The 130,825-nt window shown below is 46.8% G+C and overlaps 2 protein-coding genes, 2 long non-coding RNA genes and 2 other non-coding genes across 9 annotated transcripts; 4 read left to right on the top strand and 2 right to left on the bottom strand.

Annotated features, from left to right (window-relative positions):
• Positions 1 to 13,442: 13,442 nt before the first annotated feature.
• Positions 13,443 to 19,405, bottom strand: LOC134485603 (uncharacterized). Of its 2 annotated transcripts, none has more exons than XM_063282696.1 (2): positions 16,655 to 19,405; positions 13,443 to 15,783 (listed from the first exon to the last, which is right to left on the bottom strand). In XM_063282696.1, exons 1-2 carry the CDS (start codon positions 16,728 to 16,730, stop codon positions 15,137 to 15,139), a joined length of 723 nt encoding a protein of 240 aa, XP_063138766.1. In that variant the 5' UTR covers positions 16,731 to 19,405; the 3' UTR covers positions 13,443 to 15,136. The 2 variants fall into 2 exon arrangements, with proteins under 2 accessions (XP_063138766.1, XP_063138765.1); XM_063282695.1 differs by having other exon boundaries at positions 13,443 to 19,134; positions 19,202 to 19,405.
• Positions 19,406 to 24,493: 5,088 nt separating this feature from the next.
• On the bottom strand, positions 24,494 to 77,054 carry Dap (death-associated protein). The gene is made up of 4 exons (NM_022526.2): positions 76,808 to 77,054; positions 66,065 to 66,161; positions 26,902 to 26,944; positions 24,494 to 25,697 (listed from the first exon to the last, which is right to left on the bottom strand). The coding sequence occupies exons 1-4, from the start codon at positions 76,860 to 76,862 to the stop codon at positions 25,584 to 25,586; spliced, it is 309 nt and encodes a 102-aa protein (NP_071971.1). The 5' UTR covers positions 76,863 to 77,054; the 3' UTR covers positions 24,494 to 25,583.
• On the top strand, positions 25,697 to 62,724 carry LOC120100757 (uncharacterized). The gene is made up of 2 exons (XR_005500770.2): positions 25,697 to 42,731; positions 42,912 to 62,724. It is a non-coding gene; the product is annotated as an uncharacterized LOC120100757 (long non-coding RNA).
• A 19,727-nt stretch (positions 77,055 to 96,781) lies between the features above and the next one.
• LOC102553574 (uncharacterized) lies at positions 96,782 to 124,486 on the top strand. Of its 3 annotated transcripts, XR_005500768.2 has the most exons (4): positions 110,542 to 110,913; positions 112,440 to 112,530; positions 112,848 to 113,335; positions 123,936 to 124,486. It is a non-coding gene; the product is annotated as an uncharacterized LOC102553574 (long non-coding RNA). The 3 variants fall into 3 exon arrangements; XR_010063772.1 differs by lacking the exons at positions 110,542 to 110,913; positions 123,936 to 124,486 and adding an exon at positions 96,782 to 97,923 and having other exon boundaries at positions 112,848 to 113,834; XR_005500769.2 differs by lacking the exon at positions 123,936 to 124,486 and having other exon boundaries at positions 112,899 to 113,834.
• Positions 98,836 to 98,965, top strand: LOC120101300 (small nucleolar RNA SNORA17). The gene has a single exon (XR_005501675.1). It is a non-coding gene; the product is annotated as a small nucleolar RNA SNORA17 (small nucleolar RNA).
• Positions 124,487 to 127,738: 3,252 nt separating the features above from the next.
• Positions 127,739 to 127,898, top strand: Rnu1-80 (RNA, U1 small nuclear 80). Its single transcript, XR_005501729.1, has one exon. It is a non-coding gene; the product is annotated as a U1 spliceosomal RNA (small nuclear RNA).
• The last annotated feature ends 2,927 nt before the right edge of the window (positions 127,899 to 130,825 follow it).

Here is a 130,825-nt window from a genome sequence, read left to right as displayed (position 1 = left end):
AATTTCCTGAAGATTTACTTACTTTATGTGTATATTTGTGCATGGTGCCCTCCAAGGTCAGAATATGGCAGGGTATCCCTTGGAACTGGAATTACAGGTGGTTGTGAATGCTGGTCCTCTGTAAGAAGAGCCAGCGCTCTTAGCCACTGAGCAGCTCTCCTGCCCCTGAGCTGTGCCTTTAATGTGGTTTCCTTTGTTGTACAAACAAGCTCCTTCTCATTTTGTGAACAAACTGTTTACAGGGAACAATTCAGATCCCTCCATTTTCTTTACTGTGTAATATTCCCGAGTGTAGTGACCATGGATTGGTCAACCATCTCCCCATTGACGGGGCTGTCAAATGCTCTTGGATGTTACCATTTATAGATGATATATGAGTAATGAAATGGCATTTGGTGGAAGAAAATAAGCCATTTTACTTTGCCTTTCACTTTTTTCATTAAAATTTTTCATACAGTGTATTTTGATCATATTCCTCCCCTCCCCCAGCTCCTTCCACCTCCCTCCCTCCCTACTTCATGTTCTTACTCCCGCTCAAAAAACTAAAGAAAGCAACAAAACCCAAAACCTGAGAATCAGAGCAAGCTTACAAAATACAAATAAAAAAAGGAAGATAAACCCCAAGCCAAATGAATACAAAGTAAAAACACACTGCAGTGTGGTTGATCTACTCAATAACATTCCGCCATTAGAGGGAACTAATTTCAGTTTTCCCAGCAGGTATCAACTGCAAATAGCTTCCTGCCTAGGAGTGGGACTTTGTGTCCACTTTCCCTTCTTGGTGCTGGGATTTCATCTGGTTTGGACCTGTGCATTGCTCTGCGTGCTATCACAGTCTCTGTGGGTTCATACGTGTCATGTGTATCAGCCCCTGTTGTGTCTGCAAGGCGCTGTTTCCTTGAAGTCATCCATCACCTCTGACTTAAACTCCATCTGCTTCCTCTTGCATATAAATCCTTGCCAAGCCTTGAGGGGAGGAGTTTGGTGAAGACATCCCATTTGGGGCCAAATGCTCCAATGTTTCTCATTCTTTGCACATTGATCTTTTTGCTAACCCTCATCTACTTCTATAAGAAGCTTCTGTGATGAGGGTTGAGTGGTGCCCTGCTCTACAGGCATAGCAGTGAGTCACTGGGATTCTTCTTGTTGCTATGTTTCTTTAGCAGAGTAACAGTCAAAGATTTTCCTTTAGGGCCTATTCCCTATTGTCTTAGGGCTTTACTGCTGTGAGCGGACACCATGACCAATGCAAGTTTTATAAAGGACATCATTTAATTGGGGCTGGCTTACAGGTTCAGAGCTTCAGTCCATTATCATCAAGGTGGGAGCCTGGCAGCATCCAGGCAGGCATGGTGCAGGGGGAGCTGAGTTCTACATCTTCACTTGAAGGACCAGGAACAGACTGAGCATCCTCAGGCAGCTAGGAAGAGGGTCTCCAAGCCCACCCTCACAGTGACACACTTCCTCCAACAAGGCCACATCTTCTAATAATGTCACTCCCTGGGTCACACCTATGTAGTCTCAAGATTCTTGGCTTCTTTAGCAATGTCAGGTAAGGGTTCATCTCATGGAGTGGATGTTAATCCAGTTTTTAAAAAATGGTTGGTTGCTTCTATAACTCCTGTGCCACTGTTCCACCAGTGTATCTTGCAGGCTGGTCTCTGTCGTCAGGGTTTATAGCTGGATGATGTTGATGATTATTTTTCTCCTCTGGCCAGCACCACATTCCAGCACCACGAGTGCTAGTCAGTAGGGGGAAGCTTTCGTTGGATACCTGCTCGAGTTCTCTATAGTCAACGACAAAAGGAAGTTGTGTCTTCAGTAACAGGGCCCGACCTCCAGGTTATGGAGAGTAACCACTAGGCTTGGCAGTGCCTGTGATGTTTGGGAGAGTTTCCACGGGACCCTTTCGGCCAGCAATTCGACAACAAGCACCCTATTCCTGGCCCGGGGGTTTTGTTTGTTGCACGTGTCTCTAATCATGTGCTGAGGCCATTTAAATTCCTCTCATGGATGTGTGTATTCGAGGAGGCTTCTAGTAGTTGGAAACCCACTTTCTCTCTTTTTAAATTATGTAGCCGTAATGGTCTTCTCCATTCTTGAAAATTTCTTGACAGTTTCATACAAGTGTGTAATGAACTTCGGTCTTTTCTGTCCCCCGTTCTCCTCTCTCATTGCCCTCTTTGTCCCCTTTGCCTGCCCTGTGACCCTTTCCTCTGCCTCACTCTCAGCCACCAAGAGAGGGCGGGAGAGGCCTTGCTCTGCCATCAGACTTCCCAAGGCCTGCAGATCCCGTGACTAACACACTGGGTCTCATCGTCTGCACCTTTCTTGATGGTGTTGTAAGCCTTTGTGGTTTCCACCCATTTATGAAGCAGCAGTTTTAGTGTTCTTACTGATGTTTGATTTTAAATTGTTTTGGGTTTTACTGTTCATGGCATCTCGTGGTGTGGAGGCATTTGCTGTGTAGGCCACATGGTTTTTTTTACTTGTCTCTTCCAATTTATCACATTTGTTTTAGGTGAAAGCTTGGGGTTACTCGACCAAAACTTTCAAAACTAATTTTTATATGTGAATATTTAAGAAGGTCTTTTCTAGTCCTTTAGCTCAAAAAACTGTTGCTCAGTTCATCATTTAGGTTGCTTTAGGTGGAGCTGAGGACAATCATCCCCCAGGGGAAGTTTTACTCTGAAGAGAGGAAATCGGAAGTCTATTTAAAAGAAAAAAAAATCACGATTAGATGGTATTTTAAAGGAAGGGCGTAGGTAGGAAAGAAAGTGTAAATGATGCTTCGTTCTTAGAATGATTACTGGAAATTATTTGTGTTTTGTCGATGAGTGTTAGGGTTTAAATCTCTGCCCGTGACTGGACAGAACACACCCAGACAACATGGTTCCACGTGGAGAGGTTTAATGACAGAAGAGTAGAAGAAGAGAGGAAAGGCAGTCAGCCATAGGCACGTGGTGGGAGGGGAAGGGGGCAAGAACGTCGAAGAACAAAGAGCAAGAGAGGATAAGAGGGGAGTAAGAGAGAGAGGAAGGGGCAAGCAGCCCCTTTTATAGTCAGGCACAGCTGACTGTTGCTAGGCAACTGTGGGGCAGAGCATACCTGGCCGTTCCCAGATAGCTGTGGGGGTGGAGCTTAGACAGAATACCAACAATGAGGGCAAATGTGTTCATTGTGTTGAAATACTGCTTCAGAAGCTATTGATTAGACATGGTCTCCATAAACAGTCTGGGGGTTAGAAAGTGGGGTGGAGTGGCTGGGAAAAAAGTCCTTATCTACCGGAAGTGCAGGGGCTGAAGCACTAAGTTCCTTCCCGTGGGATACACGTGTTCTTCTGAAGTGCTTACTGTCAGTGGCCTTTCCACTGCGGGCAGCCACACCACAGGCTGGCATAAGCGCGGTTATGGGTGAGCAGTTCCCTTCCCGTGGCCACTGGCTTCTGCCAAGTCACACCTGTTCTCTCTCTTGATGGGGCTGGTTTCCAGCCAGGCGCATGAAAGACAGGGACACACATACAGGAAAGGTAGCCCACAAGCTTTCAGACTGTTGACAACTCTCATATACAAATCGTTCTTGTAGGTTAACAGTAGTTAGTCACCGAGTCAGCAGGGTGACGGTCCCGCAGCAGGAACAGGATCAGCCTGCCAAACCATTAGTCCCTGAGCACAGTGCGGAAGGTGAAGGGGGCCTGGGCAGGGCCAAGCAGCACTGCTGCCCACCCTCCAGCCCCCCTCCCCGGTGTCACTGCATTGCTGTGCTCTGTGCCCAAGCTTGCTCGAGCTCTTCTTTTAAAAAGAAAACCGATTAAAACACAAAGTGTAACAAAATTTAACACATTCTTCTGGCGACCAGTCAATCAAACTGACCTAATTTAAATCCACCTTGATGTCTCTTAAGTGTTATTTTAAAAATAAGGAACTTGAGACCCACCAGGGAAAGGATCTGTGAAGTCATCTCCTGTACTAGAGATGGACAGTGAAACCCTGGGCAAAGGTGCCCCTCAGGAGGGTTGCCCTGTCTGTAACTGGGTGTGATAGATGAGAGAACCTCCAGGACGTGGCACCAAGCAACTTTGAGCATGCCCTTGAGTATGTTCGTCCTTATTGGCTCCTCCTCTCCTGCCCCTCTGCCATCTCTCTCTCCTTACATGGGCCCTACCTCAATGTTCTTCCTCATCATGCTCCCCAAATCAATAGAGCTGTAACTCTCTCGCCCTCTAAGTTCATGTTCTCGGGTGTTTTGTCACAGCAACAGAAAACTAACAAGGACTAAAATCAAAGCCCAACATTAGGCGCAACTTCGACAGTTAGCTTAGCCAGGAGAGACTTTTGGCCCCAGCAGTTTTTTGTTTTTTCCTTTTTTTTTTTTTTCTTTTTTCTTTTTTTTCGGAGCTGGGGACTGAACCCAGGGCCTTGCGCTTCCTAGGCAAGCGCTCTACCACTGAGCTAAATCCCCAACCCCGGCCCCAGCAGTTTTATAGCTCACTGTATCCCTACCACCCACGATGAGCTGCCCGCTACATCTTTGTCCTTGGGTTTGCTTCGTAGCAGCTGTTCCACTGTAACCCCCCTGTCCACGGGCTAGTGGAGAAGTGAGCCCTGTGCTTGCTTCCTAACGAGGGACTGGGTCTTCCAGCTGCGGTGCAGCCATGAGCAGAGTCCAGTTTTTGACCTTTGAGAAGTTGAAAAGAATGAACTGGAGGCAGACCATGACGCTATCCTGAGCAATGGCCAGGCTCTTATGAGTCCTGGCAGAGCCGAAGCATCCTATCCTGACTCCTTATCTGCTCCCAAGCCCCCTTACATTATCCACAGGCCTCCTCCATGCCCAAACTGATAGACAGACGACTATGGTACGAAAATGCAGGCAAGGTGCCCAGCGCTCCTGCTGACAAGAGCTGTATACCCTGTGGAGCAGAAGCAAAGAGAGAGTCTCATGACTCTGTGCTCCAGCTCCAGGATCTCATTGGACACCTCCCACTCCCCACCCCCACCCCCCCAACCCCCGCATAGGCTTCCATGGCCTGCCCTGTCTTAGTCATTCTGCTTCCTTCTGTGCTACTCTCTTGCACTCACTCAGCATTGCCAGCAGAAAGCTCCCATCGTTCCCTGTGGTGAATTCTCATCATTCTGAGTCTCTCACAGGAAGTCAGAGAAGGGGCTTGCCCTCCATTAGCATGGATGTGGTGACTGTCCTTTGAAACGCCTGTCTGGACATTGCAGATTGGGCCATGTTGATAAGGGCACTGACATTTTGCTAGGAGAATGTTGAACAACAATGGAAACCACCTAAGTCAGCTCAGTTGAAGACACAGTGTGGAAAACACCCAGCTTTATTAGACCCAGTCTGGCTCCTCTCCCAGAAAGGCATACGGGGAAGAAGATGCTTGCCTTGCTTAATTAAACCAAATGACACCATGCATATTCTAAGCTGTGTGAGGAAAGTCTTTGGAGGCAGGCAGACTGGAGTCCAGTCCTGCTTACATTTATCCTCTGTGATCTGCGTTTTGTTAGTGAATCCATGAATGCCAAGCTGAAACTTGAGTCCTGGAAATTATCTTATGGGAGCTATGCTGAGCATAGACCCACTGTCCATTCTCTTCAGAGTCCCCAGAGCTTCCCCAACCCTCCTCTGATTTCAAGACCTTAAGACCACTAGGGATATCTCTCGAAAGGCCCAGTAATTCCTGATGGCCCAGAGGTAGCAAAAAATGGCCTTCAGGGAGATGAGAGATGTATGTTTTAGAGGCTTCCTGAATTTCATTCCTCTGGTGGTGGTGTGGGGGAGCTAAAGCTCATTGAGACCCACTCAGCCTCACACCTGCATGAACTCTGCAGACACTGAGTTGCGCTGGACTCAGTCTGCAGGAAGAGATACGGATTTGGCTTTCCCTCAGGACCGATTGCGGTCATGGTCCAGCAGACTGCACGATCCTTAATTTTAGCATCCTCGGAATTCTCAGGACCAGAGACAGAATCTCAACCCTCAGAGCTGACATCTTTCTAATTGTCTTGAAACTCAGGAATGGTGGCTGACAGCAGAGCCTCTCATGTTCCCCAAGCCTCTTGTGGAGCTTGCCTGAGGGCTGGCTTTGGTTCTTCTGGAAGGAGAGCCTCCCCCCCCATCCCCCCGCCCCCCCCACTCCCCCCAGTGGGAACATGTCTCTTGCCTGCCCTCTGCTGTCCAGCTACTTAGAACAGGAAGCAAAGTCTGGCAATGAGGAGACATAGCCTGCTGTGAACAGGAAAGCCTCTACTTTACTGTATGAATCCCAGCTAACCCCATCGGCCACTGGACCTGTGCACTATCCCTGCCAGATCCTGAAGTGGTTAGAGTCAGACACTGCTTCCAGAAAGCAACCAGCAGACCAAATAAATATTCAAATAGTTTGCACCTTTCCCCCCTCATCTATAGGCAGGAAATGCTCATATTACTTCCCTAAGGAAAATTCAGACATCTGGGATGCTGCAGGAAACCAAAAAGGAAAAACATGTGCTACATTGTATAGAGACAGCCCAGGTGGTTTCTTGTGCCCACCTCCAACTAAAGAGTGCATGAGAAAGTACAGTTCACGACCCCTAGAGGGTCGTGCATAGAGGAAGCACAGAGGGTCCTCCTGTCTTCTTCTTGTGCCCACCTCCAACTAAAGAGTGCATGAGAAAGTACAGTTCACGACCCCTAGAGCGTCTGTGCATAGAGGAAGCACAGAGGGTCCTCCTGTCCCTCAAGGACCTGAGTTGGCCTGTCTTTATTTTGTTTATGTTGCTTTAATAAAACACTATGACAAACATGACTCAGAGGAGAAAAGGTTCATTTTGGATCACAGTTCCCAGTTACAGTCCATCATGGTGGGAAGGTGAGGAAGCAGGAACTTAGAACGGTCACAACTACAGCCAAGAGCAGAGAGAGAACACAAGCACTCATGTTTCTCTGCTCTCTTTCTTCTCCCTTGTATAGTTCAGGATTCCCTGCCTAGGGAATGGTGCCACCCAAGGTGGTTTACCCTTCTACAGTTCAGGACTCCTTTCTAGGGAATGGTGCCACCCATGGTGACAGATCCTTTCACTCCAGTTAACATAATTAAGGCAACCACCCACAGCTATGGGCATAAAACAACGTGATCCAAACAATCCTTCATTGAGATTCTTTTCCCAGGTAGTTACAGATTATGTCAAGCTGACAAAACTATCTACCATATGGCCCATGTATCCAGCTGATGCCTAGGTCCTTATCACTGTTTTGAACAAGGATTAGAAGTACATTGATATCTAGGGTTAGTGAATCTTGAGGTCTGTGTCCTCATTCATTCTTAAAACGGGTCCCTCTTTTGGATAGCAGCTACACACAAGGTGATTGTGGGGATAAACTATCTTCCATTTCAACAATTTCCTAGAAGGACCCAGAAAAACCAGCGAAGGCAATATGCTCGTTGACCATGGGCAAACAAGACAGCTGAAGTCAGCTAAAGAAGGAGGTTCACAGGCAGTGTGGCTGAGTTTCAAATGTGCAGCTTTTATCGCCTAGAGGGTTCTGTATCCTTTCACCACCAGTGTGTGGCAGTAGACACAATGTGACCCAGAGCTTCAGCTACAGCACTGTGATGACAGTTTCATGGTCTCGGCATGGCAGGCCCACTGTATATGATGAAACCCGGCCTCTGGGTGAACTGAAATTCCATTATCCAAACATTGTGGTTGAACTTTCCTTCACTGCCACTCTAGCTCTGCAATATGTAATATGGGGGCGGGGGTCTGACCTAAGATTTGTGTGGCCAGCCCTTGCCATACACAAAGTCACTCTATCAGGCATGACATAGGTTGTCTAGTGCAAAGAGATACAGCTAGACCGTTCTTTAGCGGTGCTCAGTTTTTCCCTGTAGACCTGGCTTCGTGTTGAAGAAGGAAAAAATCCTAGGAGCTTTTCTGATTTCTTCAGAAGAGCCCTGGCACCAGGTCACACCCCAAGGTCAGGATGTGAGAAGAGGGCAGAGGAAACAGCCGAAGCAGGCAAACTGGGAGCTTCACTTAACATCCGGTGACTTGGGACTGATGCAAGCTTAGGAGGATGGAGATGTGTTGTGTACGGCAGGCATCACACAGAGACACGACACTAGACATCATTCCCACAGCCTCATTCCTGACTCCTAAACTTTCTACCTCCTTTTCTTCCTCCTCATGCTCTCCTCCTCTCTCTCACATACCCCTGAAGATCTTTTGTGTGAAACTGCATAACCTGTCTCTGAGCAGGTCACGCACTAGAGCATCCGCCTTGCAAGTAGCCTCTGACTGGTTTTCCTCATGGTTCCATAGAGAAGCCAAAAGGGAACAAAGAGGTAGCAATGTCTCCTCCTTCTTCCAGAGGAAACTCGGGCTTTGTGAGCCTCTGTACCAGGTAGGATTAGGCCCAATTCCATGTAACAGATACCACAATGCAGTTACAGAGTATCTTCTGCACTTACCATAAATAGGTCAGGCACTTTACACTATGCCAACACAGTGACTGTTGTTATTATTTGTGTCTTACAGCTAGGCAAACTTAGAGACCAAGAGGCCAAGTGCCTAGGAGGTCTTGGGACTTATTAAACAGGAGATGCTAAGATGCAGCACTGGGTGTTCGCTCTCAAAGCCTGTACTTTGTGCTGCACAGCTGGGTGTGGTGGGACATGTTTACAATGCCAGCACTGGGGAGGGTGCGGCAAGAAGGTGTGAGACAGAGATAAGCTGAGGCCATATAATGAATTTGTGTTTGAGGATAGCCCAGGCTAGCATGCTGCCCCGTCTTAAGAGACATGGAAAAATAACAGCATTCGAGAGTATAGAACTTGGTGTCAGATTAACCGAAGCTTTGTCACCTGGTAACTGTGAGAATTTTACTTTATCAAACTAATTTTGTTTTTGCCTGCAAAAGTAATAATATGTAGCAAGTAGGGTTGTTAGGAAGGCCTGGCACTTAGAAAGTTCAATAAATGTGGAAAGCTGAGGAAGATGGTGGAGCTGAAGATGGTGGAGCTGAAGATGGAGATGCCAGTGTTGGTGGTATGAGGCTTCTCATATGATGCAATAATAATAATGGCAGTCTTGTGGGTGATCATGGTGGTAGTAGTTTAGCCGCAGACTTTTCTCCAGGGCATATGTGTCTCGTTCCATCTCTCTGTGATTAATGCGATATGGTGTTACCATGGTTAAGTTTATGCGGTTTAAACAAAGCAAACAAGTGCCCACCATTTATCATTATCTCATTAAGCTCAGGTTATCTAAATGTCCTTGGAGAAAATCCTTGTTTGTCTAACTAATGCCAGCTCTCCTTCCTAGATATGCTAAGTCTTTTGTGCCTGCAACATGGTAATAGTCTTTTGGTTTTGTTGCCACGTCCTGGGCTAACTTTAAAAAAAAAATTTACTTTGTGTATATGTGGTTTTGTGTGTGTGTGTGTGTGTGTGTGTGTGTGTGTGTGTGTGTGATGTGTGTATGGTGTGTGTGTGTGTGTGATGTGTGTATGGTGTGTGTGTGTGTGATGTGTGTATGGTGTGTGTGTGTGTGTGTGTGTGTGATGTGTGTATGGTGTGTGTGATGTTTGTATGGTGTGTGTGTGTGTGTGATGTGTGTATGGTGTGTGTGATGTTTGTATGGTGTGTGTGTGTGTGTGTGATGTGTGTATGGTGTGTGTGATGTGTGTATGGTGTGTGTGTGTGTGATGTGTGTATGGTGTGTGTGTGTGATGTGTGTATGGTGTGTGTGTGTGTGATGTGTGTATGGTGTGTGTGTGTGATGTGTGTATGGTGTGTGTGTGATGTGTGTATGGTGTGTGTGTGATGTGTGTATGGTGTGTGTGTGTGTGTGTGATGTGTGTATGGTGTGTGTGTGTGTGTGATGTGTGTATGGTGTGTGTGATGTTTGTATGGTGTGTGTGTGTGATGTGTGTATGGTGTGTGTGTGTGATGTGTGTATGGTGTGTGTGTGATGTGTGTATGGTGTGTGTGTGTGATGTGTGTATGGTGTGTGTGTGTGATGTGTGTATGGTGTGTGTGTATGATGTGTGTATGGTGTGTATGGTGTGTGTATGTGTGTGTATGTGTGTGTGTGTGTGTATGTGTGTGTGGTGTGAGCATGCATGCCACAGGTCACATGTGGAGGTCAGAAGACAACTTTGTGGAGTCCGTTCTCTCCTTCCACTGTTGAGCGGGGTGTAGGAATCCCACTTGTGCAGGTAACCAGGCTTCCTCAGCAAGCATCTTCACTTCAGGAGCCATCTTGCTGGTCCTTCTTGGATAACTGGGAATTTTTTCCTCTGTGAAAAGAACAACTATAAGAACAGTTAAATTATTTAACTTACTACTTTGAAGACAATTAGCCTTAAAGAGGAGAAACTTCTGTCAGCTGTGACAGCAAAACAACCATTTTCTCAAGGACAGTCAGTTGTCGCCAGTTGCTTTAGCACACCCGTGGGGGTGTTAACTGAGTAGAGAAAGACACTGCAAGCCATTCAAAGTGGGTTCCTTATTACACACTATGGGCATGTGACTGTCTAGTTTTTCCTTGCTGTTGATGGTTGTTCCTGTTTTGCAATCCTCTTTCTGCTGAGGTTCTGAGAGGAAGCATGTCTCAGGATGAACTGGATACTGGTCTTGTCAGGTCAAGGTGGAGGCATCCTCATGCTGTGGAATAACACTGGGGAGAGGGAAGTAGACTTTGACATTTTGTGTTGGCCAGTGCTCTGAACTGCGTCTTTACAACCGTGTGGACTCACCCAACTGCAGCCGAAAGCTGGTCAACTGGGCAACAGCTCACGGAACCACAGTTCCATGTTTCTCATCAGGCTGTGTGGGGTTAAGTAAGTGCCTCCCACCAGATTCCTCCTCCCGGAGTGGGAAGAGGAGGCTTATCAAACACAGAAGAAAGTTAAGACCCAACCTCCCCAGGTTATGTCAGTGCGGGGAAAGAGGCTTAGAGCTGCCTGCAGGCTGTGCAGACTCTTGAGATGGAGCATTTAGGTGGTACCCATGCTGGGGTTGGCTTTCAGGGATGCAGCTACCAAGTCACCCAAGCACCTGGAAGGAAGCCCTCACCCATGCTCTTGTAAGGAAGCCCAGTAGAGCCATAGTTTACCAAGCCAAGCTTGGATGATGAAATCAGGTCCTTGGTCTGTCAACAGTGCCGTATCAGAGGAGGATAGGTAGCTGTCCATTCATATCTCTCCAGGAAGTCCAACCAGTTCATGAATAGTCTTTGCTCCTTAAGATAGAAATCAGGGTGTGTTGAGGGCTGTGATAGGTAGGAACTGTGCTAAGACACAGGCCAAGGCCGAGGTCCTTTCTACCCGAAGGCACTCTACCTACTCAAGTTTCTTTCCCAGAAGCCAGTTCTATAGAGAGACACCCATTTTCTTCTTTAGCTACTTATACTTCTGCAATGAGTCCTGAGAGCTCTGAGGTTAATCAGCTTGAGTACGCACTGTTCACTGTGGAAAACAGGCTGCAGCCATTAGGAAAGAGGTTTCTAGACCTTTCTTAGAGAAAATTTAAATAGCTGAGCCAAAAGCCTGTAAGCTTGTCCTGCCTGCCCTCTGTGAGTTGGTTGGGGAAGCCACCAGGGGACGTTTATCTCCGTTCTTCTTTGTATCAGCATCGGAGAAAACAACCGTTACACTGTAGCTCTGCCGCACGCTCTCCCTGAAGAAAGAGATTTGCTCTATCTAACGCATCCAGGAGCGAATCTGCATCATGGCAATTTGCTCTGCAGGGCTTCAGGGACCGAGAAGGCACACGAGTGCAGGCAATGGCAGCAGCTTCCACTAAACGTGCCTTCATCACAGAAACACGGATTATGTGTTTTCAAGATTCCAGGTTAATGGGAAATTGCCTTTGAGTGTTTAGTTACATTGTTATATGCCAGAAGCTTCTAGAACAGAGCAGGCTCATACGATTTTAATGGTCTTCACGCTGTTGACCTTTTGAGTGGGGCTGTTCTTTGTGTGAGGGAACGTCCAGCTATGTCCCTGGTCTTTACCCACCAGATGCTACCCCCCCCCCCCGGCCCCCAGCTTTCCAGTTTCAACAACAAAAAATTTTCTCCAGACTTTGCCAAATGTTTCCTGTAGGATATCACTCCCAGGTGATAACCACTACTCTTGGGATAATGAGGATCCTTATTGATTCTTTAAACACATTCCATAATTGCAAGAATGTCTCTGGAAGAGACCATGAAGGCTTCTTGTGACTTGCAAGAAAAACTGAGCCCTCTGCTTTAGAATGTTAGCCTGTCTCTTTCAAGTGACCTGCTACAGTCATAACGACAATGTTGAAATGTAATAAAAATTCTCATTTAGGGCTTCTGAGTAGAGTCCCAAATCCTCCTGATTATAGGAGTTCATTATATCAGATGGTGCTGGTTTTGTTCCAGTTGAGAAACTGGATTTTTTTTTTTAAAAGCATGGCAGTTGGATTTATCATAATATTTAGGATAAAGGGAGAGGAAGAGGGAAAAGTATTTTCTCTTGTCCTGAGTGTCCTTAATTGAATTTCAGATGGCCTCTTTGGAAGAGCACGTTCAACTCTAGACAGAGCGTTGCAAAGTCTTGCAAACATATCAGTGAGGTCAGAGGGAAACAGATCCAAAATCCCTTAGGACCCAGATGAATACAAGTGGTGAACTCATGTTGGTTTATTTTCTGTGGCTAGATATTTGGTTAAACATTATGCTAGATGGTGTGTGTGTGTGTGTGTGTGTGTGTGTGTGTGTGTGTGTGTGAGTGTGTGTGTATTTTTGAATATGCCTTACATTGGTAGAAGTTGACTACAGCAGATTGTCCTCCATCATGTGGCTGACCTTCAAGCTGTCCCTCCGAGGCTAAGGTCTCCAAGAGTCAGAGTCAGGGAGGTCTATTACAGACAAGCCCTAGGCTCTCACTGTTATCTCAGCTCTTCCCAGGTCTGCATCCTACCAGCCCACTCCACACAATGCATTTGCCAGTCTTCATAGCTTCATGAGCAAAGTTTTGTCTGCTGAGCAAGGTGGTTCATGATTGCATTTTTAGAATTTTTATTTTATTTTATCTTATTTTATTTTGAGAAAGGCTCTTTCTACATAGCCCTGGTCGTCTTGAAACTTACAATGTACTCTAACTAGGCTGGTCTCAAACTCACAGAGATCCGCCAGCCCCTGCCTCTAGAGTGCTGGGATTAAAGGTGTGTATCACAGCTAGTGACTTAGACTTGTGGTCTAGGCACTAAGAGAGACACACACAGGCAGGAAGATGGCCAACACGGTCTACCTAGCATGCTGCAGACTAGTCAGGTTTACACAGTGAGTCTGTTTCACCCACTGCCTCTGCCACTGCCTCTGCCACCTCCACTGCCACCACTGAAAAGCTCTCAGGGAGAACTTTCCCTCGGGATGGAGACCCTCTAACTCCAAAGACCAGACCGAGACACCACAGGATGCAATCAGCAAGAGGATTTGGTTTATTGTCGGGATACACAGGCACAGGCACCTGCGGGCGCTACAGTCACTCGGGGGACTGGCGCGCCCCACGGAACCAAGGATGGGCTTTTATAGGATTTTGGGGAGCAGAAGCAAGCATACAGAAGCAGATGCATGGTTACAGGGATATAATTGGTGGATTCTAATATGGCAAGGGTTTAGCCCGGGGGCAAGTTTCCTAGCTACCTTCCTGAAACATAACGGCTGACTCGGCCCCCCAAGGGTTCAGCCCGGGGGCAAGTTTCTTAGCTACCTTCTTGGAACATAACGACTGACTCGGCCCCCCACCAGGGTGTGGGACCTCTCCCGGGGCTTTTTTCATTGTCAGGTGCTCAACCGAAGTCGTCCTGTTGCCAGGCCTTCAACCAAACACATCTTGCTTGGCAGCCGCTGTGTACTCAGTGTTCTAACCTTTCCCTGAACCAGTTATCTTAAGTACAGCCTTGCAAAATGGCGTTACTGCTGCTAAGCTGGGGTCTTTCATTCCCCCATTTTTCTTGCTAACTTTGAGTGAAATCTTTCACTCGACTTGGTCAAGAAATTTCTGTCTGGTGGGGGCTTATTCCCCCACTGACTCTAGGCCACAAAAGGGCTAGGAGGAGCCACGTAGGTGTTTTAACTTTAAGGGGTTTGGAGTGTGCTGAACTCTCCATGTCTGGGGTGTAGTGTTGTGATTAGTCAATTCTTCAGACCGGACTGTCTTGACGTGTGGTGTGTGGATCTAAGCCGAGACTCCGTCTACCTTTAGGGCGGTCGGGGTAGTCAGGAGGACGGTGTAGGGTCCTTTCTACCGTGGCTCGAGATTCTTGGTCTGGTGTCTGTGCACCCACACGGTGTCTCTAATCTGGAACAGGTGTGGCACCACCGGATGCTCAAGCTTGTCCTGGTAAGCAGCGGCCAAAGGTCTCCAGACGTCTCTCTGTACAATCTGTAGGGCCTGTAAATGGGCCCTCAGAGAAGGGCTGTCAGCAAAATCAGCAATGTTTGAATCAAAGAAATGGACAAATGGGGGTGGTGCTCCATACATTATTTTAAAAGGAGTTAGACCATGGGGGCCCGGGGTATTCCGGGCCCGATATAGAACTAGGGGAAGGAGGGCCACCCAATCCTTTGAGCCAGTTGTAAGCGTAAGTTTGGATAAAGTCTCCTTAATTGTTCTATTCATGTGTTCTACCTGACCTGAACTCTGGGGTCTATAGGCACAATGTAATTTTTAATCAATCCCCAGCAATTTGGCCACCAACTGACTTACTTGGGAGACGAAAGCGGGCCCGTTGTCCGACCTCAACGCTTGAGACATGTCATACCTGGGAAAGATTTCCTCGAGGAGCTTCTTGGTGACCATTTTTGTAGTCTCGTGTTTTGTGGGGAAGGCTTTGACCCATCCTGAGAAGGTGTCTACAAACACTAGGAGATACTTGTATCCATATATACCTGGTTTAATTTCAGTAAAATCAATTTTTCAATGGATGTCGGGACGGTGTCCCCTAGGACGAACTCCTTGTCCAATCATGGTCCTTTCCGGGTTAACCTGAGCGCACGCTTTGTAACTCTCAGTGACCTTTTGTATCGCTTTGTCCCAATTCAAAAAAAACATAGATTTATCTCTTCTCGATCTAGTAAGGTTTTTATCTTCTTATGTAAAAAGGAGATCAATTCAAAAGTCCTTTGTAGACCCACTGTTTTAGTTGAGGGTGGTAGATGGCCCCCATTTTTTTTAGGAGCTCTATGTCCTCATGGGCGTAAACCCAACTGGTTTGTCCCACTGGTGGGGGCGTGGGTTGGTCTGGGCTATTTAAGGACAAGATTTGTTTGCTCATGGCCGCTTCTCGCGCCGTGGCATCGGCCAGCCGGTTTCTTCGTGCCTCTGGGTTGTGCCCTTTCTGGTGTCCTGGACAATACATAATACTCAGTCTTTTGGGCAAGAATAGGGCTTCTAAGAGGGCCAGAATTTTAGCCTTATTTTTAATATCTTTATCTTCAGATGTGAGCAGCCCCCGCCTCCGGTAGATCTCCCCGTGGGTGTGTGCCGTGGCAAAGGCATAACGGCTGTCTGTATATATATTTAGCCTCTTACCTTTTGCCATCTTGAGCGCCTGAGTCAAGGCGATGAGTTCAGCCCGTTGTGCGGAGGTACCAGCAGGCAGGGCTTTCGCCCAAATCACTTTGTCCTCCGTAGTGACCGCAGCTCCAGCCTTTCGCTCTCCCTCTGCCAAGAAGCTGTTGTCATCCGTGTACCATGTGTGGTCAGCATTCTGAAGAGGCTGGTCCGATAGGTCCGGCCTGGTTCTATGTACTTCTGTGAGGATTTGTAGGCAGTCATGCTGTTCTGCCTCCTCTGGTAGGGGAAGCAAGGTGGCAGGATTGAGGGCAACTACGGGCCCAAACTGAACCCGTTCTGCATCCAGTAACAAGGCTTGGTAGTGGGTCATGTGGGAATTAGAGAGCCAGCGGTCTGGGGGCTGTTTTACCAAGGCCTCCACTGCGTGGGGTGCTAGGATGGTGAGTGGCTGTCCCAAAGTCAATTTTCCAGCGTCCTTGATCAGGACAGCAATAGCAGCCACCATCTTTAGGCACGGTGGCCAGCCGGAGGCCACAGGGTCCAATTTCTTAGACAGGTAGGCCACAGGGCGTTTTCAGAGTCCCAACCTTTGTGTTAGGACCCCTTTAGCATACCCCTGTTTCTCATCGATGAACAGTTACTGAGCAAATTGTAAGGGTTTGGAACAGTCGGATGAATATCTTTTATCCTCTTGTTGACCTCTCTCAAGTCTTGTATTGGCCTATAATCTCCAGTGTCGGGTTTCTTAACAGGCAGAAGAGGCGTATTCTAAGGCGACCGGCAGGGGATGCCTTGATCCAGAAGCCTCGTAATGTGAGGCCTTATACCTTGATAAGCTTTATGTGACAGGGGGTATTGTTTTATGGAGACTGGAGTTGTAATTAAGGGGGGCTGTTGGAGCGCCAACCCCATCCCACCAGTCTCTGCCCAAGCCAGTGTCCTGTCCCGGTTCATAGGGTTAGAACTTGAAGGGGAGTTCCGTGGGGGCCAGTTATTTGGGCCCCTCTTTCTTCAAAATGAATTTGTGCTTTTAGTTTGGTGAGCAGGTCACGGCCCAGCAGAGGGTACGGGCAGTCCAGAACATGTAAGAAGGAATGGGTCACCTTACCGGTAGCCAGCTGAACCCGGCGGTCCGTAGTCCATCGGTATTGTTTCTCACCAGTAGCTCTTTGTACCCAGGCCATCTGGTCGCTGAGTTGTCCTGAAGCTTGGGTGAGGACTGAATGCTGGGCTCCTGTGTCTACCAGGAAAGTAACCGGCTGCCCCCCAACTTTAAGTGTTACCCTGGGCTCGGGGGGGGGGGCTCCTGGCCATGACCTCTCTAATCTTTATCTAGAGCCAAGAGGGAGGTTCGTGGTCGAGGCTTTCGGGGTCCGCCAGGCTTCTTGGGGCACTCTCTGGCCCAGTGCCCTTTCTCTTTGTAATAGGCACATTGATCTTTATCCAGCTTCAGCCCCTTTCGAGCTCCCCCCTATCTCCCTTCCTTTCTTGGCCCTGTACTACGGCGGCCAAGATTCGACTCAATTCTTTCTCTTATTAAAAATCTTTTTAGCTTCTTTAAGTAAATCCTGTAATGTATAGCCCTGTAAATTTTCTAACCTCTGTAACTTAGTCCTGATATCTGGAGCAGCCTGCCAGATGAAGGACATAGAGACACTCGTCATTTGTCCTGGGTCATCTGGGTCATAGGGAGTGTACATACGGTAGGCCTCCTTAAGTCTCTCTAGAAAGGCGGAGGGAGTTTCCCCTGCTTCCTGTAATACCTGTTTTACCTGAGCCAAATTAGTAGGGCGTCGTATAGCCCCTCGGAGACCCGCTAGAAGCAACTGGCGATAAAGGCGTAGGTGTCCCTTACCTTCAGCTGTATTAAAATCCCAGTTTGGTCTCTTAAGTGGGAATGCAGCATCAATTTTCTCAGGCAGCTGGGTGGGACGCCCATCATCTCCCAGAACATGCTTTCTGGCCTCTAGGAACACTCTTTGTTTTTTTTCTGAGGTTAAGAGGGCCTGTAAGAGCTGTTGGCAGTCATCCCAAGTAGGCTGGTGGGTAAGTAAAACAGATTCTATTAGGTCGGTGAGTGCCACCGGATCTTTGGAGAAAGAAGGGTTGTGTTGTTTCTAATTGTAAATGTCAGCTGCTGAAAACGGCCAGTATTGGGTCTGGCCACCGGTTCCCTGTCTAAGTGGGAAAGCCTGGGAGGTTGAATCTGGCATCACCTCGCGCTTATTGTGCAATCTCCCTGCGACAGGGGAGAAACCCTTATCAGACTGTGGCCCGGCAACTGATCTGGCCGGCGGCTCTGCCTCCTCCGTTTTAGCTGGGCCTGTCAGAGAGAAGATCTATGAGAGGGGAGTTTGGGTCTGCCGGGAGGACAGGTTTCTTAGACGTGGCCGGCAGACCGGGCGGGGCCGAGGGGACAGGCTGGGGGTTGAGGGGAGGCCAATTCGGGTCCACGAAGGGTTCCGCCCGGGGGGGGGGGTTTAAGGCGAGACTCTCTCAAGTGATAATATAAGAAACCTGGTCAGGATGTCCGTGGACGACCCGATCTTTAACCTGTAAAATAATGATCTTATTAAATGTGCCATTCACTGGCCATCCCGCTCCGAAAGTGGGCCACTCGGATGTGCAGAGAGTCTGTCATTTTTCTTTTTTTTTTAACCTCGACGGACTGGTTGTGTGTCCGGTCGTGGACGTCTTTCTAATGATCAAGAGTGAGACTTAGGGGCATTGTTAGGGACTGTCCCATGTTAGTTCTAAGGAAGATTAGAACACAGAGAAAACAAACAACACCAACAGTCAAACAAACAACAGACAGGCGTGCTGCACGGCTTTGGTACCAAACTGAAAGCAAAAAGTCAGATGGAGGTGGCAAAGGTCCGGGGCCCTCTGAAAGCCAAAAATACAGACAGAGGTGCCGTTAGTCCGGATCCTTCTCCTCTAACCAGAGTCCCAGATTGGGCCCCGAAAAGTCGGGCCCTAACACCCTTGGAACATCTTCCAGGGCTGTGGGGCGAGAAGTCCGAGCTCGTCAGCTCCTTCTTCGTCCCGCCCAAATTCCAAACAACCTGGCTGAGCGCTCACAGAACAGACCTGGCTGAGCGCTCACAGAACAGACCTGGCTGAGCGCTCACAGAACAGACCTGGCTGAGCGCTCACAGAACAGACAGAATAAGGCAGAACGAGACAAAATCAGACAGACAGACAGACGCCGGCCGGCTTACCTCCCAGTGGGTGGTCGGTGGTCCCTGGGTGGAGGATCTCCTTTCCCGGCCAATGCACCAAATGAAAAGCTCTCAGGGAGAACTTTCCCTCGGGATGGAGACCCTCTAACTCCAAAGACCAGACCGAGACACCACAGGATGCAATCAGCAAGAGGATTTGGTTTATTGTCGGGATACACAGGCACAGGCACCTGCGGGCGCTACAGTCACTCGGGGGACTGGCGCGCCCCACGGAACCAAGGATGGGCTTTTATAGGATTTTGGGGAGCAGAAGCAAGCATACAGAAGCAGATGCATGGTTACAGGGATATAATTGGTGGATTCTAATATGGCAAGGGTTTAGCCCGGGGGCAAGTTTCCTAGCTACCTTCCTGAAACATAACGGCTGACTCGGCCCCCCAAGGGTTCAGCCCGGGGGCAAGTTTCTTAGCTACCTTCTTGGAACATAACGACTGACTCGGCCCCCCACCAGGGTGTGGGACCTCTCCCGGGGCTTTTTTCATTGTCAGGTGCTCAACCGAAGTCGTCCTGTTGCCAGGCCTTCAACCAAACACATCTTGCTTGGCAGCCGCTGTGTACTCAGTGTTCTAACCTTTCCCTGAACCAGTTATCTTAAGTACAGCCTTGCAAAATGGCGTTACTGCTGCTAAGCTGGGGTCTTTCACCACCACAACAAAAGGATGTAAAGTAGGGGAGGGAGTAGTTGGGAAGGCGTGGTTTGGGTGAGAGTGACTGGAGAGGGAAAGGAAGGTAAATCTGGTCAAATCACATTGTGTTTAGGAAACTGTAAAGAAATTCCAGAAGCTACATTGCAGGGCTGGGAGCTGGTTTTAGCAGTCAAGAGGGCTTGCTTCATAAAACTGAGAACCCCAGCTCAAATTCCTATCACCCCACATGCGGGCTTGACGGTATGTAATTCCCTTGCTATTTAGAGTGAAAGAGGTGGTTCACTGTGGCTTGCTGGCTGCCAGCCTTGCTACAGGCTCAGTGAGAGACCTTGTCTCAAGCGAAAGGGCAGAGGACTGGAGAGATAACTCAGTGGTTAAGAGCACTGACTGCTCTTCCAGAGGTCCTGAGTTCAAATCCCAGCAAACACATGGTGGCTCAAAATCATCTGTAATGAGATCTGGTGCCCTCTTCTGGTGTGTCTGAAGACAGCTACAGTGTACTTACTTACATTATAATAAATAAATAAATAAATAAATAAATAAATAAATAAATAAAGAGAAAGGGCAGAATGAGAGAATAGGAGACCTGCTATCTTCCTTTGGCCTCTGCCTGTGCTCAGGGACGCAGCCCTCCACCAGGTATGGGTGTAGACTGCACATACATATACACACTGACACATACACATATACACACATACAAATAAAAGTAAAATAGGAAACACAATGTACACAGATATGAAACCGTAAAAAAAAAAATAAGGGCAAACAAGTTTCTATGAAAGTGCTTCTGCATGTATGTCTGCGTACAGTTAGATGCCGCTTAAGAGCAGGTGTTTGTTTTGAGAAATGAGCCGTGATACGATTTTGCCATTTTCAAACCTTGTGTGTGCTTACACGGCCCGTGACAGGCATAGTGTCCCTAGGGACACATATGTCATTTCAGGGAAATCCCAGGCCATAGAGTGAGATATATGAGGCCCATTATTGGCTACAATGTTATATGAGTTGTGACTGTCTGTAGTCAAGCCCTTTGGCTCTGGTTCTCTGGGGACTCCAGGCCCAGGCCACAGTTACAAAGTTATTTGAACACAGACATTTCAAGAGCTCAACATTCCCTACCGCTGCTTCCTGGCTCTTCCGGAGCATATGGCTGCGGATGCCCCTCTGGAGCCTTGGGAAAGGCATAGTTTTTTTGTTTGGTTTGTGTTTTGATCTGGCAGAGGCCAGCAGGATGCCTTGTCTTAGGGAAAAAAATTACTTTCGAGTAAGTAAAAAGTAACATTTAACCAGCACGGCAGCTGGGGAGCGAGGAGACCTGCAGAACAGAGGAACACCAGGGGCCGTGGAGGCAGATGTTTAGAAAATAATTACTTAATGACAAACTTGCTGGGTTGGCTAATATCTGCTCCCACCCCCAGCTCTAGGGTATCTGAGTTCCAGGCTGCACTAGGCCAAGCTGTGCCCTCTATTTGGCTGATGGCCATTCCACTGTCCACTGGCCAGGGCTACCAAAAGCCAAGTCTCTGCTCCTGGATGCACACTACAGCTCACCTGGCTTCCATGCTTGCTCATGTGGAGGAGCGAGGAGTAGGCATGCAGGGCAGTGCCGTGCACCTTCCAAGCAGCCGCTAAGCTTGTGATGGTGGCTGTACTCCTTAGTGCACTCCAGGGTTGTTTCCCCTTCTCTTCCCCCACTTCCTCTTGGAATTGGATAATTGGACAGAATTCACGACATCTCCGATCTGGTTTTATGAATAAGAAGGATGATAAATTGATATCATCAGAGAACCCACTGTCTTAGCATACAAGGGTTATCAGGGAACTTCTGGGAAGTTCTGCAGAGTTCCTAGTTCCTTGTGTTATGACGATAAAACCGAGGCTGAGAGAAGAGAAACAAGCTGCCCAAGGTCTTGTGGAAAAAAGCAGACAAGGAAGAGCTTAAATTGAGGCCTATCCTGAGCCCTGGGGTCTGCTGTCCCAGGCACCAGGAGCGTTGATTTACTGAGAACAAATCCAGGACTCACTTGTATTTGGCATTTGCTCTTCTTGGACAGGAGGAGGCAATGCCGGGCTTTCCTCTGTTCTAGGCTCCCAGGGTTATTTATGGGAGCCCACTTAACCCAAGGTCACCTGCTTAGCTTCCCGGTCCCCTTCAGTGTGCCTTATCTGGCATGTGTGTATTCTGGCATGCCTCTCCACCCTGCCTCACCAGCATCCCTGCAGTCACATCTGCACAGTTCCCACGGGGAGCGTCCCATACCCTCTCCTTCACCAATCCCTATCCTGAGATAGAGCTTCCATGCTGATGGACCCCAGGTTGCCCCTGGCCTTGGCATCTCTCCCAGCCTTCATTTCAACTTGTCAAATCTCTAATCAGAAGCTCTGCCTGAGGCCATGCAAGAGCCTGCCTCCGGTAGTCTCTTCTCCCAACCAAGTTCTCTCTCCATTCATGTCCGCATCACTATTCCTAACATCTTGGCCTACAAAGCCTGAAAGCACAGCAATGGCTTGGCCCTCTGCCTCTCCCAGTCTGACCAGACAGGCAGCAGCCTTTCCTTCCACATGGCCAGAGGCCCAAAGCTCTGAGGAGAAGATGGCTCTGGAGTCAAAACAATGTGGATGTGAGCCTCCGCTTTGCCATTAGCTGACTTTTAAAGAAACCATCTTTATTGAGATGTGATTCCCACTGTACGCATCCACCCACCTAAAGTACAAAACCTGAGCTTTTTATTCAATGTGTGGGGATTGTTTTAGACTATCTTCACACCCTCACAAGAAATCCATGCCCTCTGTTACTTTTCTTTCTTTTAAAAAGACATTTTATTTATGTGTGTTTCTCTGTGTGTGTGCAAGCACGTATGCAGGTGTTCGGGGAGGCAAGGAGGGGCATCAGCTGGCAGCTCGGCCTGATGTGTATGCTGGGGACTGAACTTGTGTCCTCTTCAAGATCAGCAAACGCTGTCCACTGAGCTGTCTCTATGGCTCCTAGCTGTGTGACGATCCTACTCCCTCCTGCGACAGCCTCACCTAACAGCCCCTCTTCTGGATTTCCTTTCTGGACATTGCACAGGAATGGCCTTAGGTGCCGTGTTTTGTGACTGGCTTCTTCAACTGGCAGTGTTTTCAGGCTTCACTGTGTTGCAATGCATCATACGCCATTCCTTTTTATCATTGTATTGTATTCTATTACGTGGATATACCACATACGGTCTATTCTTCAGTAGGCAAGGCATTTGGGCATTTCTACCTTTTGGATAATGCTGCTACAAACATCGCATGCAAGCTTTGTGGAGGCATGGCTTGATTCCTGTTGGGCTGGTAGCACCATGCTGAATTGCTCAGGGAACTGCTAGGTTCTTTCCCCAAAGTGGCTGCACCACCTTACACTCCCGACAGTACTGGATGAGAACAGTGCTTTCCACACATCCGTGTCTGCTTGTGTAACTATCTGACATGGACTTTAGCTGTCTTTCTACAGCAGTATTTCACTTGGGGTCTAAATTCCATTTCTTTGATGACTAAAGACATAGACATCATTTTACATTCCTTTCCTTTTTTAAGTTTTTTTTTTTTTTTTTTTTTTTTGACAAGGTCTCACTTCGAAGTGCAAGATGGCCTTCACCTCCTGATCCTTTCTCAGCCCCTCAGGTGCTGTGGTCACAGGCATGTGCTATCATGCCCAGCAAGGACATGTAGCCTTTTTTGTGCTCACTGGCCATTGGTGCATCTATCAGAGAACCATGTGCTAACGAGAGACTTGACTCTGACTATAGCGATTTGTCTTCCCTTGCACTAGAACACATCCACTGATAGTCACAGTGTAAAGCTGAGTGTGGACCCCTGGGACTGCAGGCATGTGACTGAACCATGAATAGCATAAGCCACTGCACCTAGGCCAGAGAGTCCAGTGTAGGGCCCCTGCATTCCTGTCCCCTTTGTCTTCTCTCTCTGCCTATCAGTTCTGGGGCTGGTTATGAAACTTACAGCAGGTCACAGACTTAGTAGTTTGGTATGAATGTGGATGGTGGCTTCTAGCTTTTAGCCTGAGGCTGATGTCCTGGGCTAAACACTGTCTCTCCTGACACCCTAAAAAGGGAAAAAAAATACTCAAGGCCCCGCTTCCATGATCTGTAGATGTGACCTCAACTGCAAACAGGGTCTTTGCAGATGTGACTGGGAAAGATGGTGCTGGACTTGAGGGGATGCTATTACCATTTGAATGGGAGATGTTTCCACCAGGCTCATGTCCCCCAACTTGCACTGTTTGAGGGGCGGTTACGGTGCCCACTTACCACATTTAGTGACTGAGAACAGCTCTCTGCCCCTGGATGCAAGGTAAGGATCCAGATTGCTGTCTTTATGAGTCAGGATGCATGAATAGCCACCATGGCCTCCATGGGTGACTAGAATAGATGGGGAAGGACTGGGCCAGCAGGAGCTGTAGAACAGGAGCATTTGTCATACGAGGTGACCATCAGCTTTTGACTGTTTTTTCTCAGCTTCTCAAGTCCTCCCCGACTTTTGTGCAGCTGTGGGAGGAAAAACTTCAACTGCCTTGACACTGGGGCTCTCCCCTTAGCAGTTGGGATGACTTTCTTGTCTAGGAAGATCTGAAACAGGTAAATGTCCTACATGTCAAAAGCTGTTCAGCATCACCCCTCTGCTTACCACTAATAATTCTCTTAAGTCTGCCCCTGAAGAACCTACCCAGCACTGGGCCAGCTGTGGGACCCAGGCGGGACACGTCAATCAGGATTTAAGCTTTTCCATCTCCTGACAGTTCCACAGGCAACTATGCTTGGGTTGCCAGGTGTCCAACAGCTCAACTCCGAGTCTGGGAAATCGGTGTTGAGAATGTCCATCTCATGTGTCTGTCCATACTCCCACAGAGAATGTCTATCACATGTGTCTGCCCATACTCCCACTGAGAATGTCTACCACGTGTGTCTGTCCATACTCCCACTGAGAATGTCTATCACGTGTGTGTCTATCACATGTGTCTGCCCATACTCCCACTGAGACTGTCCTGGGAAGCTGGGAAGCGGAATCTCTGAACCGTAAGAGAGACACTGAGGCAGAAATGCAGGAGCTTTATTAGAATCAACATCTTCTCAACGCCAAAGATTCAGAAATTCATTCGGGCAAACCTTTAGTGACCCAGAGTCCACAGACACACACCGGAGCTAGCTCAGAGTACACGGAACACGGGGTAGCCCCTCAGGTGGCTGAACTAAAAGGGATTGCGGATGCAGGCAACACGTGGGAAGGTCTGCACAGGGAACTGGCGTTGCTGTCTCTAAGGTCCCTTCCTAGATTTGGTTCCATATGACTGAGCAAGGCTGTAGGCTGCAGCCAAGTCTGGGTCTCCAAAGCGACCCTGGGTTCCCACCATTTTAGTAATTACAAAGAAGAGACTGACAACACAGTCTTGGGGGCTGTGTTCTGCTCCATGTGAAGGCCACTGTTGGGATACTGGATTGCTCATAAAATCCGAGGAGCCCATCCCTCCTTTAGCGACATGGTACAGGCCATGTAGTAGTCCTGGAAAGGCTGGTGGCGTACATGGTGCTCATAGAGCAACCGTGAACTGAGCTGGAGCCACTGTAGGCCACTGGGACAGCCAGGAGGACCCTCCAAGAGCAGCACTCCAGAAGGCTCTACATCTAGCTCTTTGACTTTTCTGAAAAACAGGGATTTGCAGCCATGGACTGGGGGCAGAAGGGAGCACAGCTGTTCGGACCATACCATAGTGTTTTGTTTTTTCTTCTCCTAACCTTATCAAACCTCTCCAAAGTGGCCTCTTCCTCTTAGGACCACGAGTAAGGACTTTAAACTACTGCTATAGTGCGAAGGACTTCCTTTTACTCAGGACTTGCCATGTTCTGCTAATGGCACTTCTAGGGGTTCAATGACCCTTTACTGACACTCGACTAGGACTCTTAGAAACAAAATTTGGTGTTTGAGCCTCTTCTAGTTTTAAACATGGGGATCTGACACAACCGAGGCCCACTTTGCTTTGTCTTAGATTTCTAAATTTAGTAAACTCTGTAGAAGGTGTTTGAGTTGATTTTGTCGGGGAAGCATCCTGGAGGGGGCACAGGTGCTGCTGCTGCTGCTGCTGCTGAGGTGGCAGGGGTCTGGGCGTTGGTCACTTGCGAGGCTGTTGGATATGCTGCGTTCTTGGAGAAACATGTTTGTCCATGGAGGCATGTGGCTTCTGGTGGGCCACTTGTGCAGCTGCTGGGGGGAAGTCTTTGTCACCCTGGGGGGGAGACAGCAATATACCAGCTGGTTAATAGTAAATGGATGGACTAGAGAGAAAGTCCTTCAAACCCAGGTCCACCCATTTCCTGCAGGAGTCAGGGACGAGTTGGCTTTGGAGCCGTGGACTACTCCTGTGGCTAGCAAGGCCCTGCAGGCCACCAGACCTGGGAGCAGACAGTAGCATGAACCTGTAAGACATGGACATTGATGGTCCTTGTAGGGTTTGCCTTAGAAGACACAGCTGTTACATGGCTTCTCCGCCCCGACCTGGAGTGGACAGGCTTTCCCTGCTAGATCTGTTTTTGCTCCGTCTGACTTGGGAGCCACCCAGAACAAATCTAGAGTCTCAAAGTTGGGTTTGTGAGCAGGCCTGGGTACTCTTGGGGAAGAAAAGCTCAGGGCAGGGTGGGACCAGGAGATTGAGTGAAATGCAACCTGTGGGGGCTTAGAGAAAGAGCTGGGCTATGTTCCAAGGAGGGGTCAGTTGGTTTCTTATGCCCAGCAATGGGTTTGGATCTGGCCAAGGGCAGACAGTACCATGTAACAAAGGAGTGAGAATATTAAATGAAGGTATTTAGTAAGCTTGCCTACAGCAAACCTGCCACGGTCTGGCCCTAGGTCTCAATGGCTGTGACAGTTCTGTTACCCATGCTGTCCCCAATAATGCTGGTTTCCTCAGGCAGTGGAACCTGGACCTTGATAGGAGAGGACTCCTCAAAGGTACATGGTGTGATAGAAAACATGAGCATAGGCCCAGGGCCAGCAAACAAAAGTAGCCAGACAGGACACCGATGCGTATGCCCGGCTGCGTAATACTAAATCTTCACTCACAAACAATCAACTTCTTTTTACTTAGGTCTCTGGTGTCACACCCTGTACTGATGTTGGGAAAACGTTCACAGGCCAGGCCACTTAAGGCCCAGAGCCATAGCCTTTGAGTGATTCTGCAGCATGGAGGCAGGTGCTCTGCTGTGGGGGTCACGAGTTCCTACCCACTGAAGCACACTCCTCGAAGGAATAGGTCACTGAGGGAGGCCACCCACCCCAGACCAGATGGGTGACATTTGTGCTTACCGAAGGCAAAGGCAAGAAGAGATTGCATGGTAGTTCACGTGTCCCCTCTTACGGGAACAAGTCAGGGGCAGGCGTCCCCAACCCCATCCCCTCTGCCCACTGCCCATGCGCAGAGGCCACATACTTACCCGGGCAATAACACCAGAGATGTACACTGTTGGTTTAGGAGGGCTGGAAAACAGGGAGGGGAAACGAGGATTTAATGAACGATTCACACAAGGGGAAAAGGAGCAAAGTGACCACAGAGGAGACCAGAATGAACAGTGGTGTCACAAGGAACTGACCTCATCCCCTCTGTTACTTTGTCAACAACCAGGCTTCGAGGGAAGTGCAGGGCTTGGGGACACTTCTGAGGTTAGTCCAGGAAGAATGAGGGTGGGAATAGACTGCAGCAAACAGCAGCTGGATTACCCAAAACGCTTTGCTGCTGAGAGTGAGATTGTGAGTTTCTGAGACTGGAAACAGGGGCTTCCCTGAAGCAGGGCAGAAGCAGGCTTCTGGAAATTTCTGACTGGAGAGACTCAGATGCAATGCAAACTCCTGGCCCTGCTGTCCCCTGTTCTCCAAGTATCATAAAGGCAAAGTCCTTAAGAAGCCACTGCTACTTAAAACTAAAAAAGAAAAATTATGTGTCTGGGCATGTTCCTATATGATCTGGGTACCCTCAGAGACCAGAACAGGGTGTCAGACCCTGAAACTGGAGGTGCGATGTGAGCCACAACATTGGTGCTGGGCATTGAACCTAAGTCCTCTGGAAAAGAAGCCAGTGTTCTTAACTATTGAGCCAACTCTTCTGCCTCACAACTTTAAAACTAAATGTGTGTGTGTGTGTGTGTGTGTGTGTGTGTGTGTGTGTGTGTGTGTTGTCTCTTTCTCTCTGTGCTTTTGTGTGTGTAGGTCAAAGTCAACCTCAGGAGCAGTGCACTCGTGTTTCTGAGACAGGGCTCTTCTCTGGCCTGGAACCTGGTGATGAGTCTGGTCAAGGTGGCCAGTGAGCCCCAGGGATCCACCTATCCGCAGCGCCCCAGCATTATGTGGTTTTTAAACTTTGTTGTTAGCACATATTAAGTATAGGCTTTCGTTGTGTAATCGTCAGTTCTTAGCATCTTATATATAGCTCCTTGTCAACAGTACCGAGGGAAGAATATAGCATCAAAGTAACACATGCTCACGGAGGGAAGAGACGAGCCCAGACCCGCTCAGCTGCTGTAATCCCATCTCACCACTGCAGTGGATCTCTCTCCCGTCTTCCTATGGGGCTGTTCACACTCTTTTCTTATTAGTTTTTTTCTTACAGAAGTAGTCATACTGTTTTTGAATTTGCTATCTGAGCTGGGAATTTGCTGGGCATATCCATATCTGAGGTCCTGTTATGTGCACGGATTTGTTTTGGAGAGATGCATGGTGTAGTTTAGAAACACCGGGGTGAGTTGGAGGTAGAATTTGAGGAACGGTGAACGAATGTTCCCTGAAAGAGCCACGCCTGTGTTGGAGATTCTGAGTCAAAATGATTTGGGGCTCTCCAGTCATTTTAAAAGCCATTCATTTATCCCCCTGCACCTGTTTTAACATCCTTTTGGCTACTAGATAGAACCTTTTGAACGGGTTAACTAAGCAAGACCATTAACCTCTACCAACTCTGAGGCCAAGAATGTAACAATGTCTGAAACCTACAGCACAGGTGTTTTGCTATGACCCCCTACCTTATATAACTGATAGATCCATTGTCTCAAGTGTGCGCATGGTGTGTGTAGAGGTCAGAGGATAGCCATGGGTGTCACCGCTAAAGCACTGACCACTCTTTGTCTGTCTGTCTGTCTGTCTGTGACAAGGCCTCTTGCTGGCTTAGAATTTGTCAAGCAGGCTCAGCTGGCTGGCCAGCGAGTCCATGGAACCTGCTTGTGTCCCCTCCCCAGCACTGGGATTACAAGCGTACTCTACCACATCTTGCTTCTGCACTGGGTTTTGGAACTCAAACCTTCATGCTTGTAAGGCAAGGGCTTTACAACTGGCCTCTTTCCCCACTGCAGTGCATTGACTTATGCTGCTTCTGTGGTAGAACAATTCACTGGAAGCGGTCTGAACTTGTGCTGCTGGATCTTATTCACTTCTGTTTGTCTGGGGACAAACTATTTCCTATTCCATTTGAAGCAGGAACTGTGATTTGTTCTGATAGCATTCGGGAGACACTCAGAGGCAGACTGGGGACGGGAGGTAAAGACAAGGCTGCAGCCCCAAAAGCCAGGGGCAGAACATGGGGCTGAAGAGGCTCTTAGGATGTGGTCATGCTTAAGGCCAGGTCTGGAGGGCAGAGGTTGAGGAAGTACCCCATGAGCACCCAGCCTGTCTCCTACAGCTCTGCTACTTGTCTGTGTTGAAGGAAGCCACGGTTAGGTTTTGTGTGGGTGCAGGTGAAGGACTCGGTATTTAGAAAGTGTACCGCTGCTACGTCCTGAAGACTTTAGTAAAAAGCACGTGAAATTCCTTAAGTGATTTCTGTCACTCCATGAGCTGAAGAAGCCTCATCTTACCAAGCAACTCAGAAACATCCTCGGATCACTTGGCTTGTGTTTGTGGTGGGGCCAACTGGGTTGGGGTTTCTCTAGTACACATTCATTTAACTACAGAGGAGTCAGTCTGCTGAGTCCAAACCCCCTCGTGTAGTGAAGGGGCTACTGATGTGCTGTCTCAGAACATGCTGGTTACTTCTGGCACGAGCTGCAGGAAGGCACTAAGCCCATCTCTCCTACATGCAGCCAGCACTGAGGAGTCCATAGGGGAGGAGCTGATGTCCTGAAACCAAGGTGTGAAAGAAGTCAGAGAGAGGAAATAGGACTGTCATGAGCCTAAGCCCTTTCTGCATCCCAAACTGTGCCTCTGCCTGTGTGAATCTGGCTCCTTTGTCCAGCCCAAGAGCACACAGGATAAGTGAGGGCAGACAGAGTGGACTGTACTCAGATGCTCTGGGGTTCTCAGGGTCCATCTGCTTCAACTGTTGACCCTGTCAATGGGGGCTGCTGGGTGTGTCTGGGTGATTTGAGGCTAAGAGGTCTGTGGACTATGGACCCAAGAGCCTGAGGGCCATAGACTGGACTCCAACATTTTTCAATCACTTGGAAAAGAATATAAAATGGTCACCATTCTGGATGCCCTTCTAAATCCCCAGGAGCAAGCTGCAGTAGGAGCGGTGTGGTAATTAATTCCACATCATTGTTCCCTAAGGCACGGCTGTGAACTCAAGGGTCCAACTGCGCAATCCTTCTTGCTTTTGATTTACTTTCTAATGTAAGTCAAGGCACCTGAAGGCCAGAGCAGAGCAAACTCCTCAGGAGAACTGCACAAAAAAGTCAGCCTGGTAGGGAGTCAGGAAAGAATTTGAATATGTGGCAGAGGTCATCTCTCCACACCCACTACCAGAGTGCTAGGAGCAGGAAGCCTGAAACTCCCAGCCCATCACACACAGACACACACAGACACACAGACACACAGACACACACAGACACACACACACACACACTACCCAAACACACAGACACACACTACACAAACACACACACAGATACACACAGACACACACAGACACACACAGACACACACACACACACAGACACACACACACACATACTACCCAAACACACAGACACACACTACACAAACACACACACACACAGATACACACAGACACACACAGACACACACATACACATACACACACTACCCAAACACACACAGACACACAAACACACACACTCACACAAACACACACTACACAAACACACACTCACATACATGCAAACATACACACAAACACACAGACACACAAACACTCAAACACACTATACAAACACACACAGACACACACTACACAAACACACACACAAACACTCACATAAACAAACACACACACACACACACAGTTAAAATGGCTTGGAATTCTGAAAGACTATGTGACAGCTACCGCCCAAGTCTCCTGGAGACCAGGTTACCTGGGGCCTCCCATCAGCACCTCTCCTGGGCATCAAGGACAGTTGGTCAAGCCGCAACGATGCCTTGGGTACCTTCATCTACCTGCCTCCACTATGTCCACTGTAGCCATGGCAGTGGGCACTTGCTGAGTCAAGCATGATGGGTAGGCAGGGCTTTGCACTGTGACTGACAGGAGCTGTGAGAATCAGGCTAGGAGGAAACGTGATCTCCCTGACCTTTTCATCACAGGGAGGCTGGGGGAGGGGCACAATGGTCACAGGTTCTGAGGACCCACCGGAGACCCAAGGACAGCATTGTCCTTGATGGCCGAATTCTATAAAAGCATCTGCTACTGGACAAGTCACTGCCTTATCTCAGGATACTCACAGGGACAGTGTCCTGTACAATGCAGCTCCTTAGGTTGGGGGGAGCGCGTTTCTGGAACACTGCATGTGAAACTGAGTAGAGGCGGGAAGAGGGAACGGAGGACAGCTTTCTCAACACTATTGGCCTCAGTGGGGTACAGATAGCCCGAGACCCCATGGGAAGGAGTTTGAGAGGGAGTAAACATTGCAAACTGGAGAGGGAAATATTAGATTTTTATATTGGACTAACATTAAATATTAAAAATTAGTAAACACTAGAAACATAAAGTAAAAAGTTCAAAGATTAGGTTTTCAGATACATTTTGACCATATGTCTTTTTTCTTTAAAGATGTATTTATTTTATATGTGAGTACACTGTCACTCTCCTCAGACACACCAGAAGAGGGCATTGGATCCCATTACAGATGGTTGCGAGCCGCCATGTGGTTGCTGGGAACTGAACTCAGGACCTCTGGAAGAGCAGTCAGTGCTCTTGACCACTGAGCCATCTCTCCGGCCTGACCGTGTGTCCTCAATTGTGCTCTGAGCAGAGACTGTGGCACTCTGCAGCCTTAGCACTGTGGAGGCTGAAGCAGAAGTGCTGGAAGCTGGAGTTGGGAGGCCGTCTGGGTCACACGGTACACCCCAGGCCGACCCGGTCCCAAAACCAAACACAACGCACTCTTGCACTGTACGTCCACGGCACAGGCCTCGAGATGAGCTCACATCAAGACACTTGTACGTCCCAGTGCCACCATGGTCTCTAGGGGCCACCGGGCTTTGCATGCACAGTAATCCTGCCACAATGATCGGGGAGACATCTGTGGCCACGCAGCCACAGCAGGACTCATCTGTTCTGGTGGGGATGGTATTTGTGACTCGGCCAAGAAGTTGGTGTGACCTAAGGTCTGTAGTCCCGGTCGAAGGAATTCAGAACGGGAAGTGTGGAACTTTCATTGTGAGCAAGAAGGTCAGCTGGTTCTGACCAGGCAGCAGGGACAGTACCCAGCTACAATCTAAAAAGCAAGCATCCTGATTACTCTGGGGACAACGGATGGCCACGCCTAAAACCTCAGACGCATCTGATGCTAATATAAAAGAAATTACCAAGCCGAGCGTTGCGACACACAACCTGAATCCCAGCATTTGGGAGGTGGAGGAAAGAGTTCAAGGCCAGTCTGGAAACAGGAAAGTGCCCTAAAAACAACAACAACAACAACAACAACAACAACAACAACAACAACAATAACACCCTAAACCTAAAACAAAACCAAACGAAAAATAAATAAGTAAATAAATAAATAATTTTTAAAAAAGGTACCAAAATAAGTAGGGGAATCCTCCACGCCCAGCGTGTTTGCAGTAGATTCCTGCTTTAAGATGCAGGAAGTGTTCAGAGTTCTGCTGTCTGTGCAGGTCTTCCGGGAGGGATGGGAGAGGCTTGCTCTTCAGCCAAGTCCTTCTAAAAGCAGAGCTCTAGACCTTCTAAGGTGGCTTTGAAACTCTAACTAGTTTGGCAGTTTTGTCCATTTTGAAGCACCCAGTTCAGTGAGGTACAGAGCGCGCACCATGTCCTGCTAGCGTGCTCATCTCCCCAGAGGCCCTGTCTCCTTCAGAGAGTCAGCTGCCCCCTCCACACTGCCTGGTGGTGCCACCTAAGGCATGGGGCTCTTGCTAGGCAGGGTCTGTTGCTGAGCGATTGTCTCTTACATTTGTAAAGTAATTCTGAACACTTGCAGGCAGGGTAGCTTAAAAGCTCATGACTGAGGGACCCTGCAGCACGGTACAGAGCTCGAGTTGAGAACTCCTTGGCTCCATGATTGATAACCATAGTCTTCTACATACATAGGTTCTACAGTCACAGAAACCACTTTGGGGCTTCCTTTCCTTTGACAGCAGTCCTTCTGACAGAAACTGTTTGGAAGGCTCGCCCTTATTTTCTGTCAGGAAACAACTGTCGCTCCTGCCCTTCCTTGGCCTCAAGCTCTCCAATCTTTAAAATCACTTATTGAAGATTTTTGAGGAACTGTGGGCCAGAAGGAAGTAGTTCCCATTAGAGCTGGGAGTGCTTCCTGGCCATTGCTGGCCGCTGCTTTGTCCTTCTGGGTCTGGAGCAGCTGCTCAGTGTCCTGCACTCAGATCACCGGTTTCCCAGTCTAGGACCACGTCGAACTCTCGACAGGGTCAACTGAGCCACACGTCCGTCCTCCGTCACTCACTACACTTTTCTGTTGAACACTTACACATTCTGCCATTTCTCCGTATCTGCAGAAGGCAGGATAAAACACCCACAACGCCCAGGGGCACAGTGACCTTATGGCATGCAGACATAAGGAAGGCTTACATCACATCCTCCTAATTGCCCTGAATCCTAGCATAGCAATTTGTGAAATCAGTTTCAATATTTTACTTAATTATATACAAAATGCTACCATCCCAACGTGTCATGAACATTAAAATTTACTGTTGACTTGATGTGATTTTTTCATGTTCATAAGCTCCCTTGTCAGTAATAATCTCTCTGAGAAGCTAAAGTGACAAGCTGTCTCCACAGAGAGGGCCAGACAGGATTCTGATGATGACTGTCCTAACTTCCTGCCCTATGGAGTAAGGTACACGGTGCCCAGTAGAGATTTCTCCCAGGTCCCACCGGTACAGGACATCGGTTTTAGGCTGCTCACCCATGGGCACTGTGGCCATTTTATCTTGCCTAACGAATTCTTTTATTTTATTATGCTCTCTCCCTCATCTGCATTTCACTGTGGTGTGAAGTTCCCCCCAGAGCCTCACCAGGTGCCTTTAATACCCACTGGGCGGAGCCAGGCACCTGTGTTTCCATACTCGGTTCCCCTAAGCTGTAGAGGGCAGGTAAGCCTGGGCAGCCAGCCATGGCAGTAGCAACAACTAAGCGCCTTCCTTCATACAGGCTCTGTTGAGAGCTTGTGCGCCTGGAGCTCTGTGTTCAATGCCCTGCCCAGCCTGGGTTTCTAGCTAATAATGTGAGGTCCTTTAACTCTGGGGGCACTTCTACTTTTAAAGCTGCCGAGTCCTTGTCATCCAAAATAGAATTCTGTGTGGTCCTGGACACTCAGGTTGTCCTTCCCAAGCATCCTTGGGTAGGAGAGTCACCATGTCAAAGCATCTGTACACATGTGTGTCTGCACACATACATACACACACGTCAGAGAGAGTGAGAAGCCAGGAAAGCTGACCTGCCAAAAGTCAAAAATGGTAACCCAGGCGTTCTGGACTTTCATTAATAGAACCATTCCCATGTTGGTGGTTTTCTGCAAAAGCTTTCTCTCCTCCATTCACCTAAGCCCAAGCAGCAGGATCCACACTGCCTGAAGGCTGCACAGCAGGTAAGTGCTGGGAGCCAGACTCAGACCCACCCTTGTGCAGGGCCCATGACCAACCTTATAAGCCCCGCATGCTGAGTTTGGCAAGCCTCACACTTTGGAGTATCATCTTCTGTATATGACATAAAGATGCAGCTGTTTTAGGTTAGTAATTTAAATGTAATCCATGAGTCCCCTATTTGACAGAATTTATTCAAATCTATTTAGACATTTGCTTTCTGACTTTGCAATTTTTTTTCTTTATGTCATAAGTGGCCATTTAACCAACATCCAAAGAACTCATGAATAGGTTACTAAGTCATCCGACCCTCCCCAGCAAGTGTTATTTCAGTCTGATGGAGGAAGTGCCAGGCCTGAGAGGCTGCAGGCTTATTCTGAATCCTGGTGCTGAGCTTTTAGGGGCTCTTGGGCCATGCTCTGGCCACACTAATCTTCCCCTGTGTCACAAGCAGCTCAATTCATGAGCTTCAGGGGAGTGAAAGCTCCAAACTATGCACCAAATCAAAGGACAGGAGAGTAAGGACAGGATGAAAGGTGGCTTCTGGTTACCAGAAGGTGGGGTTATGTTCTCAGATCGATCAATTGGTAGGGTGTGACTTAACCTTTCTGTGGCTTAGTTTCTCATTCTGTAACAAGGATGAGCAACACACCCTACCTCCTCAATTGCTTGTATGGAAGTGCAGCACACTCACAGCTTAGCATATAGGATGCATACCATAAGTCAGCTGCTACGATGACAAGATGGGGGTAAATGAAGAGAAGACAGCACAGTCAGTCCCACTAGTGAACACTGCTAGTGCATGTCTTATGGCTACTGGACGGGTGGGGATCATATGGACTGGGGAGGACATCATGGTCCTTCAGAGGGGCTGCAAAATCATGTCCATATCTCAGCTGAATGCACCTTCCCACATGTCAGGCAAAGCAGATGTGAAAGCTATTACCTGTGTGGGGCTCAAGTGCAGGGAGGGCTCAGGGGTCCCAGGCAGGGATTAGGGTGGTGCTAAGTGCCTGGGGTGGACACAGTTGTACTGCTCAGGTCTCTGGGGACTGTGTGCCCATGTGCGTGCGTGCGTGCGTGCGTGCCTGTGTGTTGGGGTGGGACAGCTCTGATTCAGGATGTCACAGTTGAGCTCTGTAAGTATGGACATCTGTGACTGATCTGAGGACTCCATACTGAGGTCAGGGCTCAGTGGTGGGAAGAAACAGCTTTTGTCAGGACAAACGGAAAGAGACCAGGCGGCTGCGGGGCTCACGGAATACGCTCTTCTTAGATACCTTCTGCATGGAAACAGTTAGGACGACTTGGAAGCAAATCCTGGAGCTTTATTTCAGCTTTGTTTAGAACCTGTGGCCTCGTGTGCTCCCAGAAGTCCCACCTGGGGTGTTTCCTGAAGCATCTCGCAGCAAACAGATGGAAGGCGAGTCCTTTCCTGCCTCTCCCCGTCCCTCTCATAGCTTCCTGGCCTGGTCGTCTATTATTGAGGTTATTAATTTCACAGACGCCTGAACAGTCATTAGCATGGCTGGGGAGCCGCGGCTACTGTCTCACTCCACTGCACCCAGACAGGGCTCTGTAAAGGCATTCTTCAAATCTGCCGGCTACGGCCGCTTCCCTGCCTCAGCCTGATGTCCCCACCAGATGGTGCTGCTGGTCCTTTCAGAACTGGTGAAGGCTGTGGTCAGACATAGCTTCTGGAAACCCAGTGTCCCCTGTGGCCAGCGGGTAGCTACTAAGGAGGCACTGCCTGTCTGGTGAGAACTCCACCCGGGTACTTCCAGTGTGACGAACCTGATAGAAGGACCCGCACCTGCCTTAGGTACATGGAATTGTTGTGTTTTTCAAGAGGACATGAGCAGGTGCTAGGCTAGCATATACATGTAACTCATGTTCAGTCTGGTTACAGTGAGGAGTTTTGTCACTGGAATTAGTCCTAAGTGTCCGTTCCTTCCTGTAGACATCCCAAATTCAGGGCCAGCCTGTTTTTCCAAGGGTTCAGAGGTGGCCAGGACAAGGGTTGCACATGATACAGCAGCTCCTGCTTGAGGCTATAACGTGCTCACTGGATCTTGAGGGTCCAGCCTAATCTACTTGTTCTACACAAGGGAAGCTAAACCTTCCAGGGCTGAATATGAGACTACCCTGGCTTCTAGTTAATGCCTCTCTACACTCAGGACAGTGTGAGAGCTACCAGCTGCTTCAGGAGGGGGTGTGGTCCTCACCTTACCTGTGGACAGTTCCAGAAAGTTGCTCTTGGGCTAGGCTCTTTACAGTCAGAAACTCACATCCCTACTGTTCCTCCTGTTTTTACATCCTTCCCTTCATTCCTTTCACAGAGGACAGACATCAGTGCTACTCCATGACTAATATTTCCTCTTTGTAGTGGTTTGTATATGCTCGGCCCAGGGAGTGGCAGTATTAGAAGATGTGGCCTTGCTGGGGTAGGTGTGGCCTTGCTGGGGTAAATGTGGCCTTGCTGGGGTAGGTGTGGCCTTGCTGGGGTAAGTGTGGCCTTGTTGGGGTAGGTGTGGCCTTGTTGGAGTAAGTGTGTCACTGTGGTATGGGCTTTAAGTCCTCTTCCTAGCTGCCTGGAAACCAGTATTCTGCTAGCAGCCTTCAGGCGAAGATGTAGAACTCAGCTCCCCCTGCACCCTGCCTGCCTGGAGGCTGCCATGTTCCCACCTTGATGATAATGGACTGAACCTCTGAACCTGTAAGCCAGCCCCAATTAAATGTTGTCTTTAGTTGCCTTAGCCATGGTGTCTGTTCACAGCAGTGAAACCCTAACAAGACACTCACAGACTCCATATGCAGGAATGATCTTGGTGGTCAAGAGTCACTACATTCATCCCACCACAGAGGAGAGACCCCTGGGCACGCAAGCCCAGCACTGCTTTCCCACAGTTTTTAACTACTCAGAAGCACAGAGCGCAGTGTGTGAATGGGCACTGGAGGGCACAGGTTATGGAGACAGAGGTTCTGGGTTCAGATGGGGAGCCTCTTGGCCTCATTATCTATCTGTAGAATAGGAATGAGATCCACCTCATGCAATAGCTAGAAGTTTAAATGAGTAGCCCACATCTGTCCACAAGCTCACGCTTTGTGGCAACAATGGAGTTAATTTTGTTTTCTGGACTGGGACATAAGAATTTCTCCTGGGGCCTGGAAGGATGGCTCAATGGCAAAGAGGACCCATGTTTGGTTCTCAGTACCCACCCTGGGCAGCTCACAACCACCTGTAATCCCAGTCAGAGGATTCAATGCCTCTGGTCTGAGGGGCAACTGCATTCATGTGCACACACATATAAGAAAAGTAAATCTTTAAACAGGAATTTTCCTTCATTCCTTCCTTTTCTGTCCTCCTCCCTCATTTTTTCTTGACTAGAGCATTTTAGGGCTTCCCAGCACTCATCTGAGGAGTGTCAGGATACCCACTGGGTCCTCCCTCTTCACCCTAAGCATCACTGGTACCCGAGGACTGGCAGGAATTAGGAGAAAGGCGCCTCCAGCTCTCTGAATGTGAAGCCCCGTCTGCCCTACTCCCAGCACATTCTGTACTCCCAATAGGACAAGCTGCCTTCCTTTGTCAGTGTTCCAGGGAAGACAGTTTTTAGGAAGAATGTGGACCATCACCAAAGGTAGAAATGCACTTAAAAACAAGCCAGGTTGGAATGTGCCCTATCACACGACAGCGTGGGAGCAAGAAGCTGAAGGGCAGAGTCCCTGCTAGTTAGCTCCAGGGCCCTGGGGTGAAGGCTTTTGGTTGGTGGAAGGCAGTCCCTGTACATGCTGAGTCAGGAGCTGGACCTGTCTGTAGTAGTGAAGTCTGGAGAGACTCCTAGAATTGGGTAGGAACTGCATACGTGATGTTACCCCGAGCAGCCTGAGAATAATCCATGTGATCATCAGCCTGTGTGTAAAACTGTACGTGCATTAAAAGCTTTACAAGCTACTTGTAAATTTCAGTAAGTAACACACTTGAAGCTATCCCGTCTTTGATTCTGAAAGCAGGGATGTTTTTAGGTGCATTCTTTTGAATTTCAATTACGAGGAAGGACCAGGGAACAGTCAATGCTGATTAGGCAGGTGCTGGGGACTCGAGTATTAATCATTCCATCTGGAAATAAAATTCAGGCTCAAGGGTCACGCTTTATGGTGGGTGATTCCTGGAGGTGGGGGTGTCCAGTTCAAAGGACAAAGTGTGTAGCTTTGGACTGAACTGAACGGTGGCTCTTAAAAGGAGAGGAAACTGACAGGTCCTGATAAGACTGCCCACCAGAAAGGATGAGATGGTCAAACCCAGACAACCTTCCACATCTGCACCCGCTCACATTTCTAGAGCAACAGTCTTCAGGAATCACAGCCCAGCAATGAGGGAAAAATGATGTTTTCTCCTCCTCGGGGCCCCTTCTGCCAAGCACTAGGCTAGGAAGCTATGCATCTAGCAAGAACCAAAGCATGGCCAAGAGGATATCACAGCTGGGTCAAAGTCTGGCACACAGAGTATACACCCAGTACGAGGGCTCTCTGACTTCTTTATTGCTGGTTCCTCAGAACCAGGTATCTGTAACCCTGTCCATCACATGTAGCGGAGAGGGATTTGGTGAGTGGAGAACATCAGTCACCTCCAGCTTCTAAGACGGCCGATCAGATGCTGTTCTGGTCCGGAGATATGCAAACTCGATGGCTGCCTGTGTGGAGATGCAACTTAGGAACCTCCTTAGATCACAGCACGCACTTGGGCCTTTCCCAGAATTAGCAGAAAAGAACAAAGTAGTTAAAAAAAAAAACCAAAAAAACAAAAACAAAAAACAAAACAAAACAAAAAAACAACGCATCACTAATTTTGCTCCCCCTTTTAAAAAGCTGCTAGTGAAGAGGACGACTTCCCTATCACAAGCTGCCCTGCTACTCTCACGTCTACAGCAGGCTGGGTGGTGGCCAGGAGTAAAGCACGCAAGGCTGGGCTGGTACAGACTGGAATCAAAGCCCCTCAGTCTGGCTCTGTGTACACTTGGAGCCTCAGGCGGAGCTGCCCCTCTCTACCCTGATATGGACCAGACTCGATGCTCCTTGATCTTTTTGCGCTAATCAATATTTAGGGCCCTAAGGCTGTCTTCCTGTGCTCATAATCCAGGAAGTGTTTGTGCTACCTCTGGAGTGCTTGCTCCCTGTCCAGTAGCTGGAGGGACAATGGATGTCATCTCCCCCCTTATCCTAGCAAGAAGACAGTCACCTCCACCAGGGACCCTGTTCACAGGTGGGGAAAAAAGACTGTTCCCGAAGGGCTCCTTTAAGATCAAGAGGCCACGGAAGCAAACTGTGAGGTCTGCCAGAAGCTGAGTCGGAAGGACATTCTAATTTCCCAGAAACAACATTGTTCAGTTTCAATGTGGCTGGTCTCTGTGGCAACCATGAAAAAGCTGAGTATGTCCTTGAGAATAGACAAAATGTCCATGAGGCAGAGCCTGATGTGAGATCACCTGTCCCATGAGAAGCACCGGGAAGGAGACACCCCAACTGTCCTATGGGTGAGGTGTCCATTCCCTTACTCCAACCCCAGCAAGCTATTTTTGGGCTACAGGAGAACCATAGTATCTCTGTGAGTTTGGCAAATATAGGTGTCTGGTGTTGAAAGAAGGAGGAAGGGCAGTACTCATACTCTGAGTCATCCAGAGCCCTCCTCGCCCTCCCTGTCAGTCGCTCTGCTCCTTGGGATGTCTCCTTCCCCGTGCTTTCCCTGGGACAGTTCACCTCACCAATTATGTAGTCCAGCTTTATTGTTGTAAAGTGAGAAGGCAGAAGATGGACCGAGAAGCACTCTCAAAGGCTGAAAGAGACCAAGGCCAGCAGGCAAGGCACAACGGCACTAGTATTTGGGCTCCAGTTTCCCTTATAAAAGAAGGAGCCAAGCATCCTCTCTGGAGCTCAGAGTGACCTGGGAAATATCAAGTCATCTCCACGTGTGAGGTGTGACTCAGGGAGACACCTACTAGTAAGGGATACGAAGGTGGCAGATTCCAGATGACAGGAGCGGTAGAGGAAGCAGAGAGCCTTGGCCCTTGGAGGCAACAGGGCTGCAGGAGCAGCGTGGCCCTTCTGGTGCTTTACAGAAAGGACTGAGCCCACAGCGGCCCGGCAGTTCCTCTGCAGAGCTGAGACATAATCAGGGAGATGGCCACAGCATAAACAGGACAGGGAGGAGAAGCCCTGGGCTGATCCCTCAGCTGGATAGAACACGCATACAGGAGACATTCAGGTTAAATAGAAACTTATTCTTAAAGCAGCTAGAGGAGAATTCATATTTATAATCCTTTTCTTGAGATGGTGTTTATGAATGGGTCACACTAGAATGTTCCCTCCTCCACTACGGCTGGGAAAATATCCATTCATATTCCCATTCATTCTCTCTCTCTCTCTCTCTCTCTCTCTCTCTCTCTCTCTCTCTCTCCTCCTTCCCCTCCCCCTTCGCCCTATCCATTCATCCATTCTGAGTGAAGAAAGTATAAGATGGGCCAGGCTGCATTACAGGAGTTTCTGAATTGTCACCGCTGTCACCAATGCGCTGATGACATTTGCCAACAAGCACAGCAAGACTGAATGATGAAGAACGCAAACTAGGTCGGGGCTAAATGTGAGCAAGGGGCAGGGAATTGCCAGGGATGGGGAGAAGGCAGGGTCAGTGATAGCAGCTCCTGGCTGGGAGCTGTACCTTGCCTGTGGAGCTCCAGAGTGGTCCTGGTGTATAGAGCACAGCAGTCAGTCTGCAGGGACTGTGCTCCCCTCAAGGCATCCATAGTCACTGAGCTAACTCTAGTATACACTACGGTCTTGGGTGCTGTGGACTCAGGGACAAAAATACAGTGTTGACCTAATGAAGTACAAATCAGGAAGGTGCTGGGATCTAAGGGAGAGGTAGACTCAGGGCAGACTCATCCACTTTATGAAAGCACTCCCAAACCCTGCTGTCTCTCTGCTGACCAGCAGAGGGAGAAGACACTATTCGAGGGGGCCTTGAGTCTTCTGCAGGGTGGCCATGCCTCCACACGACAGTCTGGGGTCCTGGGTCTGTCCATGTGTAAAGATCAAGTGTCCTCTGTCATCCTCAAAGGCACATCACACTGAACACACTTGTAGGCCATTCTAAGTTGAAACACAAGTCTAGAATGCTCCTCACCTTTACTCCGGCTGGTAAGACTTCCATTTTTCTGTGGAGCCAATGCTCACACTCCCTCTCCCTATTCTGACCTTGATATTAGAGCCAGCTGGAAAATACCAACGTCAAAGGCGACCACACATGCTACCCTTCTGGTACTTTCCCTGACTCTCCAAGGGCAGGACTGATGCACTTCCAGCTGTGTTTCCCTAAGAAGCTCCCACTTAACCACAACACGATGAAGGCCTCTAGACCCTGGCTCCTTCTGAAGGTCAAGGACTATGGGGAGTTTGTGAACCCAGTGCCCAGGACACTGCTCGGTGCACACATATGTTCCTCAGATGCTAGGACCATCCTCGGAGAGTGACATTAAACTTAAAAGGTTTTTCGTGGCACAGAGTTAGTTAAGGAACCAGAGGTGGCTGACCCCTGCTCACTTCTGAGAATGGTATGTAGATAGTTGTGTGCTGTTAGCCTCAAAGGCCTGCCCTGAGCAATGGGCTGCTACTCTAGAGCCCGAGAGAACGGGTTCTCACTTCTGCTCAGTCTGGTGACTTTCACAGTGAGCTTGGGCTAAGGAGAATCTCTTCCCAGAACTGGGGAAGACGGGCGGGGCCGGGAGTTGAATCCATGATAGATAGGGACATTAGGTGGGGGCAGAAAGGAAGAGAAGGACACATTGTGTATCTACTCAAGAGACTGAGTTAAATATACTAGGAAGTAACCTCCTCTCCCTGTCGTATGCTGACTCATGGCACTGGCCAGCAGTGGCTCGGTTTCTTCATAGGATTCTTGCTGTATGTTCCTAAAAGTCTGGATTAGTTCTGAAAGTCCAGATGACCAGCATCAGACTCTGGCAGAGACGTTTATCATGTAAAGAAATTGATGTCATTCATGACTAGGAACCCAACTTAAAGCGAAGAACAGTGCATCCAAGGCCTGCTCCCAAGACAGAGATGTACGGCTAGCCTTGTCTTCAACTGGAAATCTGGGGTACCCTGTCTCCACAGCCAGCGTCTCTAACAACAAAGACTCCTTTCTTACCTGGGACACCTTCCAACTACTGGGCCTAGTTAGCTGTGTAGAGACAGGAGACAGCTGCTTCCACAGGTCAGTTTTGTCATTGAGCAGTAAGGGCTGGAGGGAGGTCCAGGGTCTGTGAGGAACGGCTCACTAGCGGGTAATGGGCCACACTGAGAAGACAGCATGCTCCCCCTCCCCTGACGGGAAGCTTACTGGTTGAGGCATGGAAGGATCTTTTCTTCTTACATATGATGCATTTTTCTTTAGGTCTCTCATCTGTTTTGTCGTACACAAAATTGAAGGATAGGATACTGGATGTTTGTGTGCTGATCTCCAGGGCTCAGAGGAGAACCCGGCTCTTTCTCTACTTGTAGCAGCCCTGCCTGTGGGCAGGGAACACGCTCGGACTCCTGTGGAGCTGAACTTAGGGACGAGTGTGTGGGAGTCAACTTTAGAATTCTGGAAGTGTCACTTTGAGAGAGTAACCTGGTCGAGTTAGCTCCAAAAAGACTCCCCTAACAATTAAAAGCAATAGACTGAAGGAGCCATACGGGATGAATAAATTATTAAACTACGAGGAAGTTGCTATAAATATGCATGCAACTCAATAATTCATAATGGACGAGTACAACAAGGCTCAGCTGGCTTTAACAGCAGCTAGCATCTGGGGGCATGTGCCAACGGCCTCTTGACAGACAAGCCTGGGTGCAGGGGTGTGCGGAGCTTTCTGCCTTCTGGAGAGAAGCCCTCAGCACTCACGCCATGCCAGTGAGGAGCGCTGGAGACCTGAGAACCTTTTTTTTTTAAAAAAAAATATTTTCCATATTTTTTATTGGATAGTTTATGTATTTACATTTCAAATGTTATCCCCCTTTCTGGTTCTCCTTCTCCTCTCCCCCTCCCCCTGCTACTAGGAGGATGCTCCCTGTCCCACCCACCCACTCCCATCTTAACACCATGGCATTCCCCTACACTGGGGAAAAGAGTTTTCACAGGACCAAGGGCTCTCCTCCTATTGATGCCACACAAGGCCATCCTCTGCTACATATGTGGCTGGAGCCATGGGTCCTTCCATGTGTACTCTTTGGTTGGTGGTTTGGGGGGGGGCAGGGGTCTGGTTGGTTGATACTGCTGTTCTTCCTATGGGGTTGCAAACCCCTCAGCTCCTTCAGTCCCTTCTCTAACTCCTCCATTGGGATCCCTGTGCTCAGGCTGATGGTTAGCTGCAAGCCTTTTTGCTGAACTGAGGGCCAGAGCACATCCTTCACTCAGGCCAGGAAAAGTACAGTTAGCTCTCAGCTCCCTGCCTCAGTTTCCATTGCAGCTCCAATCTCTTGTACCAGGAACCACTAGGACTTCCAGAACTCTGTTTATCAATTAAAAAAAAAAAAAGGTTTCTTATTACCAGTATGTGGGAGGCGGGACATGTGTATGCTGCAGTGTGCATGTGGAGGTCAGAGGGCAACTTTTGGGAACTGGTTCTTTTTTCACATTCTTGAGACAAGCTATCTGTTGTTGGGGCTGCTCTGGGATACTCCTGGCTCGCTAGTTCATGAACTTCTGAGTCATTCTCCGGTGTCCACCTCCCATCTTGCTGTCACAGATGCTACTGCGCCAAGTTCTTTGGAGAGGCGAGTTCTGAGGACTGCGCTTCGTTTGTGAGGCTTGCAAGTGCTCTTACTAAGCCACCTCACTGGCCCTGAGTTTCTCAAATTTTACAAAGGGAACGTGTTCTGTAAGGGTGAAGGGTACCCTTAGGGGAAGGACCTTCACAGAACCCCACGTTTAAACTCATTGATTCATCTACAGGATAAATAAAGGCTCACCTCGGTGGCACCTTCGTGAGCACGTGCATTTGAGCATGGACATGTGGAGACAGACTTCCGAGCCATCTGCATGGCTCCTCTGCCTGCCCTGGTGATGCTGCCTTTCCGCTCTCTGGATCCTATGTGTTTCTCTGTCACTACCCCACCCGTTAAGTCAGAGGAATGGACCTGGCAGAGACACGATGGTAGAACTGTAGGGAGGCAAACAGAACCGCGGGCCTTTCCCTTGGATTGTGTGGGAACTTACGCAAGTCCCACACAATGATCTGCACAGAGCCAACACTGGCTTCTCAACTAAAGACACCTGCCATGCGGAGGGAGGGGGTGGTACGGCCGCCAGCCTCGGCTTGCTCCTTCCTGCACTGACATCACTGAGTACAAACACTGTGGCTGTGGCTTTTCGGTCTTTCACTGATGTCTGTGCGTGTCTGCTCACCGTCCCCTGGCCTTCAGGTGTATGCATGCCAGGAACACACAGCACCCATGCAGATGAGGCAGATCTAGCCTGTGGCCATAGGACTCTGGGTATCTGCTGCAGGTATGACCTCAGGATGGTGGCCCAAGACACCTAATTGTTGATCTCTTTGGTCTTATGGTGGGATCGCTGGGACCCATGGTCACCAAAGTTTTAGGAATTCTGCTTCCTTATGTGTCTCTTGCAGAGAGTGGACAGACAGACACACAGAAAGACAGACAGACAGATACACACCAAGTTAAAGAAAAAAAGCTGCCTATTGTTACATAAGCAGTGACGGAGGGTCAGGATCCAAACTCTCAGAGTCACCAGAGACTGGGCTTCTAGCCATCGATGATGCTCTTCAAAATCCAAGGCCTCAGATGCAGCACAGTGTCTGCTAAGCTACATGAAACACCCCCAGGCTCACTGCTGAAGGACTGGTCCCCAGTTAGCAGTGCTATTTTTGGAGGCTCTGGAAACTTGTGAGAGGCGGAGGCCGGCTGGAGGAAGGTCACTGGGGCATGCTCTAGGGCTGGCCCTTGTTCCCGCCCTCCCTCTCTGCCTCTTATCTACATGTTCCTCCTGCCGTGATGCTCTCTCTGCCTCACCTTGGATCTAGACCCAACGAGCCAAGGACTATGGATGGAAACTGTGAGACAAAGGAAATACCTCCTCCTTTTAGCTTGTTTCCTTTGGCATTTGTCATAGTAATGGAAAGAGTGACAATTGCACTGTAGGTCTGTCAGGAAGGTGGATCGTGACAACAGAATGGCTGTGACCACCATAACATAACAGGTCCCCAGAACCTGGAACTAAACACACCATAGCACAGAAGGGTGGTGTGCTCCTAACAGGACTGTGAGCTTTCTAACAGACTACAGCTTAGCTCTTTCACTAATTTGAAATTTGCGTTTGCTAGGGGAAGGGCTACAGGAGGAACAGGCAACAGGAGGAAGATGGCAGGAGAATATTAAAAACTCTTAAGAAAACTAGACTTTGGAAGGGAATTAGAAACATCCTATAATAATCTGCGGAGTAACAATTGATATGTTTATTATAAACACTTCTGCTGGTGCATCAATCACGTTTCCCTGAGACAGACTTGAGGTGCAGTGTGATATCAAAGGGAGTGCCGGGCCGCTTTCTCTGGTCTGCAGAAACAGACCACACGGCCTCTGGTTCGGTAGCAGCAGGGGCTGCTGAGGTCTTGCACCGTGAGGGCATATCTTGACAATGGTTATTTGCAGTTGAAACACAACACACATGGTCTACGAAGACAGAGATGAGCTGCTTGCCATGGAAGACAGAGGCCCAGGTCCAGCGATGCATAGCTAGCTGTCCTCTTTTTACCACGTCACTCTTGCCCAGATGTAGTGGACTCCCAGACAGGGGTTTGGCAATCAGATAAGACAGTACACAGTCGCCACATTTGGAGAAGGTTTTCACACGCTCTGTCACCTCCCAGGTATGATCAGAAGTGTTCCGGGATACTGCTGGAAGGTGTTGAGCGGTAGATAGAGCAGCACTGTTGGGTGCAAAGAACTGTGTGGCTTTCTCTAAGGCAAGGGCCTCCCTTTAACTAGGCCCCATGCTATGGCACACTGTGTGTGAACAGGAGGGAGTCTGTCTGGTGCCCACGACTCCCTGACTATGACACACATTTTAGAAATGCTTGTTAGGGCCAGTGTACCAAGATGCTGGCTTCAGACAATGCAGTACAAAGCTCGTTCTTGGCCCTGTGCCTGGCTCAGTTGGAGTCTGGGGCAGATGGTGCCTCACTGGAACCTGTGGCCTGGCCAGGGAAAAATGCCCAGGCTGTGGTAAAAGTGAGTCAGGCTGGAAACCTAGGCTGCTTGCCAGCTGCTGTACCTTTATGTTTTCAACTCAGGTAGTCCCAGCCCCAGCCCCTCTCAGGGGAACAACCTGATAGCTGTGGGTAGATGAGTTGGTCACAGCTGATAAGACATCAATGCACACCCACTGCTGAGAATGACCAGTGACCACCACCCATAAAATGCCGCATCTTTCCATGTGAGAGATTTCTATTTTATTTCATTTCTGACCCAGAAATTCAGGCTCTAGGGGACAGGATGTCTTTCCACCGTCACAGACCTGAGGCTAACAACACCTAAAGCTTCCTTCCCTAGCCGTGCACCCACCATGCTGCACCCTGCCCCCGGGGTTGGCGGGGATGCTGGACATCAAGAATAGTCCTTCCAGCCAGCCAGCTGCTCAGTGTACTCAGAGCAGTCCCAGAGCCAATGAGGCAGCACTGGCTCCTCACTCAGGACTGACTAGGGCAGGGAGAGATGGCGAGTGGAAAAAGCAGACAGGGGCTGACTGACGGCTGGAAGGCTGGGGACACTCACTGCACAGGGAGCTCCCTGGTCTGCTCAGTGTTTTCTGATTGAAAATGGAGAGGCGAATTGAGCCTGGCAGTGGCCCTACATCCCTCGGGCTCTGCTCTACCCTGAGGTGTACAAACCAGCCAGTGACGAGTTCCCAGGTGACATCCGTTGACCTTGCTACCCACTAGTGATAATGTCCCGAGGACCTGGCAAATGACTTCCTTTTATTTTGGTGGAGCTGAGGTTTTCCCAGCTTGGTGCATGCCGGGAAAACATCCCGACCACTGAGATACATCCCTAGCCACCCAAAAATATTCTTTGAAAATAATCTTATTTTATCATTTGTTTGATTTTATGTGTATGGGACTTCTGACTGCATGTATGTCTGTGCACCACATACATGCCTGGTGACCTTGGAGACTAGATGGTGTTAGGTCCTCTGGTACTGGAGTTAAGAATGGTTATGAACTGGCTTGTGGGTGCTGGGAATTGAATCTGGTTTATCTGGAAAAGCAGCAAGTGCCTGTAACTGCTAAGCCATCTCTCTATCCCTGCCCCCAAATACTTGTTGAAATAGCTTTTAGGTCAAAACCAGGTAGACAGCACCCCCCCCAGCCCCCAGAAATATGGTAATGCTTAGGTACAAGCATCACGGAGCAAGTGGGTTAGATCAGGTTTGGAGGGCCGGCTCTCTGAGGCCATGGGAAGAAGATAGCAGGCTGCGGCAGGCAGGGAGGATGTCAGCCTAGCCCATCACCTGTGCCCCAACCACGAGACCCACCATGGGATTTCAACATGAGCTATTTATCACTTTCTGCACATGTCAACTCGTCACATGGAATAGTTAATCTGATGAGACTAAATTAGGCCTGACAGCATGTCTCTTGATACATCCTACCCAGACTTAGCAGCGATAAACAACGTTGTTAATTTCTCCAACAGGGAAAGCTCACATTGGCCCCGGTTTGCTTGGTGTCCACCTTACAGCAACACTGCCCTGGCTAAGTGAGCAGTGTGGCCAGCTTTTGCAAGCACGACAGCCAATGGCTGTGTAATTATTGCATACCATTTTTAGGGACAGAAAGAATATAACAGGGGAATACAGAAATTGCAAGCCATCCATGAAGAATCAGTAAGAAATGAGGCCAAATGGGCCCCAAAATGTAAAACAAAACAAACAACCTCAGAAACACAGCCAGCATGCAAGGCAAATCCTTTGAAGTCTAAAAAATGTCCATGGGTACAAAGAAAGAAATCTTTTGAATATAATTCTTCTCCTTCAATCATTCACGTCTGTAGGAGGGGGGCTGTTAGCTGCCATCCTCCACCCAGGCTGATACCACAGTAATGTCACCTTTGAAGATGCGTTAGCCACTAACAGTAATGGCCTTCTCATTCTAATATCCACTGACTGACACTTGTGCCAGCTCTTTTCAGAGGTTAAGCTTCCCCGTCGTCCTCTAAGGTCATGGGCGGGGAAGGAGACCGAGACTGCAGAGTCAGTACCAGTCACCAGAGTCACAATGCTAGACGGCCAGTGTCCCACATATCGAGAAATCCTCTGTATACGTTATGCTTCCAGCCATTTAGTCACAAAGTCCCAACATTGTAAGGGACAGTCACTCCTCAGAGCTCTATTCTTTAATGGCATGTCAGTGGTACAGGAACACAGACATGTCCTGCACAGGGTGCCATTTCCTCCAGCTACCATGGCCACCTCTGAGCAAGGATTGATAGCAGCTGAGAGTGAGAAGACTCTTGCCTGACAGAGAGAGAAAACACTGTCTTGATAGCTTCTCAGATACAAAATTAAAGAATGTCAACACACATGGGAACTTAAAACACACACACACACACACACACACACACACACACACACACACACACACACACTGGATTTGATATTCACAGTTTGCTGGCAACTCAGGTCTTCTAATGGGTTTCGAATTTCTCCATGATGCCTTATGTAAGAGTCACTCAACCTGTCAAAGAGCAGTCCTTTACTCTGTCCTTGCTATTGTTAACCATGTGTCTTATATGTCCTTGGGGACATTGGGAAGAGGCAGAGCCTACGAGGGGAGTAGGCGCTGGCAGGTTTGACCTTCAGAACACACAGGTTGTTAAGACCATGTGCTGCTCTCCCCAAGGGTACCAGTTTGGCTCCCAGCACCCACATTGGGAGGTTCATAACTCGTAACTCCAGCTCCAGAGGATCTGGTGCCTCTGGCTTCTAGTTACCTGAATGCTTACATACATATTGACACACATATACACACAAGTACTGACACACATGTACACAGCTCTACAAATGAGAAAGGAACAATAATTAAAAAAAAAAACAAAAGCAAAAACAAAACACCCCCAAGAAGCCCTGAGCAATTTCAGTAAAGGGAGATTGCCAAATCGTAGTGATCTACCTGGGGACCACCCAACAACCATGGGCCAAGACCTCAGGGACAACTGGGGGCCATGGGCCAGAATCCCAGGCAGGTCAGGGCTGTTTTTCTTTGTGTAGGTTGAAAAGAGCCCATGTATAACTCTGGCTTTTCGAGATGATGTGCCCGAGTTGTTTAATTTAATTAGCATCACACATGTAGTTGTCGACAATTTCGAAAGAAATCCTACAGCAGGAGTCAAGCTCAAGCCCTAAGGTGAAACTTCTCCCTGACATAGAGCCTCTGATGTGCAAGAGGAGAAGGCTCTTCCCTTCCCTGGCTTTCGTTGTCCAGGCCTCTCAATAGGGAGGAAGGGTCTGCATCCATAGGTAAGGTCTGAACTACCGCAAAGACACCTGGGAATTCCAGAGCTGCTGGCTGCTCTGCCCGGCCCTGCCCACTTCCTGCATCCCTCCCTCCCTCCCTCCCTCCCTCCCCCCTCCCTCCCCCCCTCCGTCCCTCCCCCCCTCCGTCCCTCTTTCTCTCTCTTACATTTCCATTCTGAGGGCTCAAACTTGCCAGGGTTGGACAGTCTGCTTTTCTTTTCATCTACAGTCCCATATGGAACAGATTGTGGCTCAAGGAAAACAACTCCTTCATTCTCCAGCTGTCTGCCTGTGGGCCCCACTGGCACCGCATTCTCATTTAAGAGGAGCTTTTCCCACTTAGGGTCATAGGCTTTGGCGCGATGAGTCAGCAGTTTTTACCCTGACTCAAACGTCCCCCCATTTATTTGTGTTTTTCCTTCTTGATCTCTCTCTCTCTCTCTCTCTCTCTCTCTCTCTCTCTCTCTCTCTCTCTCTCTCTCTCTCTCTCTCTGCAGCAGCCTCCTATATCTCTCCGCTCTGAAATCAGGGTGACCACCTATGTACCAGTTTGGAAGTCCAGGGTCTCAGATCCTGGATTGGTGGTTCCTGTGTGGACTGTCACTCCGCACTAGCAGCTGCGAGAACTCAATCCTTCCACAGAAGTCTGTGCCCCTTGTACTGACACTTACACACCGACCATCCCAGTGCCCTGTGAGCCTCGATGCTGACACTTGGGGTAGGTGGGAAGCTCCTGAGGTGTCTTCTTCTGAGATGATCTTAGCTGGAGGCCAGTACCCAATAATGCGATCCTATTCTGCAAACATGCCTTACCCCCGACACCCTTTCCTCAATAACCTGCCCCAGGTCTTTGGGGAAACACCGCTGGTCACCAGAACAGAGGCAGTGTGGGCAGTGTGCCCGGAGTGGCAATCACCTCTGCGACCAGACTGTCAGTCTGTCAGTCTGACCAAGAGCACAGGCTTAAGCCTTTCTGGGCTGAACTCCTCAACCATAAAACGGTGCCACATCAGCTTTCCTGCAGATGTGAAGATGGATAAAACCTACCTAGATGAGTCTGAACGTAGCTCACATTTGCCATTATTTGGTCTCGAGACTTTCTGAACAAGGCTGGATTGCTTGTTTAACATCCAGGACAATCTTCTAAACCTCTTATCCTCCAGGGCCCAGGAGGATGACATGTAATTACAAATTCAAAAGGTTGAATGACACACTTTGCAAAGCAGATTACAGTCCTATGAAAAACATTTTCAACGCTACTCTGTCAGCAGTTCTGTATCTGCCTCCTTCTCTCCTCAGGAGAACCTGCGAATCCAGAAGTCCATTAGGGAGTTGTAACAACTTCCTCCTGAAGCAGGTTCCACCTACTAGGGAGGGCGCTGCTCAGGCTGGGGTATGTGTATGCCTTGGAGGCTACACCACTAAATGTCTTGGGAGTGAAGGGGAAAGGCGTCTCAGGTCCGGCAGATCCATGAATACTGGTCAGCCTGTGATCTGCAATGACATAGTCTGAGGCTCTGCCCACTCCTATCTCCCAGACGGTCACTGCTGGTGAGCAAACTGGCTCAGAACTCAGGAGTCCAGGATTCATAGCCAACTCTCTCTCTCTCTCTCTCTCTCTCTCTCTCTCTGTGTGTGTGTGTGTGTGTGTGTGTGCACGTGTGTGTGTATATGTGTCCCATACATACCATGCATGCACACCTAAGAGATTTAAGAGAGAACAGAGATCTAAGGTCTCTCTTTTCTCTCCAGTGCATGAGAAACAACCACCATTTCCAGACAAACAGGGATAAAAGCCAGGCCAGGGATCTGTAGCAGCAGCCCCTCAAGCATCAACTCCTACAGTAAGCATCCCAGGGACCAGATGTCACCTGTGCTTGTTAGTGGGATCCTCCCAGGAGCAAACTCCTGACATGAGGTTGGCTGATGTTACACAAGGCTCTGGTCCATCCCTCTCTCCTCTCCTCTCTGGAGACCGGCAGACAGCTCTCTTTGGCAGCAGACACCAGCATCCGTCTCCCAGGTGAGGGATGAAGTCTTTCTCCTCTGTCCTGGATGTGTAGGATGATGTCATATCTGGGAAGGGGCAGTGCTTAAGCCTCTGGGACCTGGAATGCCTCCGTGCATAGTAATGCCATCTTGGTGGTGTGTCTTGGCTCTAAGGGTCCAGACTGCAGAACTGTGAGGTATCCATGGAGAACTGACTCTCAGCATGCCGGGACAGCAGGTGGCTGACACAGCAGGATAGGAGAGACGTAGCTCCAGGAGCTTGCGAGTAAAGAACTAGAGAGTAGTGGCCATGACCAAGTCAGTCCTGACAGAGGACAGCCCAGGTACTTATGTAAACACCAACCCCATCACGCTCATCCAAGAAGAGAGGAGGAGAAGCCATCTGGGAAGTGTTTCCCAGTCTGGTGGGCTGGTGTTCAGAGCTAAGACAGAGCCACAACAAGGAGTTGTGAGGTATACACAGGATGGGGCAGGCTGTGGCCTTGTTTTCAGTGAGGAGGGGACTTTCTTCTGGCATTCGGGATGTGAGGGACAGAGAAGAAAGCTCAACAGGAACCTGGGGGGCAAGGAGAGGCAAGCTCAAGGTGAGGATGGCACACTCAGCTTGCAAGGTCTGACAGGTTTCTGCATCCGGATGGAGACAGCCAAGTAATATGCAATTCATATTAGGAACAGTATCAGGGAAACGTCCTCCCCCGCTCTGGGAGTACACAAGCATGTGGAAGCCAGAGGCTTACACTGGGTATCTTCCTCGGTGGCTTACTAGCCTACTCTGTTGAGACAGGCGTCTCAGCAAGCCTAGATCACTACAGCTCAGCTATGCTAGCTGACTGGCAAGCCCCAGGGATCTTCTGGCCTGTGTCCCACAGAGCCAGGATTACAGGCAAACACTGCCACGTCCAGCTTTTATGAGGGTGCTGGGGACTGAAAACAGTTTCCATGCTTCTGTGGCCAGTACTTTGCTGACTGAGTCATCTCCCTAGCCTGGCTTATCTTTTCATTTTTTTTTTCTTTTAATGCGAGAGAACTGTGGCCTTATTTTGCCACTGACATTTATTTACAAACATTTGGTCTTTTATTAATTAATTAATTGGTCTTCTGACCTACAGGCATCTGGTTCTCTGATTCATTTGTTGTGAGTTTCCACTTCTCTTGGCCATCTCTCCTGGGCAACAGTTCAGATCCTTAAGGTGCTAGGAAGATTTAGATTCCACCAGGGAAGGACGACAATGTCTGCCGGGGCATCACAACCTTGTCCTCCGTTTTTTCAGAGCTTCAGGGAAATGAGATCCAAAAGCCAGTGTACAGAGCCCAGGATGCAGAGGGAGTGAAGTAAAACAGGCCGTGTGACAGCCTCACGGACACACACTCTTTAGGAATCTGACCCACCAGTCTGGGTAACACACCTCCATTGCTTCACTCCACATGCACCCGCCGCCCCCCAGGGCCTGGCTATCACTGTGGTCAGTTAGGAACATTCCGCTCAGCTGGCCCTGTGTTTCTGTTTTCTCCTCTGTATGAATATGTCTATCCAGCAAAGCTTAAACTCATCAGCCTTTAAGGTTCATGTTAATGGCAGACTAGAGGTAGATCTTGTCTGAAAAGTGGATGACTGACCATGACCCACAGCACCAGCCTGGGTGCCTTGGGGAGCCACGTCCCCAGAGGATGGTGTTATGTGAAGGGACAGGGGTGATCCCAGCCTCACTCCAGTGTCTGCTCTTCAGAAGTGCCATCGACACTGATCCCCATATGTTCCCATCAAGATTCTGTGTGCAAGGGCCAGCGAGATGGCTCAGCAGGCAGAGGTGCTTGCTGTCAAGCCTCACAACCTAAGTTTGAAGCAGGGGACTGACCTAAGTCATCCTCTGTCCTCCACACATGTGCCATGACATGAAACGTGAGCGTGTGAGCGCGCGCGCGCGCGCACACACACACACACACACAGTGCACGCACTCCTGTTATTGCTGTGTGATGCACAGTGACAGCTTGTGATTCAGCAAAGGCCAGCGTCAGATGCAGCCCACCCAGCTCCAAGTCTCCAGAGTCATTCACCAAAATAAGCCTTTGCTTTGTAATCCATCAATTACAGGAGTCTGGTTATAGAAATGCAAGACCTCGAGACACCAGCAACCTTTCCCTGTGGAGAGCACAAATCACAGTGGTGAACTGGATCCTGAGACACAGGCCACTCAACGACCTCGTGACTCACACAAATCCAATATCTCTCTCTAGTGTGATTGTCCCACATGGGGTTCTGCTTTGTGGAATCTCAGCGAGGGCTGAGCCAATGGCACCTGGGCCACACACCACGCAGTTCTGACGACTGGGTGTCATTACCAATCCTCAGGCTTGGGTTTGCCATAGCTTTTGAGGTCCTGTCTGCAAAGGTCCCATATTACAGTAATAAAAAAATGGCGGACCCAGCTCAGATCCGCGGGAGCTGTGCGCTCCAGCTGTTTCTCTGCCAGCTGCTTTCACACACTGTCCTCTTGGTGGTTTGTTACCATGCCTGACACACACATTGCGTTCTGAGGGCCGTTCTAGCATGGCACCATGCCACGCTATGTCAGGCATTCTATAGCCTAGCACGGCTTCCAGAACTGAAACAGGTTGTCTCTCTGCCCACCGGGAACTTTGTTCACACCCCGGGTAGCCCGGTAAATCAAAACTCTAAAAACCTGTAGTTTAACAATTAGATTTACATGTTAAATTCCCAATCTCCAATACATCCACACAATAAACTTATAAGCAACTGATAAGGATATAAACCTAGATTAAGATAATTTGCCTACAGAAATCCATCCCAGCTACCTTGACAATTCATGACCACCCGGATCTGGGTCATTCTTAGTCTCCATCTTGATTCTTCCTCCCTACAAAAACTTTATCCCCACCTTATTCTTTTACTGTCCAATCACGGCCTTGATCTAACTTGTGCCAGCCCTCACCAGCATAATGACATCAACCTACAGTCCCATTCCGGCATTAGTAGAAAAACTCCTCTTCCCAGTGACACAGCAACAGCAGAGCAGAAGTGTTCAGTTGTTTGAGGACCCACAGGAACCTGGCCTGGTGAGTGTCCCACACCAGTGGGGTCATAAGACAGCCTCCGCAGCCATGGCCTGGGACAGCCGTCCAGCATCCTTCATCCTTGCTTGTCTGTCCATGCCTATCCCCAACAAGGCCCTGGCTATCATCATGGAGTCAGGATGTCTTCTACATGCAGCTTTTTTAGGAGCAGGAGAACCCTAGACGCCCTCTGCTGTGAGATTTCATTCTGGTGATAAACATAACTTTAATCTTCTAAGCTTACAGTCTCCAGAGGAATGCAAGCTCACTAGCAGGCCCCACACAGGGAAGTGCCTGGCACCCAGCAAAGCTATGTGCACCCTGGGGACAGCTGAGAGGTGCTGTGGAAAGCCAGTGGGATGCCAGATCTCTGCCCCATGCATATCTGCAGACGACTTGGGCAGCAGCATTCTAACCACTTAACCAGTGGTGTCTGATTAGTGCCAAGGGTGCTTATAATGACTACTCTTTAAGATGGGGCCCTGTGTCAAATGTTCATTCTGCTGAGGGCGATAGGTCTAAAAGAATCTCAAGTAAGCTAGAGTTAGGCACAGTCACGTGACTAAGTTCTGCCAAGTGGTGTTGCTAGGGGATTTCTGGCATAGCATCCTCTTGCTCTTAAAAGCAGACATGAGATGCTGGCTTCCTCTTTGTATCATTCCTGTGGATGTGGCCCATCAATCTGATGGCCCGAGGGCCAGCCTTCTGGGAGGCCAAGGAAGCAACTGCATGAGTTCAGGGCTTCTGTGGCCCCTTCAGCTGCCTGGCCGCCCTCCCTCAATGAGACCATCATGGCCACGCATCTGTCTTTCCCCTTCTCTCAGAACAGTCCTGGTCCCCCTGGGATTGTAGCCAGAGTCCTGCAGAAAGTCCTTTCAACACGTGAATGTACACATTCGCAGCTAAGACACAGAGGCTGGTCTACAGCCAGGGCTCCCCATACCCCTTCCTGAGGTAACAGGCATAGGGCACGGCGATCATCCTTTCAGCTGAATTCATTTTCTTTGGGGCCATTGCCACTACCTAATTCTAGAACACTTCACCACCATCTCCAAGAGAACCTGCACCCACTAAGCCACAATTCTGTATGGGTTCTCTTCTCCTAGCCATCAGTGGCCAGTGAGCTGCTTTCTGTGTACAGATTTTCCTACTTCAGACACTTCCCAAAGATGAGACCAGAACCATGGCCGCTGGTGTCTGCTTTCTTTACTTGGCTAGATGGTTTTCAAGTTCACCTACTGTTAGCATTCTGTTTAAGCTCCACCCCCACAGTGACCTGGCAACAGCTAGGTACGCCTGACACTATAAAGGTCCCCTCCTGTCCCCTTCTGTCTCTCTTGCTCTTGCTCCCTTTTGCTCCTCTCTTGCTCTTCCCCCTTGTCTCCTCTCTCCCCATCCCCTTCTCTCCATGTGCTCATGGCTGGACTCTATTTGCGTATTTCTCTACCCACCCCCCTCTCTCTGCCCCAACTACCCTCTTAACTCCCCTCCCCATGAATAAACTCTATTCTATACTATACTGTCATGTGGCTGCTCCCTCAGGGGGAAAGGGATGTCTCAGCATGGGCCCGCTGTGGCACCCCCTTTCCTCAGACTTCCATATAACATAACCCCCCTTACTTTATCTTTTTATAAACACAACGCCTACTGTAACAGAACTCAGCCCTCTTTTCTCGGCTAGGTGATACTCTGCCACATGGATGGAGTGCATTCTTCCCGTTCATCACGTGTTAGCCATTTGGCACAATATCACCTTTTAGCTCTTATCAACGATGGTGTTTTAATCGTCCACAGATGGGCTTTTGTTTGTTCCTTTGCTTTGAATCCTCTTCAGTGAACACCTAGGGGTGAATCTGCTGAGTCACAGGGTAGTTTAGCTCCTGAGCCACCAAACCACTGCTGTGTTGTGCTGATGCGTTCACAGTGGTAAGAAATGTGGCTAAAACTGACCACCTTTGCCGTTTTCAAGTGTACAGTTCTGCAGTGCTCAGTGTTCACAGTGAGAAAACAAAGCTCTGGGTTCTCTTCATTTTTAAGCTGCGAACTATATGCTGAACACTCCCTCCTAATTCTCCCCACACCCTTGCTGACTTCCATTCCACTTCCTAATCGACAACTGGGCCTGCCCTAGACCTGACAGTGGAATTCTGCAGGCTGAGACCTTGTACCTCCGGCTTTTTTCACTTGGCACAGTATATAAAGGTCCACTTGTGCTGTGGCAGGAGACACAATTTCTTCCTTTTAAAAGTCCAAATAATATTTGAGTGTTTTTTTTTTTTTTTTTGGTTCTTTTTTTCGGAGCTGAGGACCGAACCTAGGGCCTTGCGCTTCCTAGGCAAGCGCTCTACCACTGAGCTAAATCCCCAACCCCTTGAGTGTATATTTTAATAGAACTATTATTGTTTTGGGTACAAACAGCCTTTATAGGTTGCAACAATGAATGAAGAGAGGGGGCGTGTCAACTATACATACTCCCGGGGCAGGGGCCACAGATGCAGTCACTGTCCTGTGAAAGGTAAGGGACTTTTTTGAGTGTGACATTTCTTTCCATCTTCCAGTCTACAATAATTTACCTTTAATGACTAACCCTTGCCCCGAGGCATGAACATAAGCAAAAATCAATGACCTCTTTGCCCTGAGAGAGTTCAGCAACAACAGAACATGGATCTTCCGTCAGCAAGGTAGTAGGTTGCTTGGAAATTCATCTTTAAAGACTCAGCCAGGCATTTTCTCAGTGCCGTACAACTGGACAGTTGAAGCCAAGAGGCTGATTTAAGAGTTAAAAGGTCCAGGTAACCCTAAGGCCGTGGACTCGACCAAGGCTCTTGTCTCCATGTAGTTACTGTTACATATTTTATTTTATAAAGCCAAGTTGGAGCGTTGATTGAAGCTCGGCCCACGTGTTTATGGTAAGCAAACGCTCCTGATAGACTGGGTAACTCTGTAGTCTCCACAAACATGAGCAGACGGAGAGGTCAACCTCCTGTGGACATACAGAGGAGAAGCCTCATTTCCTCCTTCCCCTCCACATCCTGAGAGGACCTCCTGTAGTGGAGTTGCAGCTGGCTCCTAAGGACCACTGAGAAGCTGACAAACCACTTCTGGTTTCCATACTTGCTATGGAGCCAGATGTTATATAACGCTGCCTCAAAGTCCTTCCCAGCAGTGTGGTCCCAAGAAAGCTGAGACTTCATATCTCCTCTCTCATCCCAGACCCAAGGAATCCAGTCAGAATCCTGTGATTTTATGAGAACCCTCATGCTCAGTCACTATGTGGAGACACTTCAATTCACTGTGCCCCCAGGGCAACTCTCCTGTGCCGCCTCTCTGGTGAGGGAGATCAGCCTGGATGAGGGGAACTGGCCAACTCCTGCCGGGGCTCCTTGCCACACATACCATGCTCTCTGCTCACAGAGGGATTCTGACTAGAATGTCAATGTTCTTGTCTCTCGGGCTAAAACTCATGCTCCATGTGTTTTGAAGAAAAGTTTAACTTTTGCTGTGCACAACGACAAGATGATGAATTAATCAGTGAAGAAGGTGTGGCCTTGAGCTTTAGACAGTTATGGTCAGTCTGGAGAGGGAGATGAGCGTGGGAACCCAATCCATTTACACTTTGTCGGCCTCTAAGAAACAAACCGTACTAGGCTAAATTGCTACCACCTAACACGTGGACTGATACACTTGTCTGCAGGTGGACTGTCTATCTCTAGGTCTCATGGGCAGACAGGGTGACCCCTCACAGAGCCATACCCTTTCATTTGTCCTCAGCACCTTGCAATCTATGTATAGCTGTGTGTGGCCGGTGGTTTCCTGAGGCCAACAGACACCCAATGTGCCCAGAACTATGTTTAGATGCTGACATAGGAACGACTCTAACTAAACTAGCTTTCACAGAACAGACAAGCGGCTTCCAAGGAAGCTAACCTAAATGAGAACTTGTGAGCAGAAAGGAAAGAAAATACTCACATTACAGTTCATCACCAACTACTGTGTGGTAAATGCCAACGGCCTAATTGGGTCTGACAAGAAGCAGTCCACCTCTACCAAAGCTGAAATTACCCAGAAGGTCATTAGAAATTTAAAATCACATCCTCACTAATGGAAAACTTCACCACAAGGGTGGTAGGACCTTGAGATATAAGCTGATGGTAGTATCAAGTTTTAGTGCTGATTTCACTTTCATCAATTAGGTTGCCATCTGTTTTGTTAGATGTTACATAACTTAGAGAGTGGAGGTATAGCACTTAATAGTGTGTGTGTGTGTGTGTGTGTGTGTGTGTGCTATAAAAATGACCCAGGCACTGGGAGACTCCGGGAAAAGGATCTCATGTTTGAAGCCAGCATAGACTGCACAGAGAGGCCTTCCAAGACATTCAAACAGAATGAATATAGAAAGCATTCTTTAACACTGATGGGGCATAAGATTAGTGTGGGGGTCACACCTCCAGCACAGAACATCCAGGAGGCCTGGAAGACAGGTTGCTATGGGGCTCCACCTGGACAGCAGTGAAGGCTGGGGGAGGAGCTCCTTTGCCATGGGAACTCCATAGTTTTACCACCACTGCCTTTGGAATGTTGGTAGGGTGTGGTGGAGTTTTCCAAAGGACTTATGTCAGAGAGCTGTCCGGCACTGTCTCAGAATGTGGCTTGGTCTGTAAGTACCATCACCGCAGTTGTGATTTGTTAAGTGAAGTCATATAACCTTAGGTGAGTCCTACTCCACCGTGACTTTTGAAAATGGAATTGGACAGACTTGCGACAAGTACACTGTGCACAGGTAGGGCCAGAGTTCTGTCAGCCTGCTGATGAACCTCTAGAAGCTGAGCGTACTGGGGCAAAACCCTCCCTTGGCACATCAGAAGCAGTGTGGCTCCCGGTACCTGACCTCACGTTCTCAGAGCACAAGAGATCACAGTTCTGCCGTTTAACACACCCAGCCTACTGCTCATGGCCACTACAGCCCAGGAAACTTGTGAAGAGGTAGTCGGCTCCTCGCCGTGACAGTGGACCTGTCTGTGACCTGAAGCCTGAGCCTGTAGAGGCCCTGAGGCAGACAAACACCACTCTGCCCCTCTCTTCTGGATGCCAGTGGATGGAGCATGACAGAGTGTGGCTGATGCTCGGAGCCCACCCTGCTGCCTAACGAAGGTATGGAGCCAGTGCTGGCTCGGCCAACCTTCTGAGTAGTCACAGGTAAAATGATGACACTTTCCTGTCCCTTGCTGTCATGCAAAGGAGACACATTGCTCCTGCTCTATCTACAGACTTAGAGTGAAGGTCTATCAGTCTTCATCATCCTGATGAAGAGCTAACTGACGGGGCTACCGACCTCCCGCTTTCCTTACCCGTGCAGAGCTGATAGCTCTCTTCTACTTTAGGAACATCTTAACCACCCAATGGTCTTGTTGACAGCTTCTCTCTGCTGCATTACCTTAGTCCATAAACAGGGGCCTCAAGTCATTCCTTCATAAAGACCTTTCATATCACACAAGGTCCTCTGGTGCAGCACAAGGTTAGGATGCCCACACCATACCAACACCTGGGGCAACAGCTATGTCACTGGGACCCCAAGACAACACTGGGCTTGATCTGCTGGCACCAAGCAACGGTGGCCTGCCGGTATCAGCATACATGTCAGGGGGAAAGGACATACTTTCAGGACACAGCTTATGACTAGCTGGACACAAAAGACAACACTGAACTTACAGATGATTTTCACATTAGTCCACCACAAAGAGCCATTAGGGTTTAAATTGTCAGGCAGGGGCCTTGTGACCTGAGCAGCACCCAGCTGTGCCATCCTCTGACTCAGAAGTTTTGAGTTCCCAATTTCTTATCCCCAAGGACAACCATGGAGAGAACCATTAGGACTGCAAAGGGTCACAATCTGGCATCTGTTATGGGGTCATTCTAAAGGGGGCACAGTGAAATCTTAAACCTTCAAGTTCTCAAAATAGGGTATGTACTGGCTGGTTTTGTGTGTCAACTTGACACAAGCTGGAGTTATCACAGAGAAAGGAGCCTCCTTTGAGGAAATGGCTCCATGAGACCCAGCTGGAAGGCATTTTCTGAACTAGTTATCAATGGGAGAGGACCCAGCCCATTGTGGGTGGTGCCATCCTTGGGCTGGTGGTCTTGGGTTCTATAAGAAAGCAAGCTGAGCAAGCCAGGGGAAGCAAGTCAGTCAGTAACATCCCTCCATGACCTCAGCATCAGCTCCTGCCTCCTGACCTGCTTGAGTTTCAGTCCTGACTTCCTTTGGTGATGAACAGCAATGTGGAAGTGTAAGCTGAATAAACCCTTTCCTCCCCAACTCTCTTCTTGGTCATGATGTTTGTGCAGGAATAGAAACCCTGACCAAGACAGGACATTACTTGGATATAGGGTCTTCGCAGAGACAGTTAAAGGGAGGTCCCAGGGTAAGCCCCTAATGCAATAAAAAGGGGAAATGTGTGCATGGAGACAGGAGATGGGAAGAGGCAGAGTGTGGCGGGGGGTGGGGTGGGGGGTGGGCAAAGGCAGAGCAGAGCATTCGTGGCACATATCTATTAGCCACCAAACACCAGACACTGCTGGTTTGGGGGAACTGTGTCTTCTAGGCTAACATGGCCAGTGTCACCTGGAGGCAGGGCAGCTGTGATCCTTTCCTGAAGACCTCAGGAGAAGTCTTCCCTTGTCAGGGAGAAGGGACCTCTGGAGACCTGTTGTTCCTATGCAAAGCCACAGGGCCTCGTGTCTTCCACTGTTATGTCTCTGCCCTGACCTCCACGCTCTTGTTGGGTCACAGGGCCAGGCTGTCACAGCGATGGCCCCATTGCTAGTTCCAGTTCTCTGCCTCCGTTTAACCACTGCTGTGACCAAATACTTTCCAGAAACAAAACAAAACAAAACAAAACAAAACTGAATGAAAGATGGACTCTGGCCCAGTTTTCAAAGCTCAGTTCATCATCGAGGGGAGGGCATGGCAGAACAGAGGGATCTGTACAGGGACGATAGCATGGCCATGGCCCACAGCTCCCTCCACTTCCTGCCCATCCAGAGAAGCCCCTCCATCAGCACGGACACCTCCAGCGCAATGTGCTGCCCAAGGGCTGAGCTTCGAGAGCACAGACCCTGGAAGCACAGCACAAATCTCTCCTTTATATTGTGCATGCTATGTGCTCTGTCACAGTGACAGGGAGGCTAACAAATACACCATCTTTTCAAAGTTAAAGCACAGAAAATACATTTTCAGGTGGATGAGAGATGAAAGAATTCATCCCCAAGGGACCTTCTATTGTTGTCCATTTTCTGTCACTACAGTGCAGTGATCTAATTTTAAAGAAAAGAGCCTTTACCTCCCTCCACTCATGGTCTCATCCAAGGTCAGGGGCTGCATCTGCTGGGAGTTCCTAGGACATGCGGGGCAGATCTGGGGCATCGGACATGTATTACCTCCTCCCACCCACCCCTGTCTGTCTCTGTCTCTCTGTTTCTCTCTGTCTCTGTCTCTGTCTCTCTCTCTCTCCCTCTGTGTGTGTGTGTGTGTGTGTGTGTGTGTGTGTGTGTGTGTGTGTGTGTCCCTCCCCTGTGTCCTGTCTTGTCTTGTAAAGCCACTGGAATTCATCATAGGGATCCAGGCTACAACATACCAAAACATATTTACCTCTTAAGGTCTGCTAGTCTGACCACCTTTTGACTTTCTCATTGCCTCACAATGAAGCTGAATTTCAGCACTCAAGTGTCTAAGGGGCACACAACACTGTCACTATAGAGAACACCAGACAGAATATATAAGTGGACATCTACAGTGGATCAAAAAGTAGTCCATACTTTAAACCTCTCCAAAACTATGGACTGTAAACAACAAACATAACTGTGCACAAGGGGGCTGTAGCCCCTGGAGTGCTAGAGCCGACTCTGGCGTGAGTGATGGCTAGAGGTCCCTCTTCACATGTCTGTGCTCAGTGATATCATGTTTCTACTTCAAACAGGCCGTGTGGGAGTATTTACCTCACACAAACAGCAAGTGCTACAAACCGAGGCTGGGTCCTCTGGAGAGGTGTGATTAGGCAGTTCCCAGCATGCTATACTGAGAGTCCAGATAACACAGGAGCTCAGAGAGAGAGAGAGAGAGAGAGAGAGAGAGAGAGAGAGAGAGAGAGAGAATAGCAGGAACACACACACACACACACACACACACACACACACACACACACACCACACCCACACCAGGTTATGTGCTGAGAGAGGTCTTGGAACAGTTACGGGGTTCTCCCTTTTACACTTTACTATTTTATATGTATGAGCATTTTGTCTTCATGTATGTACATGCAACACATGTGCTTGGTGCCTCCAGACATCAGAAGAGTCATCAGAACCCATGCTGGAGTCACAGATGCTTGTGATCCTCCATGCGGGGGCTGGGACTCGAACTGGGTCCCTCTGTAACCACTGAGACCTCTCTCCAGCCCTGATTTTCAGGGTTGAGATGTATTCTTTCTTTTCCCTTAAATGTGGTAACTCAATACAGTCTGGTGACATAAGGCATTATTTTTAATTTTCTGGAAAATCAAAGACGCAGCGAGTAAGGGATGCACAGGCTTACTACGGGAAACAATTACCAGGGAAGGTTGGGGGTTCTCTGGGTTACAGAACGAGCCCTTGGGGCTCAGAACATTCACATTCTCTGTAATCCCTGCTGTGCCTTCAAGAGGAAGACGGAAGCCACAAGAAATGAGTCAGCTAACAGTCTTAGGCATCCAGGAAGTGTTTAAAAGGGAGTTTGCAGACCTAGACAAGCGGGCTTATTTTCATATTTGGAGAACATTTCGATTGAAACATTCAAGGGTGTAAAGGCTTGGAGATGTGAGAATCTGTACAGCCATACTGCATGTCCAATGCCTCACCCAGGAGGATGACTATGTATTATAAACATTCTGAAAATAAGCAGGCTTTTCCATATACAAAGTGAAGCCAGCCAGGTCTCCCGGAGCCTTGCAGAAAAGTGGTATTTCACTCTCTTTATGGCAAAGGTCAGAAGGGAGAAGAACAGACTTTCAGAACTAATTCGTCTTAGACAGAGAAGGATCCACGCTGACCTCCGTGTAGACGAGGGGCTCCTGGGCTTCTCAGGCTGAATTCTGGCTATGACTGGATAAGCACCTACCTAAGAACTTCTGTATCCACACAGAGGCCACGGTGATACTGAGTTTTACGTGGTGTCTAACCTGATGTGCATTAGTCAGCAAGTGTCCAGCCCAAAGCGGGAGCTGAATGGGGCAGCCCAGCCTGGAGGCTGACCCTGAGGAGCAAGGAGCCAGCTGCCTGCACTCTGCCGCTGATTTGTAAGTGCCCATGGAAGCTAAGTCTACTCTCGGGAGAGTTAAGGAGTGGGTATTCTGGAATGGGGAGACAGTCAACTCTCAAGCAGGGAAAATAACAGAGTTATGAGAATCCTGTGTATCAAGGTGCATGGAATGTTCAGGAACAAGTAGGCTCCTTACAAACCACAAATTAGCAATTATGAGCTGGTGTGGTGGCACACACCTGTAAATCCAACCTCGTGTGGTAGCAGAATTGTGAGTCTGGGGCCAGCCTGGGCTGTAGCAACTCACACCCTTGTGACACAGGACACGAGGCCTGATGCCTGTATTGGCAATACGGGTCAGCAGCCTAGTGTCCACAGATGTAACCCCCTCCGGATAGGCTCCCATTAGGTCACATGGTTCAACCCACACTGGTGAAGAGCCAAGCCAAAGCTAGTGTACCAACAAGGAACACAGCAGTCTGACTTCAGGGAGGCACGACAGAGATTCTTCGTTCTTGTATCTATGTAAATCTGCAATCTGCTTGCTTCAAAGTCCTGAACGCTACAGAGGTGGAGGAGATCAGCCTTTGGGGTGAGGAAGATGCTGTACTTTAAGGCAGGTGCATCCAATCTTTCTCTCAGTGACACGCACTCTCTGTTATTCAGGCTTCTCATCTCCACCAGCTGTTGCACTTCACCTCATAGGAAAGTCAGGAAGAAAATGTAAGGGATTGTCTTGTCTTTGCTCCTACACACAGAGATAACTTTCCATCCCTCAGAGCTTAGAGGGCAGACCACAGAAATAAGGGTTCAGCTATTCCACACCTCCTTTCATTTCTACTCCCCCTTTCCTCCCTGTTATAGTAGAGACACTGCAGTCAAGTTCTGAGCAGAGGACTGTATTTCTGATGTTCTTCCCCATGGACATATTTCGTTTTGTCTGTGGTGACCATGCTATGACAGGGTTATTCATAATGACCCAAAGGTGAGAAGCTTCAAGGAAAATGGGTGGCAAACAGAGAGGGGTAAGGACCCAGGAAGACTGTGGCATGGATGTCACTGAATGACACATCTGGTCACTTAATGCCCAGCTTTGCTAATTATAGACCTGCCTGCAAAGCATTTCTGAACTCAGAAGTTCTTGCTGTACACAGCTAAAATTCCACCAGTGTGAGTGATCACAGGGGCGTCCGGGGATTTCAGTCTGCAGCCCTGGTGAGAGCTCTTGACCACAGATGTGCACTACACCTGTCTTTAGACTGGGCGAAGAGGCCTGAGCATAAAGATCCATCAAGCACAAGAATCAATTTCCTCTATTCCGGCATCGTGACTGCCAGAAGTGGAAGCTGTGTGTCCCACCAGAGTCCCAGAGTAAAGTGAGGGTCACAGGGTAAGGCCATGTTCCTGCTCAGCTCCTGGGCTCAGCAGCCCTGACTAAACAAGAAGACAGGGTGCATAGGGAGCTGGGCCAGAGGGATGACGTCAGACACACTGGCTCTCTCCTGATAGCACAGAACCCTGCCTCATGATGGGAAAGGAAAACACACAGCACGGGGGCTGGAAGTCCAGGAGTTCCCAGAAGCACAGAACAGACATTAATATTTAGCCGAGTGGTCATTGCACAGTGTGCTTGAGTCACCGGCCTTTCCTCACCTGGTGCTTTCCCATTCTTGGTCATCCTTGTCTTTCTTTTCCTTCCCATCTCCAGTGTGTGGGTGTTTCTGCACAATCCGAATCCCAGCGACTTTCACTGAAACACAAATAGAGGTAGGGGTGACCATGGTGGAAATGCATCTGCCTGCGGATCAGGTGGAGTGCTGCTGTTATTGACTGGACTCCAAGAACAGGGACAATCATCACGGTGGGAGGGTAGTGTGATGGAGAGGAGACTGGACACATGGAACCCTCAGCGCCCTCTTATATCTTAGGAGCTCCCCAAGGCTCCAGTGTTCCTTCTGATCACCTCTCAAGTGCTTTCTGAAATGGGCAGTGTAAGCAGAACACAGGCCACGTGACGGAGTGGCTACTGGGTCAGACACTGCATGTTATATGGACAGGACACAGGCCACGTCAACCCTGTCTGGTCTGGATGCAGTGATGTCCCGCAGCTGCCCAGGAAGTCCTAAGAGTCTGCCTGCCTCCCTAGCACCAATGACAACATCAGCTTCGCCAGCTTTTTAAATGTGTGCCAGCAATCTGAACTCACGTCCTCAGGCTTTCAAAGCAAGTCCTGGATTGAAATGTCGGTTTTCCCAGCCCCGGATGGGTTCTTTAAGAGTCTGCTACTGGGCCTGTCTAAGAGCCTAGCCAGGGCCTGCAAAGCCATTTAGAGCAATCCCTCCCAAACTGGGCTATGGATGCTGCTGTTGGTGGGTTATATACCCGTTTAGACTGTCTAATACAACCTGACTTATGTGTGGCCATTGCTGTGACTGCCTTCATCACCCCATGCAGAAGATCTGTACCCATGAACAGTCTTCCTGTCCATCGCTCCTTGGCTCCTAGTAAATGTCAGTTAGACTTTCCTATTCTGGACATCTAGGGTGTAGAAGAAATCACAAAACATACAAAATTTGGTCACTGGCTCTTTTCCATATTTTCAAGGTTCACCTGTGTTACCCCATGTACTAGGGCTTTATTCCTTCTTAATGCCAAATATGCTCTTCTGTAGGGACATACCATGTTTTGATTTAGCCAGTCATCAGGTAGTGGGCATTTAGGCTGTTAGCAGATTGGGCTGTTATGAGTACTGGAGCTCTGGGTACCATTTATATCCTTGTCGGTGTCTGTGTGTTCATTTCCTCGGGTCTGTATATAGGAATGGGATAGCTGGGCCCCACAGGAACTCTGTATACCCCACTGAGTAATCAGCAGGTGTGCACCACACGAGGCCTCCAATGTCTACACATGCGCCCACACTTGTTACTTCTAACTGTGGCCATGCCAGTCGGGTGTGAAGTGGGATCTCTTTGTGATCTGATTGTTACTGACTCAGTGGCTGACGTGATTATTTTATAAGGAGGGGGGGTTAGATGTGGAGATTCTAGAATGGAAGGCATGAGAGTGTGGGAAACACCAGGTAGGCAGAACCAAGTGTGTGAGTGTGGCAGCCAGAGGTGAACCCTGGGTCTTTTCATTTCTCCACCTGCTTTTCTGAGGCAGGTGAGTTCTGAGAATCAGCCTATCTTCCCCTCCTAGAAGTGGGATTACAGATACGAACTAGTTCTGATGTGGAGCCAGGAATCTGAACTCAGATCCCTGGGCTTTCAGAGCAAGCACAGTACCAACTTGGCCAACTCCCCAGCCCAAAATGGGTCCAAGAAAGAGCATCCGCCATGCCAGCGTGCATCAAGAAGCTTTTTGGTGGGATGGAGCTTGAAGTCGTCCAAATGTATCTGACGGCAAATCCCCCCAATAATCCTGGGGTTCATCGTTTAGTAGCAGTGTTCCACAACATGGCTTACAAGTGCTGGCTCTACACTCGTACAGCCTTACACATTGGTATGAAGCTGAATTTCTTTGATAAGCTGATCTGTCTAAAGACCCTATAGAAGGCCTGGCCTCACCTGAGTTGAGTGAGTACTGTGGTAGTGAACCGAGGAGTCTTGTGGGCTTAGAGTTTAAATTATCTTGGCTGCAATCAGTCATTAACAGCCATTGACTTTCAACCTCTGTATATAACCTAATGTTCTCAAGACCTGGATAACTCTCTAAGAATGTATCCCTAAGCAAACCGAGAGCCTCTACCAGACCTAAAGCTAAGACTGCAGTAACGTCCAAAGCCTACAGGAAAGATTTCCCACCTGTACAGCCACCTACCTGATGTTCCCTACAAGGCATCCGTCCACTGTACTGACTTATGGCTTTCTTCTGTGGCTACAAAAGCTTGTCACCTCTTTCACAGGGGTTAAAGCAGTCACCTACTTCTATGTTCCTGAGACAGTTTGCCAACCTGGCCAGGGATAAACTGTTTTCTTGTTTCTTTTAAACTAGATTTTCCATCACCAGTAGTTGACACACACAGCTTCACAGTGAACTTCCTAAATAAGGACAGTGGTGTGGTATTCTGTTGCACCCACGGAGCCCTTCCCTTCCTCTCGAGGTTAGCTATCTACACTTCTATCACAACACAGCCTGTATTCCAAGGAGCGGCGTAGTCAACTTGTTTCTGGTGTTCCTCGTTCGGATGGATCCTGCTGGGTCACAAGGATAGGCAAGTTTAGAGTGGACAGGGAGGAGCAGGTGAAGGTCTTCTCGGGCTCACATCTGATTTCCCTGGGAAACATGGAAAGACAAGGACACTGGCTTCTCCTGATCAGCAGGCAAAAGAGCGGTCCCCGGAAGGCAGAAGAATGGACCAGTAGATCAAAGGTCTGTGCTTGAACAGTATACCTGCCAGTCTACGGTGGAAACTAAAACCTCAGTGTCTCACCCTTTAATATGGGAACATCAAGCCACTTTGAAAAACAACAACAACAACAACAACAACAACAACAACAACAACAAAACAACAAAAGATCCTCCTTAACAATGCTCTCAGAAATCTGCCTTTTATTTCAACGGTTGATTTTTAATAACTTTACTTCTCTTTAAAGAGCTTAGCTTTGTCTCCACATTCTTGAACCTTATTTGCTGGGGACTCACTCTTGCCTTGTTTCTAACTGAGACTTTGTTTCAGGCACACCTGTCCAGCTATTCAGTCACCTGAGGTCCTGTGCGTCTATTCTTGTTGTCTGCCTCTGTCTGCTGATCCTGCTCCTGGACTGGATGGCTGTGGGTCATGTGCTGTCTTCCCTGAACTTATTAGGATCCTATGGGGCCCTGGTGCAGACGACAGCTCTGTGAAGAGGAAGGAACTCTTTTCGTTCAGGTTCTGTCATCCTGCAGACAGATTTCGTAGCCTGGAAGGCCCACAGATGTGATGGTTTGAATGTGACATGTCCCACAGGGCTGTGTTTGGAGCCCTCCAGTTGGTGGCTCTGCTTAACAAGGCAGTAGACCTTTGAGATGTGGCACTGAGGACTTTAGGCTTGAATATAAGCAGTTCAGGGGGCAGGGGTGGCGTTGAAGGTTATCACTCAGTCCTGTTATGCTCCAGTCCTGGGCACTGACTGCTGAGAATGAGAAGCCTTCACTACACCCCCCAGTCACCATGTGTAACACTTCTTTGGCTTCAAGAGACTGAGACTGTGAGCCAAAGTTAATCTTTCCTTCTTTGTGTTGCTTCTGGCAGACATTTTATCATAGACTAGAAAGGCAATGGACATACCATATAATGCATACTTCAACTTAACCTCCACTAAGATCATCCTGTATTTACAAAGTCTCCGACTTTTACTCCCATTTGGAGCCTGGCCTAATGGAGTTCAGCTTTTTGCTGTCTCACTGTGAGGCTGGACGAGCCTCTTCCCCACAGGGTTTGACCTCTAAGCATCCAGCTTTATGCTGGGGGCTGGTGTCCTACACCTATGCTCGGGTCTGGTCTCTTCTGCCCGACCCACTAAGGCCCAAGTCTCATGTCTCATTTCAGATGCCTCTTCGTTGTGGATTCCTTAGGAATTCCTCTCATTTTGAGTTCAGATAGAAAAAAAACAAAAGAAAACAAAAGCAAAAACAAAAAACTAAAGAGCACCAAAGAACCATCATTTGTAGGCAAAGTTTTAATCTAAGGCTTCCAGCCCCACTTGAAATACTTAGATTAAAACTCTATGGTATGTTAAGATGCTTTTCTATCTGAGAATAATGGATTGTTTTCACAAAACGAAGAGTCTAGACCTGCCCCCTAAGCAGGTTTTAGAATATAGTATATTCTATAAACCTCCTCCTTCCTGCCCATGCCCACCAGAGAATGATGAAAGTTGCTGTTGTATCACGACATACATACAGTGAGGTATTAATCGGCACAGCCTGAACACTGTAACGGAATTTGGAATAAATGCATACGGTGAAGTATCACTAAGCCACGGACTGAAGAGTGTGATGGAATTTTGGCATCAAAGCCTCTGAAGAGATAAATTAGAATTGAAGATGATCCCGACACAATGGAAATTTGTGTACCGGGATGCACATTCATGGAGAAAAGGTCTCGGGAGGCCATTTGCCAGATCTGAGGTGTGAGCAGGAAGGGAGGGAGAGAGAAAGCAGGCTCAGGAGTAACCAGGGCTGTCAACACCTTGATCGTGGACTTCTAGCCCCCAGGACCATGAGAAAGAAATGAGTATTGTGGGAGCCGCCCAACTGTGGCTTTCTGTTACAGGAGTGCTGGCAAAAAGAAGGTCTTTGGAACGTTTCAAACATGACTGTTCACAGATACAATATACTCCACAAACCGCCTGCAAGTGAAATGGACTAGTCCAGGAAGACAAAGAGAGCTGGTAGTGATGTCAAGGTGACACCCGAAACAACCTCGTCTCTGGAGGCGCCCCTGGAATAGCCTGTCCACTCCCTACAGAAGCACTTGGTGCCAGAGCCCAGTCACCTAGTGCCAGCACTTACATTCGATTCAGTTTCTAGAAACAATGAACTTCATTAAAGCATCTCAGTATGCTTGTGATTAATGCAGCGATAAAAGTGGCAATGCTGACAATAACTCAAGGCAGGGGCAGATCCGGTTTAGCTGGCAGGAATGTGAAAAACGTATGACAGCATGTTACAGTGGTTCTATCAGCTGATCTAGAATTCTGTTTGAAAAACTAGAAATTTGTAGAGTCGTTTTCAAATCTAGTTTTGTTTTATTTTTTTTTTTGTTGTTTTTTTTTTTAAGACCCTAGAAAAGGAAAATTCAAGTTTTGGGGGGGTGGTTATTACTGAGACAAAAGATTCACATTTGGAGAGTGGCAGATTCCTTCTAGCCTGAGTGTATTGCTGAGGTTAAGTCCTGGATTCTGGGCCTTGGGGTTCAAACCTCAGCTCTGCACACATTTGTGTGTATGAATGTATAGGCACTCCTGACATTCTCTGTGCCTCAGGGCCCTCTATCTGTGAAGAAAGAATGTCAAGTTCCTCCCTCTCAGAGACACCGAGGAGAACTGAATGAGGCCCCGAGAGAGTCTAGCACACAAGATGTGCTCCACTCTACCAAGCAGGTACTGAAGATGAGAATTCAGGGCTCAGAAAGATCTCGTGTGCTCAAATCCTTTGTGCTCAAACATCTCACTGTGGAGGTAACAGTATTCATGGGAAGGAGACCACTATGGTACTGACATGATTGCCAGTCAGTCATTGAACCTTTATCAGGACACCAGCACTAGGGAAGGACTTCTCCAGGGACTCCTAGATCCTGGGCAGTTTGGCCACCTCTGCTCTTCTTTGAACTGCCATGATGATCTAGGCACCAACCTCACCTCACCATCACCACACGACAGAGTCTGAGACACATAGTCCCTGGGGGACACCGCCTGCAAGAGGCACAGCTGGACCAGACAGATCTAGATGCTCTACATCATTAGTCACTGGGAATCCTTCCAAGTACAGCATAGACAGGCTATGGACAGGTCCTGATCATTACATCACCTATAGGAGGGGAGAAAGTTAGAAATAAAAAGTGAGCTGTAGAATGCCTTCCTACCCCAGGGGAGAGGGGGTATACAAAGCTTTTTTTTTTTTGTCAGACTGGCCCTGGAAGCAAATGAAGGGGGGCAGTGTCTACCTGCTATCCATGGATCAAGCTCCTCTCAGCTGTTACAGTGTGGAGCAGAGGGGAGGGAGTTACTGGTGGCTATTGCTAAGGCTCAGCAAATGGCTGGAAAAACCTGGAGCTGGATGGTGGAGTGGGGAAAGTTCTTCCAGGATCCTGCCAGCCCTGGGCATAGCACCTGATGGGGACTGGGGGATGCTGTTAATGATGCACACTGATGTCTCTCAAGCCTGACTGCAGATCCTAAAGCATGCCATGCAAGGGCAGCTGCCTTTGTTCTTACTAGAGAAGAGCTGTTGACATAGTATGGAATAGTAGGCTAATCCATCCTTAAGAGATGAATGGTTCTGACGGTTGTTTTGGTGGAGAGAACACAAGAAAACAACCTGTATGTTGCGGATTAGATTAAACACAGGCAGCGTACTGCAGAGGCACATATGCCGGGGGAGGTGTTATTAGAACTCCCCTGGGATATGTGAGACAGGAGCATGAAACAGGAGGAAACAGGAAATGCTGTCTACCTTAGTTAGGAAGGGTGACTCTACTAGGGAGAGACAGACATCACCAGGCAAGGGGTACGAAGTGTCTGGGACTCCATGCTGCTCCTTGTTGGGGGTTCAACAGGAGAAAAGGAAACTTTGGATCCTCTAGCTCATATGCTGTACCTCACAGGGTTGTTTTTACAAAATAGAATAATCCCTGTGTAAATGAAAAGATATCTGATGTATGGATGGGAGACAGCCACCAACCCACATCAGGACACAGAGGACATCTGCTGAAAAGGACACGCACAGGTTCCAGGAAGGGGAAGCAGCCAGAGACGTCTAAGGAGCAGAAGCAGAGCCTATTACCAGAAACTAGTCACCAGAGCACCTTCTGCCCCTTGGCATGCTGGGAGTGAAAGCAGAGGGCTCTTGCTCCCTTCAACCTGTGATCAATGGCTGGCTCACTGGTTGAGCATGGGAGCTAGCTTACCATGTACATGACTGGAAGTTTGCTACCATGAAAGGCAGATTCACTTTCCATTCCTACCAATAGAACACTCTGGATAATAAAAAAAAAAAAAAAAAAAAAAAACTTCCGCTAGAAAGTACCTCAGGGTCAATTACCACCCACGGGCTTTAATGCATCCTGAAGCTATGTCTGAATGATTAATGAATGATTAATGTAATGGAGTTGAATTATCTGTGTTGCTGAAAATAGCAAGTGGTCTATTTCCCACTGTACTCGACATACGCAGTCATACGTTTATGTTTTCATTTGTCTTGGTTCTGTGGGGGAGCCACAACTTTTGGGGGAAACACAGGAAACCAGCAACACTCGATGGGATCCTATTATGAGATTTATGAGACTTGACTTACAGTTTTGGCTCCCCTGGGAAATGGGTGTATGTGGTCAGAGCTATACGCTTGAAGCATGTATTTAACAAGCTCTTCTGTATCCAGGTCACATGGGGACTGGCGGGGATGAGTGACCATGTGTAGTGTGTGCTGCTGCACTGACCTGAAAGCTGCTTCTTAATATGTGGCTACCTCAGTCAGAGCCCTGAAAGCAATGCTCTCTCCCCATCTCTCTACACCCACTTTCCAGTGAAGAGCAGTTGGAGGGTACAGTCAAGCTTGCTGTTAGGGAGATGTGTGCAGAATACGAGGAAGTGCCACCTATCACAGAAAGGTCTCTGCAACACTGTCCTTCCTCTGCCACACCATCCTTCGGTCCTTCCCTCCACTTTCCTTTGGCAGATCCTCCAGTAAATTCCACAGCTTGAGAGCGGCTTCGTGGAATGACGACACAGTCAGTGTGTGGAGGTCCTGGGTGCCAATCTCCAACAACTAGCTGAGGATAGCCAGTCACCTCAAACAACTCTGCCAGGGATTTAAAGAGCACCGCCCCCAGTTATCTTGACAGAGAGCCATGGTAGTGAAAGTGTTGAGCACCTTTTTACAACCCACGTACCAGGTTCTAGTTACTGTTTCCTCCCTTCTGACTCTTCACCATCCAGCCGCCTGTGCAATGGGGAAGACAGGGAGGCTGCGGGAAAGCCATTAGAGCGAGGTGGGGACAGGCCCTGAGGAAATGTTCCTAGACCTATTTACTGGGTATCTGTTCCAAGCACTGTGCCAGCTCCCCCTCCCCCAAGGAAAAGATGTTAGTAAGCCTGGAAGCCAGAGGACAGTAGGAGGTGGAGGTGTAACAAGGGAAATGAGGGAAATGGGGGCCGTGTAGGGATAGGGGAGTCGTTAAAGAGAAAACACAAGAGAGGACAGCAGAAGAGTGGCAAGAGAATTTTATTATTTCCAATTAAAGATTTAAGCACAAGTCTGGCACACAATTTAAGCACTTAATGAAAGCATTCCCAAAGTTTTTAAGGCAGTCATTTTGACTTATGAACTGTGTTCTTGGCAAACCTTTATTCTTCTTTACTAGTGGGTGGCCCTTTCTTCTTTTAAAAAGTAAGTTTATTCTGCAGCACTGCTGCTCTCTGGTACTGCCCAACAAAAAAAGCACCTAGTGGCCTTCTGCCATAAACAGGCAGTATCCTCAATCTTCTGTGGAGGGAGAAATAGGCATACTACGGGCACTGCAGAGAATCCCGCTACTGACTGCACCTTCCCACCCACCCCTCTGGGCTCTCCGTCTAGCTGGCCTTGGGATATGCAGCATGTGACTCTGACAGCTACTTTCCGGCCAGACTTTTGGGTCAGGTAAACGATAAGGTCACCCACTGGAATTTATCTGTTTGATTAACTGGAAGAACAAACAGGCAAAGAGCCAAAGATTCAGCTCCGAGGCTGGGCCCCGTGGGTGGCTAGCCCAGGGAACAACCATCTGCTACAGCCTCTAATTTCAGGTTAGAAACCCAGAGTCCCAGAGGAGCTTCGGAGATGTTCCTCAGGACTCTAACAACGTGGCTCTCTGCAGGCACAAACGACGTATTTCATTCCTGATCCAAAAGCCTGTTTACAAACTAAAGAAAAATCAGAACTCTCAAGTCAAATTACCCCCCACCCCCGTATGTTTTTCTTCCTCTGATCCTAGGCTGTTCATACGAATAGTCTCTACATGAAACTTCATAAATGCTATTTTGACTCAATGTCTTTCCAACAGCACACACTAATGAGCTCCTTATCTTGGGAGAATCAGGCATGTGATGATCCTACTGTGTGAGCCACACCAGGCAGTTCAGAGCCACAAGCAGGTGGACACAAACTACTCCTCTAGGAATTAAAGGTCAAGGTTTTCCTTAAAGGAAACGTTTGCTGCTGTTGTTGTTTTGTTTGTGGTTCTTTTAGTAGATATTTTTTCACACAATATAGTCTGATGATGCCTTTCCTCTCCCCTAACTCTTCCCTAAATTCCCTACCTACTCTGCTTCATGCTCTTTCTTAAAAAACAAAAAACAAAACAGAATAACATTCTCTCTCTCTCTCTCTCTCTCTCTCACACACACACACACACACACAGAGTCCACAAAACCACAAACCAAAATATATAAGCAATAGACTAGTAAGATTTTAAAAAATGCCCAAAGAAAGCCACATGAGACAGGAAGTCTACAAAAATACCACTGAGTTAGTTTTGCACTGTCTCTCTATTTACTGGGACATAGGGCCTACTGTGAAGTGTGGTTTAATATACTTTGTGAGACTCCACTAGAGAAACAAGCCAGTACCAACTACCGACAGTGTTGATTCGGGATAGGACCAGTGTCTTAAAGGTAATCTTTCCAAGAGTTGTTTTGTATGTAAGAAGTGAGGACTGAGCCTGGAGCCTGACACACTCTATCGTGGTATCTTACACTGAATGCAAAGGCTGTAACTCCTAAACCCAGGGAGGTTAGCTAAAGAAACACGGTCACAGTGAATCGGTTTTGGAATGCAGTGTGCTTCAAAAGACCTTTCCTCTCTCCTGGAACTCCTGTCCTCCAGTGGGGCCAGCAGCTGGAGAGTATGAGTTTTTATGACAGAGAGACTGCAGAGATGTGTCTCTACCCCGCACAGACCTCTAAGGTTTGCTGGGAGAAGCCCTGGTTTTGTGCCACCCGCATGTGCAGTCAAGACATGGAGGAGCTTTAAGTAGGCTTGGCTTCTGGGACCCACAGCCTTCAGGCTGGCTCTCTGTGGTGCTTCCACAGGTATCCCTGCCATGAGAAAGCAGTAGAAATGCCAATTCCTCCAGCCAGGGAGGAACAAACAGGAACTGAGTGGGGGTAGCTGCCCAAGGCACACAAAGGTTACTTGCCATTTCCTAAGAAAGGTGGCTCTTTACTGGACTGAACTGCCTCGGCTTTTAAGTTTCAGGTTTGCTTTAAAATTACCATTTTAACCACCTTCAAGAGAAAGTTGGATGCGAAAAGAAAATGAGTCAAGGAAGTCATGCCGGGTGATTAATGATCATAATTATTTCCGCTTCTTTGGTCTGTCAGTGTGAAATGCTGTCAGCCCACGATTAATCATCACGATACAACACTACCTTTTAATTGTTGGGGGGTCTCCCCCCCAAACATCTGTGCAATCTCATAGAAATTGCCTACGTTTGAGTTTTGACTTGTACAACTTGGCTTAGTGCGGGGAGTCGGGGTGACTCCCGAGGTGGCTAGGTGTCCCTGCCTGGGAGTGCTGGATCCTGCGCCCCACTTACCTGCACCCCAGGCCCGCTCACCTGCGCGCCTGAGCATCGCACTGGTATGGGGCACCGGGACCCCGATCCTGTCCCGCCCCCGCCCGGCGCCCGGAGACAAAGTGCAAACCAGTCAGTACCGGCGGGCGGATGTCCAGCTTTGGTCTCTAGCTTTCCTTCTGGAGGCGAAGACATGGCGCCGCTGGTTTTCTGAGGGGCGATGGCAGCCGCGGGTGGGCAGCAGTGCGCGCGCAAGGCCTCGGGAGGAAAGACGGGAGGCGCGCGCCGCTCGGGAACGCGCACTGCCGCCCAGGGACGGGGGCGTGGCTCCGGAGCGCTGCGTGGCACGGCCCCGCCCACCTGAGCTTTGCCGGCCGCCTCGCCTTGGCCGGTCAGTTCGTGTGGAGCATGCGTGGTGGCTAGCGCCACGTACAACTCCTAAAGCGCTAGAGGGGAAGGGCGGGTGTACATGAAGGGCGGGGCAGCCCTGGGGCTGGCGTTGGGGGTGCGGGGCCGAGCTGTCACTGAGGGAAGCGACTTCTGCTGGTGGTTCGAGACCCCAACGCGGGGTTTCGTTCAGCGATGATAGCTCCTGGCTCTTTGCACAACTCATCCCGTACCTCTCTAGAACTCGCAGCTCTGCAATCACAGATGCAACCTAAATGTTGAGTACTACTCTGGGAGCGTTCTATGCATTTGTGTATACTGAATGGATTTTAGAATTGTTGACTGAGTGGTGTTATTTGAATCTCATAATGGTTCTAGGAATGAGGCAGGATAATTCATTTTGCCAAGAAAGCAAACACACACAGAAAGAAAGAAAAAAGGAAAGGAAAGGAAAGGAAAGGAAAGAAAAGGAAAGGAAAGGAAAGGAAAGGAAAGGAAAGGAAAGGAAAGGAAAGGAAAGGAAAGGAAAGGAAAGGAAAGGAAAGAAGGCAGGCAGGCAGGCAGGCAGGCAGGCAGGCAGGCAGGCAGGCAGGCAGGCAGGCAGGTATTTCAGTCTGGTGAATGTGAGCTGGACCCTGGATATCCTGTTTCTCAGCCCAGCATTTCCTAGTGTTGACTGACGTCTGAGTAAGGTTTTGGGGGATATTTACCCCCTTTCTCTAAGTAGGCTGTTTTCTAAACAGGATCTGGAAAGAGGGTTTGAAGAAGTAACAGGAAGTGCAAATTCTCCCTTCCATGGTCCTCTGTTCTGCAACCTTGACAACATCACTGAGTCTTTCAGAGTCTTGGTTTCCCTGTCTGCGAGAAAAGCATAGGAGGGCTGTGCCCCTACTGTATGTTAGCTTCCCAGCACTACCACAAACACCTGCAGCGACTCACCTGAAAAACAAGAAGGGTGGGACCCAGCAGACTTCAGTTTTACACTGCTTACCTTGCAGGAATCACACCCTGGTACTATCCCCACCTCAGAATTAAGTAAAAAATAACTATAAACTCTCGTGGCCACAGTTTTGGAGTTTCTAGCACCTCACTTACTAGCCCCATTGCTTTTGGGCCCAGGGCAGCATCACAGTGGATCAAATCTGTTCACTTTGTGACTAATAAATGAAAGAGGAGCAGCCCAGAGCTCCACATGCCCTTCAAACACATCCCTTCAATAACCCAAAAGTTTCCTGTTACACCCTCCATGTTCCCCTGCACTGGGGGTCCAACCTTGGCAGGACCCAGGGCTTCCCTTCCACTGGTGCCCCAACAAGGCTATTCTCTGCTCTCTATGCAGTTGGAGCCCTGTAGACCCAACCTTTTAAAGATTCTCCCACCGACAAACATTGCCAGACAGTGTCAAACCTTTACCATATGCACCTATGAGGAACATTCCAGATCAGAACCATGATGGCTGTTGGAGCTGTGATGTTTCAGGATTCAGTGGTGATGCAGGTCTGTATCTATCATCCCAGTTACTCCTACAGCATTACCAGATGTGGCTTCTCTGATGCAGAAGTTAGGGCTACGAAGGACTGTAGGAGTTGGGCCTGAATGGGGCGACCTGGGAGATCCTGTTCCTCCCGTTGTTCAGATTGCATATTTGAAAGTGTTTGTAAGCCATTGTATGCTAGAGAATATATTTTTATTTCTGCGGTGGATTTTTTTTTTTTTATCATTGTGCATTGCCCCACAGTATCAGTCAGTTCAATGGACACTGCTTCCTTTTTTCAGGCTAGCCTCACTTTCTGTCTTTCTGGGCTGCTGCCTTATGATGAACAAGAATTGTTATATTCTTACTCACCATACCAAATTATTTCACATTGTTGACTTGGCTCATAAAGGGAAGGTAGCTGTCACTCCTGACTTAGCTTCATAGCATCAAAGGTATTTCTTTATTTTGCTATAGAAGTTATAAATAAGTGTAATTGATTTGACATCTACACAGGTTCCAAAAGCCAAAGAAGGAGAGAAATTGTGCCATATATTACAGTATTACACACACACACACACACACACACACACACACACACACACACACACACCACATGTGTGGACACAGAGGCAAGCAATCTTTGGGGGTTTCAGTTGGGTTTCAACTTGGTCTTCAGTCACAGGGCGAGAAGCAATCTGAGGGATTTTCCAGAAGTTATTTGATAGCTAATAAAGAACATGGAGTCGATCTCAGTCTCATACAAACTTATAGTTTAGTAAAAGACATTTGAAGAAAGAAATGCCCAACCCGAACCTTGGCAAACATTCCTCTTATCTGGAGGTTAGAAAATAGAAAAGCTGTAAAGGAGATGAGCGTCCTGGCACTATGAGCACTTATTCCCTGCCGAACTTCCGAGCCTGTTGGGGATTATTTATGAAAGGACGCGTTTTGTGGAGAAATGAGGAGAAGGGTGTGGACGAATGGCATTTCCAGTTTGCCCTCTGAGCCACCATTTGACCTTGTGGAAGCTCCTTCTGCAGCCTGTGATTATGATTCTGCATTGGAGGCAATAATACTTCTCTTAGGGTTTCAAATAGTTATTCAATATTACAGCTTAGCATTTATCTCGCCATATAAAATTTCTTACAAGGGTGTATGAATTGCTATACGTATAAAAATAAACATGACAAAGACGCTGAGGATAAAGAGGCTCTCAGCAAGACAAAATAATCTCAGGAGAGCCCAGAATCTAAAATTGAATAATAAAATTTTTTTGTTACTTTGTTTTTAAAGAATCTATCCAAGTGACAGTGCTACTGGGACATGACTTTGCCCTTAAAAATACATAAAAGCCTTTCAGGAAGTTCTGTGGCTGTGAGCCCATCGTTCTCAGAAACCATACATATGAGATGAGCAGCAGGAGGCTGTTGAGGTCATTGTGACCTCTTTTATCCCACAGGGCTCTGCTTGGACTTTTCCAATGGAGGCAGAGTAGAGAGAAGTCAGCGAAGGAGATCTGTAGACACATCAGGACCCATCCCAACCATATGCCAATTTATGAGCCCCAGAGAAATGCATCCTTCGTCAGGCTCACGTAGAGAGTCACATGCCGTCTAGAATGTCTCTGTCAATTGATGATCTGACATACTGGGGACTCTGTGTAAACCATGAGGATTGAACACAAGTCTTCCCAAAGCATATTGCTTGTTTAGAGATTTTAAAGAAGAGGATGGAGTAAGATGTATTTACAACACAGGGCAGAGTGTGCTGGACATTCCAGAACAGTAACAGGTTCCCTTGGGTTTGTGGTGGTTCCAGGGAAGGTGAGGAGAAAGATGTTCAGAGCCAAGGGCAAGGACTTGAACCTTTCCACTTGACTGGAAGTGGGAGGGTGCTCATATCCAGAAAGCACAGGGGAGAGGCACAGAAGGTAGAAGACAGAGGACCGTGTCCTTACCACACTTGGTGTGAGGGCAGAGTGAGCATGCACAGGCAGAGTAGAAAGTCCTGCCTTAAGTTTGTCTATATTCAGTCCCTTGTCTTATCCTATCACCGAGCCTCAGAAAGCTACACGGTACCCTGGAGACAGAATGGGAAACAGTAAGGTTTTAGTACATCAGAAACATGGTCACTTCCTAGTTCTGCATATGTCTACCTTCCTCCACCGCCACCAGATTTCCCCAAGATGTTTGAGAGCTGTTTCTGTAGATCGGTCCTTTGACACTGACTGAAGATGCAGGATGAAGATGAATCTATGGACTGAGGAGGTGATGGAGCTGTGAAAGCGCTTGCTGGCCGGGTGTGAGGACTGGAGTTTGGATGGCTACATCTGCCTGCTGTGATTCCAGTCTCAAAAGGCAGAGACAGGATTCCTAGAGCAAGCTAGCTAGCAGGACTAGCTACTTGGGTGCACTGTGGATTTTTGATCAAGAGACCCTGCCTCAATGGATAAGGTAGAAAGCAATGAAGGAGGGTGTCAACCCTTGGACAACCACATGCATGCACACACACATGAGCATGCTCACCTACACACATACATGCAAAAAACATGCCTTCACATACATGTATACCACAGGCACACATAAAAATAGAAAAAGGGAAAAAAAACTTAAAAACAAGACAAACAAAATTCCTAATCTCGATCCTCAGAGCAGCACCAGAGAGGAGGCTATGGGGATATCAGCCCCACACTAGCCTGTGAACAAGAGTGGCAGTCAACAGGTGAGCCCTAGGACCTTCCCTTCCTCTTCAGCCTCACAGATGCTAGACAGCCCCTTCAACAGAAGGCTGCGTGGGCCCTAGATGCTTGACCATGTCCTGCAGCTTTTTTTAGGCTCTGCTCTGCACCTGTGTGTGGTGGTTGTCAGTTCCAGAGCTCTGAGTGTGTTGGTGCACCCCCTTTCCTATCTTATGGCTTCCCCGAGGAGAAAGGCTAAAGGACTCCGCCATGAGGCTGCTGCCATTTTGTTCCCTTCAAACAGAGAGAGTTCCAGGATAGCCAAGGCTACACAAAGAAATCACATGTGTTGTGCCCTCTGTCAACTGGCCACATGGATGTCTGGACTGCATTTAGGAAAGTCAGACATGTTGTAAGAGCATTTTGGGTGAAAATCACCCAACAATGCCCTTTGCAAACCCAAACAGCAGAGTAATACCTGAAGAGAAAAGCAAGGCAGCACTCATCAGCCAACCACTCTATGAAGACAACCGCTCTCTGTGTCCCTTTGTGTGCCCATCCCGACCACCAGACAAGAGTGATGTTTTTCTTGATATCTCATTTTGTAGAGTGTCCCTCAATTGATGTTTGATACTTTCCTCATTAACAGTAGCCTCAGGTTTGGGGAGGAGGCCCCTGGGACATCATTCTTACACTAGGAAAGGAAATGCATGTTGTCATTGTGTCTGTCTTGTTACAAGAGATGCTGTCCTTTATCACCCCTCTGGTGGGCAGGGTTTTAAAATATGGCAATTTTATAAGGTGAAAGCTAATGTATTGGTGCGGTCAGCTCTTTATTAGCAATCACTGTGAACTGGCTGACATTTTGTGTTTGGATATGGGGTCAATGTCCTTAAGACTTTATATGTGGAAATTTTATCTGCATAGATTTAAGGTTGCTCTTTAGAGGTGGAACATTCAGGAACAGATTGAATTCATTAGGGTGGAGGTTACACACACACACACACACACACACACACACACACACACACACGCTCATTTCTTACCTATGATGCATGTACTGGTCAGAGATTTTGTCAACAAAGAAAATCATCATTAGGTGAGGCAGCTGATTTTATACTGTTACTTAAAATATTCCTCCTCCTCCTTCTCTTCTTCTTCCTCCTCCTTTTACTCCTCCTCTTTCTCCTTTTCCTCCTCCATGTTCTTTTTCTTCGACATATGATTTCTTAGTGTAGCCTTGGCTATCCTGGAACTCTCTCTGTAGATTAGGCTAGCCTCAACTCACAGAGATTCTCTTGACTCTGCCTCCTGAGTGCTGGGATTAAATACCTGCGCCCCCACCACCTGGTACCTTTTCTTCTTCTCCAAAGAGGTCTACTTCAGGTATTTCATGATAGTAATGAAACAGCAGACTAATGCAATCTTAGTTTAAGTCCCAGAATAGTTACACAGAGCTCATCTCTGGATGAGCTTATCTCTGGACGGAGTTCTGGAAGATACTTTGGGGGCTTTCTCCAACCTCTTTCTTATTGTTTCTGTCCTGAGCTTGTTAATCTTAACAAATTTAAAGCCTATTTTTCTTGCTGAAATTACTCAATTTCTTTCAAAACCATTTTTCTTTGTTGGTGATTTCCCATCATTGATTAGTTATTCTGCTCCCGCCAGTGTGTCTGTGTGACTTTGCAGGCGGCAGAAGGCTGTAAATAATGACTTCTGTCGCATCCTCAGCATCTACAGCAGAGCCCATTTTGTGCTTGTTCAATACTAGAGAAAGTTCAAGCTTGAGAAATAAGATTGCTGTAAATCCAGATAAGGACAAATCTCCATCTATCCTTTTGGGGTGGAAAGACCCTCTGGGTGCCATTCTAGAGCCTTTCCCTGGCACAAATTAATAGACTACCTTTGGCCATGGAAAAGAGAAGATACAATTTCAGCAGCTCGTTGGGGGACCTTCCCATCTTCTTCATCTTAATGAAGAGCCTTGGGACATTTGGGGAAGAGGTCCTACGCTTGAGCATTCCAGGCGAGGCTGTGGAAGAGATATGGCTTAACAAGACAGCACTCCACTAAAGTACTACAGAATGGTGATCAGGGCCGGTCTCATCTGCCTCTGCTATTCTTCTGTTGCTCAGAGGAGCTGTTATATCCTCATTTTCTCTCCAGTACCCACCCTGAAAGAGAACATTCTGAATCCTTATGGGAATTTTTTTGCAGAACACGGGGTGGGAGGGCAGTCCTTGGGTTAAGGAAAGATACTGTAGCCTCAGCAATGACCAGGGAAGCTCTGGACATGCACACAAGAGCGTTGCCTCTCTGGTCATTGCCAGTGAACAACACAACACAACCTGCCATCTTAAGTGTTGGCCACAGTATGAGACATTTGGTCAAACATGATTCTAAAGGTTTTATAGAGGAGTTTAAAGGTATTTCAATTGGTGAATCTGGAGTAAAGGTAATGGCCCTCCATGACCATTGGGTGTGCCCAATGGTGGAAAGTCTTCATGGAGGAAAGACCAACTACATTCCCACAGTCTGACCTGTTACAACTCTATTGGTGTCTGCAGAGGTTTGAGTGTGAAGTGTCCCCCATAGGCTCCTGTGTTTGAACACTTGGTTCATAGCTGCTGGGGCTCTTTTGGGAAGTTATGGAATCTTAGGAAGCAGAGACTTGCTATGATAGCAAGGCTCTCAGCTCCAGCCTGGAGCCTATAGCCTAACCCAATGTGGTGAGATACTTACAATATAGAATATCCCAGAGAGAGGATATGCTTGTTCGAATGCTCAGAGAGTCCTGGTCTTCCCTTGGGCTGAGGGCTGCAGGGATTTTTTTCAGTTCAGGAGACTGCTGTATCTATAGATACCCTCACAATTCTGCTTCTGTGGCCTGTAGCCTCACACTATAGGCCAAAATAAACACTTCTTTCTTAAGTTGCATCCTCTTGGGTATTTTGTCATAGCAGTGAGAAAAATGTCTAATGCAATGTCTCTAGGACTTGTCTTTGTCACTACCTCTCTTTATCCATACATTTGGTGTGTGTGTGTGTGTGTGTGTGTGTGTGTGTGTGTGTGTGTGTAGGAAGTGTGCATAGTATGCATCCTCACACTCTTCCTAGTCCTGCTTCTCTGGAGAGCCTTTACTCACGCATCTCATCCCTCTCTTACATGGCCATTCTAATTCAGAAAGCACTAAAGTGTCCTGGGGCCTTAGCTCACTGGGGATCAGGTATTCTGCTATGTGGCCTTTCTGGGTGTCAATCAGTAAGTGAAAACAGAACACTTACAACCTAGTGTCAAAAGCAAGGGGTTGTTTTTAAGACCCAAATCCCATCGTTTGATTTACTGAATGAAGATTCAGGAGCCAGATGCTGGGGTGCAATCCTGCCTCCTTAGAGAGGCAGAGAAAGCACCCAGCTGAACTTCCTCTTTAACCCATGTCTCAGAAAGAAAAATCCAGTTCTCCTTCTTCGTACTGTCTTAAAGTCATTTTCAAATCGAATGTCCCTCCTTTCCACTTCCTGTGCATCTCTCTGTCTGTTCTCCTGACTTCTTCCCACTCTCTATGGTTTTTCCCTATATTCACTCCCATCCAACTGGTTGCTCATTCCTCCCCTTGACCTATGGTTGACTTTCTTTAATCTTATTTACTATAAACAAAAAACTCTTGGATTAAAGGTGAGTTTTAGAGCTGAGCCACACCACAACTAGAGACAGGTTTTTCCTGTATACAATCTTGGGGTTCACAGTGGGATCAAATATCCTACAACAACAAGGGGCAGGAGCCTTGTTAGCTGCACACTGCATTTGCTTATGCTCTGGGGATCTACTCAAAGTTTCTGATGTACCCTATCCAATTGTTCTGTAATTTGATGTCAGGGGATCAAGACAACTCTGTCTTCTGGTGCTATCTTTAACCCCCAGGAATACAGCCCCGAACCTCATACCTTGTGTAGGTCTGAGTTGGAAAACTGCATCAGTTCCTAAGTCTGCCCCTGGTGGGGAACTGTTTTAGTTCACCGCAGTGCCTACTGTTAATGAGCTAGCTCCCATGCCTTAGTTACTTAGTTAATCACTAGGTTGTATCTCTGTGTAAATTCTCTTGACTGATTAGAAGATTCTCAGACCTTGGAGTGTATTTTTTTTCTCTTTCCAAACTTGTGAAGATCACAGAATTAAAACAAAGTTCTGGTGGCTTGTTCAAATATGATAGGAACATGGAACATCGTAGTGACCCTCTTAACAAAGCAAGGACATAGGACAGGATTGTCCCAACAATCCCAGTGTTTATAGCATGCCTTTTGAATGTACCGATCTCAGACGGATGAAGCACCATACCATCCAAGTAGACTGGCATCCCCACGTCTCCCTCCTTCAGTTCATCAACTTACTTTACATTTCTCCCTCAAGTGGGATCGTACAATATGTGTCCTTCTGCGAGTGTACTCTTTAACTTGAGACATTCCCCCAAGGTCCATCCAAGTGCTTGTATGAGTAACAGTACTCTTAGCTGGTTCGAACGTGCTCAATCCAGTTGCTTTCAGAGAAAACAAACAAAAGTCATGGTGAAAATCAAAGAAAGGGTGTCAGTAAAACTGTGCATTTTGGGGAAGGTAGAAAGCATGCATTTTGGCCATCTTTAGGATATTGTTTTAGGATCATATAGAGGGAGAAGAACAGTAGGAAGTGAGTGGTGTGCATGGTTTCATAGTCATGGTCAAAGTGAGGCCTGGATAGTCTTTATCTCAGTTCTGGTCATGCAAGATGGTCTAAATAAAGTCTTTATCATTCAAGATGATGAATTGTTTTCCAAGAGATAACTGCTGCGTCCCTGGGTGATCTTGTCTGTGAGTCTCTGCTGTCCCTAGACTACCAGGGGGACCCATGCCCACGAGGATGACTGTAGACTTTCAGGATGGAACAGGACACTGTAAAAGCTGGTGGTGAGACCTCTCAGCTACTCTTCTCTTTGTGAGTTCAGCCTCGAAGGTGATGGAATAGGTCAATCGCTAGGTCAAACGAGTCTCGTGCTTCCCTGACCGAGCTACCCAGGCAACCCATTATCCAGCAAAGACACTCCTTGAGTGGTTAAGATGCCAACAAGCAGGCTTAAACAGAAGTCTGACTCTGGGTTTTAAGACAAAGGAGACAGGTAAACCAAAGGCAGAATTCCAGGCCTTTGTCCCTTATAAGCAATTTCTAGGTACCTGTTAGACAAAGGGCATGCTTTTGTGTTTGGTTTTGTTTGGTTTTGTTTTGTTTCCAAAGGCATCTATATAACTACCATTTCTTGCTTCTGGGCAACTGACTCTTAACTAAATAGGAATCCTTACTTTTTTCTTACTTCTGCTGGCCAGTACTAACTACCAGGCTGATCTTTTTTGTTCCGAGTGGGACCTGTCCCACCAGATACAACGCCTTTTATAGGCCCTGTCCACTAATAGTTCTAAGGTCCCAGCCTTTGTCCCAGAGGCCCCTCTCAGAGCAGTTGCTAGCAGCAACTTGACTTTGTCAAGCCTGTCTGTTATTGTGAGCTACTCAGAAACGCCCCCCTCTCCATTCAAATACTTGCCAGAGCCTGGATGCTCTGTCCTACTCTTTCTTGCCATGTGGTTACTTGCCTGACACATAGCTGGCCGCCATCCTTGACTCAGGTAGCACACGGTTCATCTCTTCTCAATCTCCCTTGTCCTGAAAGCTGCTGAGAATTTCAGCTTCCCTGTCATGTTGTTTGTCTTTTAATCAATAAGAGAACTTCCCCTTATAAGATTCCTTTTGAGTTTTTCTTCAATTCTTTCATTAGTAAGACCAAGAACCCAAAGAGGGAACCCCAAATCTCATGGTAACAGCTAATGTGGGGCTCCTAGAACTTTCCAGGACAAAAGGAATTCTGTTCTTGTCACCTCTCCAAGTGTGGTAGCCTTGGTTACATGAGCACATCCTCCCTCTTAGGACCTCTTCTTGCTCCTAGAAACCTAGGACTGCCATGGTGAGGAGGAGGGAAACTTGGTCGGCTACCAGGCTCCAAGGCCTGATTCAGATATCATGGATATCATAAGGCAAGAAGGAATCTTGATCTTGTAGACACTCTTTCATTCAACAAATATTTCCACTGTATACCGAATGCCAAGAGCCTTTTTTGAAAGTAGAGGTAAGGTTTCCACTTTGGTGGCATTTATAGTCTTGTTCACTGGAGGTTGTCAACAGCGCGTTGCATGCTGACAAGTGACAGAAATAGGCTATGATATTCTGCAAAGCTGAAGAACACCTCACATTCTAAAGCTCCGTGACAGTCATATGCTGAGTTGTTTCTGATCAAATGCTATCTATGGATCCTCGGGACAGAGTTTCGGAGGTAGAAGGCAGGTGCCGCCGCTCTTGTGGTTCTGATTGTATGTGTTCAGGAAGAGTTCAGGACAGGGAGGGGCTGCCATCCCTTTCGTTGCTCCTCCGCATGAGTCATTTGAAGAGTCCTTCATTCTCCACCCACGGAGGGATCAGTACACTTTAGCATGAGGCTGGATTCAGCCTGTGGCCGGTGTTTGTACTGTAACTTCCTGGAGCACAGCCCTACCATACACACGTGTGCTGCCAATGGTGGTTTTTACCTTGTAGCATCACATGGAGGAGTTACAATGGAGGTGGTCTGCACTGCAACACCAGACATATTTATCTGGGTTTTCAGACCTTTTGTGGCCCTCTTCTTGTAGTTCTGAGAGCGTGGTCCCCAGGCCAATGGCATTTGTGTCACTGAAAGAATGGGATGCTCTCCAAGTTCTCATCCAGCTTCAGGCTTAGTGAATAAGACACTCTGACCGTGAGACCTTTCTGGTGAATTTACATCATGCAATCCATAGTTTTAAGGAAGCTCGAACCTTCCAGGGAGTCAGAAACCTACAGTCACTTTTGGATTCCTCGTGTCCCCTTACTTTTTCGAAAGTGTGGTGGTAAGACTTAACATGGACTGACCCTGGGCTCCAACCTCATAAATAGCAATGAATAGCCTAGTAAGAGCACCAGTGGAAGGGGAAGCCCTTGGTCCTGCCAAGACTGAACCCTCAGTGAACGTGATTGTTGAGGGGAGGGCGGTAATGGGGGGAGGATGGGGAGGGGAACACCCATAGAGAGGAGGGGCTAGGGGGATGTTGGCCCGGAAACCAGGAAAGGGAATAACAATCGAAATGTAAATAAGAGACACCCAAGTTAATAAAAATGGAAAAAAAAGTTTAAAAAAAAAAGAAAGTGTGGTGGTGTAAGTGATTAAGAATGGTGTTTACCCCGCGATGATCATAACATATGGGATGACATCTAGTTCATTGGTATATGAGCAGCATACACATTTTGCTTCTTATGCTAAATGCTGTTGGCTTAATTAGAGTTCAGAGAATGGTGTCAGGCTGTGTGTTAGTGCACTGTGAGTGTAACAGCTCCCCACACTGACTGTCTTGGGCTGTGACTGCATTTAGCTCACAGACTCCCACAAAGGCTCTGGAAAGGCACAGGCATCACTGTGTCCATCTTCACTGGGGTGGGGACCATATCTGAGGAGGTTCCTCAAGTGTGTTCTGTCTTAGCTCACCTTTTCCTATGTAACAGAGTACCACGGCCTGGATATGTCACAGAGGAAGGGATTTATTTCTTACAGTTATGGAGGCGACTCTCAATACTGTTGCATTGGGAATTATTATCTAATGTGTAGACTTTGAGGGTCATGTTCCAACCGCAGTATATTCTTCTAAAGAAGAACGCTTACACCATGGGTACATAGGCATGTATCAAACTGAGCTTAGAAATCTGAGATACTTCTGAAGGCACAGTGAAAATAGGGAATGGGAGATGGGTGGGCCCTGGGAGCTATTGGACCATTATTTGAAATAACAATTTCTCTGGTTGTACATTATGAGTGAGAAGATTCCAGACTTCATTAAATGTTTGACTTGACTGACTTTTTTCAAAGGACACCAAAATTTGAAAAAGAAATTGACCAAAACTGGCTCTTCTTTTGTCGTTATTCAGGCTTAGTAAACACATGACAAGACTTTCACTCACACTGACTGTGTTCCCCAAACAGATGAGATTTCCTAATGAATCATTGTCATGTGACCTACTGAAGCATGCAGAAGTGCTAGCTGTGTTAGTTTTTGTTATCATGACATCATGTTGAGAAAATAACAAGAGAGAAAGCATTTGATTTTGGCTTGTGATTGTGGCTAGAGATTTCAGTCTTGATAGACTCTTGCTTTCTGGGCTTTTGCGTAGTGAGGCAAAATGTTATGGCAGGACATAGACAGGAGAGGCTGCTCATCTCCTGGTGTGCAGGAGGCAGAAGGAGCAGAGATGGGGTCTGCACTGATGGGCTTCCTTCTGCTCTTTTTCCATCTGCGTCCCTAGACTGTGTGATGATGTCACCCACATTCAGGACGTGCTCCCCTTCCATTACTACCACATATGTTAGATCGTCTCCGGAAACACCCTCCAGCTACACCTGGGGTTGGGCTTTACTGACCTCATACACTTCTCTGCATGCAATCAAATCGCAATTAATCATCACGGCATTGGTTTAGTTGATTAGGAAGAAATTCATCACTAGACTGAATTCCAGATCTTTCCACCTTCACTTCATGGGTTCAACAGTTTCACACCAGTTTTTAAATGATTATAGATGGTGGAGCTCGCAGGTCACAGCAGCAGCATCTGGACAGTGATTACTAATACAGGCCATTAATGTGAAATCTGTAGATGCTATGGGAACCCTTTTTCCTTCTTCTTTATGGTAAATCAACTTTTGAAAGGCATGTTCGCTTAATGCTTTGTCAGAGATAGTAGCACATTAATTATGTTGTGCATTTAGCTTTAATAGCTGCCTTATTTTCATATAGAATATATGCTATTCTCTGTGCAGAGCTGCTAAGGCATGACCCACGATGTGAGTCTGACTCAGAACCTGCATGTTTGAGTTTCATACAAAGGGACTACTTCACACCCCAGAGTCCTGCTCTCTCTTAACTTCTTCCTCTGGAGTGAGGCAGAGGGAAGGCTCATGCTAGGTCCTGGCTTCTCGGTTCTGTTCTTTCTGGCCTCTAGAACTGTGAACCAATACACTCTATTTTAGTTACTTTTCTATTGCTGTGATAAAACACTGTGATCAAGTGTTGATGACTTATAGAAGAGAGCTTTGAATTGGGCTTACACTTTCAGAGGTTTAGAGTCCACAATGGCAGAACAAAGTCATGGAGGCAGGAACAGTTGAGAGCTCACATTTTGATGTGTAATCATCAGGAAACAGAGAAAGCACTGATCCAGTTTTTTGAAGCCTCAAAGCCTACCCTGAAAACGACACATCTCCTCCAAGAGGCGAACAGGTATTCACACATATGGACCTACCCTTTGTGGGGCCATTCTCATTGTCCAGGCTTTGGTGGTCTTTGCATCTGCATGGCTCGCCATAGGACACCTCAAGGCCCAAGTCATCTTGAACGGACTCAGAAGCTGATATATACAAACAACCCAGGGTGAGCCTTTAGATAAAACCTTGGTCCTGTTGACAGTTCCACTTAAACTAGTGAAGGACTGAGCAGGACACCTGGCATCCTCCCCTGGCCCCCGCATGTGCATGCACAGGTGTGTACCTGCAGACGCTTGCACAGGTGTGTACCTGCACACGCTTGCACATATACCTCGCACACACACAACACACAAATGGAAAAATATCATATAGGGAACATAATGGCTTTTTTAGTAAGTAAAATATCTGTAGGTGCAGACAAAGCATTCTGAGACAAAAGCAAAATAAAAAACAATAACAACAAAAGAACACACACACACACACAAACAAACAAACAAACAAACAAGAACTCCTAAAATACTATGGAGTTCATTTTATGTTGGCCATCTACTCCTGGGATTGGGGTCTCTTGTTTAGGGTGGTTTGTGTATGCAGGGAGGATCCATAGACGAGAACTGATTTTTTTTCTTTGCATGTCGTTATCAGTTGGAGATAGCTTCTGGATTTGGATGGAAACTTGTGTCCAGTTCTCCTCTCAGCACTGGGACCCTCTCTGGTTTACGGCTGTGCATGGTGTCCTGACACAGCCTCTGTGAGTTCATAAGAGGGTTGGTCTTGCTGTGTTCAGAAGGCCTTATTTCCCTTGTGACTTCCATTCCAATTGGCTCTTGCCATCTTTTCTCTTCCTCTTCTGCAGAGTTCCCCAAGCCCTGAGCAGAGGGGCCTAGTGGACTGAGTGTTCCAAAGTCTTTTACTCTCTGCAAATGGTCCAGTTGTGGGTCTCTGTATTGGGAACACCACCCTTCAGAAGTATGGCCATCCCTGTTGTGCAGAGACAATCAGTTCTAAAATCCCCGAGAGATATGAATGTCCTCCCTGCAAATCCCTGACACGAAGCAGCATGCCTTTGGCATATAAGCTGTGCATATCATCTGTTATGCTTTTACCATTTGCCAATTATTTGCATTACCTAATACAGCATCAGTGTTATGTAGGCAGTTGCTATGTTTAAATTTAGATCAGTTTTCACTTTTAAAATGGTTTGAATATGTTCAGGCTATTGTTGCTTAAATCCGTGGATGTGGTCTCATGTATACTGCCCTAACATGAGTTCACATGTCTACCTGTTGTCAAACATAACAAGGGCCCAGTTCTCTATTCCTGGATTTCATGCTGTTCTGAAAATAGACAAATGTCTCAGGCAGGTTTCCATGTCTTTAAGTGCAGATGTAATTTAATAACATGAGTAGGATTGTAGCCTCATGCACAAAAATGGGATAATAAAATATCAGGAAATGCCCGTTTTGGACTGAAACGTTGTATCTATGTTTTTATAATGAAGCTATACGCACCACAGATTCCAGTGTCTGGACTTCAGCCTGTATGCAGTCTGGTGGCCAGCTCTCACACTCCATTAGCTCCTAGAATCTGTGGTGGCCTGGCAGAGGAACCGATGGCAACCAGGCCTTTGCAGCTGTCACTGCCCAGTGTCCTTGCCAGCCCTACACGCTGCTGGTCCCTGCTGATTCTTAGCCCTGACATCTGTCCAGTGGCCAGCAAAGCCAAAGGGATCTTTGTGGCCATCAACTAGAGCCGGGAGGGTGGATGAGCAGGACTTGAGGGCTGTGGCCTGGGGTCTAGATGGAGACCAGGATGGTAAAGAGAAATCAACCCAACCTGTGCTCTTTGTTTTTCCCTATGGGTCCACATGCGTGGACCCTTGAAATGAAGACACTTTCTCTACATGGGCATGAATTTGGAACAATCTACACACGGAGTCACACACAGTCACACCTTCCTTCCTAGGTTCCATGTCCATGGACAGCAAAGACAGCAAAAGACTCTTTAAACAAAGAGCCTTAAAAACTTTTTAAAATGAAGAGTCTAAAAAATGGAGAGTCTGGGCCCAGACTGGATGGCTGGGTGAGAGCCTTGAGCAGGAGCACACAGGTAGCACATCTGCTCCTCACAGCTGTTTCTCATGGCTTCTACATTGGCATAGCTGAGTCTTGGAACCATCTCCTGGGGGATTCACTCTTAACACTGCATTGTGAAATGGTAATCTAGGAGAGTATTGGGCCACAGTCATTCAGCTATGCTAGGATGCATGCTTCTGTGGGCTGCAAGTTAGACATATCTGGTCTGTATATCTGTAGCTCCCCATTGGTGGCTGAAACAGCAGAAACGGATTGTTTTCCAGACCTGGAGAGCTGGAAGTCTGACAGCAAGGTGTTTGCTGATGTGTTAGCTTTGCACACTGTGACAACATACTCAAGACAATGGACCTACCCCATAAAGAAGGTTTCAGTCCATGGAGCTTGGTCCTGTTGATTTGGGCCTTTGGCAGCAAACTAAACCATGACTGAAGCATTGCTGGAAGAGATTGCTTACCTCAGTGAAGCATGTGGTAGAGATTGCTTACCTCAGAGTGGCTGAAAGCCAAGGTGATCAACATGGAAGGGAACGTTTAAATTTCCCTTTCAAGAGCACACCCCTGGGAGGGAGAGGAGACTCTCTGCAGGGTCCTTGTTTATCTGAGATCCGGAGACAAAGCTAGCATCAAACAGAACCATCTAGATTATTATTAAACATTGTTGAAAGCTAAGTTTTGTGTCAACCTGACACAAGCTGAAGCTTTTTAGAAAGAAGAAACCCCAACTGAGAAGATGATTGTGATGCATTTTTTAAAAATTCATAATTAATGTGGTAGGGCTGAGCTCACTGTGGATTGTGCCACCCTGAGTGTTGGTCCTGGGTGATGTTAGAAAAAGAACTGAGTAAGCCATGAGAAGCAAGCCAGTCATCTGTGTTCCTTTATAACTGGGTTTTCAGTGTGTGTCTCCAGGCTCCTGCCTTGAGTTACTGCCTGTTGGCATTTCGTCTAGGCTCCGCCCCACAGTTACCTGGCAACAGCCAGGTATGCTTGACTCACTATAAAAGGGGCTGCTTGCCCCCTCCTCTCTCTTGCTCTCTTGCCCTTGCTCCTGCTCCTTACCCTTCCCCATTCCCCTCTCCCCTCTCTCTCCATGTGCTGCTCATGGCTAGCCTCTACTCCTCTCTCCTCTCTCTCTTTCTCTCTCTGCCTTTCTCTCAATTCCCCTCCCCTTGCCCTAAATAAACTCTATTCTATACTATACCTCCCGATGATGTGTATCTGATCCCTCACGGCAACAGGATGCCTCAGCATGGGCCCAAAGAGGCACCCCCTTCCCCTACACTGACCGCACATCCACCAAACATATTCCCCTCTCTGCTTATCTTCTAAAAAACCACAACTCTGTCCTGATGTTCCTAAGTGACAGATAAAATAAACCTTTATCTCTCAAAAAGTTTCTTTTGTTATGGTGTTTATCACAGCGATAGAAAAGTAACCAAGATACCAATTTATCTAACAGCCCCTTTGCATGATCTTATATTGTATTTCTTGCAAGTATTCCCCCTTGAGCCACAGATGATCCTAAACACATCTATGAAATGACCCCCTTAGCATGTCCACTTTAGCTCCTTTAGTTTTTAAACAGGTATTAATTGTACAAATGAATGGAATTCAGTGTGATGTTTCTGCTTGTGCACATAGTCTGCATCGATTAAACTTAATCTCGGTTTTATCTGCCCTTCCTCCTCCTGCCTTTTCTTCACAGCCCCCGCCATGGTAACATTTTGAGTTAATGAGTTTTGGAGAAAGATGGAGCTTGAATTGAAGCCAAGGGAAGGCCTATGAGGTTACCTCCTTGGGAAAGAGAGCCCTCTCAAGGTCCTAGGATGGCCCTGGGGGTGAGGGGTGAGGGGGCTAAGGGGAGGGGGAAGGAGGAGGGAGGAAGTGGGAGGGGGAAGGAGGAGGGAGGAAGTGGGAGGAGCAAGGAGGAGGGACAGAGGGGAGGGGGAGGGGAGAAATGGGGAGAGAAAGAATCAGAAAAATAGTAGGGTTATAAGGGTTGGGAAGAAAGCCATGAGCTGGAGGGAATTTAGTGTAGGGGAGGTGGTGAGAAGGACTAGGATGCTATAGGGTACTAGCATGGACTCTGGAGCATGTAACAGGTACTTGTGATACTGAGGGAGACTGGAGCCCTGCGTGTGCATTGGTGTGCTAATAGGTACCACAGGTAGCTATTTGTTTCTTCTGCCAGTGGTAAGGAAAATGACTTCTTTTGGTAAAGGGAAACAGGCTTGACAAGTTCCCAGGACACGCAGGCTTTTGTCTAACCACCAGAAATCCTCCTTTAGTCCAAGTTGAGCCCATTTCTGGATATTTGGAGTGTCTTTTGGACTTTAGGAAAAATGGAATCTCCTTTGGACCTAAGAGCTTGTATCTTTGAGCATCAAAGAAAGGGGACATTATTCTTAAAGAAACAGTTAGAGAAAGAATATTTTAATAACATGGCATGAGCAGATGCAAAGACAGTTAGTTCATCTGTAGCCATGCCAACCCAGCTCTGGGAGTGTGAGTGGAATCTACTGTCCTAAGACTTGGCTTCTTCCTCATCATGGAACCTCCTGGGGTGGTACGTGAAGTCTGGCCTGTCCAAGGCCAAAGGGACTGGCTCCTTGTTCTCCTTTTCCTGTTCATTTGTGGATTATCTGAGTGACGCTTGGGTATCACTTGAAGTGGTCATGCTCAGAGTCCTTGGATAAAGTAGAGTTTAAATATTTATCCGAGGGTAGAAAGAAGCAGAGACCTCCTAAATACAGGCCCAGGAGCTCACAGATCCAATAGCCAAAGGCTGGGGTCAAGTAGACTATATCCACGCACGTCAAGAGCCCCTGAGAGGAAGCTGTGTCTACAAGGTCAGTTAAAGCTTCAGTGACTGTGGAGCATTTGTAAGTCTGGAGCCTAGATACAATTTCTCCTGGGCTCTCTTACCTCCTCACCTGCCACCCTAACAGCCACATCTTGCTCACCCCTATGTCAGGCCTAGCATCCTAATGAACATATAAATACTTTGGACTGTATTAACAAATGATGGAAGGACTAATAATGCTAGCTGAGATTCCCCCACCTTATGGAACCCTCCTCTGATGTTGCCATCTGTTGGCATTTCGTCTAGGCTCTGCCCCACTGTTACCTCCAGGTATGCCTGGCTCACTGTAAAAGGGGCTGCTTACCCCCTCCTCTTTCTCTTGCTCCTCTTCTTTTGCTGCCTTACCCTCTATCTGTTCTGTCCCCCTTTTCCTCATCCCTCTGCCCACCTCTCTCCACATGCTCATGGCCAGCCTCTATTCTATTCCTCTACTTCCTGTCTCTCTCTCTCTCTCTCTCTCTCTCTCTCTCTCTTTCTCTCTCTCTCTCTCTGTCTTTCCTACCCCCTCAATTCCCCTCTCCATGCCCTAAATAAACTCTTCTGTAGTTGGTACCTCAAGAGGAATGGATCCTCAGCATGGGCCCTCAGAGTCACCCCCTTTCCCCACACCTTACCATGTTTCCATCAAACATATCCCTGGCGTCTTTTTCATTTTTTAATCAAACACAACACCATCCATTTAAACAAATGCCTTGACTTACAACTTTCTTTGTTTTGTTACTATGAAAACATCATGGAGCCCCTTCCATGGGAAAGCATTGTATTTGGGATTACCTAATTGATGTTCCTGGGGCACAGTTAGTCCCATTTCAGCTCTAGAATAGAGTGTCTCTTCTTTCTGCCAAGAGCTTTGTTTTGTCTCAACACACTCTCATCTGGGCCCTTGCTTGGAGGTCAGAGCAGGGTGAGCGGCGGTGTTTTTAATCTTTCCTTTGTCTGTGACCTGACTGATTTTCTGTAAAGGACCTCCTCTCTCCATTCGGCTGGGGAACTTTGTTGCTGATATAGAGAGGTAACGAGTTGTGTGGTCTATATTAGAATTGAAGCTTTTGTCTCCCTCAAGAATACAATCTTAATTTATTGTTTGAGGCTCCATTACTTTTAGATAAATACAATGTGTTTTCTACCCCTCTATTCCAGTGTGCAGCTTTTCAAATGGACTGTAACGGAGCTTTCCTCCCTCCCTCCCTCCCTCCCTCTCTCCCTCTCCCTCTCCCTCTCTCTCTCTCTCTCTCTCTCTCTCTCTCTCTCTCTCTCTCTGTTTATGTTGTGAGCCATCTCAGGTTTGCATCCAGAAAACCTAACAGCCCGAGCTTCTAACAATCCAGTGGAAGCAGAGGCATGAAGAGAAGTTGTTCCGTGAGCATTTTGCAAAATAACAGTGCAAGGCTGCTACTTGCAGGCCTTAGTCAATTTCTTAGGCAGGGGGTATTGCTTTTGTCCACATAGTTGCCCATTCCGGGGGCTCAGGTGACCATCAATCTGCAGAGCTGCCTCACTCACGCCGCACAGAGACTTTCCACACTGGTGTCTCCTAGAACAAGCTGCATTTCTAATATGATTCCCCTCCCCCCTTAAACTTGGTATGATTTTAAACTGTTCAAAGTCACAATAAACAAAAACTGAAACAAGGCAAACAAACCTCCTGAGAGTGGCTGTCTCCCAGACTGGTGTTCAATACTATTTGTCATTTTGCCAATTTCTGCAAGGAAAATCTGCTATATTTGTTAGCTGTATACTGTGCCAGGAGTCAGAGGGAAGCTTCCCTCCTAAAGATTCCCCTAGTGTTTTGGTTTACTGGATAAGCAGGGTAGACAGAATAAGGAAGCAGCAGCTGGCAAACGAGGTGGTGTAGCATCTCTGTTTCCTGTTGGTTTTGGACGTCCACCTTTTAGCGCATGCCAGGCTGCTCCTGGGTATCTGTTTGTGCTGGTGGTAGCTGCTTGGCAGAGTCTTTTCTTACTGTTGTTACAGTGTGTTGTCAGTGACAGTACACTGGTATCTTGAACCTGTCCACGAGGGAGTATTTACACTATGGAAGTAAGCAAAATCTACAAGTACCCTGAAGTCAAGACTGCTTCTTCACGTCTAGCTGGTAACCCCCTTCCAGTGCCTGTGGCTGTTAGTGCTCCACGTCTCAAGCCCTGGATGATGAACATTGGACAAAAGTTGGCTTCTATATCTTCACACAATACTCCCTTTAAACCTTACAGGGACCCAGTGAGGAAGGCTACTTAAATTCCCACTGATTCTTGAGAAGAAGCCTCAAAGAGGGGGAAGTAGCTGGTCCTATAACCAGGGAGCGGCCATAACTCAACTGGAAACCAAACCTCTAAGTTCTTCATTAAATTTATGATGCTTCTCAGGCATCAGAAGAAAGTTTTCTATTTGTGCTACGTTTTATCACCTCTAACGTGAGTATCTCTTTCACCAGTATTATAACTCAAATGTATTCAGAAAGTCCTGTCTTCCCAGGCAAGGAGGAGGATGCTGGTGTAGACTCCGTCATTGTGGAGCTTTCTGTGTTTACCGGACACTAGCACTGTTCAATATCTGATTTCTCAGAGAAAAGGAGATAATCCTCTTATGTTTCTTCAACAGATAAATACCCAAGGAGGTATCCATCTGCTAAATCAACCTCTTGCTCTATCTTAGGGCAAATTAAGTCTGGGAAGGATGGGGGTGGGAGGAAAGGATGGAGGAATGCAGAGAGAGAGAGAGAGAGAGAGAGAGAGAGAGAGAGAGAGAGAGAGAGAGATCGCTCTCCTCCCATGTGGGAACAGTGTATTTGGGATTGCCTGAATTGATGTTGATGTTCCTGGGACATGGCCACTCACATTTGAGCTCCAGAAATAATGAGTCTCTTATTTTCTTTCGGTTGCGAGCTTTGTTGCGTCTCGACATTGACAGGCTTGAGAGAGATTTTCCCAAGGGCCTCAGACTCAGCCAGGGCAGCTCAAGTTTATTCCAGATCCTCTTACTTGGGATACAGATGATTCTTCTGTGGATACTGTGCGTGGATTCTCCTCATCAGGGAACAAAATGTGACGGTTGGCCACTGAAGTGAGCTGCAGGAAGGGGCATGGAACATGTCTGAATAGAGGCAAAAAATGTCCCAAATGCATACTGGGACCATAGACACTGCGGTATCAGTGAGGGTACAGCTAAAGTGAGGCGAATGTTGTTGACTGCTGAGGTCAAGTTCTGTGCTCCACACAGCTTGAGCCCATAGAATGTTCAGACATGGGACAGAGGGTATTTTGAATTTCTGAGGAGATGCCTTGTACAAATCAGGTGCTCAAATAGCATGCTAAAGAACAAATAGCTCTGTCCCTAGAGGCTTTGCAGGTATGGCTGGTGTGTCATGTGCACATCAATAGGTGGCAGAGAGGAGAGAGGCTATGTCTACACTCTGTTCTGACATTTGGGCAATGGAATGATTAGTGCCCTAACATTCCCTGAAAGAATTGAGCCTGATTCTACCAGTCTGGTGCCAGGCAGGCCCAGGTAGGTGCTCAGGGTGGGGAGCAAGCTGGAGACTCAAAAAACCCTGCCTGGGGCAGGTGTGTGTGTGTGTGTGTGTGTGTGTGTGTGTGTGTGTGTGTGTGTGTATGGAGGGGTGGCCCCAGGAGAGGAATCCCAGTGAGGTTCCAGTATTAATAGAGTAAGTAGCAGAAGTCAAAGGTCTCGTAACCAGACCAACAATTCATTGTAAGAACATTCACAAGCACAGGAATGTGACAAAAAGGTCACAGTGTGGGACACACCACAGCTTCCACAATGAGATTTCTTTTTTTTTCGCTGTGGGGGGCATTGCAGGGGTGGAGGGTGAGTACAAGGGAAGGAGGAGTTGAGTGGGATTGAGGCACATAATGTGAAATTCACAAAGGACCAATAAAAAGAAAACAAACAAACAAAAAATCCAAACAACAAACAGAACCCAAACAAATAACTAAAGAAAACTAAAGACACACGAATAGCGCTGAGTGTCATCTGTCTGCCTCCATAAAGCAAGAAGCATTTTTTCCCAAGCAGGATCTTCTTAGAGGTCAGACCAGGCCATGGTTCCATTGCTTCTCTTAGCTGCAATCCCTTGTTTGTCTGGGTATGAAATGCCATTTTATTATTGACTACTAAAAGCAAATATGCTTGAATGCTACATGTTTGTGGATTTTGTAATTAAAAAGCATTCCCCTAGGGTTTCCTGCTAAGTCTATACCTTCCATCTATTGACAGTTGGTATAACCATATTTCTTATTAGTCAATCAGGAAACTATTACAGGAAAGAAAGACACAGATGGGGTTGGCTTCACAGGGAGATGACCAGTTTTCTACCTACTCCTGTTCCTGGGTTGTCCGATATATAGCCCTCCATAAAAATCACTGACTGGTTGTAATTATATACTAAAGAATATGTACATTATGAGCAACCTGTTTCAGACACTCTATTTTTTTCTGATCATATATTTTGCTCTTGTATTTCTGACTTCTCTGTGCTTTGACTACAAACACAGCAATGTGTTTTAGGTCCTTTTCACACAGTACCATGCACACCATGCACACCACGGACACCATGCACCATGATGCATCATCATCATCGTGCACACTATGCACACCATGTGCCACCATGCACACCATGCACCACCATGTGCCACCATGCACCATGATGCATCATCATCATCGTGCACACCATGTACCACCATGCAGCACCATGCAGCACCATATACCACCAATTCTGTAGTTCATATGCACCACCTCTGGATATGGGCAGCTGGCTGAAGTTGCCTAGTGTCAATGTACCAGGAACTGCTGATAGCCATGACCTTGACTTATATAATAGCTTCCTTAGTCTGTTCCTATATTTTCAGGTATTTTCTTACACAAAATTGATTAAGTTTTAATTTTTAAAAATGTGTATTAGTGTTTTTACCTGTGTGCATGCATGGGTACTCAGAGTATGTCTGGTGCCCATGGAGACCACTGATCCCCTGAAATTAGAGTTACAGGCAATTGTGAGCCATCTAAAGTGCTGTGAACAGAACTGGGTCCTCTGCAAGGCAGAGAGTCTTCTTATATACTGAGCATGTCTCCAGCTGCCTCCTATCCGTGGCCTCCTAATTATCAAGAACATGTTCACTTATCTTTCTAGGTGGGCCTGAATAGGTCACAAAAGTATTCACGCACAAGTTATTGTGATTATTTTTGTATAGAGTAGGAAAGACCATGCCAATCTTACACGGTGCCCCACTGGCCCTCAAATTCAGCATATGCCATCAATACCCCACTTCTACTTCCCCTCCATCCCCTCACTATGGGAGTTTCGAAGCTCTTCCTATCAGGAGGTGGCTTCCATTTCTTGACTCCTGGGTATATATATCCCAGTTTATGACTTGCATGGGGTCTAGCAAGGCAGTAAATACGACTGTGTAGTAGACCTAAGTCTGGGCCTACAGAATTCTGACAAATAACCCACATACACTCATTCTCCTTGGATTTGCCATGACAACAAGACCAAGCAAGCTCGTTAGATGATGGAAGACCATGTGCAGAAGAGCCAACTTTCCCTAGCGGAAGTCAGGCACAGAATTTGGAGGTGTCTGGTTAATTATGAATAGCTAACTGATACTCCCAAAGAACAGTGAGCACTGTGTAAATATAGTTAACATTTTTCTGTTGTTTAGTCAGTGCACTAAATCTTAGTTCCACCATGGTGTGATCCTCCCTTCTTTCTAATAAATCTTAGATTCACCCCTCACTGTGCCCCACACCCCATGACTCTCTCCTTGAGTTCCTTCAGAGCCTGCTGTCTGCTGAGCACAGGCATTTGTCAGTTTCACAAATACCACCAAGACTTGTTTTCTGCATCCCATTGCCATATAGAGCTAGAGAAGAAACAAGCCCAAAGGAAGACTTAATAGAACATACCAGATTCTTAGAACTGTATTAAATCCGCAGGCCAGATCAAGCTGCGAGGCTGAAACTGTTTGGTCCCAACCTTTCTCTCTAATTAAGCAGGCTCAAGCATCAATTTCTCCCCCACAGACATCCCAGCAAATCTTCAAAGTGCTGAGTAGGAAAGAAAGTATGGTATGGAGTAGAACTGAATTAGATAGACAGAGAGTGGGTAATTCTGGATTTGCTCTTTACTTGTTCCAGATCTTTGCCCTTTGACCTTTGTCCAACCAGCAATCCTCAAAAAAAATGTACTTTTTTTCTGTAAAGTAAGAACAGTGTATGCTGCACATACTCATCACTTTGAGGATGAAGTTCAATAGTGTGTGTGAAGATGCTTTATGATGGGACGGCGTGATCCAATGTCTAGGATGGCTCCTGCTTCTCCAAGAAAATAAGTTCTGTCTTGAGTCACAAAACCGGGGCAGCAGACATAGAGAACTGGAGGAAGCCGATAAGCTGACACTCTGTCTCAGGTCTAAACACAGGCTCCTGGGTAATGCAGATGTAAGGCTCAAAGTGAGTCTTAACTACCGGGAGACCTCCCAAGTGAGACACAGGAAAAGGTGCAAACACAAGAGATTTATTTTTACTGTGTGTTGGGGTCAACCCTCAATCAGCCCCTTGTGGCAAGTGACTAGAAGGCAACCCTGCATTGCTATAACAAGCAGTTTTTTTATACTTTTTAAGAGAACAGGTTACACCAGTAAAGTTACAGTTTAAACTTATTGGCTAAGCATATTGACTTTGAATCTATTGGCTAGCAAGCATATGACATGCATTCGAACTCTATTTGGGAACAGAGGGTCAGGTGACTATCAGTCAGTATATTCTGTGTTTTTTTCAAGAATGTTCCTGCTCCTCCTGAGAACTGTGGGTGGAGAATAGAGTTTAGCCTAGTTTTGACCTGAGGCAGTGGGTGTAAGGCTGGCCCCTAGGGTCCTTCACAGACCTGGGGAGGAGGCCTGGTGTCAGTTATAGCAGTGAGGTGTAGCTTAGCACTGCTGTCAGCATCCCAACGAGTTCTTCCCTGCATCCCTTAGGACCTCTGCTTAGGCAAAGCGAGATGTTGCTGTGTTGAAAACCTCAGGAAATATCAGAGCAGCACCAAGTTATCGAGTTTACTAAAGTAGACATAAGGGATAGGACACATTTTGGATTTAAGCAATGCCATTTAGGATGTGCGCCCGCACGCACCCTGCATACACACACAGACACACAGACACACAGACACACAGACACACAGACACACAGACACACAGACACACACACACACACACACACACACACACACACACACACACAGACACACGGACAGTGCACACAAACCCATGGATGTGGAGAGCAAGAGTGAGATGGAGAGAACATGAAACTCTCATAGTCCACTGTCTTTATGATGTGTGTGTATGTTTTAAATTACATTTTCCCCAAGGACATAATTTACAACAACAAGGTTAAAGGCAAGTTTTGAAATGAACGAAAAGAAAAACATGAGCTGTTTGCCTATTTATCTTCTCTCTATTTTTGGTGTGCATATACCCATGTATATGCATGTGCATGTGCAGCTCTATGCATGTGGAGGCCAGGGGTCAGTGTTGTACATTTTTCCTCAGATGCCTTTACCTTGTTTTGTAAGGTAAGATCTCTCATTGACCAAGAGCTCAACAGGTTGGCTAGGCTGATGGGTTTGAGGCCGCAGCAATCACTTATCTCTGCCCCACCCAGTGCTGGGATTACAAGCAAGCACAACCACACCCACTGTCTTCAGGGGCTCTGCTGATCAAAGTTAAGTCAAACATTCTACTGACTGGGCTGTCTCCCCAAACCCCAGCCTTATTTCTCTCCTCTTAAAGAATTTCCCTTTGAAAATGAAATTAGAGGATGTATTATTAACTCAAGGCAGGCAGCAAACATTCTGGCCATTAGTAGACACGGTTGGTTTATTGTTTTCTTTTGAATGAAGTAAGGAGAGATTTATTTTGGCTCATCTTTTTAGAGCCTAAAACCAAGGTCCAAGGTCCAGTGGGCTTAAGGAGAATGGTGAATGTGGAGCATCGTAGCAGGAATGTGTATCAGACAGTCATATGTCAGGACATCAAGGAAAGAGAGAAGGAATGTATGTGAGAGATCTTATCACCTGTGTTGAGCATGCATGTGCCTGTAACGAGCCAAGTACCTTTTACTAGGTTCAACTCTTAAAGCTCCATTAGTAGAGCCATTCTGAGGACTCGGGCATTAAAATAAGGACCTTTTGGGAGCATCCAACAACCAAACAAGTTTGCTGATTTAACACATGCTTGTTTGAGATGTCTTTAGGAAGACAAGCATCGTCTGTGCAGACAGTTTGGATTCTGTCAGTTGTGTGGAGTTTCTTGACTCAGCAGCCAGCAAGACACTCAAAATAGATCCCAGGACAAGGGGGTTTTTGCCCTTTCTGTGTCCTTCAGTTTTTCCTTTTTATCCTGCCTTGCTGGAAGAATCGACACAGCCATGTGGAGTGGATGCAAGTTTTGCTACCAGGAAAGTGTATTGGCTTGTTCAAGTTCTTCTGTATCCAAGGGCACAGCCAACAGCACAGCCACAGAAGTGGGTGTGGGCCAGGGTTTATAACTTGCAGGAAGAATGACTATTCTCAATGCAGTGCCCCTTGAACTATTACTGAGGGGAAACCACACATATTCTCATAGGGAAGGGTGATTCACATACGAAAAAGCAGGCAAGCAAGCCAGCATGCACAGGTAAAGGTTATGCATGAGTGCTCAGATGGCGATAGATTCTGGGAGGCCTCTGGGTAAAAGATTCAATTTTAGCAACAGCAAAGTTGACTCTAGGTCATGTAGAGTGAGTCAGAGTGACTCAGGGATTTGGGCTTGTTTCTTGTTTCTCTGGAGGGCAATAACTGAAGCCAAAACAAACCCAAAGGAGATTTGTAAGAAAGTCAACAGTCTTCAGTCAACGGATCCTCCCTTCCTGCCCTGTCGCTGCAAATATAGGTCATTGTGTGCAACGACTAACGCTTCTAAGAGGATGCTTCTTGAGTACAGAGCCGTGTTCTTCTGAGAAGAGTACCAAATCTCAGGGTTCTGCACAGGAATCCTCTAGAATCTACCCCCAATCTGGGCAAAGAAAACAGGGAGAAATGAACCAAGGAGGACCATTGGTTATCCCTTACAGAGATGTCCTGAGTCTGGTTAAGGCCAGAATTGGTTAAACAGTTTAGTAAAAATCATCACAGGATGGGAGAAGCCTTGAAGTTCTAATCCAGAACCTCAAAGCATGACTCTAAATGAAGATGGGGTGAAGGCTGTTGAGGTGTGAGGTATTCTTGAGTCCAGTTCAGTCAGGAGATTTTATCTATCTATCTATCTATCTATCTATCTATCTATCTATCTATCTATCTATCTATCTATCTATCTATCTATATCTTAGAGCTGACCAAATGTACACACATGGGAAAGATGCTCACCCAGACAACAAGGCTAGAGGCCTCAGAAGCAACCAGATGTACCGACACCTTGACATTCAAGTTTCCTCGCATCTAGGGTGGTAAAAAGCAAGTATCTGTGGAGCAAGCCTCCTAGACAGTGCCATTTTGTTAGGGCAGCTGAACAGGCTCACACTTTATTCCTCTGTCCAAGGGATTGTAACAGCTTCCAAGGTCTTAACAGTGAGGCTGAATGATCCCCGAGCTCTCAGAGCCTGCTGCTCATGCACTAACCTGTCCTTTCTGTCCTCTCTGTATCCTGCTTATGATCTTACTGTCTGGTTTCTAATCAGTGTAATCTGTACGTTTTGGTAATGTATTTTCTTCACAGGAAACAATTTTTTTCATTTCCTGTTGCAGTATAATTAAAAAAGTGACAGAAATGGTTCCTGTGAGTTCCCACTCCTCGCGGATTCGCGGGAGCCGCACGATTTAGCTGTTTCTCTGCCAGCTGCTTTCACACACTGTCCTCTTGGCGGGTTGTTACCATGCCTGACATACACATTGCATTCCGAGGGACATGCTAGTCACACTAGCCCCATTCTATAGTCTAGCACAGCTTCCTGTCACAGGCTCTGCTCACATTCCCAACAACTCCCAGTGAAATCATGACTCAACAGCAAACTGTAACCCAACAACCGGAATTATATGTTAAATTCTCAATCCACAATACATCCACAATAAACTTATAACCAATTGATAAGGATATAAACTGCCCACCTAGATAAGATAAATTTGCCTATAGAAATCCATCCCAGCTACTTCGACAATTCAGAACCACCCAGATTTAGGTCATCCTTCTCAATCTCCATTTTGATTCTCCTTCCTTCTCCTTCTCTCCCTCCTTGCAAAAAACTTTGTCCCCACCTTATTCTTTTACTCCAATCATGTTCTTTATCTAACTTGTGCCAGCCCTCACCTGTATAATGATATCAACCTACAATTTCCCAGCTCTCCCTTCTGTATCTGTTGAAACACATCAATCCTTCATACTCACCCTGGTGCCATTTAGAGCCACAGCGAGTGAGATCACCCTTCTCCCTTCCCTGCATCCCTCAGTAAAATTCCACGATGGCTTCCAATCTGATGACCGAGATTCCAACCATCTTTTGACTATACCCGATTGCCTTCCTCTGTTGAGAACCGCTGTTCTCAAGGTCAATCTTCCTTCCATCCATTTTCTGGCCTGCGTAAAATGGCGGGACACGTAGTATATTTTCACAAATGCAGGAGGAAGTAGTGGCAGGAGTGACTGGAACACAGGTTCAAAAGTCAGGCCAGAAATGAAGACAGAAGTAGCAAGCATTAACTGAAGTGATACCGAGCTTAGGACGGCCCAGGGAAGAGTGAGAGAGTGGGAGGAAGCCACTCTGGATAGAAGGGAATCCCATCCTCTCTGAATGCAGCACATCTAACTGTATCTACAGCAGCTTAACATGGAATTTTGGGTGATAGTTCTGGAAGGAAAACACTTGATGTCCAGAGACAACTTAACAGAATCCTTGCTTGGAAAACTGGCTGGCTGGAGTAGTTCTGCAGTGGTTTTCCTCTGAGACTTGCTTCTGAGATGTCCTAGTGGAAGTTGAGCACCAGGAATGGACGAGGAGCTTACTCTGAGGCTAACACAAGCCTGGAAAGCAACAGCTAACTGGTCCGGTTTACACACTGCTCAGACCTGCCGTACCCGATCAAAGGCAGAGCGGTTTCAGAATGGCCTTTCTGTCTGTTTGCTGTACTTACAGCAAAACAGAAAAACCAGTACAAAATGCTCACTCTCTCTCAAACTCCTTCAAAATCAGGACTTCAGACTCTTTCTCACTTCTTCATGAGGAAATGCTGTGTGAGTTCAGGGAATCTGGTAGGGAGACGATGGATTTTCTGCCTTAGGAAGCCTTTTATTTTATAGACATCTCTGTGTGTACATATGTGTGCTCATGGGTGTGGAAGCCAAAGGAGAATCTTTGTAGTCATTCCTCAAGTAACATCCACCTCTATTTTTTGTTTTTTTTTTGCTTCTTTTTTTTTTTTTCGGAGCCGGGGACCGAACCCAGGGCCTTGCGCTTCCTAGGTAAGCGCTCTACCACTGAGCTAAATCCCCAGCCCCTATTTTTTGTTTTTTGTACCTGGGCAGGAGGTGTTTCGTTGGCCCAGAGTTTGCCTTGTAGACCAGCTGAACAGCAAGCCCTAGAGATCCACTAAAGAAAGCTTCCAGAGCACTGCTCTCCCTAGTACGTACCGCCACATCCAGCTTTTATGTGTGATCCAGGATTGAACTGCGCGTCTTTGAACTTGAAAAACAAGAACTTTATCATTGGAACCATCTCCACAGCTCCCTTCACTGGTTAATGTTAAACCCAGACTCCCCCTGTCTGTAAGAACTGCCGAGGGAAGGGCAGTTGCCATCAGGGATGTCAAACTGCAGTCTTGTCTAACATCAGGACTAGACAGACTCTTCCCAGCTGGAAAGGGGCTGTGGGTACCAAAAGGCCTGACTTAGCAGGCCAGCTGCTTTGAACTCGGTTTCCACGAATATAACCAACTGAGGAACCTGTGTAAGGGATCTTTAAAGGAAGAACCCTCAGGAGAAGGGAACTTGGATCAGGCATGGAATAGTACACAAAGTTGTCCAACCAGCTACTGCCAGGGCCCAGAGCAATTCTGCAGCATGAATCAGACCACACAGCCTATCTGTGCAGGTTGTTTGTCACTGACAGTGATGCTAGGGGTGGGGTAACTTCCCCCAGGACATGAGTCAGAAAGGGAACAGCAGGGCGTTCTTGTTGTGTTTTTCTGCCGTGACTGTCAGCACAAAGTATATCCAAAGTGCTTGGGACCAAGATGTTGGATATTATTAGCATATATATGCATGCATACACAGACAAATACACACACACACACACACACACACACACACACATCTTAGAGATGTGACCCCAGTTCAAACAAAAAACCCACTTATGTTCATACCTACCTTTTAAACAAAGCTTTAATATAAATTTCTACAGTGTCTTTAAATAAACAAATCAATCAATCAATCCTGGGCTTTGGGATTCCAACACACTAAGACTTGTTGGCGTAGGGGGAGAATGACTATTTGCCCCTGACTACAGCAAACACATTTCAACATTGTGTGTGTGGGTTGCACGATGTGGAAGTAGGCTGTCCTGGATGGATGTGGCCTCACGTCATGGACAGTCCAGCTAGAGATCAATGGGAAAGGATAAGTGTGTGGCATTGAGTGTGCATGTGTGCACACAGTCTTCAGAACAGCAACTCTTGAGGAGCAATTAGTAGCTGAAAACAGCTTAAGGTCTGTTCGTATTTTCACGCTGTGAATTTGTTGCTAGAAAGGTGCAGATGGGAATTCTAGCAGCCTCAGAGAGTCCTCCTGTGTTCAATTTTGTTGCCTATTCTACTCTGTTATTTTTGTCTGTAGGTGACTCTTTACAAATATTTATATTTTTGTGTTTAAAAGAATTTAAGTGAATTGTCCATAGATTCATCGTCATGTCCTCCCTCTTCCTTAGCCCACCCTACTCACTGATCTCTCCACCCTTCCTCTTCATATTTAGTCATAGAAATCATCTCATAATGCAAATATACTCATCCTTCTGCATAGCTGCACAGTACCATAGAACCATGTGGTACTATGATTCCTGAATGATTTACTGAGAATCTGGTTGATGTGCAGTTGGGTTGTTCTAAGTGTCCTGCATCACACCAAAGAGACGGCAATGAATAAATAGCCCTTGGAATTCTTTTTTTCAAATTCTCATCAGTAGCCCATTGGGTTAGACCCTGAAAGTGGGCTTGCACCCACGAGAGACATTTAATAATAAAGTCAGGGTGCTGGTTGAGTTTTTCTCTCTGCTTGCTGATGTTTACTATAATGAACCGGCTCTCAAACATCCAGCACAGGTGACTGAGGAAGTTTTTCTTTTCTCATCTTTCTGTGTTGTTATAAGCATATGCATTTAATATCTGATGCATTTCCATCTAATGGAATCTCGGGGCAATTTTAATTGGCATTTGTCTTATTACAAGCAAAGCAGAGCGTCTTGTTGTCTGTCAATGCGTCAGCCGTATTCATTTCTCCACAAGTGTCCTGCTGATATTTCTATCATTGACTACTAGGATTGGTCTTTTCTTTTTTATTAGAACCTCCTTACAAATTAAGTTCATTGACCTTTGTATTTTTCTTAGTGTATTAAGTGTCATTTTTACTTTATTTACATGTTTTCTATTTAACCATAAAGGAAGAGCAATGTTGGGGAAATATGATCATAATATAACTGTCAAATGTGTGGGAAGTAAAAAGGTTTTTTAAAAGATAATTAAATACATCAATTTCCCATTGTTTTTAATTAGGTTTTCTGAGATTTTGTACAATGTGCTTTGATCATATACACTCTCCCCTATATCCTCCCAGTTCTTACCCACCCGACTGTGTAGCTTTGTCTTTTCACCTAGAAAGTCCAATTTGTGCTGCGCGTGTACTCTTGGGGGTGTGGCCTTCACTGGAGCGAGCCGGGCATATCAATCAATACTCCGATTCTCAAGAGAAAGCGGGGTCTTCCTCCCCCTGCAGACATGTCCTGTATCTCGTCTAGATCTCAGATCCTAATCAAGGAAATAGACTTTATCCCCAAGTTAAAGAGAAATCTATCCACATTTTCTTTTACGATATATTCTTGCTTACATTTAAATATCTACGGTTGGACATTTGTCCTGATGCACAACGTGAGTAAAGATTCAGCCTTCCGCCCCAGTGTGGTCTGTGAGAAAGATAGTGTCTGCTGGCTCAGTGAGGTGTCATCGTTTTTATTGTGCGCTCAGTTTTCAGTCATGTGAGTCTGTCTCCGGATTGTCTCTTCTATGCTGAGTCAGTCAGTCAGTCAGTCTGTCTGTGTGCCCTCAGCTCTTCCCACTGCTACTCTTCCTCGATGCTAGGCTTGCTTGTTATTTAGATGAACTGTATAATCAGACTCTCTGGCCAGTGGCAGCACATTTTTTCAAAAACAACATCTACATTCTGAGACTGGAACTTTTGCTGGACCTCACAGCCAGAGTTAACAACTCACTCTGAGGTCACTAAAGACTTAAGACTGCTATCCTACTGTGCGCGCAGCCTGTTTGTTTAACCCGCCTTTAAGGGAGCAGTGATACAATCAGCCTTACTTGCCTTGGATTTCACATATAACCAACTTTCACAACTTAAGCCACCGCACAGTTGTAATCTTAAGTTATGTGCTTTTCCATGCCCTGAATCCAAGAGCATGTGTGCATGTATGTGTATATGTATATGTATGTATGTGTGTGTACGTATATGTATGTATGTATGTGTATGTATGTGTGTGTGTATGTATGTATGTATGTATGCGTGTATGTGTGTATGTATGTATGTAATGATAATCATTTGGTGGCCTTATAAAATGAATATCCATCATAAGTACTGAAAGCAGCACTCATATTGCTTGATAGAAAAGAATGTGCACACATGCGTTTGTGTGTGTGTGTGTGTGTGTGTGTGTGTGTTTGTGCACGCGCGCGCATGTGAGAGAGGGGGGAGGGGTAGGGTGGGATGGAGGTAGGTATCTGGGTCATCATGGGGTCAGAGACTTCATTTCTTGTAAAACTCTGTTAAGATTTTTCTAAAATATCCACCCTCCCTTCCCCATGTGATGCTTTCCATGCTGCTCAACAAATGAGAGAGGAAAACCCCTTTGTAACGGACACCCAGAGACAGATATAGACACAGAGACAAGGACGGACAGACTCGCAGGACAATATTCAAGCAGGCAGAGATTGAGATTCGTGCAGCGGACAGGCAGGGTGATGGAGACATGGAAGAGGGAAGTAGAAGACTCGAAGCTGGGGCTCTTCTTCCACACGTTACTGGGACTCGAGTTTATTGTCGATGAGCACAAACCGACTGCACCGGTGGACATAAGATCCCTACTAACTTAAGGTGCGACTCACATCAGACTTGCGCATTGACTGAGAATGATTTTGTTATTTATGCAGTGTTCCTACAGAAGATTCCTGGGCATCGTTGCATTTGCTCGAGTGTACGTTTGTGCTCTTTAGGATGTTACTGGTTGCCTCACACAGGCTCCTCCTCCTTCGTGCAAGTCAGACACGTATTTGCTTTTTTCTTGACCTTAAGTGTGGTCTTCAAAGCCAGCAGTGTGGGCACGTATCTGCAGTTCCAGCACAAGGGAGACTGAGGCAGGAGGATCAAGAAGTTGAGGGCCTGGGTTATACAGTAAGATTTTGTTTAAAGAACAAAAAACAAAAAAATATAAACAAAAATTAACAAAAAAAACCACAGATATGGTCTTCTGTTACATATTTTCATTATTTCTCAGTTTTAGTATACAATGACTATTTTTTTTTGTTAATTTTAAGTATTTCAGTCTCACTAAATTCTTTTGGTGAATCTTTTCTCTGATGTATTTGAATTTTCTTCATATGTAACCATAAAGGAAAACCTTATTTCTATTAAGAACTTTTTATTAGCAAATAATAAATAAATTAATGAATATATTATATGTTATCATTGTTTACTTGTTATATATTTTGAACTTATTTATAGCACTAACTCAGTGTTTGGAATCTGAGTCTCTGAGAAAGTGTGCCTCTTAGAGGAGCCAGTTCAATTACCGAATTCTTCAGGAAATGTATGGGGAAAAAATAACTCTTAAGAAGAAAAGCAAAGTGAATTTCAAGAGCATAAATCATAATATTAAGTTTGTGGAGTTGAAATAGCATTGTCTAAATCTCTCTGTCTCTCTCCCACCCTCCTATCTCTATTTTTGTGTCTGTCTGTCTGTCTGTCTGTCTGTCTGTCTGTCTCTCATTTCCTTCCTTCTCTCTTTCCTTATGTAGATTGTCATGCAGTTCTTTTTTCTCATGGATCCTACCAACTCTACCCCATACAGCTTCCTGAAGTTCATCTCTATTCCTTGGTTTTGTCTTCTATTCTCTTTTCTCTCCACAGTGCCTCTCTGTGTCACCAGGGATTTCATATTCTCCATCTGTCCTGCTGTCTCTAAGCTTCCTAAGTGCTGGGACTGTAGGATCATGGCTGGTCTACACTCCTGTTTTTGATCATGTTTGTATTTTACATGGGTAAGAATGCTGGGGATAATATGCAATTAAGAATAGGGCAAAATGATTTGATTGAAGGGATATCTTAAATGTACATAAACATATTTCTTAATATACATTATTTTACTCCTAGAGAAGATATTCGTGTGTGTGTGTGTGTGTGTGTGTGTGTGTGTGTGTGTGTGTGTGTAGGATGTAAAACATGCTACAGCTTACCCTGAGTCTCACAGAAATTGGAGAAATGTTAACAGTCTTGGTTTGGGGAACAGATCTTTAGTGTAACATACAACGCCAGGAACTCATCCGTTCATGGGACAAGTACTGAATACCCAGGGCTATTTGACCTGCTGTGGGAAAGGATGCTTCTGTCCTTTTGTCTTCTAGAAGGAAGAGAGAGGACAACAGCAGATCAGCAGAATATAGAGCATCAAATAGACACTGAAGATGGCTGCAGTAAGACTTACGTAGGCACAAGGTCAGAGCTGGGAGAACATGGAAGGAGAGGGAGTGGGAGAGGGTAGGGATAGGGAGAAGGGAAGGGGGAGGGAGAGGGAGAAGAGGAAGGGTAGGGAGAGGGAGAGGGAGAAGAGGAAGGGGAGGGAGAGGGGAGATGAGTTGGAGGGGGAGGGGAGAGAGGGATCGTGCTCCAGGATCACAAGTCGCCAGTAGTGTAGCAGATTGCTTTCTCACTGTTATGTCAGGGCCCTACGGACTTGCTCAGGAGAGCAGTGTCTTGGTGTGTTCATGGAAGAGCAGAATCTATCAGCTTGGCTTCTCTTTCTATTAATCAAGGTCACCTCATGGGATGTTTACTCCCTTTCACATCTGCATTACGCTTCCCAGCTTCTCAGTCTGCTGAAAGGTGATGAGGCAAGTGGAGAGTGGAGACTAAGAAACAGAAAACAGGCAATCAGTGACTGTCCCGCGCTATCGTCTTGCCAGCAAGAACGCATGCGGACACCAGGATCCTTCTGCAGCAAAGCGTTTATTGCATCTTGAAGAGGAGAGACGCCTCGGCCCCAGAGAGTATTAGCTTTATATCACCTAAAGCAACGTGTTCCTTCCTGATTGGCCACATAGCCGTGATCTCATTGGCACGCCCCGGGGGGGGGGGCAAAGACTTGGCGCGAACACAAACTTGCGCATGCGCACTGCGTCCTTCGGGGGTGGACAACAGCTGTGCCCTGTACTAACAGACAACAGCTGGTACGGGTGGCTACCAACAAGTGACCCAAAGAGATGTGACAGGCATGGGGACGAGACACATCAGACTCTGGGAGGTAAGCAGTGCATCATGGGAAAAATTTTAAGTTCTTGTTTCATTCTGTTGGCGAAGAGCTTGCTCATTTTGTAATCCAGGCAGGCCTTGAACTCACATGCTCAGTTTCCCAAGTTCTGAGATTACAGACCTGAGCCACTGTGGGCGACTTTTGAGTTCCTGATATAGCATTGGCTTTTACTTGCCATGAGATATGAAGCCACCGGAGGAGGTCTTAGCGCAGGGGCATGAGAGTTCCCAGAGTCATTAGCCTGAGTTCATAGAAATGGAGTAACTTTCTGAAGGTGATTGAGCCGGGACTCAAACCAGTCCTTATCTGATGTCTGTGTCCTGTTTGCTGCAAGCATTTCTTTCCTAATGTATTAGGTACAAACTCTTACTTCTGTATACTACTTAAGTCTCTGTTTTAGGTCCGCCCTCCTTTTTATGGAGAGAGAGGTTGTGTCAGATCTGTGTTGTTTTTTTCCCCCACTCATTCCAAAAATAAATACTCATCCCTGCTGGGTGTGTGTGTGTGTGTGTGTGTGTGTGTGTGTGCGCGCGCGCCCATATATTGTACCATGGACAATAAAGGAAGCGGACAAACATCCCCCCAGTCTCAGGAAATTTATAGTCTGCCTGTAGAGAGAAGACAGGAGTTGTATTGAAATTATTTATATTCAACGATTTTCACTTTGGGGGGATTCTTACTTGTCTCATTTAATTACCTCAAACAAAATTGCCACTTCTCTTTTTCAAGAATCTTCCCAACCGAGAAGTGGAAGCAGGTACAAACAAAAAACGAAAAACATGGGATTTCCTTTTTGATTTTATGGATTTTGACTCCCAGCCTGACTGTTCAGTTAGCACAGCAAAAGACAACTCCCGCACGCCCCTAAGCCTTGCAAACCCCACCTGTGATCAGAAAATCCAGCTGTGCCCTTTCTATTTCTCGCCTCATTGACAGGAATAAGGATTCGGCAATCCCGGGTTTAGGGACAGAGCTGCCTGCAACACCTGCAGCAACTCACGGACCAGCTCAGCAGGTCTGGCAAGCGAGGTGTTAGGAAAAGGAGATACCATGCGCTGGGCACCTTCCCCCCCTCACTTGGAGCTTCAGGTGCCCCAGCTCCCCTCCTTAAGGTCATAATCTACATCCCACATCTTGATGTGGAGATGTGGTGTGATCAATGGTGAACACAGAGTCTAAAGGCTCGGCTGTTTCCCCACGGCCACTGCTTGAGTTATTCTCAGGACTCAGACGTGACAGTGAGGCCCCTGGCCTTTCTGCAGGTGTCCTGGAAAGTACCTCAAACAGGAGAACAGATTCTGGGCACTGATTCGGGACTCATGGGCTTGACGTTGACCTTGGCCATCATCTTCCCACTGGCTGTGTACTCTCCAAGATTGAATGGTGAAACGACTTGGCTTTGTAAGGCACTGCGGGCTTCTTTTGGATCTTGCCAATCTGTAACAGAAGACCATATATAGATTTAACTTCTGTAATTTCTAAAATCCTTGTTGGGAAGTTCATTCCAATTCTGCTTGGTTTGCCTCCGTGGTCTATGTGAACACTCAGGGTTTCTCAAGCCACAGTTCACAGTATCCCACCTGTGACCCTCCCAGAAATAGATGAGTTTTGTTTTAGCCAGTTTGTTCCCAAGTTCAGTCTTCCCCCTACACCCTTTCATCTTTCTTTCTTTCCTCCTACTCCTCCTTTTCTGATAGTTTCTTTCTATGTAGACCAGACTGGCTTTGAACTCATGATCCTCCTGCCTCTCTCTGCCTCTGTGTGCTGGGGTTAAAGGTGTTTGCTACTATTCTGGCTCACATAAACATTTTCAAACAGCCGCCATTAATACTCTATGGTTTAGGAATGTTATCCCTTGCTTAACAAAGTAGGTTAGATTCTCACTCTATGGTATGAGTAAATGTTCCAGTCCTTCACTGATTCATTCATTCATTCATTCATTCATTCATTCATTCATCATTCATCTGTCCAGCCACCAACCCCTTTCATTCATTACATAGATATTAAGAGCTTATACAGGGCACCCTGAGACCCAGCATGCTTACTGCTATTGTAGGAGGCTGGTGGTTCAGGGAGTGCTATCTTTTTGCCTATTGCTTCCCTGTCCCAGCATCTCTGCTGTGATACTCCTACAAGAGCCTTTCAAGAACTATGGCTTACTTTTCTGATCAAGTTTTTAATACATTAAGAATCAATACGATTCAGCATTAGCTGCTGTGGTAATTAGGAAATCTTTGGCATCTGTATGCAAAATCCTTTCTAAGAGAGGTCAACTTCCTGTCTAAGGTTCAAAGAAGATAGAAATGAAATTATTTTAAATTTCCTCCTTCCTTTTTCCTTCTCTTCTTTTCTTTCTTCATTTCCCCTTTATTCTAGATTTTTTTCACTTATCTTGATAATTTCTAGTTCTGCTGATGTTTCTTTTTTTTAATGTTTTAAATTTGTCTTTAATATTTTGTTTGTAAGCTTCACATAATAAGGAAAATATTTGTAATAAATATTAAAAGTTAGATTCTCAGTGTGCACAACAGCCTTAGTAAAAGCATAAAGGCATTGGCTTAATATAAGATCACTTTAGAGATTACTTCCATTAAGCTACTTCAAATGAATTAAACATATAGTAACAGTTCTTAGTTTTGATATAGATACATAATAATTTAAATATACTCTTTTCAAGTAGTTCATACATTTGTAGAATTCAACAAGTTCTTTTAAAATAAGTCAATAGTATATTTAATTGATGCTCTCTATGCAAACATATAATGAATACAATTACTACTAATAATTACTACTTATAAACTAAAAATATTTTAATAAATATACTAGAAAGAGATTTGTACTCATACAAATTTATTACCTTAATATTATAAAGTTGTCATTTTGTAAACATCCAGATTTTTTTTATATTTCTCAATTCTATAAAACTTTTATCTCTGGAATAATTTGGGTTTGTCTAAATTTATTACTATTATTATTATTGTTATTATTATTATATCTTTTTTTACAGTCCAGTCATTATCCACCTCCTGCTCTGCCCTTCATCCCAGACATTATACCCCTCCTTGTCCGCCTTTCATCCTCTGACTATTCCTCATTCCATTCATTGTCCTACCCTTTTTCCGAGAGGATATCCCCACCTGGCCCCCACCTCATCGCACCTCCCCACTCCCTAGGATCTCAAGTCTCTGGAGGCTTAGGTGCATCTTCTCTCCCAGAGGCAGACTAGGCAGTCCCCTGCTGTATATGTTTCAGGGTCCTCCTATCAGCTGGTGTATGCTGCCTGGTTGGTTGCTCAGAGTCAGAGAAAACTCAGGGTTGCAGGTTAGTTGAGACCGCTGGTCTTCCTATGGAGTTGCCATCCTCTTCTGCTTCTTCCAGCATTTCCCTAATTCAATCACAGGGGTCCTTGACTTCTGTCCATTGGTTGGGTTTACGTGTCTGCATTTGACTCTCAGCTGTGTGTTGGGCCTCTAGGAAGCCAGCCATGCTAGGCTGTTGTCTGCGAGCATACTATAGCATCAGTAATAGTGTCAGGCCTTGGAGCATCCCTTCGAGCTGGATCACAATTTGTGCCTGTCACTGGACCTCCCTTCATTCAGTCTCTTGTCCATTTTTGTTCTTGTAGTTCTTTTAGACAGGAACAATTCTGGATCAGAATTTTTGACTGTGAGATGGCAAACCCATTCCTCTACTTGATGCCCTGTCTTTCTACTGGAGGTGGACCCCACCCATTCCCTACCCCACTGTTGGGCATTTCATCTAATGTCCTTCCCTTTGAATCCTGAGAGTCTCACACCTTCTAGATCTTGGTACTTTCTAGAGGGTGGCCCCACCACCTCCTATCCCCCCTGAGGTTGCATATTTCCATTCATTCTACTAGCCCTCAGGGCTTCTCTCCTGTCCCCTCCTTATACTAAATCATGTTCCTCTTTCTCTTCTCCCTCCCAACACCCACTCAGGTCCCTCCCTCCCTCCCTCTGCTTCCTGTGATTGTTTTCTTCTTCCTCCCAAGTGGGATTGAAGCATCCTTATTTGGACACTTCTGCTCCTTAAGCTTCTAGAGTTCTATGGATTGAATTGCAGGTATTCTGTACTATTTTGACTAATATTCACTTATTAATGAGTACTAAAGACTCAGAGACACTGTTCACATTAACAAAATCATAAATGAAAAGGGAGATAGCAGAAACTGAGGAAATTAAAAAAATCAGATGCTACTACAAAAGCCTATACTCAACAAAAGTGGAAAATCTATATGATTTTCTAGCCAGATTCCATGTACCAAAGTTAGATGAAGAGCAATTAAACTATCTAAACAGTTTTGTATCCCCTATGAAAATAGAAGAAGACATTAAAAACCTCCCAACTATCCCCCCCAAAGCCAAATGGCTTTAGTGCAGAATTCAAAGAAGAGCTAATACCAACACTCCTCAAACTGTTCCATGAAATCGAAGGAACACTACCTAATTCATTCTATGAATCCACAATTACTTTGATACCTAAACCACACAAGGATCCGACAAAAAAGAGTACTTCAGACCAATTTTGCTTATGAATATTGATGCAAAAGCACTCAATAAAATTCTAGCAAGCTGAATCCAAGTACACATCAAAACAGTCATTTGCCACTATCAAATAGGCTTCATCCAAGGGATGAAAGGTTGGTTCAATATATGAAAATTCATGAACATAATCCACTATATAAACAAACTCAAAGAAAAAAAATCTCATGATCATCTCATTAGATTGTGAAAAAGCATTTGACAAAATACAACGTCCCTTCCTTTTAAAAGTTTTTGAGTGATCATGAATTCAAGGCCCATACCTATACATAAAGCAATATACAGGAAACCAGCTGCCAAGATTAAATTAGATGGAGAGACACTTGAAGCAATACCACTAAAATCAGGGACAAGACAAAGATGCCCATTCTCCCCATTATCTATTCACTACAGTACTCAAGGTTGTAGCTAGAGCAGTAAGACAAAAAACAAAAGATGATGGGGATACAAATTAGCAAAGAAGAAGTCAAGGTATCAGTATTCACAGATGATATGATAGTATACATAAGAAACCCCCAAAGTTCTGCCACAGAACTTTTATAGCTGGTAAACAACTTCAGCAAAGTTGCTGGATATAAAACTAACTCAAATAAATCAGTTGCCTTCTTTTATACAAATGTTAAACTGGCTGAGAAAGAATTTGGGAAGATAGCACACTTCACAATAGTCAAAAATAGTATAAAATAACTTGGGGTTAACTCTAACTAAACAAGTGAAAGTTCTGTATGACAAGAACTTCAAGTCTCTTAAGAAAGAAATCAAAGCCTTCAAAAAATGGAAAGATCTCCCATGCTTATGGATTGGTAGAGGCAACATAGTAAAAATGGCCATTCTACCAAAAGCAATCTACAGATTCAATGCAATCCCTCTCAAAATCCCAAGACAATTCTTGAAAGACATGGAAAGAGCAATTCTCAAATTCATCTGGAAAAACAAACAAACAAAGAAACAAAAACTTAGGAGTGAAAACAATTCTTAAGAATAAAAGAGCTTCCTGGGGAATCACCATCCCTGACCTCAAACTATACTACAAAGCAATAATGATAAAATCTGCATGGTATTGGTACAGAGACAGACAGGTTCATCAATAGAATAGAATTGAAGTCTCAGAAATTAAACCACACATTGATAGATACTTGATCTTTCATAAAGAAGCTAAAATATACAATGGAAAAAAGAAAACATCTATAATAAATGGTGCTGCTCTACCTGGCAGTTGATATGTAGAAAAATAAAAATAGGTCCATTTTTGTCACCTTGCAAGTATCAAGTCCAGGTGGATCAAGGATGCCAACATAAAACCTGATACACTTAATATAATAGAAGAGAAAGTAGGAAAGAGCCTTGGACTTGTGTCTAAATTTTTCATAGTAATATAATACTTAAGTTTATCATAAATGCTTTTTATTTCAATACTGTGATTTAAATGCATCTACATATTATTATTTATAAAAATAATAGGAATGCTGTTTATGGAATCAGTTCATAAATAATATGTTTGATATTCTTATTTTATAATGAATTTTTGTTTTTATCATTACATCTTAAATTAAAAGTACATTAACTATGGCATCCTTGTTAATCCTGTGTTCAGAAACATGCCACATAAACAGCATGGGTCATGAAAAGAAGCACTGTGATCTAGGCAAGGTGTCAGAGGAAAGTCATGGTACTTTCCAACAACTTGTTATTTGTATCAGTAAAATAGCAGCATATGGCTCAGCCTGGATTTCACAGTCTGTTGTATAAAACCACAATCAATAGTCAGGATCAGGGAAATAGTACAGAGTGATTCATTTTTAAGAGCCACTAGCCACTGATTTTTCTTACATTTTATACTAATTTTTCTGCATAAACCAGAGGACTAATGACTATATTTTTTTTATTTTTTTATTTTTTTTCTTCTTTTATTATTATTATTATTTTTTATTAACTTGAGTATTTCTTATATACATTTCGAGTGTTATTCCCTTTCCCGGTTTCCGGGCAAACATCCCCCTCCCCCCTCCCCTTCCTTATGGGTGGCCCCCTCCCAACCCTCCCCCCATTGCTGCCCTCCCCCCATAGTCTAGTTCACTGGGGGTTCAGTCTTAGCAGGACCCAGGGCTTCCCCTTCCACTGGTGCTCTTACTAGGATATTCATTGCTACCTATGGGGTCAGAGTCCAGGGTCAGTCCATGTATAGTATTTAGGTAGTGGCTTAGTCCCTGGAAGCTCTGGTTGCTTGACATTGTTGTACTTTTGGGGTCTCGAGCCCCTTCAAGCTCTTTCAGTTCTTTCTCTGATTCCTTCAACGGGGGACCTATTCTCAGTTCAGTGGTTTGCTGCTGGCATTCGCCTCTGTATTTGCTGTATTCTGGCTGTGTCTCTCAGGAGCGATCTACATCCGGCTCCTGTCGGTCTGCACTTCTTTGCTTCATCCATCTTGTCCAATTGGGTGGCTGTATATGTATGGGCCACCTGTTGGGCAGGCTCTGAATGGGTGTTCCTTCAGTCTCTGTTTTAATCTATGCCTCTTCCTTCCCAGCCAAGGGTATTCTTTTTCCTCATTTAAAGAAGGAGTGAAGCATTCACATTTTGATCATCCGTCTTGAGTTTCGTTTGTTCTAGGGATCTAGGGTAATTCAAGCATTTGGGCTAATAGCCACTTATCAATGAGTGCATACCATGTATGTCTTTCTGTGATTGGGTTAGCTCACTCAGGATGATATTTTCCAGTTCCAACCATTTGCCTACGAATTTCATAAACTCGTTGTTTTTGATAGCTGAGTAATATTCCATTGTGTAGATGTACCACATTTTCTGTATCCATTCCTCTGTTGAAGGGCATCTGGGTTCTTTCCAGTTTCTGGCTATTATAAATAAGGCTGCGATGAACATAGTGGAGCACGTGTCTCTTTTATATGTTGAGGCATCTTTTGGGTATATGCCCAAGAGAGGTATAGCTGGATCCTCAGGCAGTTCAATGTCCAATTTTCTGAGGAACCTCCAGACTGATTTCCAGAATGGTTTTACCAGTCTGCAATCCCACCAACAATGGAGGAGTGTTCCTCTTTCTCCACATCCTCGCCTCTGCTGATGTTTCTTGCTAATGACACAGTTTCCTTCTTGGTGGTTGAATAGCGGTTTAAAACAGCTTTTTTTAAAAAAATTATGTATTATTATTTATTTATGTATTCTGCCTGCATGTCAGAAGAGGGCACCAAGATCCCATTACAGATGGTTGTGAGCCACCATGTGGTTGCTGTGAATTGAACTCAGGACCCCTGGAAGCGCAGTCAGTGCTCTTAACCGTTGAGGCATCTGTCCAGCCCCAAACAGCCATTCTTAACACTCTACATTTCGGGAGTAACAAAGCAGGTTCTCACACTACTGCATGTACACGCTGCTGTGTGTATACACCTCACTTCCTTTCCTCACAGACCCCTTGGTGACCACTTGGACTTGGCTGTTGGGAACTGTCTATGGTAAACATCCTGAGGACTTGCCACTCGCAGATACAGTGCTGATAAATTCACTGTGATGCTGAGTGATCCAGTGGCGACCTGATCTCTGAGCTTCCTTGGAAACAAAACTTTTGTGTTGGTCCAGTGGAAAAGACACGCGGTTGCCCTATCGGGAGCCCAGGTAGAAGAAGCCACGGCAGAAGTTTGTACACATTGGAGTCTGAGAAAGTGTTCCCAGTCCTTGAAGAAAACCATTACTTGGCTCACTGCAGGCTAATTGCATTTGTTCATTCGGTGTGAAAATGAATGCAGACAGGATGAGCTGTGAAACACCCTACTGTTAAATCACAGAATAAAGCCACTTGTTCAGGAGACATGGCCTAGGATGAGGCTTTCACCAAGAAGTGGGAAATTGCTTGGTAAATTTCACTTTTATGCTTAAGTAACTCTTTTAATTAATTTCTACTGACCTGCTCCTCCTCCAGAATAACAGGTGTGAAGAGCTAACGCTGGGGTGTGGGGATGGGAAGAAGCTGCTTCCGTTTGCCCTGCGCAGAGCCGCCCGGTGCTGGAAGCCGCGGCTTGGATGGCCAGCCTCAGAGGACATAGCTCAGTAGTGCATCACCTCCAGCGACTGTGATAAAAGCTTACTTTGGGGGTAGGGGCCATGTTGAGACTTGGAAGTCATGGAGAATCAAGTGTTAATGGGGAAAAGCACATGACATTAGGGTGAAAATAGGCAAGGGCGCTGAATTTAAAGGACAGGAGTCAAGACTCAGTATTATCTCTTCCATCACAGGTGACATCCTATCATTGCTCTGATTGGCTGGTTCCTTACTCAACTCTTCCTTGGTAATGAAGCAGAGAGGTGCTGGGTCATTTAGTTACATGTGGAAGGGACGGGGGTTGATCCCCAAGTTTTCAGAAAGGTGTTAAGGCCACTCAGCACTTTAGAACTCGGCTGGTGAGTGACATTATTGTCCCCTGGAGCCTTATCCGGTGGTTGAAGAAAGATTTTTCCATGGAGGTCTGCATTGTTTTTTTCATGTTCAATGGTGTCGAGAAATACTGAAGATTATGAAATAGTAATTAGACACTTAATAGAACGAGCAATTTACATTGCTAGTCACAGTACACTCTAGCACCTTAAGTGGTTTGGATTTAGATATGGCACTGGACTACAGTTTGCATAAAAAATATTTAGTATCGTGTATGACCTCCCCAGTGAACCAGGCAGGACACAGATAACAAGGTGCTTTAAATGATGTTTAGACATTCTTTGAGCAGCTGCCGAGGATAAGCCACAGTTAGGCATTCTAGGAGAGTCCTGAGCCTAGTCAGCCGGAGAGGAATCTATTTTTCTCAAGGTCACAGAACTCCTTCAAGTGGATCAAAGAGCCAGCTCAGCAGAGCCTTTCGGGGTTGCTCCCTGAATGTCGAGAGTAGGGTGAGGCTTTGTCTTAAGCACCCCAAAGGTGATGTGTTTATCAAAAGATAAGAAGGGAGAAATGCGTTTTTGGTGGATGTGTGGTGAGGTGTGGGGAAGGGGGTGCCTCTGCGAGCCCATGCTGAGGCATCCCCCCTCCCCCGAGGGATCGCCACACAACAGTATTGTATAGAATAGAGTTTATTTAGTTGAGAGGGTAGTAGAGGCAGAGAAAGGAGGAAAGAAAGAGTAGAGGAGTAGAGAAGTAGAGGCCAGCCATGAGGACATGGAGAGAGGGGTTAGAGAATGGGGAGAGAGAGGAGGGAGGGAATGGGGAGAGGGCAAGAGCAGGTAGGCAAGAACTAGAGCAAGAGAGAACAAGAGAGAGAGGAGGGGGAAGCAGCCCCTTTTATAGTGAGTCAGGCACACCTTGCTGTTGCCAAGTAACTGTGGGGCGGAGCCTGGACAAAATGCTAACAAAATGGTCTGGGGAGAAAGGACAATCTGAAGCCTTGGAAACCTGGGAGAGTATATGTGGGACAGCTACATGATGTCCTATGCCGTTTCCCATAGCTTGCTCCAGTTTCACAAGAAAGAAAAGTAGGCATCAGTGTGCCTGCCAGGCCAGGGGATAAATAGATCTTTATGGTTTCCTCCATGAAACGCTACAGTGTTGGTAACATATAGGGAGTTAGAGTCTTAGGGCAGCAACAAACCTGTCTAATTCACCCAGTACCCAAACTGAGTTCTTCAGACACACTGAAATGAGGTTCTCATCCTATCTATGAAGGAAAGAAGCTATAAATTGCATAACGCACACACACACACACACACACACACACACACACACACACACACACATGTTTGTAAATGTATAGGCCCATAAATGAGAGAGAAGAGGATGGGTAAGGAAAGATGGAAATTTTGACCCTGAAGAGTTAGCCGTCTTTTTAACCTCATGGATATTCAATTACATAAAGAGAAACATGCTTTAAAAATCTTTAACTAAAATTCTATTCAAAACGTGCACACATGCAAAATCTATTCTCTCTCTCATAATGTGGAGCCGATGGTGGTTTTGTCCTGTTAACTAGGGTTGACAGGCAGCACCTATGTTTCAGAAGGAAACTGGAGACTGTTGTCATTTTTCTTTTCAGTGTTGTGATAACTCTGCAAAGGCTGAAAACAGACACTTCAGAGCACAGTGAGCCTACTGCTCCAGTGTGTGGTGTGCCTACAACTCCAGAGTGTAGTGTGTCTACAACTCCAGAGTGCAATGTGTCTACAACTCCAGAGCGCAGTGTGCCTTCAACTCCAGAGTGCAGTGTGTCTACAGCTCCAGAGCACAGTGTGCCTTCAACTGAAGAGTGCAGTGTGTGTACAGCTCCAGAGCACAGTGTGCCTACAACTCCAGAATGTGGTGTGATACAACTCCAAAGAGCAGTGTGTCTGTAAGTCCAGCGTGCCGTGTGTCTACGACTCCTGCTTCTTCCTGGGTACATGCACAGCGAGAGGCTGCTGACACTTTATTAACTGCTGTTTTATTTGAATTGCTGAGTTCGAAGCGACGCTCCCCTCTGCTTCTATTCTCTAAAGTGTAGAAATCATTAGCTACTTATTTGGGAAGCTGCATGTGGTACTACTCCAGTTGATTAATATGTGGAGTCGCTATTTTTGCTTTATTTTAAAACATTCTGATACATGGTTATTATTTTCTTTCATTTTTTTCTGCCTCTCTTTTACTTTTTCTTTCTGGCATGAGTGCAAATGTTGAACATTCCATTTCTAGCAAAAGGAAAAAACCCTCACATTTAGTTTTTGGGGAGGTGCATTCATTTATTTGTGTTTCTCACAGCCTGTAGCTTCTGTTCTCAAAATGACAGTGACCATCAGTGGTCTCATTAGTTAAACAAGCAAACAAACAATAACCACCCAAACTTCCTGAATTCATTCCCAGCTTTTGATCCCCCCCCTGACCACTCCATCTTGAACTGGGCTGTGGACTTGTACTTCACTGCCAAGATGCCCTTCTGATTATTGTGCATAAATCGTTTATGGCTGATCTCTGGATTTAAAATGAATGTCTTAGGGAACAGTTTCTCAAGAACCTATAAGGATCTAGAGCTGGGGTTGAATTCCACGCTCTTCTTAATTACTTGTGGGTTTTGCTTTATGCGCTTTCTCAGTTAATAACCGCTATTGTACTAAAAAGAAAATGAAAAAGAAATCTAAGTGTAAGTGAGGTTAGGGGAAAAGCCATGTCCCCAAAGCCTTAGAGTGCTCACAAAGCCTGGGGGTGCCATTTCCTTCCTGTGGGCCACACGCTTCCTTCTTGACCATCTCCTAGCTGAATTCTATACTCAGTGAGCTGGGAACAGAGCCCCTAATGTATCCAGTAAAGAAAATCTCTAGGTAAGCACACACATAGTACATGAGCAGAACTTAGGAAACCCAGGCACGTGAGGGGCAAGGCTTGGCCGGCTAAGGCAGAACATGGAAAACCTAGAGAACTCAGATGTTCTGGGAAAAGAAACTTCACTGCACATAGTTAAATCCTATGAGTATGTTTGTGGGTATAGACATATTTGAATAAATTCTGAAATTAAATAGTGGGAAAGGGGCAGGAACAATATTCACAGTTGCAACCTACATGGCTTTAGAGACTGACCTCACCAAATTGATGAGAGAAGGAAGGACAGATAGACAGACAGACACACATGTAGAGAAGCTGGGATTCGACAGGCCAGGTACTCTGTTGGGGGTGCACCAGCATCCTGCAGACTCATGTATTGTATTTATTGCATTTATTGTATCTAGTATATACCCCTGAGCAGGGAGATGGGCTTATTATTATCAATCGGCAGAGCAAAAGTTCACCGTATACCAGCCCAGCTCCAGTGTAATGAAGAGACAGTTTCTCAGATGTGGGGGACCCTCGATGATGAACACTGGAAACTCACGCTCCAAGGGCAAGACGACTCTTCACACGCCCCGGCACCTGGCACTCTCTGCATGTGTGCTCTCCTCTTCAGTATTTCTCTAGGGACAGATGGAGTCTGGAGAAGTAAAAAGTGAGGAAAGCAAGGGAAAGCCCAGTTTTCTCTGGCTCAGCCCCAGATTTTCTTAAGTGACCCCAGCCACCAGATTACCTCAGGATAAGGTTTAGAAAGAGCTAAACATTAATTCTTGTCCTCCCCCACCCCCAGGGCGCATCACGTTTCCGCTTAGTCTTGGCTTCATCAGGTTGTACGTAGACCCCAGAGTCTGCGATATAGACACACCAGGAGACAGAAGGCTGTCTGTCCGTGTTTAGATGCTGCAGTTGGAGCCTAGCCTGCTTCAGAGAAGGAAACATAAGGTATTGACTGCCTGGATAAAGACACAGAGAAAGGGAAGTTACAGCTCCTAGGGACCTGGGTCAATCTCGGGGATTTATCTCTGTTCTAGTCATCTTCCCTGGTTTAGTGACGTTCAAAGGAAAAAGTGACCTTAAAGATCAGCTGATTCAATCCTGTCATTTACAGTTGAAGACTGCATCTCTGGGGGCTGATGCCTGCTCCACAGCCGATCCAGGCTGGGCTCCTGATTTGCACAATTCTTTTTCATTGTGTTTCCCACAGGCCATATCTCAAGATAAAAGCTGTGGATGGTCTTTCCTGCCAGGGCTCTGTAGAAGGGCTATGTTGGCAGATATGAAGAACTGGAGAGCAAGGCATTGGGAAGCTGTGAGGACCTTTGATTCTACAGACCCTGTCAGTTGTGCTTTAACTGCATCTTTCAAAGAATCCACCCAGGATCCCTCGTATAACTCCTGAAGCTTTCTGTGGCCCTATCTGTAAATACCTAAGTCCTCAGTGACTTAACCTTTGTCTAAAATGTGAGTGACTTGGAATAATTTTTAAAAATTAACTGATTTTGCTCAAGCAACTGTACTTTGCCATCTTTCTCACCAGTCCCAGCACCCCTGCCAGGCTCTTCAAGTTCAGACAGAATCTACTGCTTTTGAGATTTTTTTGCTCCTTGTCTCCCATGCCTGCTGAACACCAGATTCTCGGGAGGAGTGGAGATCTGATTGCTGCAGCACGATGGAGACCTATGCTTTAGTCCATGCAATCTTTGTCCATGATGGACATGTCTGTAACGAGACCATCAAGTTGGGGGTTTATATCACCACGGTTTTGTTACGGGATCTGAAGCTGTGGGCTTAAGCTGTGTCCAAGCCCCTTCATCTAAAAGTGAAAATAGCTCACCTAGAACTGTTTAACTCACAGTGGTGTGAAAATGAAGTGTAGGTATCAACACACACTTACAGGTATGAAAATGTTTGGCGAACGTTAGTTACAATAGAGTTGGACCTTACGTGTGTGCAAAAATTCCTGCTAGATTCAACAGACTTTATTTTTTTAAGTTAAAAGTACTTTTTTAAAGAACTGAGAGAGAGAGAGAGAGAGAGAGAGAGAGAGAGAGAGAGAGAGAGAGAGAAGAGTCATGTAATTTTGGACAAATGAAAATGGATCTGTTTTAGAATTCTCTCGTCTGTCCCCTGGGTTGTGCAGCATATTGCTCTATGTTCCCAGAGTGCTGTTGGCTGCTGAGGGAGTGCACAGGGGCATGGGGCTGATGGCCAGTTCAAAGCTGCTGATCTCTCCTTCAGAGAGCTCCAGGTATGAGAGGTTGTGTTGGCCACCTCCGGTATACGTACTTCTAGACCATGGGTCCCACATACCCAAACACTTCTATGCTATGTGGGAATTCCAGGATTCAGAGCTGACTGAACCCTCACATGTGAAATGTCCCCAAAGACCTATGGGTTAAAGGCTTGGCGTTCCTCTTGGTGCCATTCAAAGGCGGTAGAAACCGTCAGTGTCAAGCAGCAGTTGAAGCCAGGACTGTGTGGGTTTAATGCTCAGGACTTGGGATGTTTGGAGAGGCAGCATGAGCAACACTCATCATCAAGAGGCCACTGCAGGGGGAGATACCATGACCATGAAGTGGTTTTCCCAGGGTGAGGCTCACCCATTGCTTTTGGGGTGTGCTGATCCCTGTGATTTCCCCAAATGCAAGGAAACTCGACTGCATAATTTGTGGCAGTAGGGGAGCTGCGTCCAAGTGCTCCCCTGGTCCTTCCTGTAATCAAAAGTAGTTATTTTTTCTTTCATCCTAAGAGTTTCTACATAATTTTTTAACCCTAACTTTAAGATGGGAAACTCTTATGGTTTCCTGTCCCGAGGACCTTACACTCTTAGCATTGAGAGAGAAAACAGTGGGTGGAAAGGAGAATTTGAGTTTAACTCAAGTCTTGAGCATTTTTCTTTTTTTCCCTTCCAACCTCTTGGCCAAGCGGCCAGATGTTCCTTCCTTCCTTCCTTCCTTCTTCCTTTCTTAAAAAAAGAGGTCAGTGTAGGCCAAGGAGCCCAGGGAATCCGGGGAGCCCAGGGAGGAGGCCGGGGTGCCCAGGGTGCCCAGGAAATAGACCAAGGAGCAGGAGGATGGACCTGGGAAGAAGTGATGCTAAATTCTGCTGCAAGATTGAGATTGGAGAAATTAGTGTGTGTGTGTGTGTGTGTGTGTGTGTGTGTGTGTGTGTGTGTGTGTGTTTCTGAGGGACTAAGCATGAGTCTTTATTGGCCTCTGCTGTCTGAGGGGGATAAAGTGGGAGGAGTGGGAGGCACCTATACCAGGCTGACCTTGCTTCACCAGCTGGTAGGTGATGCAGAGAGTTCTAGGTAGATCAAATCGTCTCTGCTTTGACCTCCACTCAGTCTTTCTGTTGTACGTGCTCATTGGGCTGCCTACCATCTCAGGCAGTTGGTCCAGGTCCACCATCGTAGGTGAACTTTTGGAAGGTCCACGTCTTCTGTTCCACTTCAGTCATCTTGACAGCTGCTCAGAAAAGGAAGTATTGGCTGTGTCTGCCGTTTTTGTTGTGTTGTTTTCTTTTTGCATCTATTAATAAGCAGAGTGCATTGTCATGGGTGGAGGAGAGAGCGTGGACCTGGTTCAGGACATAGGGTATGTATGTCTGCCAGATTCTAAAAGGTGTTTGGACTTGTCAGGGTTTGAATTGTCTACTCTGAGTCTGTTTTAAAAAAAAAACATCACTGCTTTTCCAGTTTCCCTTTCCCTATTTTTACCCCAGGTGTCTTTCTACCCCTGAACGTTCCGCTATGTCATACTATGCTGCGTTATGCTATGCTGTACCTACGGTATCTCCAGACCCTTTTTGTGATAATAAGCTAAATCTGACTAACTTTCCCACTGAGTCCAACAATATTTTCGGAGGTTCCTTCATGCTTGAAACTCAGCCCAGGATTCTGAATGGGAAAGAAAAGAAATGAAAGATTTCCTTCCCAGTCATTTGTACCATGTAGAAAAGTCATCTAGGTTATTCAGAAGTGACTCTAGGAAGGAATCTAACCTTTAGATGGTTGATCTTTAGGCATGCACAGAAGAAACGAGGGTTCAACCATCTAACAGGAGCCTTTCCATGACCCTTGATTTGGATGGAGTTATGTCTCAGTAAACCCACCTCAAAATATCACAAGTCACAGGTGTGTTCAATCTACCTACAGAACACCTGCCTTAGTCACACAGGATACCATAGCTAGCTGGCTGTCTCCCTTCATGACTTCAGGGCTGATGGGATGAGACAGCCTGCTGATGGGGTCCAATACTACCAGAAATAGCATCTTACCACACATGTCTAGCGGTGGGGAACATCAAAATTGGACACTTATTTTCTACTGGATAAATACAGCTTTGGAGGCAATCATACTAAGGTTGAAAAATTGTAACTTTAGCTTTCACAAGTCAGGGACTCTGTGCGTGCGTGTGTGTGTGTGTGTGTGTGTGTGTGTGTGTGTGTGTGTGTGTGTGTATGTGTCTATCCACTACACATGCACACATTTACTGTTTGAGATAGGATTGCAGTGTGTATCCTAAGATGGTTTCACATTCCCAGTCTTGCTTGGTGTCCGTGGTGCTGGGTTTGCAGACATGTGCTGATGCCCTGCAGGATCTCCCTCTCTCTGTGTCTGTTTTCTCTTCCCCTACTCTCTGCTGCAGACTGATTTTTGTTCACATCCAGAGCTCTCCACTGCTTGATCCTCTCCAGTTTTTCTTTAAGCTCATTTAACCTGTGCACGGGCATGTTAACATTTCCAGACCTATTTTTTCTTCTGGAAGCCCCATTTGTCCCATTGGGAGAGCCTGCCTCCTCCTTCCTGTTTCCTTGAAGTTCCACGGTGCTCACATTTGTTTATGCCTTTGATCATTTTTTTTTTGTGGATGGACTTTGCATTTCTACCATGTTTCCCACTCCCCCCCCCTTCAAGGTCCTGACTTTGCTTCATGCCCCAGTCTCTCTTTTCCCTCCTTTAGTACTCCCCACGATGACATTGAACCTTGTCTCTCCTTTCTGACATGAGAGCCCATTCGCCCTGTCCGCAGGAGGGGCTGCACAGCTGTCTCTACTGGTAACCACAGGGTTTCACTGCTCTGAGATGTTGGTTGCATTTTGTTGTATTTTGAGGTCCTGGCACTGTTTTGATAGTATACATTTAAACTCTACACCTAAGCTACACACAAAAGCTTTGACTTCTCACTGAAAAACCTTAAAGTTATTTTTTAACCTTAATCCCCAGACAGAGATCAGTGTTGTCAGAGTCAGCTGGAGAAAGTCCCCGCTGCCTTTCATGCTAATTATTAAGGGTCGAGCTCCCAGCTTCAACTTCACTGCCTGCACTGTGCCTTATGACTTCAGAGTTGTAGTTCTGTAAGGCACTTAGAGAACACGTACCCTTTGCCACTCTTTTAGTTTTGCCAGCTAGGTATCCAGAATGAGAATGGAGGAAGGGAGGAGAGAATGGACTCTCCACTTGCTGGCTGTCCTCATTCCTGAGCCATCAACGCAGTCACAGTGCTCAGCTCAGTCACAAGTTCAGGGGCTCTGCTTTCCAGTTTCTTTTCCAGGTTCAGCCTCAGAGAGACAACACCAGATGGTGGCACCCTTTCTTTGAGGTCTGGATCTTATTTGTGTGGGGACCTT

Source organism: Rattus norvegicus, chromosome 2, assembly GCF_036323735.1.
Source record: "Rattus norvegicus strain BN/NHsdMcwi chromosome 2, GRCr8, whole genome shotgun sequence".
Lineage (NCBI taxonomy): Eukaryota > Metazoa > Chordata > Mammalia > Rodentia > Muridae > Rattus > Rattus norvegicus.
The sequence above is the reverse complement of the archived record's forward strand: the minus strand, read 5'-3'. Positions and strand labels throughout refer to the sequence as shown.

What these genes read in the sequence shown, in the direction of transcription:
- LOC134485603 (XM_063282695.1), bottom strand. Translation starts at nt 16,051, where the DNA reads ATGGTGGCTGCTATTGCTGTCCTGATCAAGGACGCTGGAAAATTGACT.
- Dap (NM_022526.2), bottom strand. Translation starts at nt 76,862, where the DNA reads ATGTCTTCGCCTCCAGAAGGAAAGCTAGAGACCAAAGCTGGACATCCG. An exon ending in CAAGAATGGGAAAGCACCAG is followed by an intron (nt 26,945 to 66,064) that starts GTGAGGAAAGGC and finishes CCTGTTTTCCAG; the next exon opens with CCCTCCTAAACCAACAGTGT. An exon ending in TCTCTGGTGTTATTGCCCGG is followed by an intron (nt 25,698 to 26,901) that starts GTAAGTATGTGG and finishes TCTCCCCCCCAG; the next exon opens with GGTGACAAAGACTTCCCCCC.